At 37.7% G+C, this 144179-nt stretch overlaps 3 protein-coding genes across 6 annotated transcripts; 2 read left to right on the top strand and 1 right to left on the bottom strand.

The window, feature by feature from the left end:
- The first annotated feature begins 72772 nt into the window (after positions 1 to 72772).
- LOC107764599 (potassium channel SKOR-like) lies at positions 72773 to 89292 on the top strand. 4 transcript variants are annotated; one of them, XM_016583196.2, is made up of 13 exons: positions 72773 to 73522; positions 80846 to 81070; positions 81343 to 81406; positions 81906 to 82245; positions 83379 to 83674; positions 84832 to 84912; positions 85591 to 85689; positions 86071 to 86292; positions 86421 to 86609; positions 86983 to 87058; positions 87139 to 87433; positions 88398 to 88519; positions 88867 to 89292. In XM_016583196.2, exons 1-13 carry the CDS (start codon positions 73290 to 73292, stop codon positions 89106 to 89108), a joined length of 2484 nt encoding a protein of 827 aa, XP_016438682.2. In that variant the 5' UTR covers positions 72773 to 73289; the 3' UTR covers positions 89109 to 89292. The 4 variants fall into 4 exon arrangements, with proteins under 4 accessions (XP_016438682.2, XP_075081766.1, XP_075081767.1 ...); XM_075225665.1 differs by having other exon boundaries at positions 72774 to 73522; positions 81143 to 81406; XM_075225666.1 differs by lacking the exon at positions 72773 to 73522 and adding an exon at positions 81143 to 81300 and having other exon boundaries at positions 80932 to 81070; positions 81379 to 81406.
- Positions 89293 to 90676: 1384 nt separating this feature from the next.
- LOC107764598 (putative methyltransferase At1g29790) lies at positions 90677 to 93164 on the bottom strand. Its single transcript, XM_016583195.2, has 2 exons — positions 92474 to 93164; positions 90677 to 91962 (listed from the first exon to the last, which is right to left on the bottom strand). The coding sequence occupies exons 1-2, from the start codon at positions 92916 to 92918 to the stop codon at positions 91190 to 91192; spliced, it is 1218 nt and encodes a 405-aa protein (XP_016438681.1). The 5' UTR covers positions 92919 to 93164; the 3' UTR covers positions 90677 to 91189.
- Positions 93165 to 96262: 3098 nt separating this feature from the next.
- LOC142166112 (uncharacterized) lies at positions 96263 to 135432 on the top strand. The gene is made up of 8 exons (XM_075224530.1): positions 96263 to 96473; positions 133155 to 133396; positions 133488 to 133543; positions 133605 to 133713; positions 133785 to 133910; positions 133992 to 134130; positions 134327 to 134403; positions 134587 to 135432. Exons 1-8 carry the CDS (start codon positions 96263 to 96265, stop codon positions 135430 to 135432), a joined length of 1806 nt encoding a protein of 601 aa, XP_075080631.1.
- Positions 135433 to 144179: the final 8747 nt, after the last annotated feature.

Below are 144179 nucleotides of genomic sequence, written 5' to 3'. Positions count from 1 at the left end.
TGGCTCAATAGAGCCAGCATGCTTTAGCCTTTCAAACAGACTTGCATAAGATACTCCGATAGGGGTGAGAGCCTTTCCTCGTTTCAGCAACCTTTCGTTCCTAAATGCTTGATTGGGCCGGAAACCTGATCCAGGGGGCTTCTGGTAGGCTTGTGAGGGTGGATAGGCCTTCTGTGGAGCTGGGTATTTGGAAAGTGAAGCCCGTCTTTGGGAATCTCGTGGAGAGAAGTAGCATTGGGGAAGGGAGTAGCGTGGACGAGTGATGGAGCTACTCGGGTAGCTAGGAAAGCTGTCATAAGTGGGCTGGGATGGAGAGTATGGGGGATGGGTAATGCCAGAGTTTGAAAAGCTTGGCGGTGGTGGGGGTGGTGCTTTCCCAGTTATCCATGCCTGATACATGTCTGCCACATGTTGTCTCAGCATTTTCACTTCTTCTACCAACCCGTTGTTCTGTTCGACCAATTGTTGTCGGTCATCAGTACCGACCCACCCTGTTCTGAGGTTCTGTGTCATTTGCTTTGCAGGGAGGAGTTACCACAACCAACCACTTTTCTATATATGAACACAGCAAAGGGAAGCCATCACGTTAGTGTCAGGGCATTTGACAGATAATCATATATTAGAGATGCATTGCACCTAAGCAGTTAAACCATTCTATCAGAGATGCGATGCACTTGCGCTTTCCTTTATTTTTCTTTCTTCCCTTTTTTTTCTTTTTCAGTGGTGGTCGAATCTTATGGAGATTGCCTACGTATCATGACCCCGCATGAATCAGACCTTGCGTAGTTCGGACCAATAAAGATAAACAATACTCAACATTTTTTTTTAATTTTCATATTAAAACAAACTGGGTTTCAAAGGTTTAAAGATGACCTACAAACTTGAAAATCAAACAACCCGCATATTCTAATCAAAAGATTTACAAACTCAAAAACAAACGGCCAGCTTCCTTTCCCCGTTTATCAAATGCAACCAAATGACTATTTTTGCAAATGTGGCCCCTTCCAATTCTCACATGAATTTTGAGGCTGGGGAGGATTATTTTATGACACTTCACCAACTTGTCCATTCTTTTACGAAAATAACCTTTCGACAACTGAAAGATACTCTAAGGCTATTTCGGCAAGAACGGTTTAAGACGCGGCCGAAGCTGGCTCGGCTTATTATGACAAAATTCAAACGGTATTCACCTGACCGCCGACTCTTTGTTTTTTTTCTCTTTTAAAATTATAATAAAAACCTGGTGTTGCAAACACGGCCCTTCAGCGCCTCGGGGACGAAGATTTATAGGGCTGTGTGGGTCAACTAGACCAAAAATCCTAAACATGACCCAAAAGTGGCTGTTTATGCAAAGTCAGCCTTCCGGCGTTCCTTTCGGGAACATTCGGCTATTTATGACATAACAACATCACCTGACTTATTTATGACTCTTTTTATCGTTTTTCAAATTAGAAAACTCAATATTGCAAACACGGCCTTTCAACGTCTCGGGGACGAAGATTTTTAAGGCTGTGTGGGTCAACTGGACCAAATCTTAAATATGACCCAAAAGTGGCTGTTTATGCAAAGTTAGCCTTCCGGCGTCCCCTTCGGGAACATTCGGCTATGTCTTGATAAAACAGCGTCACCCGACTTCTTAGAAATTTGACATATATATTTTTGCTATTTTTTTTTTGTAAAAGAGGAAGTTGGACATCACCCGACTTATTTATGACAAAATTAAAAATCTTGACATGTTTTTTTTATTTGTTTTTGGCTTTTTTAGCAAAAGGGGGTTGGACCCGATGAGGGTTGCCTACGTATCTCACATCCGGTGAGAATCAAACCCGCGTAGTTCGGGCCTCGTGAATAAGTAAATGAACTAATATTTTTTTTATTGGAACTGTGAAAGAACTGCTCAAAGGAAGTATATATTTTTTTTTTGATTGATTTCTTTTTGAAAGAAAAACTTGTAAAAATTCCTTTTCTTTTGATTTGAACTTTGAGAATTTCAAAAGTAAAAGGAAGTTTTTTTTTCGAATTTCCATTTGTTTTTTTTATTCTAAAGAAAAAAAATATTTTTGGAATTTTACTTTTGATAAAAGAAATGCTTCTAAAAAATATTTTTTGAATTTTGAATTTTCTTTTCAATTTTGAAAGAAGAATCCAAAATATTTTCGGAATTTTTTTCTTAAAAGAATTTTTTTTTGTTTTTGTTTTATCAACAATGGAAAATAAAGACATTTATATTATTTTTTGCAAGACATATCTTTTGGAATTTTATTTTGAATTTTCTTGGCAAGACAAATATTCTTTGCAACAAATAAAGATATATATATATCTTTTGGAAATAAAAAAAAACTTTTCGGATTTATATATATATATATATATATATATATATATATATATATATATATATATATATATATATATATATATATATATATATATATATATATATATATATATATATATATATATATATATATATATATATATATATATATATATATATATATATTTTATTTATTTTTTTTTTTTTATTTTTTGCATTTTCATAAGCAAATAAATAATAAAAAAACCATTTTAAAAATAAGACTCTTTTTTATTTTCATTTTCATGGCAAGACAAACTATATATTTTTTCTATTTTTTATTTTTGATAAAACAAAAACAGAACAACGACCTTTTTTTTTCTTAGCTTTTAATAAAACAAACTAAAAAGACATTTTTTTTCATTTTCTTAAAATTTCGGCAGAGTTTTGACAGTATTTGGGCATTTGTTTTCTTTTCAAAAATAAACAATCAATTCCCTAACCGCTATTTCGTTTTTTTTTTCAATTTCAAAATATTATTCCTGATATTCACAAGTCAGTCAGCACACAAGTCCGAATCAAATAAATGCGCAAGTAGTAGCAAGTAAGATGCATCAGGATGGTCATTTTCATTTTTGGTACACCTGTCCTAGACAGACCCAACCCCTGTGTTGGGCCTCCAAAGTCAAATGCACGTGATGCAAACAAACGTTCCTACTAGGGATCCGGCATGTGGCTTTGTTATACTAGGTTCAGAACCTGGGTGTTTGTTCTAGACCTGGCTTACCCGAGCGGACAGCTCGAGCCGAGGAGGAGGCGGCAGTCCGGGAATACAGAAGCTTCACCGGCTTTGCGACTTATCCAAACCTCGTTCTAAATTGGGACTTGACACTATACAGAAAAGAAGTCGTACGAAGTACACCCTTCTTCATGATTCAGAAGACTCAGAGAGAAGATGGGTTTCGGCACAATTTATATACAGTTCACATAATATCAAAGCGGTAAAAGCATCATTTAGCACATTAGGCTCAAACACATGTAAAAATCAGATAAAGCCAAATATAACAATTTATCTAAGCTCGAATTTCTAACCCTGAACCAGTGGTTCTGGGTTACAAGTAATCCAGAGTCGCCAGAGCTGTCACACCTCCTTTTTCCGCCCCCGCGAGGGTACAAGGAGTTTTTTCCAATTAAAGGACAATCGAAACGGGATTTATTTATTTATTTCAGAGTCGTCACTTGGGAGATTTAGGGTGTCCCAAGTCACCAATTTAATCCCGAATCGAGGAAAAGAATGACTTCATATTACAGTCTGCGTACCAGAAATCCGGATAAGGAATTCTGTTAACCCGGGAGAAGGTGTTAGGCATTCCCGAGTTCCGTGGTTCTAGCACGGTCGCTCAACTGTTATATTCGGCTTGATTATCTGATTTTATACAAATATGAACTTATGTGCAAATTTTATCTTTTTACCACTTTCATAATTGTTATTATTATTTTTACAAGAATGTGAACATCGTTTAAAAATATGTCTTTGGATTGCGTCACATAAAATACACCCGCGATCCGGAACGTATTTTTATTCAATGTTTTAGGATTTGGATTTGGGTCGCATAAATGCGCACCCATGTTTAAGAATGTATTATTATTAAATCGTGCCTAAAGCGATTAGCATATTATTATTTATGGGTAAGACTGTGGAATTCACTGAACAGTCCATCCCGAATTCTAAATACTCAATTAAATATTTATTGAGGGCCCCGCAATTAGTGCATTTTATTGGGCGAGGCTCATCTCATTTTATTTTTAAAAGGACAGTCCTAAAATGCCTACATTTTTTATTGAAATTTGTCTCTACAAAATAAAGGAGAAATATCTTAATTTATTTACATGTTATTACCTAGTTACATTATACTAGGCATGTTCTCAGTTTGTCAAATTAAAAAAAAAACATAGCAATTCTAATTTTAATCCTAGACCATTTATATGCTGAAATTAACCAATATTATTTAACTAAATAAATTTCTACCAACTTCCTACTAGATGGCCTATTCGTTTGATTTTTTATTCAACGGAATTACTACACCATTTATTTATTTTTAGGCAATAGATGTAGATAGTTCATTTGTTAAGCTATCGTCGAATGTTCCACTATATGTATTAAATATCTACATGATTCTGATTTTTTGCAAACTACATAATTTATACATACAAATAAAATTCAGAATATAATTAAATATAATTCAAAATTTCAACTCTTCATTTTTTCGTATTCATGCTTCATATTTCGGATTACAATAACCAGCGTGTCAGTTGTGTACCTGATATTGGAAGCAAAAGAAAATGAAGATGAGAATCAGCAGCAGCAGTAAAATTAGTACAACACAGCAACAATAGCCCAACAACAGTAACAACCCAGTAACAGACCGGTGGAGTAGTAATCCAAAAAAAACAAAAGCTTCAGCTTTTATGAAACAACAATCAATTCTGATTTCAAACAACAAAAGAAAGCAGAATATTTTTTTTAGTTTTTTTTATATTTGAAAGCTTAAATATTTTTCGGAATTTTCTATCTCTTAAATGTTCAGCCCTTTTCTCTCTTATTTTCAGATTTGTTTCTCTCTCCCGTTTTTTTCTGTCTCCCCTCTATCTGATTTCAAGACTTCTCTTTTATAACCCATCCCATAAACCTTTCAATTAATTAAAATTCATACTTTTTCTCTACCCAACCCATTATCTTTCCACTCATCCCCATTACATTAAATAAACATATCACACCACCCCATTTCATTTTGTCCCCCATGCTTCATTTAAAATAATGCAAGATTCCCCTTTAAATTAAATCTTGTCCCCCCTTTATATTAAATAATCATATCACAACCCACCCCATTTCATTTTGTCCCCCATGCTTCAAATAAACAATTACAAAATGTACAATTCCTAAACTACCCCTTCCGACCTTACTGAAATTACCAAACTACCCCTGAAAGTATTACAAATTTACCAAACTACCCATCAGCTATAACACATCAATTAATCAAACTTAACCAAAATATAGACAATATGATCAATTTCTAACAATGTTCAAACAACAATATGAACACGGATGAATATCATAACAACAATATCATATGAACATGATTTTAACAACATTTCAACAACAAATCACATGAACACAAATTGAACAACCAAGAACAACTAAAATTTGATTGAACAATATTTTTAGCAACAACAAACCTATTTTTCGGATTTAAACAACAACAACAATCAAACAAGTATATTTAGATTCCTAAATTCAATAATATTGAACTTAAAATCAACTCTAACAACATTACAACAAACAATTCTTATATTAAACTTTAAACAAGATTATGAGAACAATTCAAGAAATAATCATAAATGGTAAACAAGAAATCAAACTATACAAAATTCGGATTCAAGATCATCCAAACATGAACATGAATGAATCTATTTTAACGCAACAAACATGACGGATTAAACGATTAAATCAATATATTCCTTTAACACAACTAAATTCTTTAAACAAATAACAAGATCGACGAAGAAACAATTATGAACTTAAACTTGAACTTAACAATACTAACAATTTCTAACAATACATAAACACATGAAATAAATTGAAGAAATAGTTAATTAAATTTCAATTTGAATCTAACAAACAACAAACTAACAAATATTCACTTAAACAATAATACAAACATGAAATGAATATGAAAACAACTAATTAAACTTCTATTTTGAAATTTGAAAATTAATTTAACAAAATAACATGAACACACTAGAAAATTATTTCAACGACGAACAACGAACAAAACAAGGATTAAATCATTTAACGATTTGGATCCGGAAAATATCAAACAAAATATGGACAAAAATAAAACTCAAAAACAACTAACCGGAGATGAATCAACGACGCACTTTGATTGTAAGCAAATTTGTCCGAGCCTCGACCAAAGCTCGAAAGAAGGACGACGAAGACGAAGAAGAAGTAGAAGCAGCCGCGGCTACTGCCGCGACGAGCAGCAGAACGACGTCGAGAAGCAGAAGCAGCGGAGGAGGAAGGAGTAGCAGCGGCAGCGTCACTGTTGCGACGAGGCAGCAGCAGCGACGACCCAGCAGTGGCAGAAACGCCGGCAACAGCTCGACGGAGGAAGCAAAAGCAGTAGCACGGCACAGTAGTAGCGGGCATGACGACGATGGTCGCATCAACGCAGCTGAAACAATCTCGAGCTGGACGAGGCAGTCATGACGAGGAAGCAGCTGCAATGGGCGTGTTTGGACGTAAGGTTTGAGCTGTTCGTCGAGCAAAACGCAGCAACAACGTTGCTCTTCAATGGCGGACGAGGAGGGGCGTTGTTTGTTTGACGAAGATGAAGGAGCTTTGGGCAGCATCTATGGTTGCTTGGAGACGAGACGAGGTATGTAAGTGTGTGCGGGGTGACAATGAAAAGCCATGGATGAGCTTGAGGGGGGGGAAGCCATGGGAGCTTGAGAAACCTTGGAGAAGAAGAAGCAAAAGTGGGGGGTGGCGGATGGGTTAGCATTTTAGGGTTTTTTCTTCTTTTTTTTTGTTTTGTTTTTGTTTTGTAAGATAGGGGTGTTGGGTTATGGACTGGGTCGACCCAGTTCGAAATGGACTGGGTCGTAGGGAAGATTGGGCCATTTTTTGGGCCTATGGCTTGAAGTTGAAGAAGAGGCCTAATTCCGACTTTCTTTATATTTTCGCTCTCTTTTCTTCTTTTATTTTTCTAAAACTAAATTATAAAAATACTTAAACTATTATTAAGAACTAAATTAAGTTATAAAAGCGCAAATTAACTCTCAATAACAATTAACGCACAATTAAGTATTAATTAAGCATAAAATTGTATATTTGGACATTAAATGCTAAAAATGCAAACGATGCCTATTTTTGTAATTTTTTAATTTTTGTAAAACAAATTTAATTACTAACAATTGTAGAATTAAATCCTATATGCAAAATGCGACATATTTTTGTATTTTTTTATTAATTTAGCAAATAAACACGCAAAGACAAATACAAATACTTATTCAAAATATCACAAAATTGCACACCAAAGAAAAATCATTTTATTTTTGGATTTTTTTGGAGTAATTCTCATTTGGGCAAAAATCACGTGCTTACACTATGCGACTAAAACAAAAGACGAAATGAGAAGTTTAGGCATGGCAATAATAAAAACTAAACAGACCACAAACTTTAAGATTTGAAAAAGATAACTGAAAAGCCAACGACCCAGAAACGAACACAAAATCAATTTAGAGGGAACCTAGGTTCAAAACCTTGCTCGAATTTCAATCAACGTAAAAAAAACTAACTAAAGAAAGGGAGAAGAAAAGAAGAGGAATAAAAGGTGAAACACGGACAGAAAAGGAAAAGAGAGAAAACTTACCGATTTAAACTCGAAATCACCGGATAATTCTGATTTAGTCTCGAAATGGTATAAATCATTTGTTCTTTGTCAAGAACACACGAAGAACATCATTCTGAGACAAACCAGGCTTGGAACACTCGGGGGAATTGGAGGGATGACCTTGCATGGATGACCCTGACTTTGACCTCTAGAACTCGAACCCTAGATTTAAGATTCAACGAGTTGGGCTACGATTTGAGGGAAACTAAACAGGGATTTGGAATGAGGGGGGCTTGGTGGTTATGGGGTGTTATTTTGAGGGTGATTGGAGGCGTTAGGGCTTTGGTTATTCTCTTCGATTCAAGATTCGAAGAGTTCTAGTAAGATTCGAGGGAGGAGGTTTGGAGATTTGGAATGGGGAGGTGGAGAGGAATCAGGGGTGTAAATTTGGTAGTGTTTGGACGTCGGCCGCCACAGTAGGCGATTTCCAACGGGCGACAGGCGGTGGTTTAGGGCGGGGCTAAAGGGGGAATCTCTGAGATGGTGAGGGATGGAGATAGAGGGGGTGGGTTAGCGTTTGGACAGTTATATACTAAGTATGAATTAGTTTTGGACCGTTCTATCAACTGAGATCAACAGTCCAAATCAAAAACAATCGAGACGACGTCGTTTATGGTACTGGGGGGGTTTGGACCGGGTTGGAACCATATCTGGGCCGGTGTGGGGCAATTTAACCAGGTACTAGGTGTATAATCGTTTGGGCCTGGAAAAATTCGATGGAAAAGCCCAAAATCCAATTTTTCTCTTATTTCCTTTCTTTTCTTTTCCGATTTTAAATCCTTTTCTTTTTCAAATTAAAAAATAAAACCTAAATTAAATTTTGAACTAAATTAACCTACCCAATTAGATTAATCAATCACCCTAGTATTTAAAATATTTAATTAAATCCTAAATTCAAAGAAAAATATAAAATTCAAAATTATAGAGTTAAAAATGCAAAAATGAGTTATTTTGTGATTTTTATATCTTATAAAACAAATTAATTTACCAATTAATCGAAAATGTAAAATTAAATCCTAAATGCAGTACATGCTATATTTGCTATTTTTATTAATTAAATAAAAATAAAAATGCACAGACAAATGCAAACAATTATCAGAAAATGCCACAAAATCCTCAAAAATTTCAAATAATGAAAAGAAGTTATTTTGTTTTGAATTTATGGGAGTAATTCATATAAGGCAAATATCACGTGCTCACATTTGCCCCTCTTTGCCCGAAAACACGAAGAGTTTTCGTGCAAAGATAAAGTGAGCGGATACGAGCGATTTTTGCCCGTTTGAATACTCTGTGGGAAGCATTTTTTGAAAGATTTGACCGCACCCTGCTTCCGAGGTTACCTACATATCCTTGGCTGTAAAGGAATCAAGTCAGTGTAGTTCGGGAAGTTTCGGTAGTTGGGACTACCAGGAAGCTGTGATTTCACTGTTGCTGCTGCAGCTGCTACTGCTTATTGTGTCCCCTTATTACACCATGATAAAATAAAAAGAAGCTAGACTAGACCATGATCTATGCATTACAAAATCCTATATATATCTTCAAACTTGCTCATGTGGTTCTTGTTGCCTTGTTGACTTGTATTCTCCCGGCGGGATCCCTTTGTTGCCGCCTTGAATTGTAATCTGAGATGCTTTTCCTTTTCTCCAGATGGCTGCCTGACTGCTGAACTTGAATGCATTCCCTGCTCTCCAGGCGGTCTCCTGACTGCTAGACTTGAAATGTATTCCCTGCTCTCCAGGCGAGCTCCTGACTGCTAACCTGAAATGTATTCCCTGCTCTCCAGGCGGGATCCTGACTGCTAACTTGAAATGTATTCTCTGCTCTCCAGGCGGGCTCCTGACTGTTGACTCGAAATGTATTCCCTTCTCTCCAGGCGAGCTTCTGACTTCAACAAAATAGATGAAAACAAAGGAAATTTTTCTGCCCCAGTTTGGGTATCTGGGAACATATGTAAGTGTAAAACAAATCACATTACCAAATATCAATAAGAACTTGAAAACTAAAACTTGAATTGTACTCCCTTGTTCTCCAGGCGGGCTCTTGACTGTTGAACTTGAATGTATTCCCTGCTCTCCAGGCGAGCTCCTGACTGCTGGACTTGAAATGTATTTCCTACTCTCCAGGCAGGCTCCTGACTTCTAATCTCTAAACGTATTCCCTGCTCTCCAAGCGGGCTCCTGACTGCTGACTTGAAGTATTCCCTGCTCTTCAGGCGAGCTCCTAACTTCTAACTTGAAATATATTCCCTGCTCTCCATGCGGGCTCCTGACTTCTAAATTGAAATGTATTCCCTGCTCTCCAGGCGGGCTCCTGACTTCTAACTTGAAATGTATTCCCTGCTCTCCAGGCGGGCTCCTGACTTCAACAAAATGACAAAAATAGAGGAAATTTTCTGCCCTAGTTTGGTAGTTGGGCACATATGTGAGTGTTAAACTGAATCATATTACCAAATATTAATAAGAATTTGAAAGCTAGGTCCCATTATCCAGGGGGGTCCTGACAACTCTTAACTAAACGACAATTTTAAATCTACGCTATATCTTTTAAGGACATGAATTTCGCTACATCATGTTATCTAAGAAGGTCTTAAACTACTCCCCATTATCCAGGAGGGTCCTGAAAATCAAAGGTCAAGTTTTATCTTAAGGGTGACAACTTTCATGGCTGAATTATACTACCATACAGCAGAGTCTACGCTAAATGTTGTTATCTAATCGAAATCTTAAAGCTAAGTCCCATTACTCAGGAGGGTCCTGGAAACTCCTAATTGAATCATATCTCGAACATGCAAACTTCTAAGCTAGCTTATATTCCTTTGGGATACATTTATGCTAGATTATGCTATTTCTGAACTTTAAACTATGTCCCATTTTCCAGGAGGGTCTTGAAAATTTACAGTCAAACCTGACTGGCGCTTGTTTTTCCTTACGGTGGGTTTCTTCGAAACAACCGAAATTTCCTGTCCCTGTTTTAATCAAAGAAAAATTTTGTCAGTTTAAAATGTGGTGGGTAGTTGATGGCATTCTTGTTGAAGGTCTCTCCGCTGCATTGTTTTGTTTTGACTGGCTTTCCCGAACTGGCCCTGAACCGCTTGACTTTCCGACTAACTTTCAAAACCCCATAACTTGAATGACCTGAGTGTTCTATACCCGAACCGTTATTTCACACCTCTGACCCCTTTAACTGAACCTATGCATCCCCCATGAAATTACCAAATCATTTTGTCGATGGAACTCTTGCTCGCACTTTACCCAACTTTACATCATGCTATCTTTGGTATGCTCTGGCTGCACTGTGCTTCGTAATCTTGAAGCTGGTAGTGAACTTTGAAATTCCTCCTTATTTTCTTAAATAGAACTGACATTGGGAACCTCTTAGAGAAATAAACCCAAAGGAATGAAATGCGATGACTTTTAGAGTTAAGGATAAGAAAATCCAAAACTGGAAGACTATTTGAAGAGGCAAAAGAAAAAGGACTTATATGGATGGAGCAGCGGGCACCAATGATCATGACATGCATTTTGGATTAATCGGCCCAATCTGTCTAACTAATCAACTTCTAGTTGCCACATTTGGTTGCCCCGAAATTTCCATAACCTGATTTCTTCGTCCAAATCCCGACCTTGTTCATCCTGCGGTGCCTTGAAAAGTTTTCACCAGCAGACCTCTCTCATTCGTTCATCTGTCAACTCACTTTCTCCTTAAGGTTCCCGTGAGGGTTTTCACCAATAAGACTCTCTCATTTTTTGATTTCCCTTAGCTCCCGTCGCCTTACGGTGCCCGTGAGGGTTTTCACCAATAAGACTCTCTCATTTTTAACATATTTTTCCCCTTTGGACCAGAATGTTGCCCCTTATATGAATCACCGCTACTTGCTCGCCTTGGCATTTCTTTAAGACTGATCAGAAGGTTTTTCTTTGGACCGTAATGTGGGCTTTTGGATGGGGTTAGAAATAAAGGGTATAAAAAGGCTCAAAACAACTCATCATGGGTTCAAGATTACAACTTTCGGAACCAGATTTCTTACAACAACCACAACTTCTACCCCAGTTTCTTGCTTGGGGACTTTTGGATTTTTTGTTTTGATGAGACCGAACTATGAGGCTGTCTACGTATCCTTAAAGGAAATCAGGTCGAACGTAGTTCATGTCATAGAAATTACTTTGTTGTTTTGATTTTTCTTTTCTTTCTCTTTTGCTTTCTTTTTCCCTTTTGTTGTTTTCTTCCTCTCTTTTTTCTTTTCATTCTTTTCTTTCTCTTTCATTCTCTCTTTCTCTTTTCATTCTTTCTTTCTCTTTTCATTCTTTTCTTTCTCTTTTCTTTTCTTTCTATTTTTCTCTCCTTCCTTTACTTATCTTTTACGCTTGTGTTTCTGATATTTGTTACTGATTCCGAAAGAGGGGTATGAAAGAAAATAAATAAGGCTCAAAAGGGGTGACAAGGGATAATGTGTTTAGATAGCAGAACAAAATGCCTTCGTCATTTCAATATTCGAGACATGCCAAATACAAACAAGTACAATCAAAGAAAGAAATCATACATAGTATCTCTTGACTGCATCAGAATTGATAGCCATTTCTACACATTTGCCTTCCACATCTGTCAAATACAATGCACCATTGGACAACACTCTAGTTACAACGAACGGCCCCTGCCAATTTAGGGCGAATTTTCCTTTTGCTTCAACCTGATGAGGAAGAATATGTTTCAATACTAACTACCTCACTTCAAACTTCCGTGGACGCACCTTCTTATTGTATGCTCTTGTCATTCTCTATTGATACAACTGGCCATGACATACCGCTACCAGTCTCTTCTCATTGATCAAACTTAATTGCTCCAGATGGGTTTTGACCCACTCATCATCATCAATTTCAGCCTACGCGACAATTCAAAGGGATGAAATTTCCACTTTTGCAGGTATCACTACTTCGGTGCCATACACCAACAAATAAGGAGTCGCCCCTACTAAAGTACGAACAGTAGTACGATAACCCAGCAATGCGAACAGCAGCTTTTCATGCCACTACCTAGAACCCTCCACCATTTTTCGAAGTATCTTCTTTATGTTTTTGTTGGCTGCCTTGACTGCTCCATTCACCTTGGGGAGGTATGGGGTGGAATTGCGATGTGTAATCTTAAACTGTTGACATACCTCTTTCATCATATGACTATTGAGATTAGCACTGTTATCTGTGATGATTACCTTCGGTATTCCAAACCGACAAATGATATTTGAGAGCACAAAATCAACCACCGCCTTCTTGGTTACATACTTGAAAGTCTTAGCCTCAACCCACTTGATAAAATAATCTACGGCCACCAGAATGAACTTGTGCCCGTTCGATGCTGATGGCTCAATTGGCCCAATGACATCCATGCCCCATGCAACAAAAGGCCACGGTGCAGACATCGTGTGTAATTCAGATGGTGGAGAATGAATCAAATCTCCATGCACTTGGCACTGATGACATTTACGCATGAAACTAATACAATCTCGCTCCATAGTGAGCCAATAATAACCTGCTCGTAGAATCTTCTTTGCCAGCACATACCCACTCATGTGCGGTCCGCAGATTCTAGAATGTACTTCAATCATAATAGTTGTGGCCTGCCTAGCATCTAGGCATCTCAGCAATCCAAGATCTGGAGTTCTTTTGTACAAAACCCCTCCACTGAAGAAAAATCTGCTTGCCAACCATCGAATTGTTCTCTTTTGATCACCTGTGGATTGTACGGGATACACTCTCATCCTGATGTATTCCTTGATGTCGTGAAACCAAGGCTCCCCATCGAGATCTTCTTCTACCACATTATAATAAGCATACTGATCGCGGACCTGAATATGCAACGGGTCAACATAAGCCTTATCCGGATGATGTAGCATCGATGCCAGAGTAGCCAAAGCATCAGCGACCTAATTATGAATCCTCGGAATATGCTTGAACTCTATTGCTTGAAACCGTTGGCAAAGATCATGCAAACATTGCCGGTACGGTATGCGTTTTAAATCCTGTGTTTCCCACTCTCCCTGAATCTGGTGCACCAGAAGGTCCGAGTTACCCAAGACCAAGACTTCCTGGATACCCATATCCATAGCCATCCTCAAACCCAAAATGCATGCCTCATACTCAGCCATGTTATTAGTACAGTAGAACCGAAGCTGAGCCGTACCAGGGTAATGATGCCCTGTTTCAGAAACAAGTACCGCTCTTATTCCAATGCCTTTCATGTTAGCAGCCCCATCAAAGAAAAGTTTCCATCCTGGCCTTTCAACCTGTTCTAACTCATCAATGTACATTACCTCTTCATCAGGGAAATAAGTCTTCAAAGGTTCGTATTCTTCATCTACAGTATTCTCAGCCAAATGGTCAGCCAATGCTTGTACTTTCATTGCAGTCCTAGTCACATAGATGATGTCAAATTCTGTGAGCAAGATTTGCCACTTTGCGAGCTCTCTGTGGGCATAGGCTTCTGAAAGATATACTTTAACGAATCCAAACGAGAGATGAGGTAAGTAGTGTAAGATAACAAATAATGCTTCAACTTCTGCACCACCCATGTGAGGGCGCAACACGTCCTCTCAAGATAAGTGTACTTAACCTCGTAAGTTGTGAACTTCTTTCTGAGATAATAAATGGCCTGCTCCTTCCTGCCGGTAATGTCATGCTGGCCCAACATACAACCAAATGAACTGTCTAGGACCGGCAAATACAGAATCAAAGATCTCCCTGGTTCTGGCGGGACCAACACAGGTGGGTTTGACAAGTATCCCTGTATCTTATCAAATACTTCCTGACATTCATCTATCCACTTGACTGCAGCATCTTTCTTTAACAGTTTGAAGATAGGCTTACAAGTTGTTGTGAGCTGAGCAATAAACTGGCTGATGTAATTCAATCTTCCCAATAGACTCATCACCTCAGTCTTGTTCTTTGGAGGTGGCAATTTCTGGATGGCTTTGAGTTTTGACGGGTCTAATTCAATACCTCGTCGGCTGACTATGAATCCTAACAACTTTCCAGACGGAACACCGAATGCGCATTTTGCAGGATTGAGCTTGAGATTGTACCTGCGAAGCCTTTGGAAGAACTTTCTCAGATCTCTGACATGGTCAGACTGCTTTCTAGACTTTAAAATCACATCATCCACATAAACCTCGATCTCCCTGTGTATCATGTCGTGGAATATGGTCGTCATTGCCCTCATGTAGGTTGCCCCGACATTTTTCAAACCAAATGGCATGACCCGATAGCAGTACGTTCCCCATGGCGTGATGAATGTTGTCTTTTCTGCGTCCTCCTCATCCATTAAGATCTGGTGGTAACCCGCATAACAATCCACAAAAGAACCAATTTCATGCTTGGCACAATTATCGATCAATATATGGATGTTCTGCAATGGGAAGTTATCCTTGGGACTTGCCTTATTGAGATCTCGATAATCAACATACACCCTGGTCTTACCATCCTTCTTCGGCACAGGCACAATATTTGCTAACCAGGTGGGATACCGGGTGACCCGAATGACTTTGGCATCAAACTGTTTGGTGACCTCTTCCTTAATTTTCACACTCATATCAATCTTAAATTTCCTCAGCTTCTGCTTGACCGGGGGGAATGCCGGATCAGTGGGCAATTTGTGAACCACCAAGCCAGTGCTTAGACCTGGCATGTCATCATAGGACCATGCAAAAACATCTTTATACTCGAACAGTGTTTTAATTATGTCCTCTCTGAGTTGTGGTTCAAGATAGACACTTATTTTAGTTTCCCGGACATTGTCTTGGTCCCCTAAATTGATTGCTTCTGTGTCACTCAGGTTAGGCTTGTTTTTTTCAAAATGGCTTAATTCTTTACTAATCTCTTCAAAGGCTTCATCCTCTTCATATTCCGATTCAACATCACATTCTATTTCTTGAATTAATATTTCAGAATTAGATTGGCTTTTAAGACTGGGCCGGAGATTCCGCATGCATGTCATATCATTGAAGCCGGCATAAAAAGAACTGCACAAGGAAGAAAGGAAAACAAAAATAAAACTATCAGGAAGAGAGGAAAAGAGAAATTGCATTTCATTGAAATTAAAGATAACAGGGTTTATACATCCAAATGGACGGAATATAGAATCTGAATTACAACCCTAGAATAATCCAGATAAATTGAAAGAAAATCAAAGCAAACTACCAAAACTCCCTCCTGGTGGGGAGAGGAGTAGCTTCCCTATTGTTAATCTTTGCACTAGGCCCAACAAATTGCACATCTGCCTTGCTAGAACCCTCTCCAGCTTCCAACACATTCACATCGGTGAATATCCTCTCGAACCTTTCCATCAAATCTCCATCCATATCAACCTCCGAACTGGGAACCATCGTCACTGGGCACTTTCTGGTACCAGGCCTGACAAATGATTTGGAAAGACGCGGGACTGGCTTTGGAAGGGCCCATGCTCTCTGTTTCATTTTTTGGCTCTTCTCACGTCTGCGACTGTGGGCTTGAACCCCGGACCAAATGTATCCAAGTTTTTAGGAAGAGAAACCGATTGTACGATACCTTGCAGAGATGCACCCAAACCTTTGCCCGGTACAAAACCATTTTTCAACATTTCAATGGCTACCATGACTGATGCAGCAGCTACCCTTGGAGTTGGCACGCACTTCCCTTTAGAGATTTTCTCTACCAATACCGTGTCAAAAACCTGATAAATCCATGGCCCCTTGTCGTCTTCAAACTCTATGAATGGAACAATGGCATCACTGGGAACACACAAATTTTCTTCGCCATGCACAACAATTTCTTGTCTATCCCATTCAAACTTAACCATTGATGCAGAGTGGACGGGACCGCTTTGGCCGCATGAATCCAGGGTTGACCTAACAACAGATTGTAAGAAACAGCCACATCGAGCACCTGGAATTCCATAGTAAATTCAACTGGCCCTATTGTAAGCTCGAGCACTATGTCCTCGATTCAATCTTTCCCTCCACCGTTGAATCCCCGAACGCAGATATTGTTCTTGTAAATTCTTTCATCATCCACCTTCAACTTGTTCAGAGTGGAAAGAGGGCAAATATTTGCACTGGAACCGTTATCAACCAGTACCCGAGTAACCACGGAATCTTCACATTTCACCGTCAGATAGAGGGCTCTATTGTGCTCGGTACCCTCCACGGGCAACTCATCATTAGAAAAAGTGACTCTGTTTACCTCAAATATCTTGTTAGCTATCTTTTCCAAGTAGTTTATTGAGATTTTGTCGGGAACGTGGGCTTCGTTCAAGATCTTCATCAAAGCTCGACGGTGCTCGTCTGAATGGATTAATAATGATAATAGCGAAATCTGAGCCGGTGTCTTCCTTAACTGCTCCACAATGGAATAGTCCTGCACTTTCATCTTTCTCAGAAATTACTCTGCTTCTTCCTCGGTCACAGCTTTCTTCACTAACACTGGGTTATCTTTGGAGATCTTAGCTTTTCTCAACTCTTCGGGGGCAAAGAATCTCCCCGATCGAGTCAAACCATGGTCTCACACACTTCTTCTTTAACCTCTCTCCCTTTGTAAGTCACTGTCACTCGTTCATAATTCCATGGGACTGCCTTGCTGTTGACTATCGGTAATTGGGTTACCGGTTGGATAATGACAGGATCTGTGCGGGTGCCCTTCACAATTACCATAGGCTTGTTCGTCACTCCTGGCACAAACACTTTTGCTCTTTCATGTTTTCTTGCAACGTCACTTGAGGACCCCTTCTTGACCTCCACAGATGGTTCATTATTTGCCCCATTCAACTTGATCACAGACTTCTCACTTGTTGACTTTTCAAGCGTCTTGGCTTCACTAGCCCGAATCATCATGACAGTTTGCGAAGGCTTCTTAGGCTCCCCTCCCTTATGCACAATCTCAATCATATTTGTCTCATGATGGGCCGGCAACAGGTTCTAGTTGATATTGGGTGCCTCCGGGGCTTGGACCTCAATCCGATTAGTATCAATGAGCTCTTGAATAGTTGTTTTCAATTTCCAGCATTTCTCTGTATCATGACCCGGGGTCCTTGAACAATACTCACAACTCACTGAGTGGTCAATATTTCTAGGAGGGGGATTTGGCAGTTTAGCCTCGATCGAATTCAACATACCCAACTGTCTCAATCTGTGGAATAGGCTAGTATATGATTCTCCCAAAGGAGTGAAAGTCTTCTGTTTCTGCAACCTCTTATTCTTAAAGGCTTGATTGGGATGAAAACTTGTTCCAGGGGGATTTATGTAGGCTTTTGGGGGTGGATAGGTATTTTGGGGGGCTGGGTATGGACTTTGTGGAGCCAGCGCACACCATTGTGCGTGAACGGGAGGTTGGGTATAGGTTTGTGCGTGATGGATGGAAAATGGGGATCAGGCGGTGGGTAATAATGTGTTGGTGGGCTATATGGAGCGTGGGGGTAAGTTTGGTGGTAGGGTCGAGGCGGGTTGTAGTAATGTGGAAGGTTCCTGGATCCAACCCAAGCTCCCGACTCAATTGTAGCAATATCCTTTTTCTTCTTCTTCCCGAGTACACCCCCAATATCGTTTTGAATAGACTGGGTGGTCACTTTGATTGCTGAATAACTCATGATTTTGTTGGACTTGAGTCCCTCCTTAACCATGCCTCCCATTTTTACAACTTCATTAAAGGACTTGCCAACTGCTGACACGAAGTGACCAAAATAAGTGGGCTCCAAAGCCTGCAAGAAATAACCAACCATCTCACTTTCCGTCATCGGAGGGTCAACCCTCGCTGCTTGCTCTCTCCAACGGAACCCGTATTCTATGAAACTCTCACCAGGCTTCTTCTTGATCTTCATCAATGACAGACGGCCTGGGATAATTTCAAGATTATACTGAAAATGACAGGAGAAGGCTTGGGCCAAATCGTCCCATATGTACCATCTGTTGTGATCTTGTCTGGTATACCATTTTAACGTCGATCCACTCAAACTTTGGCTGAAATATGCCATCAGCAACTCATCTCTTCTGCCTTCTCCTCTCATCTTGCTACAGAATCCTCTTAAGTGTGCTACTGGGTCACCATGCCCGTCGTACAGATCAAATTTGGGCATTTTAAACCCTGCTGGTAACTGAACATCTGGGAACAAACATAAATCCTTATAGGCCACACTTACTTGACCTCTCAACCCCCTTATATCTTTGAATTATTGTTCTAAGCTTTTGACCTTTCTGATCATCTCCTCATGTTCGGGATTCTTCGGTGGCTTCTCAGTTTCTGCTGTGAGATCAAGATAAGGGGTGTAAGAATATGGTTCTAGAACTTTGAAGGTGGGTTCAGGGGGATAATACTGGTTGTCATGAGTTTAGAACAAAGGTTCACTAGAAGATCGGTGTAATGTAGCAGGTGGAGGTTCCACAAAAACAGGTGTGATTGGTGGGGGGTGCGGGACTTGTCTGGGTGGAGGAGCTTGTGATGTATGGGAAGTGTTGCCATGGCATTGTTGGTATAGGGGAAAGGCTGGAGATGAGTTCACAGTGGGAGGTTCTTGAGGTTGAGCCAATGGTGGGATATAAGCAGGGTTGGCGGGATAAACCGGTGGTGGATGCTCCTTTGCCCAGGCTTGGTATATTTCAGCCATTTGTTGCTTTAACTTATACATCTCTTCCCTCATCGCATTAACATCCAATTCTTCCGCTTCTTTGACGGGTCGACAATACTTGTCTCCGGTTCTTGGTTGGCCATATTCTGCCTGTCTTTTGATCGGGTATTGTATGAGCGAGTTGCCAGAATGTCAATCAACTAACCACCTACCTGGATTCAATACATCAACAACAACCTTGTTAGTGGTTAGGGCTTTAACAAATTGGTAACCGCACATTTTGGGGAATGAATGCACCTAAGCAGTTAACTATTTCTATTATATATTTGATCGGCTGCTTGCGTCATTCCGGCTTTTCTTCTCTTTTTTTTTCTTTTCATGTTTTCACTCTTGCCCTTGCTTTCTCTTTGTTTTTATTTTCTCATTTCCCTCTTGTTTTTCTATTGCTTCTTTCCTTTGATTTTTTATTCTTCTTCTTTTTCCTTTCTTTTCCTCTCTTGTTTTTCTTCTCTCTTTTCGTTTTTCTTCTTTTTCTCTTTTGGTTATGGTCGAATCCTATGGAGATTGCTTACGTATCATGACCCCGCATGAATCAGACCGAGCATAGTTCTGGGAGATAAGTGTGAAAGTAAACATTTTCTGGGATTTTCAATTTTCATAAAAGCAAAGGCTTTGATTACAAAGACTCCAAACTAATGGACTCCAAGAGAAACTAACAGACGCGGATGAAGAGACGAAATACAGACTCCAAAAATAAACTATCATACTCCAACAAAAGAAAATACAGACTCGAACACAATTGACAAACTCCAGCAAAAGAAGAATACAAACTCAACACAACTGACAGACTGTAACGGAAAAGGGAATATAGACTCAAATGAAAAATCATGAATACATCAATGCTCCTGGTTCCCGCGGGACATCATTCGGCCTTGTCGCGGGCCTATATGCAAGATCCCTTTGAAGTCGGTCCAAGTCACTCATTATCTGCTTAACAAATGTCATCACTGCTGCGAAGAAGGTAGTGCGAGTCATATCTTCACAGATTTGGCACTTCATAACGATGTAATCGGCGATGTTTCTAATTCTCTCTCTTATGACACATTTTTCTTGTAACAAACACCCAATCTGCTGGGCTCTGGCCTCCAAAGTTTGCTCGGCCACTTGATTTTGCTCCTGAAGTTGTTGCAAATCTATTTCTAATTGTGCTAATGCCGTATAACAATGTTCTCTTTCAACCTTGAAGTCTTTTGCCTGTTTGGTCATTTTGTTTTTCGTGGCGATGGCCCTTTTCTTTAATCCCGAGACCTCATCATCGTACTTTTCTTTCAACTGCTTAACCAGGCGTGCTCGTTCATCTACATTTTTAGCCAACTATTTTCGAGCCTTGGCTAGTTCACTTTCTGTTTTGTTCAAATCAAAACTATAGTCACTCACTTTCTGCCTCAAGTTAGCTATGAGTTTCTTATCTTTGGCACTTTGGGTTGGGTTTTCTGCCGCTATTTTCATTTTCTGAATCTGGGTTCAAAGGACCTCATTTTCTATGGCGAGCTTTTTCTTTTATCCTTCGTCCGACGTGGCTCGCAAGCTATTTTCAAATTGAAGGTCCCTGACTTGTTTTTCCAATTTGCTTATGGTATCCCTATACTCGTTTTCTTTGGCAACCAGTCCTATTGCACTTGTGCTCCGTCAGTGAACTGTTGGACATGGGGTCTTTTTACGTGCCTTTCGGGCTCATGTTGAACCCGAGACCTTTTACCATACCAAGCAGTATAACTAGGCTCTACCTCGCCTCTGGATAGATCTCATACTTGAGTATTAGGACCTAAGAATCTGCACTGATGCCAAATCCGACGCACTCTTTCTTCTGGGAAGGCAGCTTTTGGCTCTAACTCAATGACCTGCCGACTCAAATCTTCATTGTGTGGGATGGTCTGGTATCGGCCTAACTGACGTATGACTCTGTGCGGAGCATAAGGCTGAATACGTCAAAGACCCATCAACAACAAAAACCATGCCTCAGTCGACATATAGATTACTTCACTGATCGAGAGCCACCCGATCGACCATTCGATCTTGTTTGCAGTCAGATATCTCAAATGAGCATGCCATGCTTTCGTACCATCCGGGAACTCATAACCATCTACCCGTTTTTCATGTTTTTCGATGCATTCAAGGCCAGTCATACCACAATTCAAGTATCCGGGACGGTGACAAAGGTGTTCCTCCATCCATAGTTGTAGCAACATATTGCACCCTTCAAAGAACTTCCCTCCTTCTCGACAATGGGTCAGAGCTCGGTAAATTTCCGCCAAGATCAGCGGCACTATAGTCCCATTTGCCTTTTTCATCATAAAATCGGCTATCCCTACAAGTCCCAACTCTATGTTCCCATCTTTTCTAGGGCAAACCAAAATACCCAGGAATGCTGCTATGAAAGCTAATCCTCTCCGAGCTTCCCACTTATCTTGGTTTCTTGTATGAGTAAGACCGATATCTAGCGTTTCGAAGCCACAGGGATTCCCGTAACGTCGATACAAAAAGTAGAAGGTACAGAATCCTTTGGCCAAATTTCCATCTCGGATGTCACGACTGATGCTTAACAAGTCCAAAAATTTATGAGGGGTTACTGTTCTCGGTGCCACCGGGTATTTAATTCTAAGATTTCCTTTGAAACCGGCATAGCCTGCTATCTCTTCCAGTGTAGGAGTTATCTCGAAATCAGCAAAGTGAAATACATTATGCGCTGGGTCCCAATATGGTATCAAGACCTCAATCACGTCTTTTCTTGGCTTAACTTTCAAGATCCCGATAAGACCACCCAATGCTTTTGTCACAGCCTTTCTGCTATCTTCCCCCAAATCATGCCACCACATATGTAGCTTCAAAGGGATCTCTTCACGGACTGAGAAAGGTTCATTTTGAATTGTGCTCATCCTGCACATTTATTAGGGTGATTTTAATTAAAAGGAAATTATGACTCGTTTTGACTCAAGAAAAATGACCATCTTTTTTCCGAAATTTTCACACAAATATCCGGCTTTGCCAATACGGCCTTTCAGCACTTCAAAAATGAAGATTTTAAGGTTGTGTCGGCTAACCAGCCAAAACCTTTAAAAGTGACTAAAAGTAGTTGTTCTTGCAAAAACAGCCTTCCGATGCCCTTTTAGGGACATTTGGCTATTTTTGACAAGAATGACATCACCCTAATTATTTTCAAATTAAAGTAAATTTTTTGTTCTTTTGTGTTATTCTTGCAAAAAGGAAGTTGGACCCGATGGGGGTTGCTTACGTATCTCATACCTTGTGAGAATCAAACTGGGGTAGTTCGGGAAATTTTTTTTAAGAAAATAAACCCAACTTCTTTTCCTTTTCCCAGAAACACAAAGATATTTTTTTCTATTTTTCTTTAAAATCCACAAAATTTTCCTCTTTTTTCAAAATTTCGGCAGAGTTTCAGTATACTAATGGTTTTCCTCACACTGCTATTTTCTTTTCCCAATTCTCTCCCTTTTATTCAAAAGCCGGTCAGCATGCAAATCCGAAGTAAATAAATGCACAAGTAGCAAGTAAGATGCATCAGGATGGTCTTTTTATTTCGGGCGCACCTGTCCTAGACAGACTCAACCCCTGTGTTGAGTCTCCAAAGTCAAAATGCACATGATGCAAACAAATGTTACTACTAGGGATCCAACATGAGGTATTGTTATACTAGGTTTAAAAACCTGGGTTTATTTGTTCTAGACTTGGCTTACCCGAGCGGATAGCTCGAGCCGGGGGGCAGCGTACCGGGAATACAGAAGCTTCGCCGGCTTTGCAACTTGTCTGAACCTCGTTCTAAATTTGGAATATGACTCTAACAGAAGAGAAGTCACACGAAGTGCACACTTCTTCATGATTTAGAAGACTCAGAGAGAAGAGGGATTTCGCAACAGTTTATATACAGTTCACGGAATATCAAAGCGGTAAAAGCAATTAATTAGCACATTAGGCCCAAATCATGTAACAAAATCAGATAATGGATAAAGACAACTATAACAATTATTCTAAGCTCGAATTCTTGAACCTTGAACCAGAGATTCTGGGTTCGATCCCCAGCAGAGTCGTCAGAGCTGTCACACCTCCTTTTTACCTACACCCCCGGAAGGGTGTATAAGGGAGTTTTTCCCAACTTAAAGTGACAATCGAAATGGGATCATTTTATTAAAAATTCAGAGTCACCACTTGGGATAATTTATGGTATCCCAAGTCACCAGTTCAATTCCGAATCGAGGAAAAGATTGACTCTGTATTACAGTCCGCGAACACAGAAATTCGGGTAAGGAATTCTGTTAATCCGGGAGAAGGTGTTAGGCACTCCCGGATTCCGTGGTTCTAGTACAGTCGCTCAACTATTATAATTGGCTTATTATCTGATTTTAGTACACTTTTAAACCTATGCGTGTATTTAACTTTAACCGCTTTTAATTATTTTAAAGAAGATTTCAACGTCGTCTGAAACATATTTTTGGACCGCGCCACATGAAATGCACCCGCAATCTGAAATACATTTTATTCAACGTTGTTGAGATTTAGATTTGGGTCACATGAAATGCACACCCGAGTTTAGGAAGGTAATTTTAAGATTGCGCGCCTAAAGTAACTACTCGTTTTTTAATTTTGCGAGGGCCATGGAAAATTTGCTAAATGGCACACCTCGAATTTTAAGGATTTAAAAGAAATAATTAAATGAGGGCCACACATTTTGAGATTTTATTTGGCACGGCTCTCCCCAATCCCAATTTTTAACGAGAATTCAAATTAAACCTTGGAGGTCCATAAGCTACTTGTGTTACTTAATATAGCACACCTCCAATCTACTTTTTAAAACCCAATTAATTGACTAAATAAATGCTTGATGTAATTATAATATTTCTCTTTTACTAAAGACGAACTTGCTTAGCAGCTAATGGGCCATATGTTGAATGGACAACTATTAAAGAAGGGTTGTTTCAACAACAACAATTAAACAAGGACTGGGTCCGATGAAACAGACCCAAATGGTGTAAAGTACACAGTCCCTTTGTTAGCCTCTTCAGGCTTGGGCCCAAGATGAACCCAAGATTTAGTGAACTGACAAACATCAAGTGACATAGAGATATGCATATTGAATCAAGAGGTTAAACATTTATTAGCTGGGCCGGTATAAGGTCCAACACTTAAAGCCAAATAATCTGCAGAATCAAGTAAACGCTAACCGACTAACGCTATAAGAAACATAAAATGAACTACGCTTTTTCACTTCTGAGTTTAAATTAATTTAGCACAAATCAAACTAACTGAGCTTCTAATTCTATTTTTTACACATTCTAGTCCAAGGTATATGAAAAGCCCAGCAGTAACACCTTAACTTATCGGGCTCAAAATATGAGCCCAAATTGAAAACGAACCAGCCTCAGCAAACATTGGGATCCCAGTTCGAGTCCACACAGCGTAAAACGTCGAGTATTTTGCATTCGAATTTACAGATGATGTTGCTTTAAGAAAATCAAACAATTACTGATGGGAACACACCTATCATCATTTTTATGCAGATGCTACAATCCAAACATCAATTCATTCTATCATCTAATACTATCACAATTCTTACCAATAGGTTCCATAATCTCGGAAAACAACAGACATTCACTAATTTAGTTTCCAAAGGGAAGCTATATACCATAGCCTAAAATCAAAAAGCTATTCAAAATAACACACTGATTTCAATTAAGCTATCATATGACTTGAGTTTTGCATACAAGTACCCTTTGCAAATATCCTTAAAAGTCCCTCTTATATATAACAACAAGCTCAAATTCATGAAGTCTAAATAGATAAACCATAATTTGTCCCATATTATAAACCAAGACTAAAAGACAACCAACAGGAATTGACGGATCACAGATTTCAGTTACGTCCTATTCACTGATAAATTTACATAGTCAGATTCTTTCTAAAAAAACTGAGCAGTATAAGCTATGCAGGAAATTGAAAGAGAGCTGGAACTTCAATAACAAACAACATCATGTTTAATCACATTTTTTAGATCCAAACTTCGAATTACATTCAACTGATCCCCATAGTGCTAGAAAAATACCTGGAAATGAAAGGACACAAGAGGTGAGAGATCAGCAATAGTAGTAGCAGAAGTTAGCCTCATATTCAAACAATCAAATAGTTAAATTGACTCAGAGAGACCAATGGAACAGCAAACCAAATAGCAGACTTAAACCAGCTCTTTTCAATGCCCAAGTTTAATCCATTTCCAACCTGGATAAATCAGAAATTGCTTCAGACACTCAAACCTCAAGAATTGTAGAAGAAAATTCAATGGAACAGTCTTTTTATCCAATTTTTAGCCGTTTGTGATTTTCTGAAATTTTTTTCTTCAGCTCTTGGGTCTACCTTGAAAGGCAAGAAATGATGTCTTTATAGGCAAGAAAGTAGGGCAGCTTCAGCTTGCACTTTGCCCCCTTTTGAATTTTTGTTTTTTTGCTTAAGAGTCCTTTATTTAAGTTTCAGAACTTCAAATCAGTCCCCCTTCCCAACTTCCTAGAAGCTTCCTTTTCAGCTACAAGAGATTCCTCCACCTAAATTTCCTATACTAACCCCTAGACCCTCTGTTTTTATTTTGGGAACCAAATGGGTCATATTGACCCAATATCTCAAACAGACATAGGCTCAGATAACCCAAGAACCCAAACAAACCCCTTGAGGTGAGGTCTGAACTGGCCTCAAATCCCAAGCAGCAAAGACAACCCAAACCAAATCAATATTTCATAGCAGGCAAAAAAAACACTCGAACAATTTCCAAAACCCAAAACCTAAACTAAGTGACTAACTAATTATCAAAATAGGCAGGGATTCAAAATGACCTAATTAAATTAAACTATGTGACTAAAACAAAATACGAAATGAGAAGTTTAGGCATGACACTAATAAAAACTAAACAGACCACAAACTTTAAGATTTGAAAAAGAAAACTGAATAGCCAACGGCCCAGATACAAACACAAAATCAATCTAGAGGGAACCTAGGTTCAAAACCTTGCTTGAATTTCAATCAACGTAAAAAAACTAACTAAAGAAAGGGAGAAGAAAAGAAGAGGAATAAAAGGTGAAACACGGACAGAAAATGAAAAGGGAGAAAACTTACCGATTTAAACTCGAAATCACCGGATAATTCTGATTTAGTCTCGAAATGGTATAAATCGTCTGTTCTTTGTCAAGAACACACGAAGAACATCATTCTGAGACAAACCAGGCTTGGAATACTCGGGGGAACTGGAGGGATGACCATGCATGGATGACCCTGACTTTGACCTCTAGAACTCGAACCCTAGATTTAAGATTCGACAAGTTGGGCTACGATTTGAGGGAAACTAAATAGGGATTTGGAATAAGGGGGGCTTGGTGGTCATGGGGTGTTATTTTGAGGGTGATTGGAGGCGTTAGGGTTTTGGTCGTCCTCTTCGATTCAAGATTTGAAGAGTTCTAGTAAGATTCGAGGGAGGGGGTTTGGAGATTTGGAATGGGGAGGTAGAGAGGAATCAGGGGTGTAAATTTGGTAGTGTTTGGACGCCGGCCGCCGCCATAGGCGATTTCCGGCGGGCAGCAGGCGGTGGTTTAGGGCGGGGCTAAAGGGGGTCTCTGAGATGGTGAGGGACGGATATAGAGGGGGGTGGGGTAGCGTTTGGACAGTTATATACTAAGTATGAATCAGTTATGGACCGTTCGATTAACTGAGATCAACGGTCCAGATAAAAAAAAATGAGACGACGTCATTTAGGGTACTGGGGGGTTTGGACCGGGTTGGACCCGGATCTGGGCCGGGTGTGGGGCAATTTGACCGGGTATTGGGTGTATAATCGTTTGGGCCTTGAAAATTTTGATGGAAAATCCCAAAATCCGATTTTTCTCTTATTTCCTTTCTTTTCTTTTCCGATTTCAAATCCTTTTCTTTTTCAAATTAAAAAATAAAACCTAAATTAAATTTTGAACTAAATTAACCTACCCAATTAGATTAATCAATCGCCCTAGTATTTACAATATTTAATTAAATCCAAAATTCAAAGAAAAATATAAAATTCAAAATTAAAGAGTTAAAAATGCAAAAATGAGCTATTTTTTTATTTTTATATCTTATAAAACAAATTAATTTACCAATTAATCAAAAATGTAAAATTAAATCCTAAATGCAGTGCATGCTATTTTTGCTATTTTCATTAATTAAACAAAAATAAAAATGCACAGACAAATGCAAACAATTTTCAGAAAATGCCACAAAATCCTCAAAAATTTCAAATAATGAAAAGAAGTTGTTTTATTTTGAATTTATGGGAGTAATTCATATAGGGCAAAAATCACATGCTCACAGCGTGGACCGTATTACCCTCTTGAGCAGCTAGTGCCACGTTTGAAACAAGCTTTTCACCAGGCTGATACGATATGGGGGACTGCAGAAGAAGAAGCACTCGCTGGGTTGAAGAATTTGTTCTTGGAGGATGAATACATGGACTGCAGTGCCATAATTGAGGAGGAGGAAGAAGAAGGTCTCACCATTCAGACCATAAAGAAGGGAGCTGTTCTCGGGAATTGGACCGCTACACCATCCCGAGCCCGCCGAGTCCCTGGTTAGCTTGGCAGAATTTCTTCTATAAGCCATTCTAGGCATTTAAAATTTCCCGTAATTTTGTTTTAAGATTTACTTGTTTCAAAATAAATGCTCGATTCATCGAGCCGTACTTTGTCTGGATGCTTTTTTAGTTTTAATCAAATGAATTTGCTCTTTATAATTCACTACTATCTTTACACTTTTTCTTTCTACAGTGTTATTATTACTTTTCCTGATGAACCAGTGACTATGACGTGTAATGAGGCAACGCAACATGAGAATAGTTATTCGGATGAAGAAGATGAGATACCCGAGGAAATTGTCAGGGAGGTTAAAATTTTTGAGAATAAGCCTAAGTCCAATCAGGATGAGACCGAGGCGTAAATTTGGAAGACGCCGAGACCGTCAAGGAGACTCGCATCAGCATCTACTTGTCACCGACAGAGAAGGAAGAGTACATTCGTTTCCTAAAAGAGTATGAGGATATTTTCGCATGGTCATATGATGACATGACCGGCTTGATCACATCTATAGTGGCTCACAAGTTGTCTATTAATCCCATGTGTCCGCCAGTCAAGCAGAAACTCCAAAAGTTCAAACCAGACATGAGCTTGAAAATCAAGGAGGAAGTTACCAAGCAGATCAAAGCCAAAGTTCTCAGGGTGGTTGAGTACCCAACCTGGTTAGCTGACATTGTGCCAGTTCTGAAGAAGGATGGGAAGGTCAGAGTATGTGTTGACTATCGAGATTTAAACAGAGCAAGTCCTAAGGACGAATTTCCACTACCAAATATACACATCCTGATCGATAATTGCGCCAAGCATGAACTCCAATCCTTTGTAGATTGCTTCGCAGGTTATCACCAGATTTGGATGGATGAAGAAGATGCAGAGAAGACAGCTTTCATCACCCCGTGGGGTGTATACTGTTACAAGATGATGCCATTCAGTCTCAAGAATGATGAGTCAACTTACATGAGAGCCATGACAACCATCTTCCATAATATGATACACAAAGAAATAGAGGTGTATGCGGACGATGTCATTATTAAATCGAAGAAGGCCGCAGATCATATAGTGGACCTGAGAAAGTTCTTTGACAGGCTAAGGAGGTACAATTTGAAACTGAACCCCGTAAAGTGTGCATTCGGGGTTCCCGCAGGAAAATTACTGGGATTCATCGTCAGTCGTCGAGGGATTGAGTTAGATCCGTCTAAAGTCAAGGCTATTCAGGAGTTACCACCGCCTAAGAGCAAAAAGGATGTGATGAGCTTCCTAGGATGTCTCAACTACATCAGTCGCTTTATAGCACAGTCCACAGTCATATGTGAACCCATCTTCAAGATGCTGAGGAAAGATGCTGAAACAAGCTGGACAGAGGATTGTCAAAAAGCTTTTGATAAGATCAAGGAGTACCTGTCCACACCACCAGTTCTGGTCCCGCTAGAACCAGGACTACCATTGCTACTCTATCTATCTATATTAGATGGAGCCTTCGGATGTGTTTTGGGACAACATGACAAGACAGGAAGAAAGGAGCAAGCCATATATTACTTGAGTAAGAAGTTCACACCTTATGAAGAACGGTACTCTCTACTTGAACGCACTTGTTGTGCTTTAACCTGGACGGATCAGAAATTGAGGTATTACTTTTGTGCCTACACTACATACCTCATATCCAGTATGGACCCTCTGAAGTACATATTTCAAAAACCCATGTCGACTGGAAAGTTGGCTAAATGGCTGATACTATCAAGTGAGTTCGATATCATCTATGTAACTCAAAAGGTGGTCAAGGTATAAGCATTGACAGATCATCTTGCTAAAAATCTAGTGGGAGGAGCATACGAACCTTTGAAAACATATTTTCCTGATGAAGAAGTATCATTCGTAGGAGAGGACATTACTAAAGCATATGACGGTTGGAGGATGTTCTTTGATGGAGCTTCAAATTTCAAAGGAGTAGGCATTGGAACAGTTTTGGTATCGGAAACGGGTCAGCATTATCCAGTATCTGCTAAACTCAAATTTCCCTGCACCAACAACATGGCAGAGTATGAAGCCTGCATACTAGGACTCAACATGGCAGTCAACATGAACATTTAGGAGCTGCTGGTAATCGGTGATTCAGATTTGCTCGTGCACCAGGTACAAGGAGAATAAGCTACCAAGAATTCCAAGATATTGCCATATCTGTATCATGTGTGGGAATTAAGAAAGAGGTTCACGAAGATAGAATTCCGACATGTGCTCGAATTCATAATGAGTTTTCCTATGCATTGGCCACTTTGTCATCTATGATACAACATCCAGACAAGAATTACATTGTTCCTATTCCGGTGAGGATCCATAATCAGCCGGCATATTGTGCTCATATTGAAAAAGAAGCAGATGGAAAGCCTTGGTTTCATGACATCAAAGAGTACTTATCAAAAGGAGAATACCCGGAGCATGCAAATCACACTCAAAAATGCACACTCCGGAGATTGTCAAATCACTTCTTCCACAGCAGAGGGAACTTATACAGAAGAACTCCTGATTTGGGTTTACTAAGATGTGTTGATGCAAAGGAAGCTTCTAAGCTACTTGAGGATGTGCATGTTGGGACCTGCGGCCCACACATGAATGGTTTCGTCTTGTCTAAAAAGATACTCAGGGCAGGTTATTTTTGGATGACCATGGAGACAGATTGCATTCAGTATGTCCGCAAATGCTTTCAATATCAAGTGCATGCCGATATGATAAAAGTGCCGCCAGATGAGCTCAATGCAACGAGCTCACCTTGGCCATTCGCCGCTTTGGGAATAGATGTTATTGGTCCAATTGAGCCCACAGCTTCAAACGGACACAGGTTTATTCTAGTAGCCATTGATTACTTCACAAAATGGGTAGAGGCTGCATCTTACAAAGCTGTAACCAAGAAAGTCGTCGCAGATTTTGTCAAGGATCGTATTATTTGCCGATTCGAGGTTCCCGAGTCCATTATTACTGATAACGCCGCCAATCTCAACAGTGATTTGATGAAGGCCATGTGTGAAACTTTCAAAATCAAGCACAAGAATTCCGCAGCCTATAGACCTCAGATGAATGGATCCGTAGAAGCTGCCAACAAAAACATTAAGAAGATACTAAGGAAAATGGTAGAGAACCACAAACAATGGCATGAGAAGTTACCCTTTGCTCTATTGGGGTACCGCACCATGGTTCACACATCAATCGGGGCAACTTCCTACATGTTGGTTTACGGTATCGAGGTTGTCATCCCAGCTAAGGTGGAGATTCTCTCTTTAAAAATCATACAGGAAGATGAACTCAGCGATGCAGAGTGGATTATGAGTCTCTATGAACAATTGGCCTTTATCGATGGAAAAAGGATGAACGCAGTATGTCACAGCCAAATTTACTAGAACAGAATGTCTAGAGCTTTCAACAAATAAGTCAAACCAAGATAGTTTGCACCAGGGCAGCTGGTATTGAAGAAACTTTTCCCGCATCAAGATGAAGCCAAAGGGAAATTCTCTCCCAACTGTCAAGGTCCGTACATGGTTCACAGGGTACTAACAGGAGGAGCACTCATACTTGCAGAAATGGACGGAGAAGTCTAGCCAAAACCAATCATTTCAGACGCAATCAAGAGATACTATGCCTAGATTATTTTACATTTCCCTCATTTGATGTAATTGAACTACGCTTGACCTGATTTCCGTTGAAGAGGAGATACGTAGGCAGCCTTATGGGTTCGGTCATGTCATAATAAAATTTTCATTCCCCCCCCCCAAGTTCAGAAACTGGGGCAAACTTTTGAGGAGGACCCTCAAAACTTCGGAGCAAGTCCAGGCAACGCCATCGCATGCCAGAAAGTCAGTTAAGAAACTGGGAAGAAATTTGAGAAGGATTCTCATAATTCTGAAGAAGATTCAACAAGGCTTATTATCCGCAAATGGTCAAAGATCATCTACCAAACTGGGGCAGAATTTTGAAGAGGAGCCTCAAAATTCCGATATAAGTGAGCTGCAATGCCTTTGAGATGTGTTACAATCACTAGTTCATAATAAATTATTTGATATATCAATACATTTCTAAAAACAACTCTATTTTTATCAATAATTGCATATTTTCGAAAACTCTATTTCCATAACAGACAGGTGTCACCCAGGGAAACTCGAAAGGCTTTCAGAAAGGAGCAAAGCAAGGCCAGCAACAGAAGCACGAACCAAACTCCCCCTCCCTCCCCCCCCCCCCCCCCCCACAAAACTTACAATATTTCTTTGAACACAGGTACATTTGGCGTAACGATAATGTCTACGTAGCAAGATCACTATCAATCAGGCTATCAAACACCGAATATATCTCCAGCTAATACATATACTACTCTTATTTGCTACGTGTTCTCCGTATGAGGCTAATCCTTGCCTCCATACTTGCATGAGGATAATCCCTGCCTCCCAATTTGCATGAGGCTAATCCTTGCCTCCATACTTGCATGAGACTAATCCTTGCCTCCATATCTGCATGAGGCTAATCCCTGCCTCCATATCTGTGTGAAGCTAATTCCTGCCTCCCTATTTGCATGAGGCTAATCCATGCCTCCATATCTGCATGAGGCTAATCCTTGTCTCCATACTTGCATGAGGCTAATCCTTGCCTCCCTATCTGCATGACGCTAATCCCTGCCTCTGTATTTGCATGAGGCTAATCCCTGTATCCCTATTTGCATGAGGCTAATCCTTGCCTCCATATCTGCATGAGGTTAATCCTTGCCTCCCTACTTGCATGAGGCTAATCCTTGCCTCTCTATCTGCATGAGGCTAATCCCTACCTCCTTATCTGCATAAGTCTAATCCCTGCCTCCTTATTTGCATGAGGCTAATCCTTGCCTCCATACTTGCATGAGGCTAATCCTTGCATCTACATCTGCATAGGGCTAATCCTTGCCTCCCTATTTGTATGAGGCTAATACTTGCCTCTCTACTTGCATGAGGCTAATCCTTGCCTACATACCTGCATGAGGCTAATCCTTGCCTCCATATTCACATGGGACCAAGCATTATCCCTTTTTGCACATATATTGCTTTATTTCACTATCTATCCCTTAGCCTTGTCTTGATTAGCATTATTACTGCATATTATGGGCTGAAATATCGTCAATCTATCCGAAGGCATCATAGTCTCAAGGCATCTTCATCATAGCTGGAAGACATCATGCCATGGCCTGGGGATCTCTCAAATTTGCATATCATTATTCAAAGGCGTCATGGTTCGGAGGCACCATCTTCATGGTCCGAGAACATCATTTCATGGCCTGCGAATTCCTCACTAAACAACTCAAGGCCCAGGACGTCATGATCCAAGGACATCATCTTTAATTGTCCAAAGACAACCTTCATGGTCCAAAGGGAATCTGCATCATGTTCAATTTTTTGCAAATACATGTTTGTGGCATCTTTTATCTGCAGGTAACCAGTAAGCAACTGCTATCCTAGCAGGAATGATCTTGCTCCAGTTCCTTCAAACTGTCCTGAGCCTTAACCGCTCATCATAGCCGTTTTCGCATCGCGTGTCCGTTCTTGCAATAATTTCATCGGCATATTCCGCAGATGAATCTAGAACTACACAAGGCCTGATTCTTGTAAAACTAGGGATATGTAGGCAACTCGAAGACCGGAGTCCGACCTCTGCCTTTCAAAACACTCCACTGGTCAAAATTGGCCATCATTTTTTTTACCCAAAAACTCTTTCATCCTTCCGGGTAAAGAGGGGCAGCTGTTGATACCCAATTTTTTCTTATATATTTTATAGACATACATACTTTCAAAATAGCACATATATATATATAAGCATGCACAAGGTTTTTATAATTTTTCTATAATTTTAAAATGATTTAATTCTTCCCCTTCAATAATTCTTCCCTTTTTCTATATATTAGCCTTATTAATGTACAATTACGTTTTATATGCATAAAATAATCTTCTATATTTTTAAAATGTTAAATATCTATTAAATCATTTTAGTACACGATTTGTTTTTTAAAAAAATTATCTATTATTTATTATAAATTATATAGGGTTAAATTGGCTATTTAAACTTGGCCAAATTATATTTCAATTTTAGCCTCAATTAAACCCATTACCCCAGCCTAATTTCAGATTAAAATACCCGACCCAGGCCCCAATTACCCCTATCCGACCCAAAATCCATCAGATCCTGGTTGTTGATCTAAAAGATCAACGACCCCCGTTCATTCTTCCCTTTTTTAATTCTAAACGACCCCTAACCCTAACCATTTATCTATACATTGCCACCCTAAGATCCTCTCTACTCTCAAAACACTCTCAACCTAACCCTAATCTTCAACTACCGACCTCCCATCTCCGGCCATCTCCGGTGATCTATCATCGTCTCTTAAGCCTCCAATGGTTCCTCTCATGCCATGTTTGCCTTCTCTAAGGTCTTCAAGGGCCCAGACCCATGCCGACTTGCATCTAGAGTTCGTCACCGACCTGTTCTTGGCTACTCCAGTGTGATTTCAAGCAAAATCATGTTTTATTTGCTACGATCCTTGGGTTTCTAGACAGGTTTCTTCATCTCTATACGGGTTTCTTTCGAAACCCTAATTTCTTTTATGCACCTCCTAGATCTGTACAGATCTAGGATGATTTGAGTTTGTTTCTTTAATATTTTACACTGTCCTTGAGACTCTTTACAAGTATCATTGATTTCAAGTGTTTTTTCACCTTCTTCTAAAAAACTAGGGTTTCAGAACTTCTTTTAAAACCTTGCTTAACTAATTCTTTGTGTTTAAACTTCTATTTCTTGCATATTTTGACTGATTCTATGATTTTACTACATCTTTAACTCGTCTATGTTGAAAGCCCTAATTTTCTAGGTTTCTTCATTTGGTTCTGTGTATCAGCATGACTGAGTGGTTCTCGTTTTTGAGTTTCCGTGACCATCTTGCCTTGGATATGTTTCTACTGAGTTTCTTAGCCTAACTTACATCAATTTTATGTGCTTGTGTTCATCTTGACTGTTCAAGAATTGCCTCTCTCTCATCAAATCAGTATTGTTTAACTTCTGTGCTTGCTAGAGTTATGTGTCGACCTCTGGTTATCCTTGTCTTACTTTATTTATATGCTAAACACTGATTCATGACTCTCTCTTTGATTGATTCTGAGTTCCCTGTTTCTTGGCTTGATTTGAAAACTTTCCTTTAGACCTTCGATTATTCCTGTTTAAACTTGGCTTATTTCTTATTCATGGGAACCTGTGTTATTCTCCTTAAATCATTATTATTTCGAGTCCTTGATTCAATGATTTGCTATATACTGATTCTCAATTAGTTCCATATTCTGCAACCTTATTTAGTTTTCTTACCTTATTTGGTTAACCGTGTTATTTGCTGATTCTTCACTAACTGTTTCCTTAATTGAACCCTTGTGTATTTACCCCTAATTGTCTATTTTGTACCTAATGCCTTACTTGATTTTCTTTCCTTAAACATGTCATGCTTTTTACCGTTGGTTAATTACCCCTTAATTAAGGGAGTACTTGCATTGATTTGATTCTAATTAGTACATGGTTCCATAATTATTACTGAACTTTGATTCTTGCCTTGTTTTCTACATGTTTTCAAACTATAAGTATCCTGCTTTTTATTAACACAACAGACGAACACATTGGTTCAAAACTCTCTCTCTCATACACATTCAAAGCTTTCTGCTCTTTTTTGTGTTACTTACTATTGTTCTAAGTTAGCCGGCTGCAAGCCAAGGCTAACTATTAGGTTCTCTTTCACTTTGTGTTTACCATATCTTTACTGGTATGTTCTAATTTCAATTCAAGTTCCAAAACAATATGCTTCTCCTACTACTTCAATTTGTCATATTTCTAATATGCTTCTATCTATGGTTTTGTTGTTCAACCTGTAACTAACATGTCTACTTCACTGTTTTCTTTACTACATGCTTCTGAATATACCCCCTTAGGATTGGCCTGCTCATGAATCCCTTTCTAGTATACCCCAATGTGACTATGTTTCTCTGATTTCTGGCATGCACCTTCCTGTGTAAAGTAGTTGGCTATCCTTAGTCTATTTGATTCTGTATTAACTTTGAAGTTCATATTGTACCTTAAAATCCCTTGAACCCCTTTCAAGGTTTCTCTGATTTTGTACCTATGTGCATCTATGCTTACTATGTACCCTATACTTACCTCAAATCCCCCATTACCCCTGAGTGAATGTGTGTACCTGTTTGATTCTATGTATTGGAGTGATGATGAACCTCTTCTGGTTCTATATTTGGTTTGTTGATTGTTGGTCACCTTACCCTTTTCAAAATTGTCTTATTTAATAACTCCCTATATTTTTTTACAAAACTATTCCAAGCAAATCTTTTTTAACACTATTTTCCAACTAAAACCCCTTTCAAACTATGTCAAGCACTCTCACTCTACTCCTAAGTTCCTAGGTTCTGCCCCCTCTAGTGTGTGTACTGCCTTGGGATCCTTTTGAGATCCCTCTAAACTCTGGCACACTGAGGCTGGCTCTTCCACACTGCACTTACTCAATTTGGTTACAAAGTCTAGGTGTGAGCACCCCTGGATCCTTGAGATCCTTAAGGAACTCTAACGCACCTAAACAATGATATTGTCTATGAAATTGGCATTTGTTGGAGGTTTGGAAAATTACTTGGGCCTACTTCAGGCTCCCTATAGTGTAACTGCTTCTTTTTCTTTTATCTATTTATGTAATTTATTCATCTGGTTTGTAATAATTTGTAAACGAATATTTGCGTGATTAGTGAAAAGGGGTGGGCAGTTACATATTTGTGGGGTAATATGGGTAGAAACCATGCCTATAGGATTTTATATTTGCTATGTTTGCCTTACCATGTTAGAAATCATGCCTATAGGTTTCAAGTGGTTCCGATAATAGAAATCATGTCTATAGGTTTTTAAAATCAACTTCACAAGTAGATACCATGCCGATAGAATGTGATCCAGTTCAACTTCTATTATAACAGGTAATTACATTTGTTTTCATACCTACAAGTTTCTAATATCAGCTCTTAATAACTAGACATCATGCTTATAGGGAACAACATCAGAAATTCTTCCTATAAATTTAAAATCAATTTAGTTTAAATAAATCAGTTCAATTCATGTTAGTTTACTTCGAAACTGGTCTAATCAGTGGTTTGTTTTCCTAAAATGAATTCTTTCCAGTACTGCCCTAATTTACTATTAGAAAGCATGCCTATAGGAATTCAAGAGTCCGTTTTTAAAATCTGCCCACTGTTTTACTATATCAAACGTAGTTATCATGCTCTGAGGACACCACTATTCAGCGTTTAGGCAAGCCTATCGGGTGAGTTTAAATTCTGCAACTCTGAAGCTGTATTTTTACGACTTAAAGTTGTTCAGATTTAACAAGTTTAATCAATAGGCAAGTTAAATAGGATCCTTCACATATTGGCCTAGTTCAGTACTTTATAACCTCTGCTCACTTAGATATCATGTTCTAGGATTTGTTTTCTTAAGTGTTTGAATGTTATTTGAAGACATGAACTTATGTGATATGCTTGAGGAGGTAACTGTGAGCCTCTAACTTGCTTTATATGCACTCCTAAATTGTTCTTGCATGTTGCCTAGAATTTTCTCCTTTTAAGTATCTTAGGGGTTGTCTAGAACTGTCCAGATTTAAAGGTCTTAAAATACCTCCAGGGCCACAAGGAAGGGACGGGTAGTGCACACATAGGCAGTGTCAAGGTTACTAGAATACTTTAGGCTATAACCAAGGAGAGGGACTTGGGTAGAACAGGATATGATGACTGCGTGCTAATATCACGTGTAACCCCTCATTGAGGAGTATTTACCGAACATTGTGTGGGGAGATCCTGTAGGCTAACCAACCTAGGACCCTTCCTTTCCAAAAAAAAAACTTTTGCTTTACTTTTTCATATGTACACAATTTGTTCAAAATCTTTGTCTTATTATTTGAGTTATACAACGTCCAACGTGCTTTACTTGCAATTATTTATTTCAACTACTTATTTGTTAATGGACTAATTCATAATATAAGTTCGGCCGGGTCCCACAGTTGTGGACCAAGAGGGGTGCCTAACACCTTCCCCTCAAGGTTATTTGGAGTCTTTACCCTAAATCTCTGGTAATGCAAACTAATCCAAGAGTTAATCGCTCTAGGTGCCCTAACGCACCATAATTCATTAGGTGACGACTCTTTAAATACCCAAATCCCAAAGGGAAATGAGTTATTACCCCCCATAAATGTCGAAAACCCGGACCATTTCCTCTCCGTAAAAAGGGAGGGAGAAAAAGGGGCGCGACACTGCTTGCTTTTTATGATTCTGACTGGGGGTCATTTCCGGATTCACGCCGACCAGTGAATGTCTACTTCATCAGTCTTGTGGATCGTCGATGTCTTGGAAATCATAGAAACAACCGCTAGTCTCATTATCTTTAGCGGAAGCAGAGTACCGGTCCATGCGTCGGGTTGTTGCAGAAATAATCTGGCTTGTTCGTCTTATGGAGGATCTCGGCGTTTCTATTTCTCTTCCGATTACAGTACACTCCGACAGCCACGTGGCCATTCATATCACTAAAAATCTTATATTCCACGAGAGGACAAAGCACGTGGAGCTCGATTGCCATTTTATCAGGCAGCAATTCCTTGTCGGACTTATTTTCCTCTCCTTTGTGTCATCTCTCTCTCAAATCGCCGACGTATTTACGAAGGCTCTTCCAGGATCGCTACATCACTCTTTAATTCGCAAGTTAGAAGTGGGTTCTCACCCCTCCAACTTGAGGGGGGATGTTGGAATTTAGATCGAGAATTGACACAGTCGAAAAGGAGAATCAAGAAAGATACAAAAGAAGCTTATGAACAGACCGTATGTTTAAGTACACAGATACATAACTCAAAATTGGATATATCTAGAGGAAAGGCCCAAAATAAATCAGCTAGAGAAGCCCACTAGTTAAAACAAAGTGGGCTGACTGTGTTATCACACAATGGGTTGGTCCGGTCCATTTTATGTTGCATATTGGGAAGATCTGAAAGCAATTTGAATCTTCCAGAATATTCCACCCCAAATGCAGTCTTTACCTAATTTTGGATATACTCTAGTATTTGTACATAGTACATAGACCAACATAGGAAAACAGCTGTAGCTAGTTGACAAATAGTAGCTGTAGATAGTAAACACATAACTGAATTTTGATTTTTCTTTATTTCCATTAGATACTTGTATAAATACATCTCATGTACAGATATTTATAATCAATGAAGAGAAAAATTTCCTAAATGCAAACAGTTTTAGCAAACTAAAGCTGATTTTTTTTTTTTAGTTAATGACGTTTGTCGAAGAAAAATTCGAAAAATTACTTCAATTTTCAAAAAGCTAAAATGAAGTTCGATATTCTTTTGACCTGTTTCTGAAAAAATCTAGTAGATATTTGGAAACTAATTTAAGAAACTAAAATTTAAAGTTAAAGTTGAAAAAAATTATTCGAAAGTTGAACGTCACATCTTATGTGCTGGCAGTGGTTTTTATTTTATTTTATTTATTATCTCAAAAGTCAAAACTCCCAAGTCCCAAGTCTTGTAATCCATTGTCTCAATTTATGCGATGGTGTTCAAATTCCGTGAGTTAAACAAGTTTCTTTTAATCGTAAATTTCATATGTCTTTAAATATTTTGAATTATTAATTAATGTGGCTTATATAAATTTTACGTAATTTACAAATTATGTAAATTTTATTTCAAGAGATTTAATGATTCTATATCATATTTACGATCAAATTAAAATTAAAAAGTTTAACTTCCGATATCCGAAATATAACACAAATTTGGACAGAAAGTGTATCTTTCAGGGAAATAATCCAGAGTTCTAATATGCTTTTATCAATGATTCAAATGATTACACAAGTAGGTCTGAGGAGAAACATGTTATGTACAATGTCTTATAAGATTTTGTTATAGAATAAGTCCATACGAGGAAATATAATTTCCCAATCTAACAAAACCGCTTTATATTATATAGTACTATCTGGAACGAAAAAGGGAAAAAGAGGAAGTCAATAGCTAGGTGTTAGCATATGGTTTCAGTTTTACGTGTTTTCTCTTTTGTTATATAAACCAACAATTGAATCCCTGACCAAACTTTCGTACTATTTTACTACTTTGAATTAAATACGACGAAGCTGAAATTAATGTGATGTGGGGTATTAAGAAATTAGAAAGTTAATATCGTTTTGTTATTCCCACACTAAGCTTATATAAAAAATAATGAAGACGCAAACTTCTCAACAAAATTTTTGTCTTATTTTGCTTTATGAGTCTATTATATGCGTTAGTGATGTTGTTTTTGTAGATTCATGCTCACCTTTTCTTATCCTAATTAAAATTATATAGTGGAGAGACTTTATAATTTGAAAAAATTCAAGTGATAGGTACCCCAATCAAAATAAACCCGCCTAAAATTAAAGGAAAGCAAAGAAATATACATTTCCACCTCCATGTGGCTCGAAGAGATTGATTTGAGATTCGAGTCACATTAAAGGTAAACGAAAATGTTGTTATTCCTACTTGAGTTGAGTAAAATTTTTTTGCACAAAAGGAGTTAATTGTAAGATGATTCATGTAGGAATATAAATAATCTATATATCTATATTATATATTAAAGCAAGAAAGTTTGCATTGTGGTTAAGCCAAATGACAAGCTACTATAAAGCCACTTAGCAATTTTAAATTTAAGATTGTGGGAGATTGTCAATTAAGAAAATATCACTTAAGAACTATATATGGAATTCCATTAATTGAAATTAAATTGAAATAAGAATTCTTTTTAAAAAATAAAGTTCAATCATTCTACTAATATTTTCTAACTGTAACTTTTTATTTGGAAAGTAAAGAATTTTGATATCAATAGTATTTTGATTCCTTTTCTAATATCGAGTGAGAAGAATATATCCTACCGTATAATGTATAAATTTAATTTATTGTAAAAATTCAATACATTTTAATGAGTTGAAGATAAGTATATTTTAAGCTTTTAACCTAAAGTTCAGAATGTATCTATATTTAATAATTTATTTATTTCATAATGGATAATCCAACGTGTCTGTTTTAGACTAAGTTTTCTGAATTTTAAATAAGTATACAATAAAAATAATTTTTAAAGGCTAAAATATAAAATGAAGATAATAAATAAATGATATTCAAAAATATTATTGATAAATTTAAATATTAATTTGAGCATTAGAATAAAAAATAAATGACTATAATTTTTATTACAAGAAAAAGAAAAACTAAATTCATCTATTAATGAGAGTTGTGGACTATAATATAGGGCTGCTCGGTGGGCCGGGCCTGAACCGGACCGGACCGGGCCCGCGGTCCTAACGGGCCTGGTGGGCCGGTCCTGGGTGGGCCGGTCTTGGTGGGCCTCCTAAGCCCGTCACGGGCTGGTCTTCAAGGTTGAGCCCACGAGCCCGGGACCGGCAGGTGGGCCTGGGCCGGTCCTGGCGGGCCTGGCGGGCCCAACGGCTATTTTTTTTTAAAAAAAAAAAATTAAAATTCTCCAACGGCCATATTTAAAATCTAGCCGTTTGGGCTGAAAATATGACCGTTTTTAAGTTTAAAAAATGGCCCTTTGACCCCAAACTTTATATAATTACACTTTTCCCCATTTCTCAACTATAAATACCCCCTCATTCTTTCATTTTTATTCACCAATTCATCAATATCTCTCAATATCTCTCAATATCTCTCAATCTCTCTACTACAATTACTTAATTTATTGTTGAAATTTCGTGAAAAATTGTGAAGTTGTTGAATTGAAGTTTTCAAGTGTTCAACGATTTTCAATTTTCAAGAAGTTGTTCGGCAATCCAGTAAACTCGTTTCAACTCTTACGTTTTTAGAATATATTTTTGTGTGGTTTAGTTTGCATAATTATAATTAATATGGCATTTACTTTGAAAAAAATATTTGGTAAAGGAAAAGATAAAACCGGTGAAAGTAGTGGGCAACCAACTACTCTTCCCCCGGCTCCCCGACCTAGAAAAGATAAGCAAGTTGAAAGTAGTCGCCAACCTAGACGTCATCCTCCTTCCGTAATTCTTGATAGTGATCACCCTTGTTTTCAATTTACCGATAGTGAATTTTATCATAATGTTGCACCAGGTGATAGATTAGATGATGAAATTATGAATGCTCTTTATCCTAATGAAACCATCTTAGAAAATAATGAGGAAAATGAGGATGATGATGAAACCCAAGCACCGGATTTAGATGATACACCTACTAGTCCTCTTAATAACACAAGTGATGCACCGGTCGACCCACCTGTAGAAACTCCTACTTTTAATAGAGAACCTGCTAAACGCCTAGAAACATCATTAGTTTGGAATTTTTTTACTCAAGTAAGAGAACAAAATAAGGCTAAGTGTAAAACTTGTGGGAAATTAATGTCGCATAAATATACTGGAGACCGTAGCGGCACAGGTAGTTTGACTAGGCACATAAAAACACACCCTAGAGATAAGGCTAGATTTTTTCAAATGAAAGCGCAGCTAGAGGGGACAAGTGTAGATTCTGCGGTTAACCCTAGTACAGGTTCAAATCTAGTTCAACCAGGAATTAACACTGTCGCCGGAGGTATTTTATATTACGATCCAAATAGAGATCGTGAAGAATTAGCAAAGATGATTACTGTTATGTGCTTACCTTATACTTTTGCTTCTAATCCTAATTGGGTTCATTATATTAGAAGAGTGTTTAATCCTACTTATAAAGGTTGGCCTCGCGCAACAGTTAAGAGTGATATTTATAAATTTAAACATGAATATGAACAATATTTGCGGTATTTATTTACTCATATACCTAATCGGATTTCTATTACTACTGATATTGGTAGAAGTGGTAATGATTGTGATTATCTAACTGTTACAAGTCATTGGATAGATGAGGAATGGATAATGCAAAAACGCATAATTGCATATAGAATAATTAATTCGCGTCACACAGGTAAGTTTATAGCTAACACTGTTGCAGATATTTGTAGATATTTTTGCTTTAGCGATAAAATAATGGCAATTTCAATGGATAATGCTTCTAGTAACACCAGTGTTATAGGCATGCTTACAACAACACTAAATCCTGCATTTACTAATATTTTCCATGTTAGATGTATTTGTCATATTTATCATTTAAGTGTCGGTGATGGTATGCGAATATTAAACATAGAAATTGAAAAGGTTAGAATGACTCTTAATTGGCTTTTTTATTCAAACCGTAGAAGTAGACTTAGAGAGTATTTTAAAAAATGTGATGAATATGGCCTTAGAGAAAGAAAGGTTCATAAACCTTGCCCGACTAGATGGAATTGTATGTACGAAAGTTTAGTAGTAGCATATGAATATAGAAACTCAATTAATGCAACGTTTAATTCTCGGGTAGGTGGTGAGGATGATGATGAAATGCTTACCACTCAAGATTGGACTAATGTTTAATTCTTTTAGATTTTTTAGAATATTTTCAAATTGCTACAAATGCATTTTCTGGGCAATATTATCCTACTATTTCAAACTGTTTAGTTTATATTGCAGCACTATCTGATTTGTTTGTTGAATTTAGTGAGGGTGGGGATATTTATGAACTTGCTATAAATGAAATGAAACAAAAGTTTAAAAAATATTTTTTCCTATCCCTCCTATTTATGGTCTTGCTGCAATGCTAAATCCTACAATGAAATTGGGAGGTCCTTATTTTTGGTATTCAAATATTTATAAGGCTTTAGATCTTTCAAATGAGGAAATTGCGACACTTGCAGATGCAAAAGCTTCAATTAAGATTAACGCTCAAACAGTTTATAATGCTTATCAACTTGCCTTAGAGCATGCTAGGCCAACTATTCCAACCCCTACTTCGTCTAGCTCACAATCCTCTAAAAGAGTTGCGGGCTTAAAAGCTCTTAAATCTTGGACGGAGTTCAGGGGGTCTCAAGGTGAAAATTATGATGAAACTTCACATCTAAATGAGCTTCAAGTTTATTTGTCTCAGGGACTTGAAAAGGAGAATCCAGACGGCTCTTTTGATCTTTTGGAATGGTGGAAGGCAAGGGAAAAACATTTTCCTGTTCTTGCAAGGATGGCTCGGGATATTTTATCAATTCAAGCTTCAACTGTTGCATCAGAGAGCGCTTTCAGTCAAGCAAGACTGCAAATAGGTGATCATAGAGCGTCTATGAGGGATAGCTTGGAAAAATCAGTATTGTTTAGAGATTGGATCCGCTCGGAAAGAAGAAACTTTGGAATTGCAGAAGCACAACCGGCGATAGATGAAGCTTATGAAGAAATGATAGCGGAACTTGCGGAGGATTCGGCTTCGCCCGGAAGTGGTGATGAACAAGCTTCTTTTCCACCACCACCAACGCAACCTCCTCCGAACCTTGAAGGATTTATGAGATTTGTTAGAGATAATACATAGAATAATATGTAACTTGTGTAAGCACGTGATATTTGCCTCACGGACAATCACTCCAAAAGAAAACAAAAATAGTGACTAGTGACCTCGCTGTACAAATTTTCAGTTTTTCACGCCATGTGCTGCTAGTCATCTGTGGTTCAGCCCGTGTTGCAATTAATCTTACAAAATACAAAAATAAGTACGCCGTGTGTAATCAGGCCGTAGTCCGGTTTTAAGAGAAAACTCACAAAAATACGCAGCTTTTACTCTAGGCTGTGGTTTAACCATTTTAAAATTCTATATATGTGTGTCATTTGTTGTAGGTGTTACCCAATATGTGTATAAGTTTATGTTAATTTTTTACATTGTTTTGGGAATTTTTGTTAATTTGTTGAATTAAAAGGGAAGGGAAAATCGGTTTGGGCCCAAGAAATAAAACAAAAATAGGCCCAAACCAGCACTCAAGTCCAGTTCAAATCCGTCCTGCCCAAGCACCAATTCAAACGACGCCGTTTCAGGCGTCTGATCTGAGCCGTTCAAACACACCCATCCAACGGTCCACCTCAGCACCCGTAACCCGACCTATTTAGCCGGTCCAACCCAACCCATCACTTAAACCCAAACGACCCCGTTTTAATGCCAAACGACCTCATCTCACCCCTCACCATCAGATCCCAGCCGTTGAGATCAGATGATCTAACGGCCTGGATCCAATCCTCTACGCCGTATATAAACCTTCCCTCACACCCCACGCCCCCTATCTGAACCCCCTCTTCGCTCATCTCCTTCCCCAAGCCTTGAACCCCCAAACCCTAGCAGCCGCCCTGATATCCTTTTCACCAGAACCCGGCAGCATGAACGCCGGTGACCACCCCCTTCACACCCCTGAAACATCTAACCACCCTGAGCACGAATCCACTAACCATGTACCTCAAATCACCTCCCATCGTCTCGAATCTGGATTTGAATATTCGAGACAAAACTAGATTTATACCAAACCTCACCATCTTCGTACCAGACAATCCCCTGACCTCCCTTGTGACCAAACCAAGCTTGGTTTGGTCCGAATCTACCCACAACTCCTAAAAAACCACATCTGAAGATCCAAAACCTATAACACGAGTAGCCTTGGAATCCGGCCGGTCTTGACAGGGGTTTGAGGTCTAATAGACCTTAACCAAGGTGTTCTCATGTGAGAACACCCTAGTTAAAGTTTGTTCGGCCTCAAATGGTCAAAGTTGAGTCAGATTTGGGTCAGTTTGGTTTAAACATTTTTCGGTAAGTTTTTCTTTTCCTTTTTGTTTTATTCAACTGCTAATTAAGTTGTTAGCATGCTTTGTTGTGATTGTTTGTTATTGTTTGATAGTTTTCTTAATTTCTTTCATCTCTGTCAAAGACCTTTTATTTGGTCGATTGTTTTCTGTGTATGCTCTGAATTTATTATGTGGTATACATGATCGTCAATTAAATTAGTTGTCAAATGAGTTAATTCATATAGGCTCCCAGTGATCGAACAAAGTTGTCTGAAGTCATTCGGGACTCTGTACGTGTTGTTTACATGAACGATTGATTGTTATGTGTTACGATTAATATAGTCGAGTCGATGTATGTCGTCAATTAGTTTCAGTCATTAATGGTAACAACTTGATCTGTGTTGTTTATTGCTACTGTGATCGTATTTGAATTCAATTAGGAAATGAATGTGTTGCCTGAGATTTGTTCGAATTGAATCAAAAACATTTGAGGGTGTGTTATAGTTGCAGTCTAGGCTGTGTGTTTTTTTACGGATAACATGTTCTCTTGGCTTAGACTGTGGGCAGCATGTGTATGATTAGCTTTAAGGAATTAAAATAATTGGACAGCATGTGCTGCCCATACTTTGGCTAAATAAATAAGGGATTAGGACACTTTAACAACAAAAAAGAGAGAGGGGCTGTCAGGGATTTCATGGGAGTTTTGTTATTTAAAATAAGTGAGTGGAAAAACAACAAGGAGGGGGAATTCTGAGTTGTCCAGCAGCTTGTAAAGTGCTGAGGTTAGGCTATAAGAAGGGGGATTCTTTTGGGAGCCAGAAAAAGGAGGGGGTTCTTCTGGAAAAAAAACTGAAAGAAAGAGACATAAATTCAGAGGATATTGTGACCAAACATTGTCTGTAAACTACATAAGAATTCACATTTGGTCAAGCTGTCTTGGCCAAGTTCTGTTGCTTGCCCTGATTGAGCTGCTTATGATTGTTGAACTGCTGGTGTTGCTGCATTGAATACTCTATTATTTCTGTTGGTTCGTTACTCTAGTTCTGGGATTGTTTGTTTGTTGCTCGACTGCTCTTGAGCTTCGTCATTGTTGGTTGGTTGTTGTTGATGTGTTGTTGCTGTGTGTCTGCTGTTGCTGTGTTTGTTGCAATACTACTCAGCTGATCATTCCTTTCTTCCCTTGCTTTCCTTACCAGGTACACAATTACACTACCAATGTAACTCGAAAGTTTGAGCAATGAGTATAAAAGAGAAGATCTGCAGATGTTTATATATACATAGACTATTATGTTAGGCCTCATGTAATGTATAATAGTTTACGTTCTTGTTTTGGACACTGGAGATAGTCCTCATGCCTAATAAATGTCAATATATGGTAGTCGGATGTTAGACTGTGTATATAGGTTGGTGATAAAAGTATGCCCAATGCAGTATGTTGTACCTTAGATTTAGCTTAATGGTGTAGTATAATTCTGTAATGTATGCCAAGCATGAAAATCGTACACTAACTAGTTAAGTTCTTTCCCTTCTGAAAAACTGCTTCATATAACTGGTAAACCATGTTTTAAGACAAAGAACACAGAGCTTGCAATCTCAACCTCACGAAGGTCGAGCCCAGGTCGAAACAGACCAAGCAGGCCTGCATCGAACAAACAATGGCCCAGGTCTGGTCCATCACGTATGGGCTGGATTTGGGCCCTTAAATTTGCTCCGCTGACTGTGTACGTGGCCGTGCTACTGATTTTGCGCAAGCACTCGGAATTCTGTTATAGATAACTTGCAAGCATGTAATTAACTAGGGCTATCTACTGTTTTCAATTAGTAGAGACAAACGCGACAAGAAAGGTAGTTGCTATAGGGTATCCTTTTAAAATAAGAACGAGATGAGCCTCAACAAAAGTAAAGAAAAACGCACAAATTGCGGGGCCCTCGTTAAATGTATATATATATTGAAGCATTCAGTCCCTAAGGTGGGTCGTTTAGCAAATCTCACGACCTCCCGGAATAATAACACGATAGTCTCTTTAAGCGCGTATTTAATAATTTTACCTTCTTGAATTCGGGTGCGCATTTATGTGACCCAAATCCAAATCTCGACGGATTCGAAATGTGTTTCTAATCACGGGTAAATTGATTGTGACGTGGTTCGAGATGCGTGTCCATGACGTCGCAAATTCCTTTTAAAAAACAAGAATGAGACGAGCCTCGACAAACAAAATGTACAAAAGTTGCGGGGCCCTCTAATGTATGTATATATCAAAGTATTTAGAATTCGGGATGTGCCGTTTAACGAATTTTTACGACCTTCCTCAAAATAACAAGACGCTAGTTGCTTTAGGCGTGCCTCTAATAATTTATTTTCCTTAATTCGGGTGCACATTTATGTGACCCAAATCCAAATCTCAACCGAGTCGAGATATATCGATAGCCACGGGTGCATTGATGTAACGTGGTTCGAGATATGTTTTCACGACGTTGCAATTCTCGTAAAATAATAATAACGACAAAAGCGGTTAAAAGTTAAAATTTGCACATATGTTCAATTTGTATAAAATCAGATAATCAAGCCGAATACAACAGTTGAGCGACCGTGCTAGAACCACGGAATTCGGGAATGCCTAACACCTTCTCCCGGGTTAACAGAATTCCTTATCCGGATTTCTGGTACGCAGGCTATAATATAGAGTCATTCTTTTCCTCGATTCGGGATTAAAATTGGTAACTTGGGACACCCTAAATCTCCCAAGTGGCGACTCTGAAATAATTAAACCAACCCCGTTTCGATTGTCCTTTAATTGGAAAATCCTCCCTTGCGCCCTCGCGGGTACGTAAAAAGGAGGTGTGACAGCTCTGGCGACTCTGCTGGGGATTACGAAAACCCAGAACCACTGGTTCAGGGTAGATAATTCGAGCTTAGAATAATTGTTATTATTTGGCTTTGTTTATTATATGATTTTATTACATGTTTTGAGCATAATGTGCTAAATGCTGCTTTTACCGCTTTGATATTATTTGAACTGTACATATGAACTGTGCCGAAACCCTTCTCTTCTTACCTCCGGGGAGAAGCTCGCTGGTCGAGACTCCCTATTCTGTTAGTGTCATACCCTGAAATAAGAAAGAGGTCGGATAAGTTACAAAGCTGGACGATCTCGCGGGTTCCCGGTACGTAGCCCCCTCCTCGACTCGAGTTGTCCGCTCGGGTACACAGTCTAGAACAAATACCCAGGTTGTGAACCTAGTATAACGAAACTTCATGCCGGATCCCTAGTAGGAACACTTATTTGCATCATGTTGCATTTGACTTAGGGGACTCAACACAGGGGTTGGGTCCGTCTAGGACTAGCAACCTGAAATGAAAAGACCATCCTGCTGCATCCTATTTGTTTTGCGCATCTATTTGATTCAGTTCCGCATGCTGACCGGTTTCTAAAAATAAAAGGGAAAAATAGCAGCGTAGGGAGATAATTACTTCTTTTGGAAAAACCAATGTTCGAGTAGTGTCGAAAATAATATAAAAATTACTTCTTATTGGATTTTTAAAAAAAGAAAAAAAAATAATATAAAAATTTTCTTTTTATCACTTTCAAAATCAACAAAAAAAAAAGAGAAGGTATTTATATAAAAGTTAAAAAAAACGGAAAATTCATAATTCAAAAATGTTGTTTCTTTCGTAGTACCCCTTTATAAACTCAGACTAATAGTCCAAATATTTCCTAAAAAATAAATATTTTCTTTAGTCTTTATCTCTTTTCAAAAGAAAAAAAAAATAAAAAAATAATAATAAATATATATTCTCGTTTTCTAGGTTTATTTGATTTTCTCTATTCACGATATCCCGAACTACGCCGGTTTGATTCTCACCGGATGTGAGATACGTAGGCAACCCTCGTCGGGTTAAACCCCATTTTTGCTAAAATAGCCAAAATCAATAAATAAAAAAGAAAAAAAAAAGAAAAAAAAAAAGAAAAGATGTGTCAAATTTTAAAAGAGTCATAAATAAGTCAGGTAATGCTGTTTTATCATAAATAGCCGAATGTTCCCGAAAAGGGACGCCGGAAGGCTGACTTTGCATAAACAGCCACCTTTGGGTCTTGTTTAGCATTTTTGTCCAGTTGACCCACACAGCCTTAAAATCTTCGTCCCCGAAGTGTTTAAAGGCCGTATTCAAAACTTGATCCCCTTTGTAAAATATTTTTGAGTCAAGTCATTTTGTTAAAATCACCTTAATAAATGTGCAGGATGAGCACGATGCAAAATGAATATTTTTCAATAATGACCAAAATCCCTGTCAAGTTACGGCTATGGTGGAATGATCTAGGTGTTGAAGGACAAAATGAGGTCAAGAAATATCTGAAAGGTCTCGTGGGTTTGTTGGAAATCCAGCCTCGAGGAGATATCATAAGAGCTTTGGTTACCTACTAGGACCCGGCACACAATGTTTTCCATTTCTCTGATTTTGAACTCACCCCGACTTTGGAAGAAATGGCTGGGTACATCGGGAATGCTGAACTTCCGTTGAGGCAAAAATACTTGGTCGCCCCAAGAGTTGTCACGGTACATCGGTTCCTAGATTCATTGAAGATACCCAGAACGGTCCACAACCCGGATCTGGCAGCCGGATTTTGTACTCCATGCTTCATATATGATAGGTACGGTCATGAGGGGGGATTCAATAATCCAATCAACAAACTGTGCAGCAAAGGTGTTCGTCAGAAGTGGGACAAACACAGACGGGTAGCTTTCATGATGATGTTCCTGGGCCTTCTGGTATTTCCAAGGAAAGACGGAAACATTGATTTGAAGATATCCGGGGTCGTCAACACTTTACTCACGCAAAATGACAGTACTCTCGCACCTATGGTGGTATCTGACATCTTTCGAGCTCTTACAGCTTGTAAAGCTGGGGGAAATTTCTTCGAAGGTTGTAACTTGCTCCTACAAATATGGATGACCGAGCACCTCTGCCATCATTCCGAGATTTTGAGCCATGGTTCCCCAGAAAAGACTTGCATAGAAGAATTTTACACGAGAACCAAAGAGATCAGTTTGCCCAAAGGAGTCCTGGCATGGACCTCGTTCTTTCAAGCTTTTACTGCCAGCCAAATACAATGGACGCTAGGATGGTTGCCTGTTGATGAGATCCTATATATGTCGGCAGCTAAAACTCATTTCTTACTGATGGGGCTTAAGAGCATTCAACCTTACGCACCCTGCCGAGTTTTGAGATAGTTCGGAAGATGCCAAACAGTACCTCATGAGGAGGATCTTAGCACTCAAGCAGTTGAGATAAGTCCTAACGGACAATTCCCAGAAGCGAAGATTCGCCAAATCTGGAGTGAGGGTCAATATTTGAAATCAGATACTTGCGTGCGGGATCGAGCCAAAGGAGAGACGGCGCCAGGTTACCTTGCATGGTATAGAAGGGAATTTGAGCATGAAAGGCCGGCTAAGAGACCCCACATCCGGAATTTCACCGAATCATCACAAAAGCAGTGGGATTGGTTAGCGAATGAAAGAGGCTATTGCGCCGAAATCAGCAGGTTGAAGCGACAAGTGGAAAGCTTGAAATATGAGCACAATGTGCAAGTTGCTACCAATCTGGGAGAGCAAAACATGTTAATTCAGGAAAACGAAATGCTCAGAGCCCAGATCAAACAGATAAGGGTGGATGCGGATAAACAACCAAGGCGTCGATCAGACGAGCAGCTGATAAAAAGGCTAAAAAGTGAAATCAGGGAATGGCAAGATGGTTTGGAGAAATCCGAAAACGTCATAGCAGAGCTCAGGGCACAGTGGGATACAAGAGCAGATAAGCATCGCCGATACCTGAATCAATTGGAAGGCGACCACGAGAAAACTGTTGCTAAAATGAAGAGAGAGATGGCTACACTTGAAATCAAAGCAGCTAATCAGGCCAAGGATCTCCAAATTGAGAGCAGATACTGGTACGACTTGTTGGCCCGAATGAAGTTAGAAGTACAGCAACTGAAGAATCAACATATCCAGGATGCTCAGGTATTCAAGATATGCAGCGATCAGATAAAATGCCTATTTATAGAGAAGAAGCAAACCAGAAATAGGATCAAGGCCATTGCCCATGCCATCACCCGACGATGTCTACGATGTGAGAACATGACCAGCGTTACCATCCTCTCGGCAGTGATGAGTTATGTCAAGCAGACCATGCATGAGCTGGAGCAACTTGAGAGGGATCTCGCACCTAGGACCGCGGCAAGGCCGAACGACGCCCCGCGGACACCAATTTTCAAAACCATAATGTACTCATAAGTCAAAGTCTGTATCTTAGCACTTTTTGCTTGTTTTTTTTTTATCTGGGTGATTTCTGGTCTATTTTTGAGTATAGGCTTATTTTCAAAGTTTGCTCTTTCGTTTGCAAAATGTAGTTTGTAATAGGCCATTTCAACAATAAAAGGTTGTTTGCTTTTATGCTCATTTGTGCAGAACTACGCCTGGTTTGATTCGCGCGGGGACGTGATGCGTAGGCAATCCCCATAAGATTCGACCGCTCTTAATAAAGAAAGAAGAGAAATACAAAAATAAATAAAAAGGGAACAAATGAGCAAACCGGGATGACGCATGTTGTTCGAAGCGAAGCATGTAGAAACGGTTAACTGCCTAGGAGCATTGCATCCTCTATGTGTTGTGATCAAATCTGTTAAGCTCTAACGCTAACAAAGTTTGTTGTTGTCTGATCCAGACAAGTTAGTTGTTAAAGAACTCTGGCAACACACTCCTATCAAACCAGATCCAAAGGACCGATAGCAACAAGCATGACTACTTCAGAGAATAGTAATGAGGAAGAGAGGCCTATGAGCCAGTTGTTAGAAGAAGCGATGGAAAAGATTGAAAGGATGGGACTAGAGATGAATGCAATGCAGCTAGCCATAGCCAAAACACAAAAGAGCCCGGAAACACTGGGACACATGCCAGAATACCCTCACTCCGGCCCTTCCACAAGCCGCCCAAATCCCCTTTATCATCAAGAAAGAAGCCCTCATGATTCCAAAGCTCCACCACCCCATCAACCTCTCCCAACACCCAATATTCCCATTTTTGTGGGACCAACATCAGCCCCTTTGCAAAGAACGACCAGTGAGCCATTGTTTCAGGCTCACGATACACAATACTATCCCCCCGAGCCTACGTTTCATGCTCCCGAGCCACAGGCTTGCAATCCACATTTGGAAGTGTCGGCAGAGATTGAGAAGCCGGTCAAGGCCCCTGAACAGGATGAGATATTGAGAAAGTTCAAAAGCCTGGAGCAGTCCTTCAAGAACCTGCACGGTTTGGGCAACCAGGTCAGCGTAGCATACAAAGATCTGTGCCCTTTCCCAGACGTCCAACTCCCGGCTGGGTTCAAGATGCCTAAGTTTGATTTATATGAAGGGCACGGTGATCCCATGGCACATTTGCGGGGATTCTGTAGCAAAATGAGAGGGACAGGCGGCAAAGATGAGCTGCTGATAGCTTATTTCGGCCAAAGTCTGAGCGGATCTGCTCTAGAATGGTATACCAGGCAGGATTCCAGCAGGTGGTACACGTGGGATGATCTGGCGCAGGCTTTTGCAGGTCATTTCCAGTACAATCTCGAGATAGTCCCTGACCGTCTCACATTATTGAGAACTGGGAAGAAACCCGGGGAAAGTTTTCGCGAGTTCGGATTCCGTTGGAGAGAACAAGCAGCTAGAGTCGATCCTCCCATGAGAGAGGGAGAGATGGTGGACTATTTCTTACAAACATTGGATCCAACCTACTTTGGCTTGGTGACAATAGTTGGAAAATCTTTCAACGAGGTGGTCAAGATAGGGGTCATGATAGAAGAGGGTCTGAGGTCTGACAAAATCTTGAACTATTCGGCACTCAAGGCCACAACCCAGGCTATTCAAAGCGGCACGGGAGGTGCGCTGAGAAGAAAGAAAGAAGAGGTTGCCACGATCGAGGCAGGCAGTTGGTCCAGGGCTGGCCGGCCACACTACAACCAACCCAGTCCTCACAGGTCAAACTACCCATACAACCCACCACAAAATTTCTATCCACCTCGAGAACCACATTGTTCCGTACACCAGGCCCAAGCATACACTCAGCCTCCGGTTCGCCCGCAATGGCGCGCGCCGGCTCCCCAGAACATATATGCACCACCACAAAATACCTACCATCCACTGAGGGCGTATAGAAACCCTTCAGGGGCAGGCTTTCGGGGAAATCCAGATGCTAGGAATGACAGGTTGCGGAAACAGAGAACTTTCACGGAGTTGGGAGAAACCTACACCGCTTTGTTCCACAAGCTGAGGCAATTGGGTTTGGTTAGTCCTGTCCAGACTCGAGAACCAAATCCTCTACCTCAGAATTTGGATCGATCAATAAGTTGTGAATACTGCTCAGGGATGCTCAGGCACGATACCGAGAAGTGTTGGAAATTGAGGCATGCCATACAGGATCTTATTGACACCAATAAGATCGAGGTCCAGACACCGGAGGCTCCTAACATCAACCAGAACCCACTACCAGCGCACCACAAGACTCACATGATTGAGTTGGTATATGAGGGAGGAGAGTTGAGAAAACCCTCACAAACAGTGATGATGATCCAGGCCGCCCCGAAAGAAGTCTCAACCAGTGGAGGAACGAGTGTACAGTCGCATGGAGAAGGCGTCAAGCCGGTAGTGATATTGGGAAAGAGCCCGTCCGCCATAACAAGCAAACCCGAGCCAAACAAGCTGGTAATATCAGGGATTCCGCCCACACCTGCTGTTGTGTTAAAGGGGGCACATAGAGAACTGGTCACCATAAAGCCTGTAGTCCAGCTGCCGATGATTGATAGCAAGGCTGTACCTTGGAAATATGAAAAGGCGGTGGTGATGTACAAAGGAAAACAGGTGGAAGAAGTCAGTTGTGAAGCGCAAGGGCTGACTCGATCAGGTCGTTGTTTTGCTCCGGTGGAGCTAAGAAGAACCAACCCAGTTGCAACCAAGAAACCTGTGTCCGAAGAAGAGGCTGAGGAGTTCCTGAGGAAGATGAAAGTGCAGGACTACTCCGTGGTCGAACAGCTGAGAAAAACACCGGCCCAGATCTCACTGCTGTCATTACTGATCCATTCTGAGGAGCATCGACGGGCTTTGATGAAGATATTGAACGAAGCTCATGTACCCAATGAGATTTCTGTAAACCACCTGGAAACCATTGCCAGCAAGATTTTCGAGGTGAACAGGGTAACATTCTCAGATGATGACCTGCCAATGGAAGGTACGGAGCATAATAAAGCTTTGTACCTAGCTGTCAAATGTGAAGACTCGGTGGTAACTCGAGTACTGGTGGATAACGGCTCAAGTGCCAATATTTGCCCACTATCTACCCTGAATCAACTAAAGATCGACCACGGAAGGATCCACAAGAACAGTATCTGTGTCCGAGGGTTCGACGGAAACGGAACAGCCACTGTGGGGGATGTTGTACTTGAACTGACCATCGGTCCAGTCCTGTTTACCATGGAATTCCAGGTGTTAGACGCCACAGTATCTTACAACCTGCTGTTAGGACGACCATGGATTCATGCAGCCAAGGCGGTGCCCTCCACCCTACATCAGATGGTGAAGTTCGAGTGGGAAAGACAAGAGGTCGTGTTACACGGCGAGGATACAACGTGCACCATGGGCGGAGCCATTGTACCTTTCATAGAGACCGCTGATGACAAAGGTCCTTGGGTCTACTAGATTTTCGATACAGGGTCGGCCAACAAAATTTCTGAAGGAGAAATCATCCCGCACCCTAGGGTAGCTGCCGCAACAGTCATGATGGTCTCAGAAATGCTGGGTAATGGATTTGTGCCAGGAAAAGGCCTGGGAGTCGAGCTTCAAGGGATTGTCCAACCTGTCTCCCTTCCTAAAAATCTGGAAACTTTCAGATTGGGGTTCAAACCAACCACAGCAGATAGGAAGCAAGCGCGAAAAATGAAGAAGATGGTCTGGTTTCTGCCTAAGCCGGTGCCACGTCTCTCAAGGTCTTTTGTCAAAGCAAGTGCCAGAGGGTCACCGGTCCCGAAGATTCTAGGACCAGTGATCGGTATAAATGAGGACCTAAATCAGAGTTTTGAGAGGCTATTCGCTGATGTCAGTGTGGTAGAAGCTGGAGAAGGTTCCAGCAGAACAGAGATACAGTTTGTGGGGCCTGAGGCCAAGACCAACAATTGGACAGTTACTCCTCTTCCTGTCCGAGGGGAGTCTTGGTAGTAGGTTTTGATTTATGTTTTGTGTGTTTTGTTTTGTCCGGATTATTTCAGGGTGTAATCCAAATTTTACGTTTGTCTTGTAAAAGTGTGAACCCTTTTATCCCGCAAGTTTAATAAAGTTCTCTCTTTTGTCCTATTTTAATTTTTGTTTTGTTCTTTTTTCTTTCTGAACAGTTCTCTTTTTACTGGTTCTAATGACATGCATGCACAGCGGATCTTCGACCTAGTTTAATAAATCAATCTGAATCCGACTCAATGATGCGAGAGGTCGTTTGTGACGATGAATCTGAATGTGACGAAGGTGAAGCCTTCGAAGAGATAAACCGAGAACTGTGCCAATTTGAAGAGAAACCCAAGCCTAACCTAAATGACACTGAGGTTGTGAATCTAGGAGATGCTGATAACGTCCAATAGACCAAAATTAGCATCCACATTGAGCCGAATGTCAGGGAAGAATTGATCAAAACCCTCATGGAATTCAAAGATGTTTTTGCATGGTCATATGACGATATGCCTGGATTAAGCACCAATTTAGTGGTTCACAAATTGCCCACTGACCCGGCATACTCTCCGGTCAAGCAAAAACTAAGGAAATTTAAAACAGAAATGAGTGTAAAAATCAAAGAAGAAGTGATTAAGCAGTTGCAGGCGAAGGTCATTCGGGTCACTCGATATCCCGAATGGTTGGCCAATGTGGTACCAGTCCCAAAGAAGGATGGAAAAATCAGGGTGTGCGTCGACTACCGCAACCTCAACAAAGCAAGTCCCAAGGACAATTTTCCATTGCCCAACATCCATATCTTGATCGATAATTGCGCTGGGCGCGAGATCAGATCCTTTGTAGATTGCTATGCGGGTTATCATCAGATCCTAATGGACGAGGAGGATGCGGAAAAGACAGCGTTTATTACGCCATGGGGAACTTACTGCTATCGGGTAATGCCGTTCGGATTGAAGAACGCCGGGGCAACATACATGCGAGCAATGACTGCTGTGTTTCATGACATGATACACAAAGAAATCGAGGTGTACGTCGATGATGTGATCATCAAATCTTGGCGTCAGGAGGACCATGTAACAGACCTAAGGAGATTTTTCCAAAGACTCCGAAGGTATGATATCAAGCTTAACCCGGCCAAATGCGCATTCGGGGTTCCATCAGGAAAGCTGCTAGGATTCATCGTCAGTCGACGGGGGATTGAGTTAGACCCATCCAAAATTGAATCCATCCGAGATTTGCCACCGCCAAGGAACAAAACAGAGGTAATGAGTTTGCTGGGTAGACTCAATTACATCAGCAGGTTCATCGCTCAACTCACCGCAACTTGTGAGCCCATATTTCGGCTGCTGAGAAAGGATGATGCGGTAGGTTGGACGGCAGAGTGTCAGGAGGCCTTCGACCAAATCAAAGGGTATCTGTCTAATCCACCCGTATTGGTCCCGCCTAAGCCAGGGAAGCCCTTAATTCTTTATCTGACGGTCCTGGAAAATTCATTTGGTTGTGTGCTGGGGCAACATGATGACACAGGAAGGAAGGAGCAGGCCATCTACTATCTTAGCAAGAAATTCACAGTACATGAGGTCAAGTACACTCAACTCGAGAAAACATGTTGCGCCCTAACTTGGGTAGCTCAGAAGTTGAAGCACTACCTGTCTTCATATACTACTTATCTCATATCCCGTTTGGACCCATTGAAGTATATCTTTCAGAAACCTATGCCCACGGGAAGGTTAGCAAAATGGCAAATTCTGCTCACAGAGTTTGATATCGTCTATGTAACGAGGACAGCCATGAAAGCCCAGGCGCTGGCCGATCATTTGGCAGAGAATCCCGTTGATGAAAAGTACGAGCCCTTAAGAACGTACTTTCCTGACGAAGAGGTAATGCATACAAATGAGATGGAATTAACTGAGGAACCGGGTTGGAAGCTTTTCTTCGACGGAGCTGCAAATGCAAAAGGGGTTGGAATAGGAGCAGTACTCATTTCTGAAACAGGACGCCATTATCCTGTTACGGCTCAACTACGCTTCTATTGCACCAATAATATGGCCGAGTATGAAGCTTGCATTCTGGGTCTGCGCTTGGCTGCTGACATGGATGTCCAAGACGTCTTGGTCTTGGGAGACTCGGACCTCTTGGTACATCAAATTCAGGGCGAATGGGAAACACGAGATCTAAAGCTCATACCATACCGACAATGCTTGCATGATCTGAGCAAGCGATTTCGATCGGTGAAGTTCAAACATATCCCGAGAGTTCACAATGAGGTTGTGGATGCCTTGGCCACCTTAGCATCAATGCTGCACCACCCTGACAAAATGTATGTTGATCCTCTGCACATCCAGGTCCGTGATCAGCACACTTACTGTAATGCCTTAGAAGAGGAGCCAGATGGCGAACCCTGGTTTCATGATATCAAGGAATACCTCGGAATGGAGACATATCCAGAACAGGCCTCTGGAGACCAAAAAAGAGCCATTCGGCGTTTGTCGAATGGTTTCTTCCTCAGCGGAGGAGTGTTGTACAAAAGAACCCCGGATTTAGGATTGTTGAGATGTATAGATGTCGGTCAAGCCACGACAGTTATGGCAGAGGTACATGCTGGAGTTTGTGGGCCACACATGAGCGGATATGTATTGGCAAGGAAAATCCTTCGAACAGGGTGTTATTGGCTCACCATGGAACACGACTGTATCACTTTCGTAAGGAAATGCCATCAGTGCCAGATACATGGAGATCTGATCCATTCTCCGCCAACAGAGTTACATACGATGATAGCACCCTGGCCGTTTGTAACATGGGGCATGGATGTCATTGGACCTATCGAACCAGCAGCATCCAACGACCACAGGTTCATTCTTGTGACCATTGATTACTTCACCAAATGGGTTGAGGCTAAAACCTTCAAGTCGGTAACCAAAAAGGCAGTGGTGGACTTTGTTCACTCCCATATCATCTGCAGATTTGGAATCCCAAAAGTGATCATCACGGATAACGGTGCGAATCTTAACAGCAGCCTGATAAGAGAGGTATGCCAACAATTCAAGATTACCCACCGCAATTCCACCCCATATCGTCCCAAGGCGAATGGAGCGGTCGAAGCAGCCAATAAGAATATCAAGAAGATACTGCGAAAGATGGTGGAAGGATCCAGACAATGGCACGAGAGATTACCCTTTGCTTTGTTGGGTTACCGTACTACTGTCCGGACTTCCATAGGTACAACTCCTTATTTGTTGGTGTACGGAACTGAAGCTGTAATACCGGCGGAGGTCGAAATTCCATCTCTCCGGATTGTCGCTGAAGCCAAGATTGATGATGATGAATGGGTCAAAGCTCGGTTGGAACAGTTAAGCTTGATAGACGAGAAATGATTGGAGGCAGTGTGTCATGGTCAGCTGTACTAGAAGAGAATGGCAAGAACATACAATAAGAAGGTGCGCCCTAGGAAGTTTGAAGTAGGGCAGCAGGTATTGAAGAAGATCCTCCCGTATCAGGTCGAGGCAAAAGGCAAATTCGCCCCAAATTGGCAAGGGCCTTATATCGTGACCAGAGTATTGTCCAACGGTGCTTTGTGTTTGACAGATATCGAGGGGAGATGTGTCGACATGGCTATCAATTCTGATGCAGTCAAGAGATATTATGCGTAATTTCTTTAATTATGGCAATTATTGGTTCGTTTGTTTGTATTTGGCATTTATTGGATAATGAGATGACGGAGGCAATTCTTTCTTCTATCCAAACACTTTTAACCCTTGCTTCCCCTTTTGAGCCTTAAGTTATTCTTTCATACCCCTCTTTTGGAATCACTAATGGAAAAGACATGGAAAAAAAGAAAAAAAAAGAAAAGAAAAAGAGAAAAAGAAAAGAAAAAAAATCTTTAAAGGAAAATGAAAAGAAGGAGAAAGAAAAGAAAAAAAACAACAAAGAAAAAAGAAGATAAAATCATAAGAAATACAAAACCGTGGGAACTACGTTTGACCTGATTCCTCAAAGAGGATACGTAGGCGCCTCACGGCTCGGTCATAGTGTGCATCACAGTGTATATAGGATGCATAATGTACATAGTGTGCATAATAGGCACAGTGTGCGTAACGCACGTAGCTCAACCTAAGTGTAAAAATAAGATTCCCCAAGCAAGAAAACTGGGGCAGAGGTTATGTTTTAAGTTCCAACAAAGGTTTGATTCCAAAAGTTGTAGCACATCACCCATCAAATTATTTTCATTTTGATAGCCTATCTTTAACCCCACACCAAAACCAACATCGACGTCCAAAAGACCTCCCGATCAATATCCAAGAGATGCCAAGTCAGGCAAATAAGGCCGAGAATAATGCACCGATCCCTAGCAAAGAAGAGGATCATAAGACTGGGAATGAATTGATGGTCAAAGGAATCTCCAGAAGAGAGGGTCGTATCGACAACACCCCGATTCCTCGATAAAAAATAAAATGAGAGAGTCTTATCGGTGAAAACCCTCACAGGCACCGAAAGGCGACGTAAGATGAAGAATAAAATGAGAGAGTCTTATCGTTGAAAACCTTCACAGGCACCGAAAGGCGACGTAAGATGAGAGATATGAAATGAGAGAGTCTTATTGGTGAAAACCTTCACAGGTACCATAAGGCGCCGGGAGATGAGAGAAAAGAGAGAGTCTCATTAGTGAAAACCCCTCGAAGGGCACTATGAGGCGACAAGACAGATCAACAAAAAGCGACCACATTCGCAACGAAATGGACACTCATTTATCATCCCCAGCAAGTCAGACCATCGGGCAAATCGATTGATACGAATAGACTGGGTCGGGAATCTATGGTGCATGTCATGATCACGGGGACCAGTCATGTCCTCCAGATAAGTTCTTCTGAATTTCTTCTCCCACCAAATATTGGTTCAGAAAGATTTTCTCCTTTTTCTATCTTTTATTTCTCTTCCTAAAAATTTGTCTTGAAAAGAATTTTTTTCAAAGCTTACTACCAGAGACCGAAGGGGAATTCAGTCAATGCAGGATAACACAAACAGACTTAAAGGCCGGCCCCAGGCAATGCAATGATCGCGCCTGGCAGTTTTGGAGAAAGTAAGCTCCTAAAGGGAGTGGTTTCGGGAGTAAAAACAGACTCCCACAGCATGTGCTTAAAGAGAAAAGCAGGAAAGGGGATAAATTGAAAACCAGCCCCAGCAGGCTAGAAACCCCCAGCAAGCAATTTTGTCCACCAACCAATTATGGGGACATAGAGCAAGAAAAGGGGAAGAGAGGAAAAATCATCCGCCGGAAAGGCACCTCCTACCACCACGATTAAAACTAACTAAATCCTTTTGTCTACTGCAGGAAAACAAAGGATTGATGATGGCGGCAAGACGCAACGCCAGGGAAACCACCAAAAACCGGGGCAGAAAATTTTCTGCCGATTGTCGAAAATTTTCTCGGAAGAACGGGGAAACAATTTCAAATACATTTAAGTTCTAGGTCGTCCACCAGTAAAATGCGGGAATACATTTAAGTTCTAGGTCGCCCACCAGTATAATGCGGGAATACATTTAAGTTCTAGGTCGCCCACCAGTATAATGCGGGAATACATTTAAGTGCTAGGTCGCCCACCAGTAAAATGCGGGAATACTTTTAAGTTCTAGGTCGCCCACCAGTATAATGCGGGAATACATTTAAGTTCTAGGTCGCCCACCAGTATAATGCGGGAATACATTTAAGTTCTAGGTCGCTCACCAGTATAATGCGGGAATACATTTAAGTTCTAGGTCGCCCACCAGTATAATGCGGGAATACATTTAAGTTCTAGGTCGCCCACCAGTATAATGCGGGAATACATTTAAGTTCTAGGTCGCCCACCAGTATAATGCGGGAATACATTTAAGTTCTAGGTCGCCCACTAGTATAATGCGGGAATACATTTAAGTTCTAGGTCGCCCACCAGTATAATGCGGGAATACATTTAAGTTCTAGGTCGCCCACCAGTATAATGCGGGAATACATTTAAGTTCTAGGTCGCCCACCAGTAAAATGCGGGAATACTTTTAAGTTCTAGGTCGCCCACCAGTAAAATGCGGGAATACATTTAAGTTCTAGGTCGCCCACCAGTAAAATGCGGGAATATATTTAAGTTCTAGGTCGCCCACCAGTAAAATGTGGGAATACATTTAAGTTCTAGGTCGCCCACCAGTAAAATGCGGGAATACTTTTCAGCTCTAGATTTTGGAATCAGTAACCCCACCTAAAAGCGGAAGGTCACAACAGAGACCCCCAAGCAGGAAACAATAAAATCCCCAGCACCAAGGAGCGGAAGGCTGCAAAAGCAAGCGCGCGATTCTAAAGGAAGAAGGAACGCGTCTCAGAAGAAGCAGTTGGGAACGTTATAGCATGCCCAACATAACGATTTTGATGAAGAAAGCCATACCACTGAAGAAACCATTGAAAGGCTTAAAGAAGAGGGCCATGTTCCCAGCAGATCAAGCGAAGTGATGAAAACTGGTATTCAGAAAAGGCGAAGGACCAGTATCATCCCCCCAAGTTCACAAAATAAAGGCATCAGAGGAAAGCGCTGGCCGACAAGAAAGTAGGGCAACAAGAACAAGTCGAGGATAGACGAGATCTCATGATCCATAGTCTAGCTTAGCTTATTGTTTTTCCTTTCAGACAATGTAACAAGGAGATCAGTGAGCAGTAGCATCCTACAGCAGCATGCAACAGCGCACAACAACAGCGAGCACTACAGTCACACGGTAGTCCCAGCTACCAAAATTCCCCGAACTACATTGACCTGATTCCTGTTCAGCCCAGGATATGTAGGAAACCTCTGAAGCAAAGGTTCGGTCAAATCTTTTTCAAAAATGCTTCACACGGAGTACTTGGACGAGCAAAAATCGCCCGCTTTATCTTTGCGCAAAAACCCTTCGTGTCTTCGTGCAAAGAGGGGCAGCTGTAAGTACGTGATTTTTGCCTCACGGACAATCACTCTAAAAGAAAACAAAAATAGTGACCAGTGACCTCGCTGTATAAATTTTCAGTTTTTCACGCCATGTGCTGCTAGTCATCTGTGGTTCAGCCCGTGTTGCAATTAATCTTACAAAATACAAAAATAAGTACGCCGTGTGTAATCAGGCCGTAGTCCGGTTTTAAGAGAAAACTCACAAAAATACGCAGCTTTTACTCTAGGCTGTGGTTTAACCATTTTAAAATTCTATATATGTGTGTCATTTGTTGTAGGTGTTACCCAATATGTGTATAAGTTTATGTTAATTTTTTACATTGTTTTGGGAATTTTTGTTAATTTGTTGAATTAAAAGGGAAGGGAAAATCGGTTTGGGCCCAAGAAATAAAACAAAAATAGGCCCAAACCAGCACTCAAGTCCAGTTCAAATCCGGCCTGCCCAAGCACCAATTCAAACGACGCCGTTTCAGGCAAGTCGATCTGAGCCGTCTAAACCCCTTGATCCGACAGCGTACTATCCTAGACCTCTGTCTATCCCGACATTGATAGAATGGATAAGGATAGGGGGTCTATTGGGCAGAAGTCTAAACCCTTTGATCCAACGGTCCACATCCGCACCCGTAACCCGACCTGTTTAGCCGGTCTAACCCAACCCACCACTTAAACCCAAATGACCCCGTTCTAATGCCAAACGACCTCGTCTCACCCCTCACCATCAAATCCCAGCCGTTGAGATCAGATGATCTAACGGCCTGGATCCAATCCTCTACGCCGTATATAAACCTTCCCTCACACCCCACGCCCCCTATCCGAACCCCCCTTCACTCATCTCCTTCCCCAAGCCTTGAACCCCCAAACCCTAGCAGCCGCCCTGATATCCTTTTCACCAGAACCCGGCGGCATGAACGCCGGTGACCACCCCCTTCACACCCCTGAAACATCTAACCACCCTGAGCACGAATCCACTAACCATGTACCTCGAATCACCTCCCATCGTCTCGAATATGGATTTGAAGATTCGAGACAAAACTCGATTTATACCAAACCTCACCATCTTCGTACCAGACAATCCCTTGACCTCCCTTGTGACCAAACCAAGCTTGGTTTGGTCCGAATCTACCCACAACTCCTAAAAAACCAGATCTGAAGATCCAAAACCTAGAACACGAGTAGCCTTGGAATCCGGCCGGTCTTGACAGGGGTTTGAGGTCTAATAGACCTTAACCAAGGTGTTCTCATGTGAGAACACCCTGGTTAAAGTTTGTTCGGCCTCAAATGGTCAAAGTTGAGTCAGATTTGGGTCAGTTTGGTTTAAACATTTTTCGGTAAGTTTTTCTTTTCCTTTTTGTTTTATTCAACTGCTAATTAAGTTGTTAGCATGCTTTGTTGTGATTGTTTGTTATTGTTTGATAGTTTTCTTAATTTCTTTCATCTCTGTCAAAGACCTTTTATTTGGTCGATTGTTTTCTGTGTATGCTCTGAATGTATTCTGTGGTATACATGATCGTCAATTAAATTAGTCGTCAAATGAGTTAATTCATATAGGCTCCCAGTGATTGAACAAAGTTGTCTGAAGTCATTCGGGACTCTGTACGTGTTGTTTACATGAACGATTGATTGTTATGTGTTACGATTAATATAGTCGAGTCGATGTATGTCGTCAATTAGTTTCAGTCATTAATGGTAACAACTTGATCCGTGTTGTTTATTGCTGCTGTGATCGTATTTGAATTCAATTAGGAACTGAGTGTGTTGCCTGAGATTTGTTCGAATTGAATCAAAAACATTTGAGGGTGTGTTATAGTTGCAGTCCAGGCTGTGTGTTTTTTTATGGATAACATGTTCTCTTGGCTTAGACTGTGGGCAGCATGTGTATGATTAGCTTTAAGGAATTAAAATAATTGGAAAGCATGTGCTGTCAGATTATATTCCTGCTACCCATACTTTGGCTAAATAAATAAGGGATTAGGACACTTTAACAACAAAAAGAGAGAGGGGCTGTCAGGGATTTCATGGGAGTTTTGTTATTTAAAATAAGTGAGTGGAAAAACAACAGGGAGGGGGAATTCTGAGTTGTCCAGCAGGCTGTAAAGTGCTGAGGTTAGGCTATAAGAAGGGGGATTCTTTTGGGAGCCAGAAAAAGGAGGGGGTTCTTCTGGAAAAAAAAAACTGAAAGAAAGAGACATAAATTCAGAGGATATTGTGACCAAACATTGTCTGTAAACTACATAAGAATTCACATTTGGTCAAGCTGTCTTGGCCAAGTTCTGTTGCTTGTCCTGATTGAGCTGCTTGTGATTGTTGAACTGCTGGTGTTGCTGCATTGAATACTTTGTTATTTCTGTTGGTTCGTTACTCTGGTTCTGGGATTGTTTGTTTGTTGCTCGACTGCTCTTGAGCTTCATCATTGTTGGTTGGTTGTTGTTGCTGTGTTGTTGCTGTGTGTCTGTTGTTGCTGTGTTTGTTGCAATACTACTCAGCTGATCATTCCTTTCTTCCCTTGCTTTCCTTACCAGGTACACAATTACACTACCAATGTAACTCGAAAGTTTGAGCAATGAGTATAAAAGAGAAGATCTGCAGATGTTTATATATACATAGACTATTATGTTAGGCCTCATGTAATGTATAATAGTTTACGTTCTTGTTTTGGACACTGGAGATAGTCCTCATGCCTAATAAATGTCAATATATGGTAGTCGGATGTTAGACTGTGTATATAGGTTGGTGATAAAAGTATGCCCAATGCAGTATGTTGTACCTTAGATTTAGCTTAATGGTGTAGTATAATTCTGTAATGTATGCCAAGCATGAAAATCGTACACTAACTAGTTAAGTTCTTTCCCTTCTGAAAAACTGCTTCATATAACTGGTAAACCATGTTTTAAGACAAAGAACACAGAGCTTGCAATCTCAACCTCACGAAGGTCGAGCCCAGGTCGAAACAGACCAAGCAGGCCTGCATCGAACAAACAATGGCCCAGGTCTGGTCCATCACGCATGGGCTGGATTTGGGCCCTTAAATTTGCTCGGCTGACTGTGTACGTGGCCGTGCTACTGATTTTGCGCAAGCACTCGGAATTCTGTTATAGATAACTTGCAAGCATGTAATTAACTAGGGCTATCTACTGTTTTCAATTAGTAGAGACAAACGCGACAAGAAAGGTAGTTGCTATAGGATATCCTTTTAAAATAAGAACGAGATGAGCCTCGACAAAAGTAAAGAAAAACGCACAAATTGCGGGGCCCTCGTTAAATGTATATATATATATATTGAAGCATTCAGTCCCTAAGGTGGGTCGTTTAGCAAATCTCACGACCTCCCGGAATAATAACACGATAGTCTCTTTAAGTGCGTATTTAATAATTTTACCTTCTTGAATTCGGGTGCGCATTTATGTGACCCAAATCCAAATCTCGACGGATTCGAAATGTGTTTCTAATCACGGGTACATTGATTGTGACGTGGTTCGAGATGCGTGTCCATGACGTCGCAAATTCCTTTTAAAAAACAAGAATGAGACGAGCCTCGACAAACAAAATGTACAAAGGTTGCGGGGCCCTCTAATGTATGTATATATCAAAGTATTTAGTATTCGGGATGTGTCGTTTAACGAATTTTTACGACCTTCCTCAAAATAACAAGACGCTAGTTGCTTTAGGCGTGCCTTTAATAATTTATTTTCTTTAATTCGGGTGCACATTTATGTGACCCAAATCCAAATCTCAACCGAGTCGAGATATATCGATAGCCACGGGTGCATTGATGTAACGTGGTTCGAGATATGTTTTCACGACGTTGCAATTCTCGTAAAATAATAATAACGACAAAAGCGGTTAAAAGTTAAAATTTGCACATATGTTCAATTTGTATAAAATCAGATAATCAAGCCGAATACAACAGTTGAGCGACCGTGCTAGAACCACGGAATTCGGGAATGCCTAACACCTTCTCCCGAGTTAACAGAATTCCTTATCCGGATTTCTGGTACGCAGACTATAATATAGAGTCATTCTTTTCCTCGATTCGGGATTAAAATTGGTGACTTGGGACACCCTAAATCTCCCAAGTGGCGACTCTGAAATAATTAAACCAACCTCGTTTCGATTGTCCTTTAATTGGAAAAAACTCCCTTGCGCCCTCGCGGGTACGTAAAAAGGAGGTGTGACAACTTGTATTTTGGCACATCTTCCTTAGTTTTTTTTCCTTCTAATGGTGGTATTAGTACCTTGTTGTGCTCATTCCATTGGGGGAAGGATGACTAAGAAAGATATGCCATTTTTTGGTAATAAAATTTATTGCTTCTACCCATGAGCTTCTTTTCGCAATATTTCTTTGTCTATACTTAGAATTATTTATAAGCTACAATATATACATAATATACAATATATATACTACAAGAAAATATATAAGAGAATATATATACATAAGATACAATATAATATACTACAAGAAAATATATTATGCGAAAATATATACATAATATACAATATATATACTACAAGACAATATATTATGCGAATATATATACATAATATACAATATATATACTAAAAGAAAATATATTATGCGAATATATATACATAAGATACAATATATATACTACAAGAAAATATATAAGAGAATATATATACATAAGATACAATATATATACTACAAGAAAATATATTATGCATGACAATTTAGTGTTTTACTATTGTTTTGTCATTTTCTTTTTCGTCAAGCACTTTAATAATTAGATATACATATATACTACATATATATTTTTAATATAGCCATGATACTGCAAGAAATTGTCTAAAAAAAAAAAAACCCCGCTAGGCCCGCGAAGCCCACGAGCCCGACACGTTAAGCACAAGACCATGTGGGCTTAGGCCCGTCACGGGCCGGTTCCACCCATTGAGCCCACGAAGACCGGGACCGCCAGGCCCGGGACCGCCAGAGCCCAGGACCACGAAGCCCGGGACCGCGAGGCCCGGCCCGTTAGGCCCACTAAGGCCCGGGCCCGAGACAAAATACAGCATTACTATAATATGAACAACTCTAAGTTATGGGTAATGCAATAACATGAACAAAGAAGAAAAATATCAATTAAATTATTTCAGTAGTAGATGTATACGTAATGATAAGACTTATTTGATCTTTGAGAAGAGAAAGCTTTTAAAATATTAATGATCTCAGTCATACTATATAAATAAGATACACGTATTTAAAACCGTTATAATAGATAAAACCAAAAAATATAAACAATTGACATAATTTCGAGAAACAAAATAAAAAATTAAATATAACTTAAATTATTATATAGTTAATTTAAATGAAAATTTAAAGTCAAACTTCCATATAAATGAAATAATTATATAAAATTTCATAGTAGAGGGAATAATATGGGGGAGGGGGTATAAAGATAGTGTGGGTAAATTAATACTTTTAATTAATTTAAAAATAAATCTATATCTCCCGCTCAATTAGCATTTTCAGTTTTGAGAATCAAGACGTGTGATGTATGTGGTTTGGAGTCGAATACTTTTAAAATGATTCTCAGAAAGAGAATGGTCACATAAATATAGTTCGATTCTATCAATGTTTAAAGCAACTCCAATAATGTTGGAAGGGAATTGATCAACCATAAAATTACACAAGAATAAAGAAAATGATGACATACATTTATGTGGGGATAATGTTTTAAACTATGAATCGACTTAGACATCATCTGAACAAATGTCAATTGTGTTGTCTTACAGTAAAATTAATTATCCAATTCTTTATAATTTATTTTATATCTCAACTGTTTGGAAGCAATACATACATTTTTTTTAATTTTTCTATTAGTGCTAGCAGTTGCTATGCTAAATAGATAAGGGAGGATAGATTCTTCTCTAATGGCTTAGGTATGGACAATAATTTTTTAGCCCGTTGTTGATATTTATGTTCTCTCAAATTGTATGAGCTAATTGATTGAGCAACCGATGGGGTCGATATATATATATATATATATATATATATATATATATATATATATATATATATATATATATATATATATATATATATGTGTGTGTGTGTGTGTGTGTGTGTGTGTGTGTGTGTGTGTGTGTGTGTGTGTGTGTGTGTGTGTGTGTGTATTAGAATGAAATAGATTTGGATAGGGTAAATACATAGATGAATATAATTGCACTTTTTTGAATTGCTATTTACACAAAATAAAATGAATTACAAAAATCATAAGGTAAGATTCATTTAATTAAGAATTACATGTAAGAACTCATCTTTTTTTAGTACATGTGCATCGTAGAAGAAAAATATTTTGAAGTAGGTTAATATTTACTTAATTATAATATATTAATCTTAACTATATCCCAAAGGTATAATTTAAATTGTTAAAAATAAAGTGACTTTAATTGTGTGATTAAAATTGAGTTAACTAGCAAAATTAGTGAGTAAATTGCGATCCAGCTATTTTATAAGTTGGTAACTCCCAAAAGTTAGAATATATTGGTTGTTAATAAATTATCATGCATGTATATATTAATTTGTCATTGTATAATTTTCGGTTGGTAGAAGTTGATGTTGATGCGAGAATTTATAATGTTGAGATAATAATATAATATATTTTTATAATTTAAATTAGGCAGAATGACCTAAATGACACCTATACTTGTGCCACTTTGTCATGTCGATCCTCCTACTTCATTATTTTTTTATCGAGACACTTTAACTTGTTCAAAATCAATATTTTAAACCCATCTGACCGTTGACCAAGCACATGTAGCAAAATAATGGTTGAGCTGGACAAACTGGGTGTAATTCACGCGGATAAGGAGCATGAATATGAATATTTTGAACCGAAAATAATTAAAAGAAAAAGAAAAAAATCATTAAAATAAAAAGAAAAAAGAAAAAAGAAAAAAAAAAGCAAAAGGGATATTCTGTTCCTCCCTCTTCGCCCCCTTTGCTCCCGTGCGCTTCTTCTTCTTCTTCTTCCCCACTCCCGTCTCCCCCCCCCCCACACACACACAGCACCCCCATTTTCGCCTCCCCCTGTACGCTAACAATAGGCTTGCTAATTGAATTAGCTTTCCGGGAGAGTTTCTCCACAAGTTTCTGCTGCTTTCTTGCCATATCAAGCTCCCCATTGGCTTTGAAGTCCACATCAATAGAAAACTTAAGAGAAAGGTCTTCAACATCTCTTAGTGATTCACTCATAGGTTCTTCAAGAGTTGGCTTCATGACCTCAAGACGATTAGCGGGGTGGCGATTCTGCAGTGTTGAACATGGGAGAGGTAATTCCGGTAGTGCTTTAGCCATGAGAAACGGTGGATATTTTTTGGGTCATTTTTACGGCACTCCAGCCATATGTTTTTGTCAACAACAAGCTTTAGAAAATCCCTTACTAAAAGTGGCCATTGCTGCTATCAAATACTAATTTTGTTCTATTTTCATTTAATTTTGACATTTCCTAGGAAGAAGAAATATGTGAATTTATTTTAGGGAAAGAGATGAGATGGAGGCATTGATTTTCTTTTTCTTTTTCTTTAAGAAAATAATATATAATAAATATTTTTAGTAGATAAAATATAAAAATGACGTGAAATATGATGTGTCATCCACGTCAAGCAAGTGAGATACACACACGGTCAGAGGGGTTTAAAATATTGATTTTGAACATGTTAAAGTGTCTGGATGAAAAAAAGTGAAGTAGGAGGACCGACATGACAAAGTGACACAAGTATAGGTGCCATTCTGCCTGTAAATTAAGATATTACTAAATGTATTTTTATTTGTTATTACTCTATATAATATGACTTCACCCAGTTTCAATATAGATGACATAGTTTGACTCGACATGGAATTTAAGAATGAAAACGAAAACTTTTGAAACTTATGATTCTAACAGTTTTGTGGGGCCATGATATTTGTATGAGTGTAAAAACTTCTCATAATATGTAAAATGAGTAAAATAAAAAGTTTAAAGTTAAATTATTTTCAAATACATAAATGTGTCATTCTTTTGGAACAGACTAATAAGAAAAATATTTTATGTAAATTGAAAGAGAAGAAGTATTTATTTTTGAATCATATTGTATTTTTATTTGTCTGTATCACCGACTACATATGGAGTTATAATATTTAAGTTTATGTCAATAGTTATTCATATAATTTGTTCTTTTTAATTTATAGAATTTAGGAGGATCATAATTATCCGCACATCGTGCGGGTACTAATACTAGTTGTTAATATAACCTAAGGCAATTTTTCCCTCAACTCGCTATAAAATGATGGTCATATCATTTTGCTCTTCCTCAATCTTCTTAATCTTGGTGCTATAATATATTTTTAGAAAATATAATTAGTTAGTATTTGTTTCATGACCAAGCCAACAATCAAACTGTTGCAATAAGTTTGATCTTCTTTTCCTGGATTGTTTTGTGAGCAACAATAACAATAATAGAATGCATTTAGTGTAATTTTATAAGTGGAGCCCGAGAAAAATAATGTCTACACATACCTTATCCCTATCTTGTCTGATAGAAAAGCTACGCTCAAAATCATATAATACTTTGGTGTTAAAGTTCCTGTCAATCTCATAATTAAAGTATCGGAAAATGTAATAGCCATCTTATAGTGTGGTTGATAAGTATGTGTATCAAGGTGTACACGTATCATAGTGTTTGCTGTGCATATCAAGAATGGATTTAGATATTGACTTTAGGTATAAACAATGTTTGCCGCAAATTAAGACAGGCCAAAATTTGAATAAAGGAGAAAGAAACATCTCTTGAAATTGACTTCTTGAAACCCAATTCTTGAAAAATAATCTGGAACATGGTTGTCATGACACAGCCTAGTTTTATTTATTAGGTTTTAGGTCATGGGACATTCCTACAACTAGTATAATTTAGCCATTAACCATGTTATTTGACCAATTCTTTGTTCATCACAAAATTCATCAAACGTTTGGTTTGCGATTCAGATAGCCGCAGCGCATGTGATTGTGTTTGTTGTACCCCACGAAGATAATCTATATAAAGGAATTTAAAAGGGTATAATTCCATGTGTCAAAGTTCAGCTTATAAATCATTTGCAGCCATATTTGTGACGATCATTGTGAGGTTATAGTGGTTAAGCGCAGATGGTTTTTAAGCGAAAATAAAATTAAAGTTGACTAGGAAAAGTGATAAAAATTAAAGTGATAAAGGAAAAGGGTTGAGCTAGCATATAGGATACAGGTTCGACCAAACTCAATAGCTTTGGTCTAAATTTTATATTTGTCTTAAAAATATATGTACAAATTATCAATTTAGCACCCAATAACTTAAACAAACAACAATTCCGAACCCATAAACTTCAAATCCTGATTCCACCTGTAAATGTGTAGATCATTTGAATGTAGTAGTTTTTGTATGATATTTTATGTATTCCTTTTTTTTTTTTCATGTCGTGAGAGTGAGAAGTGATGGTAGACTAATGGCAATCTTCAAGTGGTGTTTTTGAGATTAGAGAAAATCAATTGTTACGGTGATAATTGATTTAAAGAGATGAAGAATGGTAACTGAGAAACATGCTGGTCAAATCTGAATTATTTAGCAAAAGTTTACGAGCAAAAGATTGATCATTTTCACTCGTAACAAGACTCACATGTTGAAAAACTCATTACAGAGGCAAATTGGGCATGTTTTTTGGTTTTCATCCGATGTTTGATATCCGTATTGGGGTTCGATTAAATCTGGATTCGCGCTGAAAAGTCCCAAAAATGAAGGATAAAGCGCTTTCTAACAAAGACAACTTTGAAAACTCAAACTCAAACCTATGATTAAAGATAAAATAGTATTTACCACTCTATCACATACATTTTCGTGCTCAAGCAAACATGCCACATAAAATATGATGGAGAAAGTATTAATTTATTTTTCTGTGGGAACAACTGTACTCTTATTACATCACATTCAGTACAACTGTATGGTATACACGTAACGCCAACTATTTTTAATTTTACTAGTTTAGATTATTTAAAAACGTATAGATAGAGAAATTAATAACTGCGGCAGAGTTTGAGTTTCATATAAATATCTCTTCCCTCCTCCTTCCCCTTTTCTCCAAAAAGTTCACCCTCTGCTAAAATCTCTGTCTGGATCTCAGGCTCGTCTATCTATAGCCATAGATTAGGCAATTTTCAGTTCTCAGGATATTTCTCTTTACTCCAAAGAACTTTCTAGATGTTCAATACAAGGACGATGATCGACATCAGTGATCAACTCATTTGATATATTACGAGGAAAATCGATTCCACTTCCTGCATATAAACAGAGAAAAATCACTTAGGTGAGTTTAGTGTGAGAAGAGAAGTGTAACGAACAGCGTGAGATCTGTGAATTTTGTAGTGCGGTTGAAGATGTCGATGATGAGGAGAGAAGTAGAGGAAGAGAGGAATATTAGTAGAAGAGATTCAGGCGCAGAGTATAAAATGGAGGATTTGACGAAATCGTCGAGAAGTAGTAGAAGATATGCGTTAATGGAGAAGGAGCTTGGACTGGACTCCAGTACTCACTCGAGGTTTAGCAGAGAAAACGTCATCAATGGCATCAAAGGCCTCTCTCAAGGTTCCGTTATTTATCCCGATGACCGGTACGCTCTCTCTCTCTCTTTAGTTTTTGAAAGAGACTGTAAATTGGAAGGGAAACGTAAAAGTTATGTTTCAGTAGCTTTGCAGAAAAAAACAATGGCGACTTGTTATTTTTGAGTGTCAGAGAAAATCATTTTCGTGTGAGAAAAGCGTAATCCCCGCCGAGGATTTTGCGTATTAGGTGTGCGAGGGACCTATGGGCATTCGAGGAGATTCATTGGGTTTAGGGAGAACATTCACCAATAGTTTGACTCTATAAGACTACTGGTGCTACTCATATTAATTATTTCATCTTCAAAGTTCCAGTTATATAAATACTACTCCCTCCTTCAGATGTTGTATTTTTAATATGTTCCATGACATACTTTTAAATTTAAAAATAATTTAATTTTAAAATCTTAATTTTATTTATTTTATTCTTAATGATAAGTTTTTATAATTACACAAATGTCATGGTCCCACAAAGTTATTACCCATTAAGCTTTTAAGATCAGAAGTTTCAAGAGTCTTCTTTTTTCCTTAAATTTTGTGCCGAGTCAAATTACTTCGTCTAAGTTGAAACGAATTGAGTATATATTAGTAATGCTTGACATTCTTCTATAAGTAAAAACCTAATACAAGCATAGAAGACATCTTCTATATGCAACACATTTTTCTTATTAGTTTGTTCCCAAAAAAACTAAATATTTCCGGATCGAAGAAGAGGCAAATCAAAATATGGTGCGGAAAAGTCCAAATCGATATGAATGGAAGATGCCTTTGGAACTCTTTTTTTTTAAATTTGAAAATAAATTTTTTATTTACTCAATTTAACGAGAAGATTTTATAATCACACAAATTAAAGGACCCACAAAAGCTTTTAAGTATGAGTTTCAAAGTTTTTTTTTTCCTTAAATTTTGTACCGAATCAAACTACTACATATAAAATTGAATTGGAGGGAGCGCCAGGTTTTGCGTATATAATTTACTCCCCCTGTCCCCTTTGATAGTTCAGCTTTAACTTGATACTCTCTTGAAGAAATCATTTTCTCACTCTGTGGCTTGATCCAGAGTAAAGGGTCAAAGTTCTTATTTGACCAATTGGACATGGATTTTTAAAAAAAATTATGAAATAAAATTTATATATTTAGAAATTACATACAAAGTACGACAAAATCATAACAAATTATATTTTGAAATACTTATAAAACATTTAAGAAACTCATGGTCAAAGATGAACCTGGTAGACTCCCAAGTAGTAATGTAGACACATAAATTGAAATAAAGGAAGTACTCTGTGTTGCGTGTCCAATGAAATTAAAATTTCTACAAAAATATGTAATGCACTTAGACAAATTGCCAGAAAAACGTGTTTGAATAAATAAAATAACAATTCCTTATTTCATCTCATAAATTTGTTGTTGCATTACTTGTCATAATTATCAGATTATTTTTACTGCAGTAATATCATTATCAAGAAGGCTATATTAATTTAATATTGATAATTAAGGATTAGGCTAATAATGTTTTGGGAATTAAAACGTCCGTTTAGAATTTTACGATTATGCGATTTCTTTAATTTTTGTTGAAATATAAAAATATCTATATATATGACCTAACTAGAGGAAGTCCGTCAACTTGGCTAACGAAACGTGTCACAGTAAGAAATTACAAACAGAAGCCGAGTAAATCACCAATATGTATATCTTCGAGATAATTTTATCCATGGTCATTGAACTTTTGTGTTTGTTATCCAAAAATCACTTTTCTTTTTTTGGTTACGTAAAAATCATTCAATTTTGTGTTCATTACACAAAAATCACTTTTCTTTCTTTTGTTACACAAAAATCATTTTACATTACTGTAGTTATCACAAAAGTCACATTTTTACTTAAAAGTCTATTATGCCCTTAATATTATATAAACATTCATATTTATGCATTACCTTCTATATTATATACTATATAATATATTTTTTTACTATATATTTTATTTATAGATAAAATAATTTAATATTATTTTATTTATTAGTTTTATAATATATTCGTATATGTAATTTTTTCTTAACGTTAATTTTCAAGATATATTAGTAGCGTTATCAAAACAACCTTTTTTTTCCAGCAATTATTTTTTGAATTTAATTGACCGACCAAAGTTGGTCTGTAATTACCGACCAACTTTGGTCGATATTCCCTTCCGACCTTCAAAATACCAACCACACGTTAATGGACGCGTTTTGGACAGTTATTGGTCATTACCGACCAACTTTGATTATTTTTTTGGACGGATTTTCCCAAATTTCTAGTAATAAAATTTCCTAAATAACCATTGCCATGGTAAATACCCAAGAAAATATCCCCAGCTAAATTCGCATGTAGTAACTAGGGATTTTCCTTGAGAGTAACATATGATTTTTTTCTCATTTTCTTGTTTGTTTACCTGCAGATTTTCTCACAAAAATGTATTTGCCAATTTATTTCTCTACTAATATATATAAAAGTTACTGACAAATTTAATAACGCTACTAATATATTTTGAAAATTAATGTTAAGAAAAAAATTAAATATACGAATATATTTTAAAAATAATAAATAAAATAATATTAAGTTATTTTATTTATAAATAAACTACATAGTTAAAAATATATTATATAGTATATAATATAGAAGGTATCACATAAATATGAAGGTTTATATAATATCAAGGGCACAATAGACTTTTCAAGTAAAAATGTGACTTTTGTGATAACTAAAGCAAAGTAAACTGATTTTGTGTAACAAAAAAAAGAAAAGTAATTTTTATGTAGTGAACATAAAGTTGAATGATTTTTACGTAACAAAAAAATATGACTTTTGAGTAACAAACACGAAAATTCAATGACTATGGATAAAATTAACTCATATATCTTGTGGCCATGAATTTGGTTCCCCCTCTATCAAGTTTTGTCGTTTGGACCTTTGGTCCTTTAAATTCTTACTCGTATACCTTTTGTTTTGGATTGCCTAATCCATTTATCACCATCAAAATACAGACTAATCTTCGCATATCATGTGATAATACACGATGCATTTAAGGGCTTAATTGTTGTTAACACTTTTTTTTTTTTTTAAAAAAGCTAGGAGAAAAAGAAGAAGACTTTTATATAAGCTACCTGCCTGCCTCTCCTCCTATCATGTTACAACTGCACCTGAAAGCAACATTTATGAATTGTCATTTATCAGCCGTTCTTTTTTTGTTTCCTTTTTTCTTTTATATTTTCAATTGATTTTTTTTTCATTCTATTTTTTTTTTAATATTTCTATTAACGGAAATGGGTCTGATATATCCCTTTACTTTATTTTATTGTTCAATCATGTCCCCCGTTATACTTTCCGTCCAGAATTACCCCTACCGTCCGTCAAAGTTCTATATTTGCCCATACTTTAACGGTTAGGACACGTGGCACATTCTGAATGAAAGACCTAACCAACTCATAAATTAAACCAACCCGACCCTTTCCTTTGCCCCGGATTAAAAGTTTTTATTTAAGAGAAGTTTGGGAAAAAATTAAAAGAGGAAAAACGAGCATGCGGATCATGGGTTCTAGCTTGTTTTGGAGTTTTTTTGTTTTTGAGTTGGTTCTTCCATTCAGAATGTGCCACGTGTCCCAACCGTTAAAATAGTGACAAATATAGAACTTTGATGGACGGTAGGAGTAAATCTGAACGGAAAGTATAACGGGGGACATGATTGAACAATAAAACAAAGTAGAGGGATATATCAGGTCCTTTTCAGTTATATTAATTTATTTGTTAGTGTTCATATGTAATTTAACCTACCACTGATTTATGAAACAACTATTTTAAATTTAATTAAGGGTCCTACTCCAGTGTAGTCACCTTTCTTAGACTTCTCAAGTAGTAGCTTTTGTGAGTTTGGTTCGATTGGATCTAGACTTACGAAACTTGAAGACAAAAAAATAATCGTTGAGAGGCTCCACCTGCACTCTTATGTATACATTGCTACATGTGAAAATGCTGGAGTTAGGTGGGATTGTACAAGTATGATGATTATTCAACAAATTGTTAATACAGATTGATTTTCATACATAACCATGCAAAGATTTTTTGCGCTAGTCAAGTTCAAGAGGTCCATTTCATAATAACTTCTATAGTACGTCTTGATTGGTAATTTGAAGGGAAAAAATGGCAAGTTAGTTGCTAAAACCAATTATAGAATGCTAATAGAATAAATTGTCCCTTTTGGTGATATGAGCGTATTGTTGTTTGTGTTATTTCATCCATTCATATTTAACTGTTTATAGTATTTCATAAATAGTTGAAAAATATGTACGGTGATAATTTTAGGTTGTATAATTCTATAAAGAATTGCTTTTATTTCGACTAGCAGATCCGGAGTTTAAGTGGGCGTTTGGACATAAGAATTGTAAAATTCTATAAAAAAAAAGTGAATTTTTTTTCAAGTGAAATGGTATTTGAAAATTAGAGTTGTGTTTGGACATGAATATAATTTTGGGTTGTTTTTAAATTTTTGTGAGTGATCTGAGTGAAAATATTTTGAAAACAGTTTTTTGGAGTTTTTCAATTTTTCGAAAAATTTCAAAATTCATCTTCAACTGAAAATTGAAAATTTTATGGCTAAACATTAATTTCGAAAAAAGTAATTTTTTTCGAAAAAAGTAAATTTTTTTTTTTGAAAAAAGTAAAAAAATATTAATTGTGTCCAAACAGGCTCTAAGTAAGATTTGAGGGGAGGAGGGAGAAAAAAAGGAGAAAAGTAGCAACAAGATAAATAAGAGAAATCAGAAAAAAGAAGCAGAAGATCACGAGATTTATGGACTAGAAGAAAAGAAGAGCTGCTAGTGGGTTGACAGGGTGGAATATTGTGGATTGCATTGCTGCTTAGAGTTGGGACTGTAAAGTCTGACATGAAAGCATTGTGCGCAATCAATGGCGTTAAGTTTAATTATTAGTGGCGTTACAAAAATTAAATTTACAAAGAAACATCATAGTAATAAAAGCTGAATTTAACTTATTTTACACCTATCCTTAGGGTAGGGGTTTATCGGCCCGGTAATTTAAAAAAAGTATTATATGTATATATGTATATATATCTTAAATAATATGTATATATATTTTGATTCGAGACTCAAAGTTTAAACAATTGCATTGGTTGTTGGGAAGTATAACTTGACTTTAGTGCGCTTGCCGGAGTTTGGTTCTTGCTACAACATTTTATTCGATAGTGCTACCGCTGCTTTCAAATCTTAGGGCTGCCTCTGTATACACTCACACTGTAAATAAAATTTGCCTATTAGTACAGATTAACATGTTGTAGTGGACAACAAGTTTTATATTTCAGACACTAATTTTATTTTTTACGAATGATTACATATTATTATCTTTTAGATAGAAATGTATTAACTCATAAAGTGAAATGTGTTAACTGTTATTAATCTGTATTCGAAAAATATATTCAAAAACCAGTAGCAACATAAAAGCAGAAATGTAGAAGAACAGAAAATTAATCTGAGCCCACTGAATTCACAGTATTTTCTTAAGGAACTTAATCCCCTCATAGTACCCGAGATTTAGGATTATTTTCTCCCAGAATAGAATGGATTGCCCTCGCTGGTATAACGATACTTCAAACCCCAGTGAGGCAGTGACCAATGAACTCAAAGATCAATAGCAAATCACAATTACTGCTTTCTTTATGTTAAAAAAACAATGCTGAAGGAAGAAGGAGAAATCAAAATTTTCGTAAGAAAAATCAATCAATCAGGTCATTTGACCGAAGCTGAGCCAAGCGATGACGACGACTAGGGGTGTTCATGGTTCGGTTTGGATCGGTTTTTCCCTAAAAAGAATCCAAATCAAGTAAGTCGGTTTTTCAAATATTAGAACCAAACCAAACCAATTAAGTCAGTTTTTTCTCGATTCGATTTATGTCGGATTTTTGTTTTTTTCTGTTATTTTTCAATTTTTTTCTTAAATATAAGACATACACTACCAAACACATATTTCGGCGACCACATTTTTAACGTAACACTATCAAATCAATTGCCCTTTGAGAAATCTATTATTTACCAAGATATATTGATGATAATTGAATTAAATAGTGACGAATAATTTAAGGACTCAATTAAAAATATATTATTTTTAACATGAAATAGATTCTTACACTTAACAAAAGAAAACTATCAATCAAACTAGAATGTAAAGGTAAAAAACTGTACTAAAAGTGCAAACGATTAACATTTACTATAAAATTTTTGAAACTTTGTATAAAAGTATACATATATATAGGTGTAATTCTAAATTTAAAATAGCTACTCCTATATTCGGTTTGGTTCGATTTTTTTTTTATTAAAACCAAACCAAACCAAATTTGATCGGTTTTTAAATTTCAAAACCAAAACCAAACCAAACCAAAAAGTATCGATTTTTCTGGTCTGTTTGGTTCGGTTTTTCGGATTTTTATGAACACCCCTAACAACGACGACACGAGGCTTGCCTTCTTCTCAACTCTTTAAGAGTTAGAAGAAGTGCAATTGTATATATACTCATCAAAACTATTTTTCTCCTCCAATATGGGACAATGTCCCTTTTTAAAGAGGGAAATTCAAAATTTTCATTTTCTCTTTATTTTCCATTCACTCTATTTTAAGATTTCGAGTCTACCCAAGAGCAAGGTGGGAAGTTCTTGGAGGTAAGGATGCCGAGGGTCTATTTGAAAACAGTCTCTCTACCCCAGAGTAGGGGTAAGGTCTGCGTACACACTACCCTCCCCAGACCCCACTAAGTGGGATTATACTGGGTTGTTGTTGTTGTTGTTGTTGTACTCTATTTTAAGATTTCACAAGGTTAAACCCAACATTTGATAATTTTTACAAATAACTCTCATTTTACTCTTTGTAATAGTACATCATTCAATAATGGAAAGAAAATTATAAAAGTTTTTATTTTCATCAGTTGCTTTCTCTATTCTAGTACTCCTTCCATTCCAATTTATATAAATCTGTTTGATTGGATACGAAGTTTAAGAAAAAATAAAGACTTTTGAAATTTGTGATCCTAAGCAAGTCAAACAGGGGCCTACATTATTTGTGTGGTTATAAAAGTTTATCATTAAGGGTAGAATTGTAAATTTAAGCTAAATTGTTACCAAATTAAGAAACGGGTCATTCTTTTTGGAACGGACAAAAAAAAATAGTTTCGCATAAACCCAAATAGAGGGAGTATTATTTTAGCGCCAAAAGTGGTTTCATATCTCTTACCTCCTTTAAGCCTCGGGGAAAATTTCTTTGACATTTCAAACTGATAATCTAGAAAAACTTGATGCAGGTGGTACAAGATATGGGAGAAGTTTATCCTGATTTGGGCGATTTATTCATCTTTTTTTACTCCAATGGAGTTTGCATTCTTCAAGGGATTGCCCAGGAAGCTTTTTCTCTTAGACATTTGTGGCCAAATAGCTTTTCTTGTCGACATAGTCGTGCAATTCTTTGTAGCTTACAGAGATAGTCAGACATACAAGATGGTGCATAAACGAACCCCTATTGCTCTTCGGTCAGTCCCCTTTCCCCTCATGCTTTACTATTTTGCACAAAGATAGTGACGAATTCTACCATCGTTTCGCAGGTTGGACAGAACCTAGTGTTTCATGGTCGAATCTAGTATATACGTGTTAAAAACAAGTATAGATAAAGTTATATAAACATTTCAGAATCGATCCTATAGTTTCAAAACTCTCTGCGTCTAAATTCTGAATCCACCACCGAGGAGGGATGCAACAGAAGGTATGCCTTTTAAGTAGTTTAGCTGATCTTCTCTCGTTGCAGGTACTTGAAAACTCATTTTATCTTGGATTTTCTCAGTTGCATGCCGTGGGATAACATTTATAAGGTGCACTTTTTAATTCCCTAGCACCATTTAATCAGTCAATCTTTTACTTAATCTTGGACATCCACCAGATGTTCTAGAAAATGCAAAGCAAACCAGTATTTGGCAGTTATTAGAGAATATGACGATGATGAACAATAGGGAGGACTAAACTGCTGTTTGGTGACATTCATTTAAATATGCTCATCTCTCCATAGCTTGTAAATGTAAGCATCCATTCTTGAGAGGCTCAGAGGCATAACTCTACTTAAATAAATTGATAAGCTCACTTGTCTTAATATGCTCCTCTCTCCATTAACTTCCATGCAACCTAGTAAAGAGAAACTTGCTTTCTTGTCAGCAAGACAATGGAGTGGAAGCTCTTTTTTTCTACTTTATTTCCTATTAGTTATACTCTTGGCCAAGACCAAAATTTTAAATGAACTGATACCTGCATTTCATGTTAGATACTTGGTTCAAGTAGTGCTTTTTAAACTAACGCTGTTCCATTTGAAATAATCAGGCTGCTGGCAAAAAAGAGGGATTGAGATACCTTTTATGGATTAGGTTAAGCAGGGTGCGCCGAGTCAATGACTTTTTTCAGAAGATGGAGAAAGATATTCGGATCAATTATCTCTTCACTAGGATATTAAAACTTATCGTTGTTGAACTCTATTGCACGCATACAGCAGCTTGCATCTTTTACTTTTTGGCTACTACTCTGCCTGAAGAGAAAGAAGGTTACACATGGATTGGGAGTTTGACCCTGGGAGACTACAGTTATTCACACTTTAGAGAGATTGATCTCTGGAGGCGATACATCACTTCTCTGTATTTTGCCATTGTCACTATGGCAACTGTGGGTATGTCTATTGCTTCCTTTCAAGTTTCACTGTCCCAGTTCTAAAACGGAGGGTGCAGACATTTTTCATGCAAAGAAACTTCTTATTTTGTGTCATATGATATAAGTTGTCTCTAGATTTCATTTGACAATTATAAAGGTCTCAAACCCCGAAGTTGAAGTTCAACATGTGGCAGTTTCCATCCAAGACTAGAACTGAAACCTTTGCCCTCCAATTTGTGTTCATTTTATCTTCTATGGATTAGATTAAGTTTAGAATATAAGTACCTGAATCGGATGTCTGAATCATAGAAGTATCTTCAAGTGCAGGTCTAAAATAGTACAAAGTAATATGGTTTAGTTGACAGTGGTAGTGCTTGTTATGGCTTTTCAATCTATTCTAATCCCCTAAAGCGAGCTCTAACCTTTATACATTTAGATTTGCCTAAATAATCATTCTTTTCCAATTGATCCACTATTTATGCATGTTTTGAGCTTATCAACGAAACTGAAAGCGTGACACCCGGTGGATCTCAAAATATGCCTGTTTCCTTTCTGTTTCCGAGATGTCCTGTTATCTTTATTTACAAATAATCAATTTGGCAGCGTTAAGCTGAGTAGTCATAAAAATTGAATGATTTTACGTGCACATCAAGTTATCACTAATATCATGCATGACATCTTTTCCACATCCCCTCCCCAGAACCAAAGAAAAAGATAATAGAGAAAATAGGTAACAAAAAAATAGGAAGATAGAATAGATACTGTTGAAGATGGATAAATATAGATATTCATAAATTGGTATTACTTTAAAAAGTTTTGGAGTTAATACAATAGATACTGTTGAAGATGGATAAATATAGATATTCATAAATTGGTATCATTGTAAAAGGTTTTGGTATTAACATAGTGATTTATTTTGGTGTTTTGGGTAATAGGAATAATATAACCAGAAGAAATTATTTGAAGACTATATAAAAAGAAGTCGTTTGTTTTGGAAAAAAATCATACATTTTGAAGGAAGATTTCTTTTCTTTCGTAATGCTTAGTATTAATTTGAACATTCTCTTCCTAACTCATGGCACTCTTTTTATACCTTTTCTGGATATGCAATCACATCCTACTAATAGTAGAAGGTGTCTTTCGGTCCTACAGGCTACGGTGACATACATGCAGTCAATCTGAGGGAAATGATATTTGTTATGATTTATGTCTCTTTTGACATGATTCTTGGTGCTTATTTGATCGGTAATATGACAGCACTGATTGTCAAGGGATCAAAAACCGTCCGATACAGGGATAAAATGACAGATCTTATGAACTATATGAACAGAAATAGACTCGGAAGAGATATTCGTACTCAAATTAAAGATCACTTGCGATTACAATATGAAAGCGCTTACACTGATGCAGCTGTTCTTCAGGACCTTCCCATCTCAATCCGAGCTAAGGTAAATAAACAAAAGGAAAAATCTCCATGTAACTCATTGTTTGCATGGCTCTATGTTCACTAAATTTCCTGTACTCTGAAACATTAGAATCGGCTATTTGAATTCTTTGAATTGCTTGGTTTCTTTTCTGTTTTCCTCAGTTTACGGTGCTATAAAACCATACGAGTTAATTACCAGTTAGTTTTCCGTTGTTACACAGAGAATAATAGGTAGTATGTAAAAGAAAGTGACGGGTCTATAACTTAGATGTCGTGGGTTCTGAAATATAATGATTTCGTCTAATGTTGCTTTTTCTCTCCCTGACACACACAAATAAATTTATACACATGTGGTAGGGCATTTGTTACACCATTAGTGCAGGTCACTACTTATGTGAGAAGGAATTCACTACTGTAGGACGGTTTTCAGTTCCGTAATTCTTGTTGCCAGAGATCATTCATTAGTAAAACAATTATCTGGTTATGCTGTTTTGGGATTTGTTAATAGGGTTTGAGCAGAGTGAGACTAGCCAGTTAGGAGTTAGTCTTCAGGATGCTACTGGTCAGCTACTGATGCAGGGCTTTATCTGCTGGATATTATTATACCTTCCATCTTTTTCGTATTTCCTATATTTCTTATATTGCTGTTATTTTGTTATTTTATGTTATGTTATTATGAGTCTATTGATAATACTATTGATAGTACTAATATATCGTCTCTTGTTGCTTTCTTGAGCCGAGGGTCTCCTGGAAACAGCCTCTCTGCCCCTCGAGGTAGGGATAAGGTGTGCGTACATATTACCCTCCCCAGATCCCACTTGTGGGATTATACTGTGCCGTTGTTGTTGTTGTTGTTGTTGTTGTTGTTGTTGTTGTTGTTGTTGTTGTTGTTGTGGTTTGAGCAGAAAGCTTTAGTTTTTCCAAACCCACAGGGCAGAAAAAATCACTCCCTGACTTTAAAAGAAGCAAGATCAATATACACGAATTTGTTTTTGAGTGGGTGGGTGGGTTATTCACTTGGAAATTTCTTTTGTTGTCAAAAAGCACGTTAACCATCTTTGTTAGCGCTTCTAGAGTTCACATTCTTTCTTGTATTTTATTTTGACCTTTCCTTCTCATTGCTGATGCATATAACATTCCTTCAGTAATACTGTGACTAAAACTTGAACATTTTCGCAGATATCCCAGACGTTATATCAGTCTTGCATTGAAAATATTCCTCTTTTCAGGGACTGCTCCTCAGAATTCATAAGTCAAATTGTAAGTTACTTTGTCAATGATTGTTTATTTAATCTCAAAACAGTGTTTCTATCCTCTCTTTTCTGAAGAGGTCTGTTCTATTTTCACTCTAATTGAGATTCATGACTATATGAGATATTTTGCCACACCTCTAGAAAATGATGGCTTATAAAGATCCTCATCACTTGCTATGCTGATCCTAGTGAAGCAGAAAAGAATAGAAGACCCACACCATATGTTCCACAATGAGCCAGCTATTAATCTAACATCCGGTCTTTGCTCATGTTCTGAATTACATAAGCGGCTTACATAAGACATCTTTATTTCAAGTTTGCCTGCTTAATTAAATTGTATTGCAGTTCGTACTTCTTCAATGTGCTTAATGCGTTTTACCTGTTTTAAGAATCCCCTAGGGCAGCAAGGTTGGGATCCTAGGTTGATAAGACATTTGTAGAAATGGTCCTTGGTAAGTTTATGTGTGTTTTCTGCATGTAGATACGATTTTCTGCCTATTCGACCTGCATTGTAACACTCCGCTAAATTTGAAACAATTTGACATGCATGCTTCTTCTCTCTACTCTTCATGTATATCTTTGAATGCTTGCCTCATGCCTTTCTGTTTGATTATTACTGGGCCCAGTTAATTAAGATAAATCTAGAGCTGAGTGGGAATTACTGATTTTTGTGATAAATTTTCAGGTAACTAGAGTGTGTGAAGAATTTTTCCTTCCAGGAGAAGTGATCATGGAACAGGGGCATGTGGTAGACCAACTTTATTTTGTCTGTCATGGTGTTCTGGTACATTACTCTACTATTATTATTGCTGCTTATTATTTTCTATTGTGCGACATTTTACGTTATAATAATAAGCCTATATTCTTTTATCGCCTTAGAAAATATATATTCTACCATACGTTAGCTTGGGTTTCCAAACCATATTAATATCACTAGTTCTGTATCTATTATGGACTTGGTTCCAGAACTGCAGCTAGGAAATTGTTAGACTGCGATGATGTGATCAAAAACTCTAGAAAAGGAGAGAAAATAGCAAGTCACTGGTTTCTAGCTTTCCATTGCTCCAAAATTTTTGCAAATCTTACAGCTGCTGACTTATCTATTCATGTTTGGCGTCGAGTTGCAGCTAATAGTTTGAGACTTATTGTGGTTATCTTGGTCCAGGAGGAAATTGGTATAGGGAATGATGGGTCAGAAGAGAGAGTAGCACTTCTTGAGCCAAATAGCTCGTTTGGGGAAATATCCATTCTTTGCAACATTCCACAACCATATACTGTCCGTGTGTGTGAACTATGCAGACTCATACGGATTGATAAGCAATCATTTTCAAATATTTTGGAGATCTATTTTCATGACGGGAGAAGAATTTTGACTAACTTATTAGAGGTAATCTGTCTTGGGTGGCATGCCGTTCTCGACCCTTACTAATTGTATTTCTCCTTTTGGGCATTAACTGCTTTTGCATTAGAAATGCTTATGGACTCAAAAGGCCTAAAAGCAGTCTTAACTGACAGGGAAAAGATTCTGATCTTCGTGTGAAGCAAGTGGAGTCAGATATAACATTCCATATTGGGAAACAAGAGGCTGAGCTTGCTTTGAAAGTGAATAGTGCAGCTTATCATGGTGATTTGCACCAGCTGAAGGGTCTGATCCGAGCTGGAGCTGATCCCAACAAGAAAGATTATGATGGAAGATCTCCTTTGGTATGGGTCTCGCCAAAGGAAACATATATTATTTCTGTTCCATTACTTCTTCTCAATTTTCTGACGAGTTGTTTATTTTACAAAAAGTTTGTCATGAGTTGCTATTGTCAGTTCATGAGTGGGATTTTCTTTTTGTTCATAATCAGTTTTGTTTCCAAGCTCATGAATTTCTTTCTTGGGTGTGCAAATTTGTAAATCATAGAGCACGGTTTGGAAGGATTCTCCTTTAAGGAATATGGGTTATTAAGTTTCAGGTGCTTGTTATCAAAATACTGATTCTGTCTTTAAGAAAAATAAGCAAACCAAATGAGTCTAAAATAAGGCTGAAGATAGAGTGAAAAAATATTCCTAATCAAGGTTTTGTTACGAACAGCATCTTGCAGCGTCCAGAGGATATGAAGACATCTCTCTTTTCCTTATCCAAGAAGGTGTCGATCTCAATGCTTCAGGTAAGTTTTACAAACTGTATTTCACCTGTGAACTTCCTTCTTCTCAAATATAATTGTAACTCATGCTCTTCTCCAAATAGACAACTTTGATACCACACCGCTGTTTGAAGCTATCAAGAATGGACACGATCGTGTTGCTTCATTACTTGTTAAGGAAGGTGCTTTCTTGAAGATCGAAAATGCTGGTAGTTTTTTGTGTATGTTGGTTGCAAAGGGGGATTCGGATCTACTACGAAGGCTGTTGTCCAATGGTATTGATCCAAACTCCAAAGACTATGATCACCGAACACCACTCCATGTAGCGGCTTCTCAAGGATTATTCGCGATGGCGAGATTGCTTCTGGGAGCTGGTGCTTCTGTTTTCTCGAAAGACAGGTACCAGTTAAATCTTTATTGCTACATTATTGAAGTCACTTCTTAAGATCAGTATGGAATCTTTAGTTTAGAGCAAGCTACCTTTTGTCATAAACATAAGGTAGACTTACGTGCTTAACTTGTTGGGAAACATGAACGTTACTTTATATTGTTGCTATCAGTATTTGAAAATTCTTCAAGAGAGTAATTTTTTCCTGTTGATTGTTGAATCTTGCATCCGGGTCCAAATGTAGTGAAATGGATAGTGCGAATTCATATAGCCAACCCCAACTAACTTGGGAGTTGGGAGTGAGGCATAATTATGTTCTTGAATCTTGCATCCTTTAACCTATCAATTTTTCTTCTTCTTTTTTCCAAATCGCCTTTTTACATATGATGAGAAATTTTACTCTTGCTATTTTTTGATTTATAGCATAGTAATGCCAAATCAATTTGAGATTCATGCTTTTAAAATTAACTGCTTCAATTCCAGGCTTTTGAAAACTGATAGATTTTCTAATCACTAATCGGTGAATTCGTAAGTTACACTATTTGCTTTTCGTATTTTTCCTGTCATCGACATAACGAGATAGAGACGAATCAAGAATGTGAATGAATTCTCAAACATGAGGAAAGATCCCAACACAATTTTCTTGAGATTAAACCTGTTATAAAAATATCTCTTTGAGGACCTAGGAGAACTTGTTGTTAAGTCCATCATGGTTCAATCTCAAAATGCCTTGAATTGTACATGATCAGTGGAGACATGGGGTAGTTTTACTTCTGAATTGAGCTTATTAGATTCTTAGTCAATTCTTCTCCTGAGCTTGGTGTAGTTTTTTTCCGTCAAGTTTTAAGGCTAATCGAGTTATCGAGGTGAATCATCGTGGTTGCTCTTTCAGAACTTTAGTACATGGTACTAGCTGAATTGTGCATACATGTACCAGTTAGCCACTTAAAACTAAGGGAACTTGTTATGTTGCAGATGGGGAAATACTCCATTTGATGAAGCTAGACTAAGTGGAAACAATCAATTGACCAAGCTTCTGGAAGAAGCAAAATCAGCTCAGATATCGGAATTCCCTATTGCTCCACACGAGATCTCAGGTATTACAGAAGCAACACTTTCACCAAGTACAGTGGAAAATATTATATTTAGGAGTTTATAATAATACCCTTTATGTGGTACCGCTGCTTATTTGATCTGGGAGACTCCGTTGCTCCACTTGCTCCCCCTTTATTACTCACCTAAAACAAAGACCAAAAAGCATGAAAAAGTGACTTGAAGAGGAACAAGACAAGGGTTAACTGAATATTCATTGTTACCTGTGGTCATCAATTATTACTCTTCTCCCAAAAGCTGAATAACGGGGCTACAACTTCTTTTATTAGCTACATTTTTCTATTAGCTAAACTTTTTTAAGCCCGCTAACCATATAATCTGTGTATAACAGAAAAAATGCACCCACAGAAGTGTACTGTGTTTCCTTTCCACCCATGGGAGCCCAAGGATCTCAGGAAACATGGTGTTGTACTGTGGATACCTAAGAGTATGGAAGAGCTCGTTACTACAGCATCGGAACAACTCAACTTTCCATCTGGCTCTTGTATTTTATCAGAAGATGCAGGTAAAATACTTGATATAGGTTTGATTTCTGATGGTCAGAAGTTGTACTTGATCAGTGAAACAACTTGAGAATACCTCGTCTATATATAGTTACACCCTGTGTAGCTTTGGGGTTTGTATATATATTGTCAACCAAGTTGAAGATGAAACGAAAAAATCTCTTGTAGTTACTCACTGCTTTGAGTGATGATTTTGCAAATGAGATGTAAACCCACTGTATCAGTTTATGCTTCTTGTTATTTGTAGTGTTTTGGTACTTGTACCTTGCATTAGCAATTTCTGTTGTTGTAAGTTAAATCTACATTTTCGGCAGAAACCAGTCTTTGGGGCAGGATTCTGCCATTACTGCAACGTGTCGCTCTATTTGTCCAAAACATGAGCTTAATTAGACTCCATCTTCTGGCTGACATTTTTCTATTTACTCAAATTCATTTAGAATGAACCGAGTGGACAGTAAGAAAATTATCACAAATAAGCTCTCAAAGAGATCTTATATTCACTCTATTGAGATTAACATTGATTCAACATGACTGTCTTCTAAAATGATCTTATATTCACCCTGTTAACATTTATAGGTTGAATCAACATGATCTTGACTTGATCAAAACAAAAATGTTTTAAACACATGGGTTGAAATATGTGGCCACACTATGAAAGTGATGGTTAGATGATTAATAGGCAAAACCATATGCTATTGTCTTTCAGTTGTGCCCATTAAATGGCATTTTAGTCTTTCAAGACTATTCATCAACAGTCTGGGCTTATCGTTACTCTCTCTCTCTCTCTATACACACACATACACACACACACATAGGGGCAGAGTTAGAGGGTGGATCGCCTTAAAATTACACTGTGTATATAAGGTTAAATTTTTATGTATTTATATACATTAGATATTGAATCCCCTTCGCTTTTTCACGTGTACTTTTAAATTATTTTGAATCCCCTTGATGAAAATCCTGCTTCTGCCACGGGAGTTTTCTGATAATTCAGCTCTTTGTAAAGGTCAAGCGAATTCCCAGCTTTCATTTTCTAAATTCTAAGTCCTTGACGTTATCCTTCCTTTGGCAAAATACTACATAGATAAAACATAAATTTATAAGATTATTGCTATCTGAGCACCTTGTATACTTCATGCAAACCGACTCCTCCAATGTCTTCAACATCTGGAGATGTTCCAAAGGGTCATTTCACTGTCTATGCTGGGGAGAACTAGAAGAAAAGATTTTGTTATTTGATTAGCCAACCTTCATTTCAAGACTTGCTTAGTGACGCTTGATCTGAAATTTGGATGGCAGTGTCACATTTCCACCAGCAAGTTGTATAACTTGCTAATAATATGGCAAAACACAAAATAATTTTAAGCAGCTCATCTATATTCCAGATTGACTTTCACAAGTATCCACCAGCAAGATATATAACTTGCTAATAATACAAGCCAATTTGAATTTTTCCTTACATGACTTAATTAAGGCAATCTTCTACGTCAACCACCATAACTTGCAGAAAACATTAAAGGTCTACTTGTAAGCTCCAGTTCATGTGAACTTCAGAAGGCTGTCCTCTGAATTATCAGATGCTTTTCATGAAGCATATATCCATAAACTCTCATAGTTTCAGCATGGAAAATACAAAGAAAACAATAATTGATATTAAGGTGCCTTTCGGAAGAATCACAAAAGACTTAGAAATTACTATATTCAAACACATTCAAGTTATTGTAACAGAAGATCTATTAAGGATAACTTAACTCGTGCAGAACATTATTTCTCTGTTAAATGTTATTGGTGATGCTGTGCATATGGACCTTTTTTTAACTATTGCTTGGAAATGGTTTTGTCGATTGTAATGACATATTTATCTTAATTTCAAACATTTTCAATCTGGTGCTTCACAAATGGATTTCGATACTTTAACAGTAAAACCTTTTGTTCTGAATAATGGAATCTGGTTTTCAGCAAATTCAAAAGCTAAATAAGGTTTAGCCCACCAACATTACAAAATCATACTCAAGCTACCTCAAACTGCTAGTTTATGCCAGAAGATGTCATCTGAAATGAATCTATAATTTTAAAAAAAATAAACACCTCCTTCTATCTTCTCTTCTATAACTATCAAAAGTAAGAAAGTAAAAGAAACATCTAATACTATCACCAAGAGTTCTTCAGTGGCTTCTCCAACAGTGCTGAAAGATACATCTCATTCAGCTCGGGGCCTCTGTCCATCTTTCGCCCAACGACCCACTTGACCTTATTAAACCCAATGCTGTCAATAAGAGGAGCATAGACTTGCTCAAATTGCTCACCAACACAGAAAAAATGGTCAAGCCAGAACAGCCCACCAGGCCGAAGCACCCTATAGATGTCGAATAATAAGAAGTGGAGCAGAGTTGTGGGTATCCAATTACTCAGCACATGCATTGAGTGAACTATATCCAGTGTATTGTCAAAGAAAGGAAGTCGTTGCGAAATGCTTATGTACAAAGGTACGACTCCTCTTGATGCTATAAATGTATTGAAAGGACCATTGAGATTCATTGAAGTTGTTAATATTGTTATGTTCCTTTCTCTCATTCTTACAGCAAATGTAGCTACGCCTCCACCAATGTCAAGCCCTATTCTGATTGTACCCGGCTTCTTCACTGCTAGTACTTCATCAATAGAGAAGTCAAGGCCAGCTCCCTTTTTGGACAACCAACGATTTTTCTCTCTGCCATTGAGATCAAAGCAGTCTTTGCAATCATCAAATGCTTTTTGATTTTTTTTCCTGTTGATTAGACATTCATAGCTTTTGCATGTATATGCTGTCCAAACTACAGATGAATCTGATGGAGTAATCCACAAGCTCTCAGGAAGAGGATAAGGCTCAACATATTCCTGTTGAGCTGCAGGACGGCATCTACGGCGAGGGAGAGGCTCACAACCTGTAAAGAAAATAGAAAGAAGAGATTTTGAGGAATGAATTGAGTAACTCCTGTTCTTAAAATTGCAGCCCGGTGCATTAAGCTCCCGCTATGCGTGGGGTCCAGGAAAGGACTGGACCACAAGGGTCTATTGTACGCAACCTTACCCTGCATGTTTGCGAAAGGCTGTTTCCACAGCTCGAACCCATGACCTCCTGGTCACATGGCAGCAACTTTACCAGTTACGCCAAGGTTCCCCTTTTGAGTAACTTCTGTTCTTATTTACAGAATTATAGTGATTCTAAACCTTTACTATATTTGCAGGTAAGCGTTCAGCCAATATTTGGTTGACGTTGAAAAAAGAAAAGTAATTGAAGTTGAAGTTGAAAAAGAGAACTTGGAAAGTTATGTTGTGTCTGGATATGAATTTCAAATGGAAATAAAAGTTGAAGATTTGTGAGTTAAAACCGTTATTTCACCGAAATAGTCCTTTAACAAGTTTTTCTAATTATTTCCTAATTTCTAACACTACCTTTGAGAAGCAGCTTCTGTGCCAGGAGCTCATCATCAGGACAAGATCCATTGATTTTGTATGACATGTAACGCCGAAGTAAATCTGGAAACATAGTACATGGACGGCCAACGGGAGGGATGAGTTTGTCAGAATTAAAGCTCGGGTTGACTCCAAATGGCAGTTGATGTGGAGATGTGAAAGCAAGGAACTCAGATGGTAAGTCTAAATCAGCTGCTGGTTTATCAGATACATGAACAACATCTCTAGTTTCTGACTTAACAACAAAAGGGATAGCATTGTTTAATGAAGCAGTGGCAATGGCTTTATATGTTTGCTGGTATAGAGAACAAGAAGAGTTCTTAAATATGTTAGAAATGAAAAAAGTCAGGAGATTTGAGGATACAAGAAGGAAGAAAAAGAATAGGTTAGGTGAAAAAGACCTTGGCTTATGAGGGGAGTCCATAAGTTTTTTCTTTGGACAATAAAGCTTTGATCCCTTAGAGTTGAAGATGATGCAAAATTATGGTACTGGTATCTATATGGTTATAGATACTCAGCAGGGCAAGTGTTCTTTTCTTAAGCTTTAGCTAGTATTTTTCATCCTTAGATATACCTCTACTGCCCTTATTAGGTGATGAAGTTTAATTATTTGCATGCAGCGGCGAATCTAAGATCTAGAGTCCGTGGATTCAAATCAATGTGATGTTATTTATGTATATGTGTCTTACTTGAGATGTATACATAAATATATTGTTTTACCCACTTTTATTTTTTGCGTATGTATATATAGTTCTAGTACTGCTGTGTTTTTGCTTTATTGAGCCGAGGGTCTTCCAAAAACAGCCTCTGTACCTTCACAAGGTAGGGGTAAGGTATGCGTACATACTAGCCTCCCCAGACCCCACTTGTGAGAATACATTGTGTATGTTGTTGTATATATAGTTCGAACCAAGAGCAATGAGTTTCATTGAATCGATAGAACCTACCTTAGATCAACCTCTTACTGCATGCATGGATATTTTGGTCCTTTTGCATCAGATATGTTCACCTAAGAACTTAAAATTAGGTCTTTATGATACTGTCAATGATAAATTAGTGTAGCAGGGTGTAGGAGACCAACAAAATGTGAAGCTGAATGAAGTCCTTTTTCATAAAATATATACTTATTTCATCACCAAATTCCAAGAATTGTTGTTTATAGTTTCTTATATGAGAAGTTAGAGGGAAAAAAGGGCAACTGGCTCATTTCCATGTTGAAAATACAGATCCGAGTTTGACTAGTGCATTTTCTGTGTTTTATAATCCAGTTGTCTCGATGCACTTAATTATTTAATCCTTATTTGGTAATGTGACTATGAGTGTCTTTGAAGCATTTTGAGCTGCATATTTTGCGGAAGTAGCCACATGATAGTCTAGAACTGAACTGGAGTAGTAAGTTCTTGGAAGTGGCATTAAGTGGTTATTTTTTTCAACAAATTTGTTGAAGTTCAAGAAATGTGTACAACTTTCAGAGCTTTGTGCATTCAATTCCCACAAATTTTGGATCATGAATATACACACACAAACACACACTTATTGTGACAACCCAAAGGGTCATCACCGTAATTCTTCCTTGTTCCGTGCTTCCGAGGCCTTGAAAATCTCGCTTTTAGTTGCCTCGATTTGCGTGCACAGTTCGGGCGCGTAGCCGGAAAGTTTTTATGTTAGAATATGTGAATTTTGTGAAAATTTTGATGAATTTTGATATTAATATGCATAATATTGACTTCGATCAACATTTTGGGGAAACGGACCCGAACCTGTGATTCGACGATCCCGGAGGGTCTGTAGAAAAATATGGGACTTGGGTGTGTGCCCGGAAGTAAAGTCCGAGGTCCCAAGCCCGAGAAATGAATTTTTGTGTGAAATTGTTTTCTGAAATTAATTAAGGAAAATGAAGAAAAAAATTGATCGGAAAACTGTGGTATCGGGCTCGTATTTTGGTTCTGATGCCCGGTACGAGTCTTAAATATGTTTTAAGCACTATCTGTAAAGTTTGGCTAAAAACGGACGTCAAATGACATGTTTCGGACTTAAAATGGGGAATTTGAGTTTTATGAAAGTTGAGAGAAAATCATGTGTTTTGAGGCTTGATTCTATGTATATGATGTTATCTTGGCGATTTGATCGCATGGGTAAGTCCGTAAGATGTTTTAAGGTTGTGTGCATGTTTGGTTTGGAGCCCCGAGGGCTCGGGTGAGTTTCGAGTGGGGCCCGGGAGGTCTTAACTTAAAAAAAAATGCAGGTTCAGGTGTTGCAGGTCCGGCGCGGCCGCGGCCATTTCCACGCGGTCTGCGCTGGCAGCCACGCGGCCGCGACACTTTTCTGTGCGGTCCGCGTGGTGGGGTTCAGAAGGGGGGGTGGCCAGGCCGACCAGCGCGGCCGTGCACCAAATCAGTGCGGTCCGCGCTGAGTGGGTTCAGAGAGAGCCCACTTCTTCCCTCCCTCGGCGCGGCCGCGGTACATTTCCGCGCGGTCCGCGCTGGCAGCCATGCGGCCGCGGTGCATTTCTGCACGGTCCGCGCCAGCCCCCAGCATATATATAAATTCGGGATTTTCAGTCATTTTTTCCACTTTTCAAAAACCCAAAACCTAAGAGGTGATTTTCCAAACAACTTTTCTTCTTCAAAACGATTGGTAAGTGATTTCTAACTCATTTTCTCCACTTCTTAACATCTTTTAACATGATTTCAACTTCAAAACAAAGATTTTCATGGTGGAAATTGAGTGTTTTGGGTAGAACTTAGGTGTAAGCACGTGATTTTTGCCCTATATGAGAATTACTCCCAAAAAATTCAAAATAAAATGATTTTCCTTGGTGTGAAATTTTGTGAGATTTTGTGATATTTTGGATAATTATTTGTATTTGTCTGTGTTTGTTTATTTGTTAAATTAATAAAAAAATACAAAAATATGTCGCATTTGCATGTAGGATTTAATTCTATAATTGTTAGTAATTAAAATTGTTTTACAAAAATTAAAAATTACAAAAATATGCATCGTTTGCATTTTTAGCATTTAATGTCCAAATATACAATTTTATGCTTAATTAATACTTAATTGTGCGTTAATTGTTATTGGGAGTTAATTTGCGCCTTTATAACTTAATTTAGTTCTTAATAATAGTTTAAGTATTTTTATAATTTAGTTTTAGAAAAATAAAAGAAGAAAAGAGAGCGAAAATATAAAGAAAGTCGGAATTGGGCCTCTTCTTCAATTTCAAGCTATAGGCCCAAAAAATGGCCCAATCTTCCCTACGACCCAGTCCATTTCGAACTGGGTCGACCCAGTCCATTTCGAACTATGTCGACCCAGTCCATAACCCAAAAGACCCAAACCCCTTTGTCTTGCATTTTACAAAACAAAACAAAAAAAAGAAGAAGACAAAAACCCTAAAAAAATTTCATCCGCCACCCCCTCCCTATCTTCTTCTTCTTCCTCAAGTTCCAAGTTGCCCTCCCATGTCTGCCCGTCGACCACCCTTCGTCCAACAGTTGACGCAGCAACAAAGCTGCTCTCCGACCACCCATGGCTACATCGTCTTCATCTCCTTCTTCTTCGTCCGAAATTCCTAGCCATATCCGCCATTGACGAAGCTCGTCGAGCTCAAGCTTGAGCTCGACGTCCATGGCTGACCATGCTGCTTCTTTTCCTCCTTCCGAGCACGTCGAGCTGCTGCTGTGGTTGCTTAGATTTTTTTTCCGTCCAAACACCACCTCCGAACGACCCCCAGCCACGCCGGAACAACACAAAACGAACCAAGATGCCATGGCTGTCCGCTCACGCATCTGCTACTGCTGCTCCATCGACGCTGCTGCTGCTCCTCCTTCCTCCGCCGCTGCTTCTGCTTCTCGATGTCGTGCTGCTGCTCGCCGCTTCGTACTGTTGTTGACGACGCAAGGCAGTCCGGTTAAAGTCCGGCAAAGGTCGAGGGTTTTTCGTCAAGTGAAGATCCTGTACGTCGTGAGTTCATCGTCAAGTTCGTTGTTTGTTTGGTCGTTGTTCGTCTTTCGATCCGGTTAGTAGTTTTTGAGTTTTATTTTGTCCGTATTTTGTTTTGATATTTTCGAATCTAAAATCAACAAATGTTTGTTTTGTTTATCGTTTGAATTAATTTTTAGTTCATGTTCATGCGTTATTTGTTAAATTAATTTTCAGATTTTAAAATGGAAGTTTAATTAGTTGTTTTCATATTCATGTCATATTTGTATTATTGTTTAAGTGAATATTTGTTAGTTTGATGTTTGTTAGATACAAATTGAAATTTAATTAAATATTTCTTCAATTTGTTTCATGTGTTTATGTATTGCTAGAAATTGTTAATATTGTTAAGTTCAAGTTTAAGTTCATAATTGTTTCTTCATCGATTTGTTATTTATTTAAAGAATTTAGTTGTGTTAAAGGAATATATTGATTTAATCGTTTAATCCGTCATGTTTGTTGTGTTAAAATAGATTCATTCATGTTCATACTTTGTTTGGATGATCTTGAATCCGAATTTTGTATAGTTTGATTTCTTGTTTACCATTTATGATTATTGCTTGAATTGTTCTCATAATCTTGTTTAAAGTTTAATATAAGAATTGTTTGTTGTAATGTTGTTAGAGTTGATTTTAAGTTCAATATTATTGAATTTAATCTAAATGTACTTGTTTGATTGTTGTTGTTGTTTAAATCCGAAAATAGGTTTTGTTGCTAAAATATTGTTCAATCAAATTTTAGTTGTTCTTTGTTGTTCAATTTGTATTCATGTGATTTGTTGTTGAAATATTGTTAAAATCATGTTCATGTGATATTGTTGTTATGATGTTCATCCGTGTTCATATTGTTGTTTGAACATTGTTAGAAATTGATCATATTGTCTATATTTTGGTTAAGTTTGATTAATTGATGTGTTATAGCTGATGGGTAGTTTGGTAATTTATAGTACTTTCGGGGGTAAAATAGTAATTTGTAATAGGGTCAGAGGGGTAGTTTAGGAATTGTACATTTTGTAATTGTTTACATGAAGCATGGGGGACAAAATAAAATAGGGTGGGTTGTGATATGGTTATTTAATATAAAGGGGGGACAAGATTTAATTTAAAGGGGGAATCTTGTATTATTTTAAGTGAAGCATGGGGGACAAAATATAATGGGGTGGTGTGATATGTTTATTTAATGTAATGGGGATGAGTGGGAAGATAATGGGTTGGGTAGAGAAAAAGTATTGATTTTAATTAATGAAAAGATTTATGGGATGGGATTATATATATGAAGTCTTGAACACAAGACATACATACACAGAGACAGAAAAGATACGAGAAAAAATACACACACAGATAGAGAGAAAAAACGGACAGAGAATAGAAGAGAGAAAAATTCCGAAAAATATTTAAGCTTTCAAAATAAAAATAAAAGCTAAAAAATCTACTGCTTTCTTTCTTTGTTTGAAATTAGTATTAATGGTTGTTGTTTCATTTAAAGCTTAAAGCTTTTGTTTTGGGGATTACTGTTCTACTGGTTTGCAAACTCTGTTCCTGGGTTGTTACTGCTGCTGGACTGTTGTTGCTGTATTGTTATTACTGTCGCTGATTCTTATCATCATTTTCTTTTGCTTCCAATATCAGGTACATATCTGTAAACTCATATTGCGAAAGGCTTCAACGTTGCCAAATAAATGAAGTTTGGAGTTATATTCACTTAAGTCTATTAGTTTAAATTTCAGTTTGTTTCAGTTGGTTAACAAAGTAGTATGCTTGACATGAAGACTATTATCTAATCGTTTTTTTATTTTTTTTTAAAGTTTGCATAAGTTTTGTAATAATATTGTCCATTTCGAAATCTCATTAGTATAGTTATATTTGAATTGTCAAAATAGGGAATATGACATAAAAATGGGCCATTGATTACATTCCGTAACATTGTTAGCTAAATGTAAAGTAGAATAGAAATATCAAGAAAACTACATTCTAACCTCTGTTATTGAATAAGGTTAAAATGATGTTGATTGTATTTTTTCATATATGGTAAGATAACGGGTATATGTATAACCATAAGAAAGGTGAATTGACTAGCTTGTTACGACGTTAAAATATTATGAATGGTTCCGACGAATTGATTAGCTTGTTACGACGTTAAAATATTATGAATGGTTCCGACGAACAACTACGTTGTATATAAAGCAATTTTATTGAATCAGTTTGTAATATTTCTTTTTTCTTATCAACTTGACTCTTATCTTCCATTGCAAACATTAACCAAACCATTATAACTTTGGACTAAAAACAAGTAGATGAGAAGGAGATATAATTTCTTCGAAAACTATTAGTTTGTTTATCAAATTAATTCTTTTTCCTAGTTTTATATGCAATTCATTTTTTGGGTATGCATATATTGTATTTACGGAAAAATGGTATTATTAATCCCACGTTTATATTTACCCTTTTAAATTTGAATGACTTGGAGAAATATAATTCTTACGAAAAAATATAATTTGCGGTTAACATTCAACAATTTATGGAAAATCTATACTACTATTAAGAACATTTTGCGTGATTAGGGATGCGTTCGCGTAACCTGATTATATTTCTAAAAGCAATTCGGATTATGCGTTTGCGCAACTTCGAACGAACATTTAATAAAAAGGGGGCTCTTCGGAGAATATCAATATTAATTTCATATAACTCGAGATGTGCGGTTCAATATTTAATTATACAAGAGCGACGAACGTTCTTAATTTTATTTTTAGCACAATTTCGAACTTAAGTCTTTTTTTTATATAATAAAAAATTTCGAAAAAAAAATAATAATTACTATATTATCAATATCATTGTGTATACGTACGCGTGACACGATTTTTCACGTTAAAAATATATAATATATAAAACGAATACACGTACGCGTGATTCGACTCGAAGAAGGGTCTTTAATTATAAACAATCTAAATAGAAGCGGTAACAATAAAATCATGCAATAAAAATGTATTTAACAAACCAAAATAATCAAGCCGAATATAACAGTTGAGCGACCGTGCTAGAACCACGGAACTCGGGAATGCCTAGCACCTTCTCCCGGGTTAACAGAATTCCTTATCCGGATTTCTGGTTCGCAGAATAATAAACAGAGTCATATTCTCCTCGATTCAGGGATTAAAATTGGTGACTTGGGACGCCTTAAAATTCCCAGGTGGCGACTCTGAAACAAACAAACAAATCCCGTTTCGACTGTCCTTTAATTGGAGAAAACTCCCTTGTACCCTCTCGGGTACGTAAAAAGGAGGTGCGACATTAGGTTTTCTACAAATTGAGGAGTTGGACCTCAATTTGGGGTCCGATTTCAAAACAAAGCATATATTTGGATTCGTGGGAGAATGGGTAACCAGGTTTTGGTCCGAACATCGAGTTTCGACCACGTGGGTCCGGGGGTATTTTTGACCTTTGTGGGAAAAACCTTGTAAAAAATTATTTTCATGCATTGGGATTGATCCATTTAGTAATTATTAATGTGATTGAGTAACTTATGACTAGATTCGAGCGGATTGGTGGTGGAATCAAGAGGTAAAGCTATACTAGAAGCGTGAGTTGAGTTTGGAGTATTCGAGGTAAGTGTTTGTTCTAACTTTGGCTCGAGGGAATAGGATTAGGATGATATTTGCTACTTGCTAATGTGGAGTACGGTGTATATGCATGGTGACGGTTATCTATGCACCGGAGTCTAGCATGACCGTGAGTCTTGATTGCTTTTAATTCGAATAATGTGACACAAGCTCCTTGTTTATTTGATGAGTTTCATATGATGTGAATGGTTGAGGTAGAATTGTGATTGGTGTACTCTTGGAGCGTTAGCTCGAACATGAATGTGTTAGTTGAGGAAGAAGTGATTTAAAAAGAGAATGTGTTGTGATTACTCCCTTGCCGGGATGTGTAAACTGATATATACTCTCCCTTGTCGGGATATTTTGGGCTGTTAGATGTACCCTTGCCGGGTTAAAGGTATTGAGATGTTATTCTCCCCTGAAGGGGTCTACTATATGAAGTCACACTTATATATGATATTATGGGATCGTGTGGCACGCCGTCCACTTATATATGATATTATGGGATCGTGTGGCACGCCGTCCACTTATATATGATATTATGGGATCGTGTGGCACGCCGTCCACTTATATATGATATTATGGGATCGTGTGGCACGCCGTCCACTTATATATGATATTATGGGATCGTGTGGCACGCCGTCCACTTATATATGATATTATGGGATCGTGTGGCACGCCGTCCACTTATATATGATATTATGGGATCGTGTGGCACGCCGTCCACTTATATATGATATTATGGGATCGTGTGGCACGCCGTCCACTTATATATGATATTATGGGATCGTGTGGCACGCCGTCCACTTATATATGATATTATGGGATCGTGTGGCACGCACTTGTTATATATATCTGTACAGGTTAATTGTGGTAGGTCCTGTCTAGCCTCATCATTACTTCGCCGGGGTTAGGCCAGACACTTACCAGCATATGGGGTCGGTTGTGCTGATGTTGCACTCTGTGTATTTTTGTGCACAGATCAGGGAGCAGCTTTTGGACCGCAGCAGTAGGACTTTTGGGAGCTATCTTCAGTCCAAGGACTCTCGAGGTAGCCTAGCTGGCGTTCGCAAGCCGAAGTCCCTTTCCATGTTTTTCGTTGTTTATCTTGTATCAGACAAATATGATGTATTTTCCTTTCAGACATTGTTTGTAGCATTCTGTAATAGTCCGTGAGCTAGTGACACCAAACTCTGGGTAGCATTTTGGTTCAAACTTCCGCACTTATGATTTTCAGTTGTTTTAAAATTAAAGTCTTCCGCTTAGATTTTGTCTTGCTTATTATATTGTTGAAAGAAAGTAGGAAAGGTGTTTTAAACATTTGGCTTGCCTAGCTCCGATAGTAGGCGCCATCACAACACCCGATGATGGAAAATCCGGGTCGTGACACTTATTCTGTTCTAACTTATGTCACTCTTTCAATTTTGATATATATCCTAAAAATAGTTGATAACATTACATTTTTTTACAACTTCCATAACTTTTAATACCTCAAATTCATTAAACTATTCTAGAAAATAAAAAATTATTGCAATGCTTTATCTGTCAAATTTATGTTTCCCAATTACTAATATAACACCATATTGTTAGGGTTTGTCTTGATTTTTTAATTTTTTTTTTTCATATTTGAATTTTCTGTTACTTGAAGAAAGCATAAAATATATACTCCCTCCGTTCCAATTTAAGTGAACCTGTTTGTCTGGGCACAGAGTTTAAGAAAAAATGAAGACTTTTGGAATTTGTGGTCCTAAACAAGTCAAAAAAGGGCACATAGTATTTGTGTGGTTATAAAAGCTTCTCATGAAGGGTAGAATTGTAAGTTTAAGCTAAATTATTTTCAAATTTAGAAATGAATCATTCTTTTTGGAACTGACCAAAAAGAAAATAGGTTAACATAAACTGGAAGAGAGGGAGTACCATAATTGATTTTGCTTTTCCTAAAAGAAAAATATAGATGTCTTCCATAAGTGACATATTTCTTTCGGGGAGAAAAAAATTTGTGAGACCTCTACAAATTGAGGATTCCTCCTTCATACTACATCAATTCTAGGGGTGTACAAAGAAAATCGATAAATCGTACCAACCCAATAATCCGAGTCAAATCGAGAAAAAAACCCGATTGTGGTTTGGTTTGATTTGGTTTGGTGTTGGAAAAAAATCCGACCATAATTGATTTGGTTTGGTTTTAAATAAAAAAGTCAAACCGAAACCAAACCAACCCGATATTATATTTATACAATTTTAAAAATATTTTATGCATATAAATATTTATTGTAATATAAGTTATAAATATTTCTTAGACTTGTTCACAATTTTGTCTTTAAAAGTATTATTTAAAGTCTGGACTTAACATTCTTGAATAGTCCAATAAATTTTATAGCTTATAAAGGTAGTAAGTCAAATAAAGTTCAAATCAATACTGTCATACCTCCTTTTTCCGCACCCGCGAGGGTGCAAGGGAGTTTTTCCAATTAAAGGACAATCGAGACGGGATTGGTTTATTTATTTCAGAGTCGCCACTTGGGAGATTTAGGGTGTCCTAAGTCACCAATTTTAATCCCGAATCGAGGAAAAGAATGACTCCATATTACAGTCTGCGTACTAGAAATCCGGATAAGGAATTCTGTTAACCCGGGAGAAGGTGTTAGGCATTCCCGAGTTCCGTGGTTCTAGCACGGTCGCTCAACTGTTATATTCGGCTTGATTATCTGATTTTATACAAATATGAACTTATGTGCAAATTTTATCTTTTAACCGCTTTATTATTATTGTTTTTAAAAGAAATATGAACATCGCTTAAAACACGTCTTTGGACTGCGTCACATAAAATGCACCCACAATCCGGAACACGTTTTATTTGATGTTTTGGGATTTGGATTCGGGTCGCATGAAATGCACACCCAGGCTTAAGAAAGTAAAATATTAAACACGCGCCTAAAGAGACTATCGCGTTATTATTTTGGGGAAGACCGTGAAATTCGCTAAACGGTCCTTCCGAATTCTAATTAAACCATACATTTTGTGAGGGCCCCGCAATCTATACGTTTTATTTGGCGAGACTCGTCTCATTTTTATTTTTAAAGGATAAACCTACAATGACTATATTTTCTATTAAGTTCGTCTCTAAAATAAAAGAAAATCTCTTAATTATTTACATGCTGAAAAACGTAACTTATTAGTTATTAGTTTACGGCTAATGCGAATGGAAAATTGCGATCGAGTTTGTACAAAGAAAAACTGCTTTCATTTTATATTCTGTTATTCAATAATACTAGAACATGAGATTGACCATAATATCAAAACAGATTAATTATTCTCCGTAATTTAAACTAACATTATTAAATGAAGAAAGTATACATATGCAACCTCATTATTCATTAATCATTCAACTACATCTTTATACGAAGAAAGAAAAATTATATTCAACCACAAATCTAAACAGGAGGAATTCAACAGGAACAAAGCCTGATTAATATTTTTTTTTTGCTTCAAGCCGAGATTGTACAAATGTGTACCTGGAAACAGCAGTACAAGAACAAAAGAAGGAGAAGTCAGCAGCAGTAATAACACAGCAACAGCAGATTCAGCAACATCGCAAACCAGTACAGTAGGAATAGCAGAAAACCCAGGAGACTATAAACGACTCCAAGTATAGTGAAGAAGTAAAAGGCAGGAAGGTTCTGACTATTTCAGATCTTAAGCGAGGCAACGAAGCAGTAACTATTCTTTTTCAACTTCAAAACTCTCCAAAATGAATTCTGCCCCTGTATATTCAGTGTATCCAGAATGTATATCGGGTGTATACTTCTCACTCCGCCCCCTCTTTTTTTCTTCTCTCTATCTAGTTTTTCCTCTCTTTTTTTTCCACCCTTCTTCCTAAATTTTCTCTTCTATTTATAGCAAAATTTTCGAAATTTTTAGATTTGTTTTTTATTATTTTATTATTTTTTTAATTAAAAGAAATCCCACTTACAAATTGCTTTTATTTTTTTAGAAAAAGAAATCCCACCTTTATTTACTTTTATTTTTAAAATTCCAACTTTAATTACTTTATCTTATTTAAAATCCCACTTTTTATTTTTTTAAAAGAGAATCTCACTTTATTTAACTTTTCTTTAAAAAATAAACCACTATCTTTTCTTTTTCTTTTAAAAATGCTACTTTCAATTACTTTAAATTTTTTAAATTTTCAGATATCTTTATATTTATTTTTTAATTCCAACCTTCTTTTACTTTTAAATTTTTTAAAACTTTTTACTTTTTTTTTAAATTTTCTACATTCTTTTACATTTTTTTATTTTTTTATTTTTTATTTTTTTAAAATCATTTCCGAAATTACTATATATATATATATATATATATATATTTAAAATAAAAATAATAAATAAAATAAAATATTTTCGGATTTTTTTTATATATATAAAAAAACAAAAAATAAAACTATTAATAGTGATAATTCACTTTTTATTTTATTTTTTATTTTTTTTTGGTTTTGTTTTGTGTTGGACAAAAATGAAGAAGGGGTGTTGGGTTAATGGACTGGGTCGACCCAGTTCGAAATGGACTGGGTCGTAGGGAAGATTGAGCCATTTTTTGGGCCTATAGCTTGAAATTGAAGAAGAGGCCCAATTCCGACTTTCTTTATATTTTCGCTCTCTTTTCTTCTTTTATTTTTCTAAAACTAAATTATAAAAATACTTAAACTATTATTAAGAACTAAATTAAGTTATAAAGGCGCAAATTAACTCCCAATAACAATTAACGCACAATTAAGTATTAATTAAGCATAAAATTGTATATTTGGACATTAAATGCTAAAAATGCAAACGATGCCTATTTTGTAATTTTTAATTTTTGTAAAACAATTTTAATTACTAACAATTGTAGAATTAAATCCTACATGCAAAATGCGACATATTTTTGTATTTTTTATTAATTTAGCGAATAAACACGCACAGACAAATACAAATAATTCTTCAAAATATCACAAAATTGTACACCAAAGAAAAATCATTTTATTTTTGAATTTTTTGGGAGTAATTCTCATATAGGGCAAAAATCACGTGCTTACAGCTGCCCCTCTTTGCCCGGAGACACGAAGGGTTTTCGTGCAAAGATAAAGCGAGCGATTTTTGCCCATCCGAGTACTCCGTTGAAGCATTTTTTTGAAAAAGATTTGACCGAACCTTTGCTTCAAAGGTTTCCTACATATCCTGGGCTAAACAGGAATCAGATCAATGTAGTTCGAGAAATTTTGGTAGCTGGGACTACCGTTGGACTGCAATGTTACTGTTGTTGCATGTTATTACTACTGCTTACCGATCTCCTTGTTACACCGTGCTTAAAAAAACAAGAAGCTAGGCTAGAGTACAATTTATTTTTGTTGCCTTGCTTCCTTGTCTGCTTGCATTTCTTTCGGTGCTTTACTTCTTTTGACACATGTACTTGAGTTTGTACTGTGACCTCTTGTTGCAACCTTCTGTTTCCCGGTGCCGGGGAATTTTATTGTTTCCTGATGGGGATTCCTATTGTAACCCTCTGTTTTATTGTCCTTTGACTTGATTTTGAAATGTATGCCTCTGTTATCTAGGCGGGCTCCCAATTTTAATACTTGAAAATTAAAGACTTGAAATGTATGCCTCTGTTATCTGGGCGGGCTCCCAAGTTCAATGCTTGAAAATTAAAGACTGAAATGTATGCCTCTGTTCTATGGGCGGGCTCCCAACTTCAACAACAACTTTAAAAATGAATGTCATTCCTCTCTTCAACCAATACATCGCCATTCTGTTCTTCAGAGGGGGCTCCTGATTTCAACAACTTTAAAAAATAAAATCCTATTCGAGGGCGGATGAACCCGAAATATCCTATTCGAGGGCGGATGAACCCAAAATATCCTATTCGAGGGCAGATGAACCCAAATATCCTATTCGAGGGCGGATGAACCCAAAATATCCTATTCGAGGGCGGATGAACCCAAAATATCCTATTCGAGGGCGGATGAACCCAAAATATCCTATTCGAGGGCGGATGAACCCAAAATATCCTATTCGAGGGCGGATGAACCCAAAATATCCTATTCGAGGGCGGATGAACCCAAATATCCTATTCGAGGGCGGATGAACCCAAATATCCTATTCGAGGGCGGATGAACCCAAATATCCTATTCGAGGGCGGATGAACCCAAATATCCTATTCGAGGGCGGATGAACCCAAAATATCCTATTCGAGGGCGGATGAACCCAAAATATCCTATTCGAGGGCGGATGAACCCAAAATATCCTATTCGAGGGCGGATGAACCCAAATATCCTATTCGAGGGCGGATGAACCCAAATATCCTATTCGAGGGCGGATGAACCCAAATATCCTATTCGATGGCGGATGAACCCAAAATATCCTATTCGAGGGCGGATGAACCCAAAATATCCTATTCGAGGGCGGATGAACCCAAAATATCCTATTCGAGGGCGGATGAACCCAAATATCCTATTCGAGGGCGGATGAACCCAAAATATCCTATTCGAAGGCGGATGAACCCAAAATATCCTATTCGAGGGCGGATGAACCCAGAATATCCTATTCGAGGGTGGATGAACCCAGAATATCCTATTCGAGGGAGGATGAACCCAAAATATCCTATTCGAGGGCGGATGAACCCAAAATATCCTATTCGAGGGCGGATGAACCCAATATATCCTATTCGAGGGCGGATGAACCCAAAATATCCTATTCGAGGGCGGATGAACCCAGAATATCCTATTCGAGGGCGGATGAACCCAGAATATCCTATTCGAGGGCGGATGAACCCAGAATATCCTATTCGAGGGCGGATGATCCCAAAATATCCTATTCGAGGGTGGATGAACCCAAATATCCTATTCGAGGGCGGATGATCCCATTTTCAACATCTTGGAATTGTCTTACCTCCGACTGTTTTTCTCCAAATCTTGTTGTCTTGCTATCTCTTAAATTTTGAATTGATTTCCTTGTTCTTCTGAGAAAATTTTCGACCATGGCAGAAAATCTTCTGCCCCAGTTTTGATGCTTTTCCTTGTTCTCCAGGTGGACGCCTGACTTCTGATATTTCAACTGTTCTTCCTTGTTCTCCACGTGGACGCCTGACTGTTAATTCAATTCTTCATCCTTGTTCTCCAGATGATTGCTATTTCTTTTCTTCATCCTTGTTCTCCAGGTGGACGCCTGATTGTTGTTTCTTTCATTGCTCTTCCTTGTTCTCCAGGTGGACGCCCGATTTCTGATATTTCATTGCTCTTCCTTGTTCTCCAGGTGGATGCCTGATTACTAATACTTCAACTACTCATCCTTGTTCTCCAGGTGGATGCCTGATTGCTGTTTCTTTCATTGTTCTTCCTTGTTCTCCAGGTGGACGCCTGATTTCTGATATTTCATTGCTCTTCCTTGTTCTCCAGGTGGATGCCTGATTACTAATACTTCAACTACTCATCCTTGTTCTCCAGGTGGATGCCTGATTGCTGGGGATAATACCACTGGGGGAGTCTCCTTTCTTTCCTTCCTTCAAATTCAATTTTTTTTTTCTTATTTTTTTTTTTCTTTCTTAACACTGCTGGGGATAAAAGTGTTATCTTCTTGGGATAACGTTGTTGAGGATAACGCTGCTGGGGAATTTTATCCCTTCAAATCGATGCTTCATTCTTCTGGAAGCTGCTGGGGAGGATAATGGCTCTTTGCTTTTCTGAGCACAAATGTCATCTTTTTGTTTTGTCTGCTGGGGAACAACTTCTTTTATTAAAACTTGTTATGCTGGGGGTAAAACTGGTTCAAAGACCACTTCCCTTGAGACTGGTGCTATATTCATTTTACCCTGAATGGGTATCTGACTTCCAGAAAAATTTCCAAATGAAAGGAAAATTTTCTGCCCCATTTTGACAGTCTCCCTTATGGCCTGTATTTCTGTCATCAATGCCACTTCCTTTACCTGTTTCAATTTAAACAAAATTTGTTAGTTTAAAACGCGGTGGTTGGTTGTGATACTCCCACTGGGATGGTTTTCCCTTTTCCCTTCCTTGCTCTGCATTCCACAACTTGTTGGGAATGATATTATTTGCTGGGGATAATCCTTTTCTGCTGGGGATATCCCTCTTCTTTCGTGGCATGGCTTGGAAACTTGCATTTTCCCGACCTTTTAGTCTCGCATGAATTTCCCAAATCATGCTTATTGTTTTTCTTGTTTTGTCCATGGGCTCTGGTCTTGAGGTTTAATAACCTTTGATTTCGGCAAGGATATCCCTCTTGACACTCGTCAATCCTTTTGCTGGGGATATCTTTCTTGACACTGGCCTCGCGCTTGTTCCTTCCTGACTATATCACTTGGATGTATTAGTCAGATCTTATCTTGGAAAGCTGATGGCCTATTTTGAAATCATTTCCCACTGGTTCTGACCAAACAGACTCTATTGGGGAATTTTTCTATGAAAGGAAAAGATAAAAGGGAACAGAATAAAAGACAACGGAAAAAAGATGACTCTTTAACAAAAGAAACTATAAATAAAACCCTATCAAACGCAGACACCGACTCTAATGGTCATGACATGCCTATGTGGCCTATCCTTCGTCAATCATCTTTCAAGATCTTCAATTGGCAATTCCCCATCTGATTCTTAATCTTATTCGACTTGTAGTGCCCGAAGGGTTTTCACTATCAAGCCTCTCTCATTTTGGGTTTTTCTCTCAACTTTCATCACCTTATGGTGCATGTGAAGGTTTTCACCGATAAGACTCTCTCATTTGTATCACTTTTCAGCTGGGGTTTTGGAGTGTTGCCGGTATGACTCTTTCTGTTGGAGATTAGAGTCCTTTTTGCTGTGGAACAAAATGTTATGCTCACCGGTGAGACTCTCATTTGTCTGACTTGAAATCTTTTGAAGACTGATCAGAAGGTCTTTCTTTGGACCGTAATGTGGGTTTTGGATAGGGCTAGAAAAAAAAGGGTATTAAAGGCTCAAAAATGCATTAATTTTTGGGTTATTAGTTACAACCTTCGGAATTAGATTTATTTACAACAAATGCAACATTTGCCCCAGTTTCTTGCTTGGGGATATTTTAATTGATTGGTTTTTTTTTTCAAAACTATGACCGAGCCGTGAAGCGCCTACGTATCCTCTTTGAGGAATCAGGTCAAACGTAGTTCCCAATTCTTCTGTTTTCTTCTGACTTTCTTTTGTTTTTGTGTTTTTTTTTTTTGATTTTTGATTTTTTCTTTACCTTCCAGGCTCGTATTTCCTAGTCGTTGCTATTGATTCCAAACGAGGGGTATGAAAGAAAATATATAAGGCTCAAAAGGGGTAACAAAGGATAAAGTGTTTAGGTAGCAGAATAAAATGCCTTCGTCATTCCAGTCTTCAAAACATGCCAAGTGCAAACAACACAATTGAACATAGATTTATAGTCTCTTCCGATGGTGCTGGACTTGACAATTATGTTAAACACTTGCTTTTTCATTTGTCATTTCTAAAGCACTGTTGGGCGACACTCTCACTCTCATGCACGACCCTCATGCCAATTTGGCGAATCTTGCATTTAACGATTTTCTTTATGTTTTACTTGCCCCAGTTCCACATGACTCGGGCTTCAAATAATCTCAAACCGTTCTTATTTCCTTTAAATGCTTTGATCACCTCCCCAGGGTTTTATGATTAACTTTATAGACCAGGCCCAAACTGTATGCGCATGTCATGTCCCTAGAATCGGCATTGAACGAAAATGACAAAAGGACTAAATAAAAAGATGACTGGAAATAATAAAAGACCGGCTTTTGTATTAGACTTCCGGCGAAATGGTTAGAAAAACAAACAAAACAACCAGAATAAAATCTTAACACAACATCAACGAGACTTAAACAAACTGATACGACAAAAATGGAAAGATAAGAAGGTTTGACACAAGATAATATTCGGATTACAACCCTAAGAATAATCCGGACAACAGAAATGACAACAAAATAAGACACCACCAGCTTCTCTCTTGCTAACCAAGGAACGGAGCGTCCTCCCATTTTATCAAAATTGGCATCTTTAGCCACTGAGCTTTGCATCAGTATTGTCCAGACCATTTCCAACTTCGATATCATCAACCTTAGTCAACAAGTCCCAATAGGATTCGAGTGCTTCTGCTATCAGGCCTGATCCCCGCAAAGTGTGCTTCTGGGTCTTGTATTTCCGGCTTACCACAAACCAACCACCTTCTTTCTTTGCGATTCAAAACAGGTTAGAATGGACTCCGTCGGTCCCCATTATTAATAACATCTGTTTTTTTTTCCTTTTCTTTCTTTCTTTTTTTTTCGATTTTTATTTTTTCATTTCTTTTTTTCTTTTTTTTTTGATTTTTTTTTTGATTTTTTCTTTTCTTTTCCTTTTTTTTTTCATTTTTTTGTTGTGGTCGAATCTTATGGAGATTGCCTACGTATCATGACCCCGCATGAATCAGACCTTGCGTAGTTCGGACCAATAAAATATAAACAATACTAATCATTTTTTTCAATTTTCATATTGGGTTTCAAAGGTTTAAAAAAAATGACCTACAAACTTGAAAATCAAACAACCCACATATTCTAATCAAAAGATTTACAAACTCCAAAAATAAATGGCCAACTTCCTTTCTCAGTTTGACAAATGCAACCGAGCGGTTATCTTTTGCAAATGTGGCCCCTTCCAAATTTTGAGGCCGGAGAGGATTATTTTACGACACTTTACAAACTTGTTCATTCTTTTACAAAAATAGCCTTTCAATCAATTGAAAGATACTCTAGGGCTATTTCGGCAAGAACGGTTTAAGACGTGGTCAAAGCTGGCTCGGCTTATTTTGACCAAAAATCCAAATGGTATTCACCTAACCGTTGACTCTTTTTTTTTCAAATTACAATAAAACCGGGTGTTGCAAACACGGCCCTTCAGCGCCTCGGGGACGAAGATTTTTTTTTTAAGGCTGTGTAGGTCAACTGGACCAAAAATCCTAAACATGACCCAAAAGGTGGCTGTTTATGCAAAGTCAGCCTTCCGGCGTCCCTTTCGGGAACATTCGGCTATGTCTTGATAAATCAGCGTCACCCGACTTCTTTCAAAATTAAAATTTGACATATTTTTTTTTTGGCTATTTTTTTTAGCAAAAGGGGAGGCTAGACACCGCCCGACTTATTTATGACAAAACTAAAATTTTGACACGTTTTTTATTTATTCATTTATTGATTTTTGGCTTATTTTAGCAAAAAAAAAGGGGAGGTTGGACACCGCCCGACGTATTTATGACAAAAATTAAAATTTTGACACGTTTTTTATTTTTTATTTTTGGTTTTTGGCTATTTTAGCAAAAAGGGGGTTGGACCCGATGAGGGTTGCCTACGTATCTCACATCTGGTGAGAATCAAACCCGCGTAGTTCGCGCCTCGTGAATAAGTAAACGAACTAATATTTTTTTTTATTGAAACTGTGAAAGAACTGCTCAAAGGAAGTATATATATTTTTTTTGATTGATTTCTTTTTGAAAGAAAAACTCGTAAAAATTCCTTTTCTTTTGATTTGAACTTTGAGAATTTCAAAAGTAAAAGGAAGTTTTTTTTTCGAATTTCCATTTGTCTTTTTTTTATTCTAAAGAAAAAAAATATTTTTGGAATTTTACTTTTGATAAAAGAAATGCTTCTAAAAAATATTTTTTGAATTTTGAATTTTCTTTTCAATTTTGAAAGAGGAATCAAAATATTTTCGGATTTTTTTTTCTTAAAAGAAAACATTTTTATTATTTTTGTTTTATCAACAATGGAAAATAAAGATATTTATATTATTTTTTGCAAGACATATTTTTTGGAATTTTATTTTGAATTTTCTTGGCAAGACAAATACTCTTTGCAACAAATAAAGATATATATATCTTTTGGAAATAAAAAAAACTTTTCGGATTTATATATATATATATATATATATATTTGCGACAAATAATGAAAGACTTTTTTTTTTTTTTGCATTTTCATAAGCAAATAAAATAAAACAAAACCATTTTAAAAATAAGACTCTTTTTTTATTTTCATTTTCTATTTTTCCTTTGCTTTTAATAAAACAAACTAATAAAACATTTTTTTTTCATTTTCTCAAAATTTCGGCAGAGTTTTGACAGTTATTTGGGCATTGGTTTTTTTCAAAAATAAATAGTCAATTCCCTAACCGCTATTTTTTTTTCAATTTTAAAATATTATTCATGATATTCAAAAGTCAGTCAACACACAAATCCGGATCAAATAAATGCGCAAGTAGCAGCAAGTAAGATGCATCAGGATGGTCATTTTTTTGGTACACCTGTCCTAGACAGACCCAACCCCTGTGTTGAGTCTCCAAAGTCAAATGCACGTGATGCAAACAATCGCTCCTACTAGGGATCCGGCATGAAGCTGAGTTATTCTAAGTGAAAAAACCTGAGGCATATTGATCTAGCCCTGGCTTACCCAAACGGACAGTTTGAGCCGAAGCGGGGGCAACGTACCGGGAGCACGAAAGTCTACCCGACCTAGTTACTTGTCCCAACTTCGTCTTATTTGGTATGACTTTAACAGAAAGGTGGGCCACGCGCACGTGTGCACCATAAATTTAGAAGACTCAGAAAGAAGGGGGTTTCGTAGCAGTTGTATATATTCATAATTCAAATAATATTAAAGCGGTAAAAGTGTCATTTAGCACATTGGGAATATATCATGTAAAAAAAATCAGATAATAAATAAAGCCAACTATAACAATTATTTTAAGCTCGAATTCTTGAACCCTGAACCAGTGGTTCTGGGTTTTTCCCCAGCAGAGTCGCCAGAGCTGTCATACCTCCTTTTTCCGCACCCGCGAGGGTGCAAGGGAGTTTTTCCAATTAAAGGACAATCGAGACGAGATTGGTTTATTTATTTCAGAGTCGCCACTTGGGAGATTTAGGGTGTCCCAAGTCACCAATTTTAATCCCGAATCGAGGAAAAGAATGACTCCATATTACAGTCTGCGTACCAGAAATCCGGATAAGGAATTCTGTTAACCCGGGAGAAGGTGTTAGGCATTCCCGAGTTCCGTGGTTCTAGCACGGTCGCTCAACTGTTATATTCGGCTTGATTATCTGATTTTATACAAATATGAACTTATGTGCAAATTTTATCTTTTAACCGCTTTATTATTATTGTTTTTAAAAGAAATATGAACATCGCTTAAAACACGTCTTTGGACTGCGTCACATAAAATGCACCCACAATCCGGAACACGTTTTATTTGATGTTTTGGGATTTGGATTCGGGTCGCATGAAATGCACACCCAGGCTTAAGAAAGTAAAATATTAAACACGCGCCTAAAGAGACTATCGCGTTATTATTTTGGGGAAGACCGTGAAATTCGCTAAACGGTCCTTCCGAATTCTAATTAAACCATACATTTTGTGAGGGCCCCGTAATCTATACGTTTTATTTGGCGAGGCTCGTCTCATTTTTATTTTTAAAGGATAAACCTACAATGACTATATTTTCTATTAAGTTCGTCTCTAAAATAAAAGAAAATCTCTTAATTATTTACATGCTGAAAAACGTAACTTATTAGTTATTAGTTTACGGCTAATGCGAATGGAAAATTGCGATCGAGTTTGTACAAAGAAAAACTGCTTTCATTTTATATTCTGTTATTCAATAATACTAGAACATGAGATTGACCATAATATCAAAACAGATTAATTATTCTCCGTAATTTAAACTAACATTATTAAATGAAGAAAGTATACATATGCAACCTCATTATTCATTAATCATTCAACTACATCTTTATACGAAGAAAGAAAAATTATATTCAACCACAAATCTAAACAGGAGGAATTCAACAGGAACAAAGCCTGATTAATATTTCATTTTTTTTGCTTCAAGCCGAGATTGTACAAATGTGTACCTGGAAACAGCAGTACAAGAACAAAAGAAGGAGAAGTCAGCAGCAGTAATAACACAGCAACAGCAGATTCAGCAACATCGCAAACCAGTACAGTAGGAATAGCAGAAAACCCAGGAGACTATAAACGACTCCAAGTATAGTGAAGAAGTAAAAGGCAGGAAGGTTCTGACTATTTCAGATCTTAAGCGAGGCAATGAAGCAGTAACTATTCTTTTTCAACTTCAAAACTCTCCAAAATGAATTCTGCCCCTGTATATTCAGTGTATCCAGAATGTATATCGGGTGTATACTTCTCACTCCGCCCCCTCTTTTTTTTTTCTTCTCTCTATCTAGTTTTTCCTCTCTTTTTTTTCCACCCTTCTTCCTAAATTTTCTCTTCTATTTGTAGCAAAATTTTCGAAATTTTTAGATTTGTTTTTTATTATTTTATTATTTTTTTAATTAAAAGAAATCCCACTTACAAATTGCTTTTATTTTTTAGAAAAAGAAATCCCACCTTTATTTACTTTTATTTTTAAAATTCCAACTTTAATTACTTTATCTTATTTAAAATCCCACTTTTTATTTTTTTAAAAGAGAATCTCACTTTATTTAACTTTTCTTTAAAAAATAAACCACTATCTTTTCTTTTTCTTTTAAAAATGCTACTTTCAATTACTTTAAATTTTTTAAATTTTCAGATATCTTTATATTTATTTTTTAATTCCAAACTTCTTTTACTTTTAAATTTTTTAAAACTTTTTACTTTTTTTTTAAATTTTCTACATTCTTTTACATTTTTTTATTTTTTTATTTTTTATTTTTTTAAAATCATTTCCGAAATTACTATATATATATATATTTAAAATAAAAATAATAAATAAAATGAAATATTTTCGGATTTTTTTTATATATATAAAAAAACAAAAAATAAAACTATTAATAGTGATAATTCACTTTTTATTTTTTTATTTTTTTTGGTTTTGTTTTGTGTTGGACAAAAATGAAGAAGGGGTGTTGGGTTAATGGACTAGGTCGACCCAGTTCGAAATGGACTGGGTCGTAGGGAAGATTGGGCCATTTTTTGGGCCTATAGCTTGAAATTGAAGAAGAGGCCCAATTCCGACTTTCTTTATATTTTCGCTCTCTTTTCTTCTTTTATTTTTCTAAAACTAAATTATAAAAATACTTAAACTATTATTAAGAACTAAATTAAGTTATAAAGGCGCAAATTAACTCCCAATAACAATTAACGCACAATTAAGTATTAATTAAGCATAAAATTGTATATTTGGACATTAAATGCTAAAAATGCAAACGATGCCTATTTTTGTAATTTTTAATTTTTGTAAAACAATTTTAATTACTAACAATTGTAAAATTAAATCCTACATGCAAAATGCGACATATTTTTGTATTTTTTATTAATTTAGCGAATAAACACGCACAGACAAATACAAATAATTCTTCAAAATATCACAAAATTGTACACCAAAGAAAAATCATTTTATTTTTGAATTTTTTGGGAGTAATTCTCATATAGGGCAAAAATCACGTGCTTACAAATACTAATGCTAATAAAGGAAATTCAATTCAACACTAGAAATGACAATAGTGTTCGATATCTATTTTTTTTAGTTTTGCATTGATATATAACTCTATTTTCATTTCTTTTACCTTAATCGTTTTGTTTTCATTAATTGTTTATTATTATAATTGTGAACACCTAATTTTTGACAATATTTAATTTTTTATCACTTCTTTTATGTAAATATTTTAGGGGGTTTTAACCTACTATTATTTTAGCTTTATTTCACTTTTTATTATAGTATAAAAATACCAAAAAAAAAATTAAAAGATGAATTATCACTATTAATATTTTTGTTATCATTTTTTGTTTTTTTTATATAAAAAAAATCCGATTTTTTTTTATTTTAAAAAAATACTAATAATAATTTCGGGAATGATTTAAAAAATAATAAAAAGGGAAGTATTAAATAAATAAAAATATAAAAGTAAAAATAGGTGGAATTCTCTTTTAAAAAAAGTAAAAGAATGTAGAAAATTTTAAAAAATAAAAAGTTTTGTGGAAATTTTTAAAAAATTAAAAAGTAAAAGAAGGTTGGAATTAAAAAATAAATATAAAGGTATCTGAAAATTTAAAAAATTTAAAGTAATTGAAAGTAGCATTTTTAAAAGAAAAAGAAAAGATAGTGGTTTATTTTTTTAAAGAAAAGTTAAATAAAGTGAGATTCTCTTTTAAAAAAATAAAAAGTGGGATTTTAAATAAGATAAAGTAATTAAAGTTGGAATTTTAAAAATAAAATTAAATAAAGGTGGGATTTCTTTTCTAAAAAAATAAAAGCAATTTGTAAGTGGGATTTATTTTTTAATTAAAAATAAAAAAAAACAAATCTGAAAATTTAGAAAATTTTGCTATAAATAGAAGAGAAAATTTAGGAAGAATGGGGTTCAAAAAAGAGGAAAAACTAGATAGAGAGAAGAAAAAAAGAGGGGGCGGAGAGAGCGGTATACACTCGATATACACTCTGGATACACTGGATATATAGGGACAGAATTCATTTTGGAGAGAGTAAAAAAGATAGAACCAAATTTTCTGAAATATTGAGAGCGAAAGAATACCATAGAGAGTTCAAAGCTAGAAAGAAAAAACAAAGAGAGATCCGGACTATTTTTCTTCTCCATTTTTACTAGTTTTCTCCGTGTTGCTGGGATTTCTGGATTGAGGTGTTGAAGCTACTGTGTTGGGCTTTCTGCTGCTGTATGTTGCTATGTTACATACTACTTTGCTGACCTTCTTCTTCTTGTATTGACAATACCAGGTACACAACTGTAACTTTGGCATATTGTAAGCTGAAATGTGAAACCATGAATACATATGAAGAATGGAACTTTGAAGTTTTAATTTAGTTTTTTCTTTGTTTCTTTTACTAATTGTATTTAGGCTATTTCATGTATTATTATTCTGTAAATTTCTGTCGCTTTGCATAACTAGGCATCTTGTAGTGATGTATTAAATAATACTTTGCTTTAGCTTGATTATTAGGTAGTATATATTTAAGCATGCTCATTACTGTCAAACTGTTTAATAATTGGAATAAGAGGAAAATAACATAAGTTGGTGTCTTTAGTGAATCGGCTTGGCAAAACTGATTAGTTCACTAGCTATGAAGGTTTTAATATTGTCAACATTAGGTTAATCGTGAACATGTAGCTAAATTTAGTTAAAACATGTAATTAATTAGGATTTTTTCTCTTTTATTTTAAAGACGAATTTAATAGAAATATAGTCACTTTAGGATATCCTTAAAACAAATGAGGCGTGCTTCGCCAAAATAAATACAAAATCGCGGGACCCTCACTAATTATTTGTTTTAAAATACTTAGACTTAGGGACGAGCCGTTTAGTCAATTTCACGGCCCTACCCAAAATAATGATACGCTAGTCGCTTTAGGCGCGTCTTTAATAATGTTATACTCTTAAATTCGGGTGCACATTTATGTGACCCAAATCCAAATCTCAACGGAGTTGAAATATGTCAATAACCACGGGTACATTGATGTGACGTAATTCGAGATACGTTCACACTGTTGTAATTCTCTGTTAAAATAATAATAATAATAAAAGCGGTAAAGAGTTTAAAGTTTGTACATAAGTTCATAATTGTATAAAATCAGATAATCAAGCCGAATATGACAGTTGAGCGACTGTGCTAGAACCACGGAACTCGGGAATGCCTAACACCTTCTCCCGGGTTAACAGAATTCCTTATCCGTATTTCTGGTGCGCAGACTATTAAACAGAGTCATTCTTTTCCTCGATTCGGGATTCAACCGGTGACTTGGGACACCATAAATCTCCCAAGTGGCGACTCTGAAATAAATAAATAAATCCCATTTCGATTGTCCTTTAATTGGAAAAAAACTCCCTTCCTCGCCCCTTTGAGGCGGCGCGGGCGAAAAAGGAGGTGTGACACTTATTAGTTGTACTTATTTTAGCACGACCTATATAGTATTTTAGATTATGTTAATTTTTATTATGGTGTATTAATTTTTTTCTTTGTGTGATTTTATTATCTATGTTATTGAATATTTTAGTAAAATGTTATGACTCATCTCAAATTATTATTTTATTTTCTTGGAAAATACATTATATTGTTGTATCCTACTAGGACTAAAATAAATATTTGGAGCACAAGTTACATATTTTGTGCTATTAAGACTTTACCGAGAAAAAATCCGAAAACCCGAAAAAATCGAAAAATTCGAAAAAAATTGAGATTGAAAAACCTGACTTTATTGGTTTGGTTTGGTTTATAAATTTAAAAATCAGACACTATTGGTTTGGTTTGGTAATTGAATAATCCGAACCAACCCGACCTATGTACATTCCTAATCAATACAATAACATCCACAATATAGTTCTTAAAGAGTCTTGTTTAAGATGAGAATTTATTATAAGCTTTTTCTTATATATTAGTAGATCAATGTAAGTCAATTGATCAAATTATATTAAAATTAATTATGTCTCTTTTAGTGCAATTTTGTTTGTCGCCTAATTTATTGTCACCAAAATTTTATTTGTTAGCATTCGTATGACGCTTTATTATTTTGATCCGCACACATATACAAATCAAATTAACATACAATATATAAGCTTTTCTCGTTAAACGCCTTCATATAAAATAGTGCAAAAGGAGTAGCATTTGTCAAATGGTTAACTAGTAAGTGCTTGGAAGGGGAGCATATATTGTATATGCTGCTTTTTTAGTGAAAAAGAAAAATTATTAATCAACAATATGGTGTTTTTTTTTAAAAAAAGATCCCAATATGGTAAGTCAGTACTCAGTACTATCAGCTTAAAAGGGGGAGAAGGAGAGGCTTAGGTTACACTTACGTTTTTGTTTAGGCTCTCGAGATATTTGATCACTTTATTTAATTAGGGAGAAAGTATGTAATTGACATGACAGTTCTCATACGAGGGAATCATTCCTCTACAAATAATAATAAAAAATAAAGCTAGAATATCATCAATAGAAGGAGAATAAATAATAAATAAAACATAGTTTATGCTAACTAAATTGTGAAAATGCAGCCGCACTTCAGGTTAATCAAGCTAATGAATACAAGATAATTTATTTTTTTATATAGACATTTGTCACTTAACTTACTCTCCTTTTAATTTATAACAGTTAAGATTAAATTGTTCGATTTGGTGCAAACACTTGATGTACTCAGTTACAGCACACGGACAGCCAGATTTCTGGATTCCAGTTAAGGAAACAACGAAACAGGTTCTATTACTTGTCATAATTCGTATGTGGAAAATCAATTTAACTAATCTTTGAAGTTAAATCGGATTAGATTAGCTTAATATTTTAAAATTAAAATTTTGATATTCGAAAACTATGCAGAATGTACTATAATTTGCAATTCTTCTCATATCAATATGTGAAAAAATACATGCTAAAATATTGATCAAAGTTCATGTAGTTTGACTCTCGAGAAGTGAAACGTGACAACTAAATGGGAAGCGAAGGAGTATTAAAAAGCGCTAACAGATTAATTTAAAATGTTAAATTTTGTAATAGGAACGAACGAAATGAATGTGCTTGGTTTTTTTTTGAATATTTAAAATCACATGTTGAACCAGAAAAGAAAAAAGACAACCACCTTTGTTTCGCGTATATGTGTAGCAAAATCTTGAGTTTTGGGAATTAATATAGAATTTTTTACACTGTTGTAATATAGAATTTTTTACACTGTTGTATAAAAACTAGTATCTATATACGTGCATTACACGTTAATAATGACACTTGGTGGTTTAAATATTTATTTATATGAACGGAGAAAAAAATTATTTAATGAGAAATATATTATTACATTAACATAATACATGAATTCAAAATGAAAAGATGTCATCAAAACTTATACAAATGATCAATTTAACTATGTTGATTAGATAATAATTTTAGTTTAAAGGCATCTAATTTGGTGGTATTTTACCGAACACTTCTTTGTTGGCGATATTCTTTTGTGTATGTTTCCTCCTAATACTTTGGTTATTCTGCCATAACCAGAACCTTGTTGTCGATATTGATATCCCTCTTGAAAGTGCAACATATAGTTATTCGTGCAAGAAAATATATTATTGTAAATATAGTCCAATATTTAGAATGTTTGTCCTTGTATTTTATTTATTATAATTATAAAACGTAAACATACTGAATTTTTTTTTTTACACAAATTTAAAAGCATATTCTTTAGTTTCGGAAGACGAAAGTTGATTTCAGGGATAAACATATACTTATAAGTACATTGATCAGTATCATAATTTTTACATGTATATGACGTTATTGTCAAAATTTCTATATACTATATGTGTACTATTACATATGCTATTCAACGGATTTATGTTTTTCAGTAGCATGATAGGCATATTTTTCTTCAAAATTAACCTATATACAATGGAAGATCAATTTTACCCTAGTCTATTATATATATGGTGACACTAACAAACGTAAGAAATGATGAACTTGACAACAAACCTGGATGGTAGAAGGCAATGTGATATTAATGTATTTGAATATTCTTTTTGGTAGTAATTGTTGGTATCATCTTCTGCTGAATTAAAACTGAAAAATATTTTGTTTTTACCACAAAACTTAGCAATCAACCTTTTATTTAGTTGATCTTTTTTTTTTGCTAGCTAAGATAGCTCTTTAATGTTTATCATGTAATTTGCACAAATGATATTTAATCTAACGATGATAATATTTTTTCTTATTAAATGCACTACTATTACCATTGGGGTTGATAACCAAGTGTTCTAAAAGAACCAAATTATCTTTTTTGTTTTCGAACCGGAAGCAAGAAGTCACTGAATGTTAGATCTATTCTTACTTTTATATTTCTTGTCATTTGATTTTTTTTCATTTGAGGCTATAAAAATAAGTTTGGCAAGCTAGCTTTTATGGTCTTTGCTTTTGTCGATTTTGGAACTACTAATAGTACTTGACATAAACCACCTCAGAAACTATTACTTTTCTATCAAATGGTTCATTGATATCCAATATATCTTTAAAACTCTAGGCAACTGTTTCGATTCTTTGACGCTTAGCCAAGTGCTTTATCCCATATTATTAATTTGGCTTTTCTTATAAATTTAGCATTATTGCTCTCCTTTGATATATTTGTGATGGTTATTTTAAGTTTTTGAAGAGATATATCAAATCTAAAGTGAGTTGTACGACCTCATAATAAAATCGTTGTCGGTATACCCCTTGTTATTATTACTAACAGTATTGTGCCTCTTAATATGATATTTACAAGTAACGACATAGGAATTTTATTTCAATTTAGCCAGAGACATTTACAAAGGATAATTCCACTATACCATAGCCGACTCTTTATAATATAGTCTTAAAGGTTTGTTCTTGTTTAGAATTTAACTTTGATTGTGCTTCCTCAGATACTCGTATGGCCTTCTTAATACTATATTAATCTTTTTTACTTTATGATCTAATTTCTTTTAATCTCTACCGCTCTTTTTATAGAATAAATTTATGTACCTTAAGATTTTTTAACTTGACAAATAATTTTACTCATGATGAATTTAAAAAAAATAATTGAATTGGATTCTCTTGCTAATAATTAATTAAAAGATTTAATTATTTGGTCTTAATATAAAAAAATAATTTATTTTCTGTTCATTCAGATTCTTAAGATTAGTCCACCTCTTGTTTTGAATATTTAATTGTAATTATAATTTTATCCACCATAAATTTTTTATTTTCAAAGAGTAAAAGATTGATTTGATATTCCACTTTTAGATCTTTATATTTGCTAAATCATCAACGGTATTGACTCTTACCAACCTTTTTATTTTTCTTTTTCACACATTTATATTCTTTAAAAAATACTTAGTTGTTCTTTAATAATTGGGAAATAATAATTACTTTATAAATTTTCTTATTAAATTTGTTATCTTGTATCACAAAAAGAATTCTTTTGCATCTTGTTCGTGAAACTAATATTTCGGAGGAAACTACAAAAAAATACGATCAAGACAAAACTAATGTTTATCTAGCACATTAAAATTTTGAAGGATAAACTTAATTCGCATAGGATTATACAGTGATATCTTATTACTTTACTTTTTATAAGTGGCTTACTTTGAAAAACGGAATGAATTCTTATAAATTTGTGATCTTTGGTTCTAGAGTTGTGTAACGACTCGGTCGGTCGTTTTGAGCTCTAGCGCGTCGTTCAACAGTTGGAAGTCATGAATAGCTTCATTTCAGGTATATTGACTTGTACGTATGGTCAGAGTTGAATTTCGGGAAATTCGGAGTCAAATTGGAATGAAACTTTTCATTGCGGCAACCTTAAGTTGAAAAAAATGGCTAAGATTGGAATTTTGAGTAAACGACCTCGGAATTGGGATCTGAAAGTTCCAGCATGTTCGTATGATGATTTCGGACTTGGGCGTATGTCCGGATTTGGTTTTGGATAACCCGTGAGCATTTCGGCGTATATTGTGAAAGTTAGTATTTTAGAAGAATTGCATAAATTTGGGTTGGAAGGCATTTCAGTGTTATAGATGTCCGTTTGGGATTCCGAGTCTGGGAATAGCTCTGTATGGTGATTCTGGAGTTAAGAGCGCGATCGTAAGTGAATTCGGATGTCCGGAGGTCATTTTGAAGTCATTTGGCTAAATATAGAAATTTGAAGGCTTTTGAGAAAATTCGACCGGAAGTGGAAATTTTGATATCGGAGTCAGAATGCGGTTCCGAAAGATGGGGCAAGTCCGTAATGTCGAATGTGACTTGTGTGCAAAATTTGAAGTCATTCCGGAATGATTTTGGTAAGGTTTGAGACACTTAGTCTCTTTTAAGGAAGCTTAAGTTGGAAAAGTCAATCGGTTATTGACTTATGTGTTAGAGCACTAGAAATGCGAATTGTATGATTCAGATAGCTTCGTTAGGTGATTTGGGACTTAGGAGTGTGTCCGGAATATTTTTGTGATGACCGGTGTAGAATTAAGCTTGAATTGGCGAAGTTAGTATTTTGGCGATTTCCGGTTGATAGGTGAGATTTTGATCCGAGGGTCGGAATGGAATTCCGAGAGTTGCTGTAGCTTCGTTATGTCATTTTGGACTTGTCTGCAAAATTTGAGGTCATTCGGACTAGTTTTGACGTGTTTCGACATCGGATGTGAAAGTTAGAAGTTTCAAAGTTCATAAGCTTGAATCCGAGGTGAATTTAGTATTTTTGCGTTGTTTTTGGTGATTCGAAGGAACAACTAAATTTGTGTCATATTATGGGACTTGTTAGTATACTTTGTTGGGATCCCATGAGGCTCGGATAAGTTTTGGAAGTATTTTTGGAAGATTTTTACCGTTTTGAGCATAAGCATGTAATGATCTAAAGGTTCATTTTTAGTTCTAGATATCCAAATTTAATTTCGAGACTTCCAGAATTTAAATCATGAATTATAGGACTGATCTGAAAATTTTGGTTTAATTTCATCAAGTCACGATTGGGTTTTTGACGTGTAATGTGAGTTAATTGTTTAACGAGCGAAATGGGTATTGAACTAGGCAAACGAGCTCTGAATTGAGTTTAGATTGAAGGGTTGTGTTCGTATTATTATTTGTGACTCATAGGAACAAGAATCGTCTAATTCCGAGTTCGTATGATGGAGTTAGAGCCATTTTAGTAAAAAATGGCTGTGCTGCAAATTTCTTAAAAGCTGCTGTATTTTCTGCAGCAGTGAACAGTACCCCGCGCGTGAACAGTAACCGCGCGGGTGAACAGTGACCTCACGCGCATGAACAGTGCCCCCTGCGTGAACAGTACCGAAAATTTCTGGACAGATTTAATGTCCGACAGTCCGAGTTTGGTCATTTTTTTTGACTTCCAAGCTCGGATTTTGGGCGATTTTTAGCAAGAAATCTTGGGAAATCTTGAGGTAAGTCACTTGTGATTATTTCTACTCCATAATATTTAATTATCATCGAATAATCCGACTAGATTACATGTTTTTGAGGAGTAAATTGAAGATTTAGGCCTATGGATTTGAAAATAAGATTTGAAGATTTGAGGGGTCATTTGAACTTCGATTTTGGTAAATTTTATATGTACGGACTCGTGGTGAAACGAGGAATCCGGTGATGTGAATTTCGTAATTTTTCGAGAATTAGGCCCGGGGCTCGGGTTTTGCGAATTTCGTGAATTTCGATATTTTTCGAGTCTTTTCGATTGGGTTATATTCCCTTAGCCTATTGTAATGTATTCGTTGTGGTTTTGACCAGATTCGACGCGCGAAGAGGTAAGTTCGATAGGCAAGGGCATGGCGGAGTAGACATTGGACCGTCTTGAAGTGAGTAATGATTTTAAATGATGCATTGAGGGTTTGAAACCCCGGATTGCACAACATACTGCTATGTTGAGATGAGACACGCATTGTATGATGAGCGCGGGGTCATTTACTATTGGAGATTGTGACTTGGTCCATTCCAGTTGATATTTTTACCGCGTAATTGATAAAGATTTATTGTTTTTCACTATGATTGGGCTTATTGCCATATTTGGGCTTCGTGCCAATTATCTGAAATCTTTTGTGAATTTACATCACTATTTTCCTCACGAATTGAAATATTATTTGAACTCAGTCCAATTGAATTATATTATTTTGTGAACTCAGCTACATTTATACTCAACTCGAGATTTAATGATATTTATAATGCTGTTGAGCTGAGCACTATTGTTTTACTGATGCCCAAGAGGCTTATGATTATTATCTGGACTGATTGAGGTCGAGAGCCATACGTGAGGATATGTTGAGTGATGTGAGGAGCCTCGAGTGTTATATGAGGAGGCTTTCAGGCCTCGTGTGCGATGTGTGAAGGCTTTCAGGCCTATTGATATTGCACTTGGGCTGTAGGAGCCCCTCCGGAGTCTGTACACACCCCAGTGAGCGCAGGGCACCCAGGTGAGTTGGGAGTGGGCCCGAGAGGCCGTTGCTTGTGTGTGGTGAGTTGGGAGTGAGCCCGAGGGGCTGATGTTGTGTGCTGGTGAGTTGGAAGTGAGCCCGAGGAGCTGATACTATACTGAGATTTACATATTGAGCCCGAGGGGCAGGCTTTTGATTTATCCTTACTGTGGAAATTATTTGTCTTTACTGTTTTAAAAGAAGAATTATTTGATACTCACTATTTTACTGTATAACTGATTTTACTGCTTGGGATAGCGCTATATTGTGCCGTTATGAGATTTCATGTTTTCAGTCGTTATTTATTTTTATTACTCACTGGGTCGGAGTACTCACATTACTCCCTGCACCATGTGTGCAGATACAGGCAGAGCTGAGTTCGCTCCTGAGCGCTGATTCTTTCCAGACCAGGCGGTGACTAGGAGTAACGAGGTAGCTGTTGACGTCCGCAGCCCCGTTTTCTCCCTTATCTTTGTTATTTATGATAATTCAAGACTTTGTAAAATATTAGTAAACTCTGTAGTAGCTCATGACTTGTGACACCCCGATTTCGGGCTGAGTTGGGAGAGTTTTCCTTGTTGTATCACATTTATTTCGCATTTAAGATTATATTGCCTATGATTTAGACTTATTCCTGCTAAGTAATTATAAAGAGATGTACTGTTTTGTTGATTGACTGGCCTTGTCCTCATGAGAGGCGCCATCACGACCAGTTTGGGATTTTGGGTCATGACAAGTTGGTATTAGAGCCTAGGTTACTAGGTCTTGCGAGTCATGAGATGGTTTAGTAAAGTCTCGCGGATCGGTACGGAGACGTCTGTATTTATCCTCGAGAGGCTGCAGAACCTTTAGGAAAACTTCACATTCTTGAATTCTTATCGTGCGTCCTTGATTCATCTTGAAAGGAAACTTTTGAAATTCCTTCCACGCATTCGTACGCGCGCATGAGCGCTCAGTATCAGATGTACCTTGATGGCTTGTGATTCCCTGATTGAGGGGCGAGACGTGATCTCTATGAGTTGATGTTGGGCCAGTCTGAAGGACTTGAGGCCAGATCTTTTCCTACGGCTTGAGCACCGAGGTGCTGATTGTGTGAGCAAGTATTTTGAACTTATATGTCCGGTATTGCCCCTATTAGTGGGAATGACGGCTGGGTAGCAATGTGATGGGTATGTTAGTACTGCGAGATGTTTCTATATGACTTGGAAGTGTCGAGGAACATCTACTGGATGATAAGTGAACTATTAAGTGTATGATTTCCATTGTGATTAGAGGTGTAGCTCCGAGTTATGGGCGTGAAGAATCTTTTCAAGTCTCCTGTTTAGAGTGAAGTAAATTTCATGTTACAATATGAGTTTAGACCCAGGAAGACTAAGTGATTGTGTAATGTGTATGACAGTGGAAGGTATACAAAAATGTTAATTGGAAGCAAAGTAGGTGTGTTCCTTATACTGTTGAGTAGAGAGTTTCTTTTCTACTAACAGGGTGTATGTGTTGAGATTTAAATTTGACTCTAATTAAGAAATTTGAGTTGATTGTCACGAGAATGAAGGTGATCTTAGTAGTGGAATTGAGGTATTTTACGGTCTGTGTTACCTAAGCTTGTGAAGAATTTTTGTTGAACTAGCTGTAGTAATATGGCAATATTTTTGAGTTTGATGACCTGTGTGGCCTGGTTGAATTAGAGGAATTTAGTTCTGATAGCTTGATTAGGAGAAAATGGATTTCCAAGTGTTCTTGATGGTTTCTACCATGGTTTAAAATAGATACTTTCTACAGGTACGGGGAACGTGTTGTATATTGTGAGTTCCTGTATATTTCTTCATTATTGATGGGGTACTAAGGTTTTGGAGCGAGGTTCTGTTTAATGTGGGGTTTCCTACTGGTACTTGGTTGGTTTAAGTGGTTATGGTGATCGAGAATGGTGTTGCGAGTATACGCGTTGTGTAGTATGTTATGCGATTATATCTAGGGTTATTGTTATGGCTTGACACAGTTTGTTCGGACTTATACAGTGTGTGTATGTGAGATTCGGGTCTTGAAAAGAATTCTGGATGTTAGAAATTGGGCTCCAAGGATTTGGGGTAAGGTTAAAGTAATGTTTATTATTCACTACAATGGGTTTAATGTATTTCAGAATAATTGGTTCCAACTTTTTTATGAATTATATGCCCTATCGGTATGAGGGTTCGTTATGTGCTATGAAAAAAAAATGTTTACGAAATTTATTGAGAAGAAGAAAGAAAGGAAATTGAAAACTGCAGTTGGCACAATGTGAAATATTTAAACCGGGCTGCAAGCCGCGGTAGAGGTTATGTAAGGACGAGGTCCTTGTGGTAAATAATTATGAGTTTAAAGTTTTCCTTTGTAAAGTTTAATTCGTACGATAATATTAAAAGGGAGTCATGCCAGTTAGGTTGAATTGATAATTCTTGTATATTTTATGTTCATATTCAGCCATTTTCGTACTGTAAACTTTGAGTTTTAGCTTATGAGATGAGTTCCCAGGTGGCGTTAAATGTGACTCATTAATCCGAGTAAGTAATAATGAGGTCTTCATGCCTCACATTCTGTTGTCAGTATTGTGAAAATTTGAAATGAGGTGGTGGTTAATATGAGATTTATTGATAATGATGGAATTATTTATGAACAACTATTAAGACCAGAAATGTGGTTATGATCATACAAATGATGCGTTTCATGTCAAAATATCATTGTGATAATGTCGGGCTTGTAATGCAGAGATTAGTATTATTGATATACTTGTGGTACTTGTTGGGTTGTGGACATGCTGTTAGGAGTTGTTTTGGTGTTACTTTGACAGGTGGATAGGCCCAATTACAAGGGAGACTCTGCCGAAATATTTGAAAAATCTGGGAGTTAGTCAAATTTTGGGGACTTAATAAAGTTGAAATGTTGGAAGAATATCTAAGATCTATATGAAGTCGTTCGGTTCATTTGGTTTTGGATTGTGGGGTGTTGCCCCGGCTATGGTGGTAGTTCTTTCATGTTATGAGAAGAAATGACTTATTACGGGTCTAGGAAAGGCTATCAGCCTAGTTCAGTGCGAGCAGAATCGACCTGAAGTGGGTGAATGGATTTAAATAGGATTATGGGCTTCATGTGAGTCAGATGTGTTCATTTTAGTATAGCGCTCCTCAAGGAGGGGTGTTGGAATATCATATGTTGTTCCGTGTTTGTCAACTCATGTAATATTGTGATTGTGCCATGTGTGCTGTAAAATGGCTTGATAAATTCCTATTATTTGGGGAAAAGTCCATATTAGTTGTGTGAGTTGAGCAGTCCATTCCTGAATCATTTCCTTATGTATCTTGTTCGCATTATGGCCTATTGGCGCATTTTTGGATCATGTGAGACCGTTGGTCATTGTCTGTGGTGATTGGTTGTCTGAGCAGCTCGTACTAGGTGAGGCGAGACTATTGGTATCGGGGACCATTGCAGTGGGATTATGTGAGGTATATTACAAGGCAGTTACCAGTATTTGGGTAGTAAGGTGATGATTTTAGTCAAAAATGAGAGAATTAATATTTGGTTAACTCTGCAATTGGTTAGAAATTTCTGCACATCTCCTCCGTTGTGGTTGTATCGTCAGCATTATAACAGAATGTATAGGTATATCATCATCTGCATTGGGAGCATCAGTGTCGTGGAATTTTGGCTATTAAGGTTCATGAAGTGTCATTGTGGTTAGATGGTGAATTATGCAATGCATGGTGCTAATTCAACAAAGGTACGCAGTCGTGTTCTGGTATCTCGTGTGGTAGTTGATACAGTGTTTATATACAGGGAATAGGTCTGGCAGAGAATTTCAGGTGTTGGAATTGGGTTCTGAGCTTATTGTATGGATAAAAGAGGATATCTGCAGATTTGATCAAACTAATGTGTTTATATGAGTTGTGGTAGCACGGGAAGGTGCACGAGGTGTTAAATAGTGATTTCAGATAACTTAAGAGCAGTTCTTGGAACGTTCGAGGACGAACGTCTATTTAAGTGGGGGAGAATGTAACGACCCGGCCGGTCGTTTTGAGCTCTAGCGCGTCGTTCAGCAGTTGGAAGTCATGAATAGCTTCATTTCAGGTATATTGACTTGTACGTACGGTCAGAGTTGAATTTCAGGAAATTCGGAGTCAAATTGGAAAGAAACTTTTCATTGCGACAATCTTAAGTTGAAGAAAATGGCTAAGATTGGAATTTTGAGTAAACAACCTCGGAATTGGGATCTGAAAGTTCCAGCATGTTCGTATGATGATTTCGGACTTGGGCGTATGTCCGGATTTGGTTTTGGATAACCCGTGAGCATTTCGGCGTATATTGTGAAAGTTAGTATTTTAGAAGAATTGCATAAATTTGGGTTGGAAGGCATTTCAGTGTTATAGATGTCCGTTTGGGATTCCGAGTCTGGGAATAGCTCTGTATGGTGATTCTGGAGTTAAGAGCGCGATCGTAAGTGAATTCGGATGTCCGGAGGTCATTTTGAAGTCATTTGGCTAAATATAGAAATTTGAAGGCTTTTGAGAAAATTCGACCGGAAGTGGAAATTTTGATATCGGAGTTAGAATGCGGTTCCGAAAGATGGGTCAAGTCCGTAATGTCGAATGTGACTTGTGTGCAAAATTTGAAGTCATTCCGGAATGATTTTGGTAAGGTTTGAGACACTTAGTCTCTTTTAAGGAAGCTTAAGTTGGAAAAGTCAATCGGTTATTGACTTATGTGTTAGAGCACTAGAAATGCGAATTGTATGATTCAGATAGCTTCGTTAGGTGATTTGGGACTTAGGAGTGTGTCCGGAATATTTTTGTGATGACCGGTGTAGAATTAAGCTTGAATTGGCGAAGTTAGTATTTTGGCGATTTCCAGTTGATAGGTGAGATTTTGATCCGACGGTCGGAATGGAATTCCGAGAGTTGCTGTAGATTTATTATGTCATTTTGGACTTGTCTGCAAAATTTGAGGTCATTCGGACTAGTTTTGACGTGTTTCGGCATCGTATGTGAAAGTTAGAAGTTTCAAAGTTCATAGGCTTGAATCCGAGGTGAATTTAGTATTTTTGCGTTGTTTTTGGTGATTCGAAGGAACAACTAAATTTGTGTCATATTATGGGACTTGTTAGTATACTTTGTTGGGATCCCATGAGGCTCGGATAAGTTTTGGAAGATTTTTACCGTTTTGAGCATAAGCATGTAATGATCTAAAGGTTCATTTTTAGTTCTAGAGATCTAAATTTAATTTCGAGACTTCCAGAATTTAAATCATGAATTATATGACTGATCTGGAAATTTTGGTTTAATTTCATCAAGTCGCGATTGGGTTTTTGACGTGAAATGTGAGTTAATTGTTTAACGAGCGAAATAAGTATTGAACTAGGCAAACGAGCTTTGAATTGAGTTTCGATTGAAGGTTTGTGTTCGTATTATTATTTGTGACTCATAGGAATAAGAATCGTCTAATTCCGAGTTCGTATGATGGAGTTAGAGCCATTTTAGTGAAAAATGGCTGTGCTGCAAATTTCTTAAAAGCTGCTGTATTTTCTGCAGCAGTGAACAGTACCCCGCGCGTGAACAGTAACCGCGCGGGTGAACAGTGACCTCACGCGCATGAACAGTGCCCCCGCGTGAACAGTACCGAAAATTTCTGGACAGATTTAATGTCCGGCAGTCCGAGTTTGGTCATTTTTTTTGACTTCCAAGCTCGGATTTTGGGCGATTTTTAGCAAGAAATCTTGGGAAATCTTGAGGTAAGTCACTTTTGATTATTTCTACTCCATAATATTGAATTATCATCGAATAATCCGACTATATTACATGTTTTTGAGGAGTAAATTGAAGATTTAGGCCTATGGATTTGAAAATAAGATTTGAAGATTTGAGGGGTCATTTGAACTTTGATTTTGGTAAATTTTATATGTACGGACTCATGGTGAGACGAGAAATTCGATGATGTGAATTTAGTAATTTTTTGAGAAATGGGCCCGGGGCTCGGGTTTTGCGAATTTCGTGAATTTCGATATTTTTCGAGTCTTTTCGATTGGGTTATATTCCCTTAGCCTATTGTAATGTATTCGTTGTGGTTTTGACCAGATTCGACGTGCGAAGAGGTAAATTCGATAGGCAAGGGCATGGCGGAGTAGACATTGGACCGTCTTGAATTGAGTAATGATTTTAAATGATGCATTGAGGGTTTGAAACCCCGGATTGCACAACATACTGCTATGTTGAGATGAGACACGCGTTGTATGACGAGCGCGGAGTCATTCACTATTGGGGATTGTGACTTGGTCCATTCCAGTTGATATTTTTACCGCGTAATTGATAAAGATTTATTGTTTTTCACTATGATTGGGCTTATTGCCATATTTGGGCTTCGTGCCAATTATCTGAAATCTTTTGTGAATTTACATCACTATTTTCCTCACGAATTGAAATATTATTTGAACTCAGTCCAATTGAATTATATTATTTTGTGAACTCAGCTACATTTATACTCAACTCGAGATTTAATGATATTTATAATGCTGTTGAGCTGAGCACTATTGTTTTACTGATGCCCAAGAGGCTTATGATTATTATCTGGACTGATTGAGGCCGAGGGCCATACGTGAGGATATGTTGAGTGATGTGAGGAGGCTTTCAGGCCTCGAGTGTTATATGAGGAGGCTTTCAGGCCTCGTGTGTGATGTGTGAAGGCTTTCAGGTCTATTGATATTGCGCTTGGGCTGTAGGAGCCCCTCCGGAGTCTGTACACACCCCAGTGAGCGCAGGGTACCCAGGTGAGTTGGGAGTGGGCCCGAGAGGCCGTTGCTTGTGTGTGGTGAGTTGGGAGTGAGCCCGAGGGGCTGATGTTGTGTGCTGGTGAGTTGGGAGTGAGCCCGAGGGGCTGATACTATACTGAGATTTACATATTGAGCCCGAGGGGCAAGCTTTTGATTTATCCTTACTGTGGAAATTATTTGTCTTTACTGTTTTAAAAGAAGAATTATCTGATACTCACTATTTTACTGTATAACTGATTTTACTGCTTGGGATAGCGCTATATTGTGCCGTTATGAGATTTCATGTTTTCAGCCATTATTTACTTTTATTACTCACTAGGTCGGAGTACTCACATTACTCCCTGCACCATGTGTGCAGATACAGGCAGAGCTGAGTTCGCTCCTGAGCGCTGATTCTTTCCAGACCAGGCGGTGACTAGGAGTAACGAGGTAGCTGTTGACGTCCGCAGCCCCGTTTTCTCCCTTATCTTTGTTATTTATGATAATTCCAGACTTTGTAAAATATTAGTAAACTCTGTAGTAGCTCATGACTTATGACACCCCGATTTCGGGCTGAGTTGTTTCCTTGTTCTATCACGTTTATTTCGCATTTAAGATTATATTGCCCATGATTTAGACTTATTCCTGCTAAGTAATTATAAAGAGATGTACTGTTTTGCTGATTGGCTGGCCTTGTCCTCACGAGAGGCGCCATCACGACCGGGTTGGGATTTTGGGTCGTGACAAGTTGCCGTATAAATACACATGTAGTCTCCTACTCTCATACACAACAACAAAGAAGGGTTTTGGCGTTAAATTAGTAAAGTATTCCCTTTTTCCTCGCAATTTTATTGACTTCATAGTTAATTACAATTTTATCCTAAATAAAGTTATTAAATTGCTCAGTATTTTAAGGTTATTTTGGTAAAGTGACATTGTAATTATGCTTTTATAATAATATAAATATAGATTAAACCAAGGCTGTATATGTATATTTCGGAACTCGGAAGTGTGGTGGTAAAAATGCAAATGACAGACTAAAACTATTGTGATATGCCCATGTGTCAGGCTGTGTACAGCTGGCTGCCAGCTAGATGGCAACTAAGGTGTCTTAAGTTAGTTGTAATTAGTTGTTATTAGGCGGTTAGGACATTTTGTATATAAATGTCTATTAGTGGCAATGAAACAGTAGACCTCCGCTTTCTTCTTCTTCCTCTACAGTTCATTTCCTTTCTCTTCTCCTTAGAACATTCTAGATCATTGATGCTCAAAATTCATGAAGTAATTGCAGTATTTTGGCACGATAGAGCATTGATCCACAAGTAGATGTTCGAGGTTCACGATTGAAGATTAGCAGTGAAGGAATTGAATCAAAATCTGTTCATATTGCTCAGCTATGGCGGAAAAACTTTCTGTTGATAAACTCACCTACACTCATCCTATGTTCATGAATCCAGGAGATACACCTGGTATGATATTGATTCCTGTGAAGCTCACTGGATCGCAGAATTATGGAATGTGGATCAGATCGATGCGGATTGCTCTCATGGCGAAGAGGAAATTAGGGTTAGCAACTGGTACCTGTAAGCGAGAATCCTTTGAGGCAGAGTTGCATGAGCATTGGGACACTTGCAACGTGATCATCCTCTCATGGATCATGAACACGATATCAGTTGTCCTCCTCAGTGGAATTGTGTTATGTTTCTGACTCACACGCTGTTTGGCAGGATTTACAAGAGCGATTTGACAAAGTAAATCGCATGAGGATTTTTCAAGTTCATCGGTAAATTGCGATACTATCACAAGGTACTAATTCAGTTTTTGTGTATTTTTCAAAATTGAAGGTTGTGGGATGAATATGATGTAATGGTACCTCCACCTGGTTGTGATTGTGCTAAGTCTAAGGATTATATTGAACACTTCTATCAACAGAGGTTATTGCAATTTTTAGTGGTCTAAATGACTCGTATGACCAAGCTAGAAGGCAAATCCTGTTAAAAACAAATAAACCCACACTTAATTAGGCTTATGCTATGATAGTTGAAGATGAAAATCAACACTCTGTTGGTTTGAGTGTATCTGCTGAGAAAGGAGATCCAATGGCTATGCAGATGAATCGTGGACAGACTTATAAAGGGAAGAAGCCTTTTGTAGTGTGTGACTATTGCAATATGAAGGGGCATTCAAAGGAGAATTGCTATAAGCTAGTTTGATACCCTACTGATTTCAAGCAAAGGAATAAAGGATCCTATGAGAGTGGAAGTGTTGCACGTCCAGCTGGTTATAGAGGTCCAACTGGTTTTGGAGGACAACCTGGGAATGGTAGACAACCATTTACTGCTGTGAACAACACCTCCAACAATATGGAAGGTAAGACACAAACACAATACATCCTTGAAAGAATATTAGAAGGGAAAATTCCTCACTTTACTAAGGAGCAGTACAACCAGATTCTCGACTTGTTGAACAAGAACACAGGGTACAACACTCAGTTTAACATGATAGGTAATGGTATATATTGTTTTTTTATCGAAATTGACAAATGATGAATTGATTGTTGATTCAGGAGCATCACATCATGTAGTATCAAACAAAGACCTATTAGAACCAGATCATTTTTCAAGGTCACACACATGTGACAAGGTACATTTACCTACAGGAGCTAAGGCAAACATAACACATACTGGTGAAGCCTCTCTATTTGATAACAAGAGAATTACAAATGTGTTTGTGCTGGATTTTAAGTACAATTTACTATCTGTGTCAAAATTGACAAAGGAATTTATGTGTTCAGTAGCCTTTTCCCCTCACTTCTGCATCTTTTAGGAGTTTTATAGTGGCAGGGTGAAGGGTATTGGCAGAGAAAGAGGTGGTCTTTGCATCTTCAAGAGGGGACATGGTAGTGATGAATACACAGGACACAGAATAATGGCAATAGCTTGTAAAGAGGACTGCATCTTATGGCACAAGAGGCTGGGTCACCCTTCCTTGTCAACAATGAAATATATGAAAATTATACATAGTAATGTGGATAGTACTTATATAAATAAGTGTCCAGTTTGTCCTTTAGCAAAACAGACTAGATTGGTATTTCCTACTAGCAGCTCAAGAGCAGATTCTATATTTTGTCTTGTACATATGGACCTTTGGGGACCTTATAAAACACCAAAATTTGACAAAAAGTACTATTTCTTGATTGTAGTTGATGACTATAGTAGATATACATGGATTTACTTACTGCAACTTAAGACAGAAGTTATAATTAGTATCAAGTCATTCCTTGCTATGGTTAAGACTCGGTTTGGAGTCATAGTAAAGGTGATTAAGACTGATAATGGAACAGAGTTCTTCAACTCACAATGCAGCTCATTGTTTCAAGATCTGGGGATAGTTCATCAGAGTAGCCGTGTGCATACACCCCAACAGAATGGAGTTGTAGAAAGGAAGCACAGACACATCCTAAACATAGCCAGAACATTGGAATTTCAATCTAGAATGCCAATCAGATACCAGGGTATTTGTATTCAGTCTGCAGTATATTTAATGAACAGACTGAATTTTGTTGTGATCCAAGGAAGAAGTCCCTATGAACTTCTGTACAAGAAAAAGCCTTCCTTAACACATCTGAGAGTCATTGGGTGTTTGTGCTATGCAACCAATGTACTCAAATGAGACAAGTTTGGAGAAAGAGCTAGAGCTGCAATGTTAATGGGATATTCAGAGACTCAGAAGGGTTATATACTTCTGAACCTCCACACACATCAATTCTTTGTGAATAGAGATGTCATATTCAAGGAAAATGAATTTCCTTTTGCTAATGCATCCATCACAGTTCAGGCTAAAGTCCATGACACTCCTGCTCCTATGGAACATCACAACTTGTTTGATGATTGTTTTGCAGGTGAGGAACATTCAAATAGCAATGTTGATCAAGGATATGATGTTGTGGCACATGATTATGCCATTGAAGATGATATTGATGGGTAGAGTGGTTCTAGTGCAGAATAGGTACCCTTACCTACTGATGAAGAGCAATTGCTGACAGATACATCTGCAGCCTCATCTCTTGAGGAGTTGCTGGTTGAGGAGGGTGTAATGACACATGATTAACCTACAACTCTCAAGAGGTCTGCCAAAACAAGTAAACAACCCATCTGGATGAAGGATTATGCGATTCAAGGTGACAAGACTAGGACCAAACATCCCAACTCCAATCATCTGTCTTATGACAAGGTTACACCAACTTATCAAAGCTATCTTGCCAAATTCTCCACCTTAATTGAACCTCAGACCTTTACGGAAGTAGTTAAGGATGAAAGATGGGTAGAAGCTATGAAGCAGGAGATTAAAGCCTTGGAAGAAAACAAGATCTGGGAGGTAGTGACACTTCCTAAGGGCAAAAATACAGTTGGTTCAAAGTGGGTATATAAAAAGAAATACCAGGCCAATGGTGAGGTTAAAAGATTTAAGGCAAGGATAGTTGCAAAGGGCTATAGCCAAATAGAGGGATTGGATTATCATGACACCTTCTCTCCTGTGGTCAAGATGGTCACAGTAAGGACAATGATTGCATTAGCTGTCTCCAAGGGCTGGAATATGCATCAAATGGATGTGTATAATACATTTTTACAAGGTGATCTATATGAAAAGATTTACATGGAGATGCCAGAAGGATTCAAGAGACAGGGGGAGCAGAAAGTTTGTAGGTTGCTTAAGTCCTTATATGAACTAAAACAAGCATCCAGGTAGTGGAACATCAAACTAAGGGTAGCAAACGGATCGAGCCCGATAATCGTGGGATGGTCCTATGTGGGCTCGGGCTTCGTGGGCCGGGCTTAAATGGTTCCGGGCTTCGTGGGCTTTTGGAGGTAATCGGATCAGGACCGGGATCACGAACTAATGGTCCCGGGCTAAGCGGGCCGATCTATGATGACCCAAAAGGTCATCACTTGTGTTGCAAGTGCATTCAGTGTTCCGAGGCCTAAAAACCTCCCTTTTTACCCCCACCTTGAATTACGTGCATGGTCCGAACCTATATTCGGAAAGCCTTCTATGTGAAAATATGAGAAATAGAAATTTTAGAGTTAAAACTTTGATTATGGTTGACCTTGGTCAAAATTTTTTAGCAAACGAACCTGTATCCATGTTCCGACAATCCCGTATGTCTACAGTAAAATATGGGACTTGGGGGTATACCCGGAAATAAATTCTGAGGTCCCAAGCCTTAGAAATCAATTTTTAAAAGAAATTATTTTACTGAATTATCTAAGGAATAAAGAAAAGAATTAATGTTTGAAACCATTGTTATCGGGCCCGAATTTTGGTTCCGGAGCCCGGTACAAACTATTTATAGTATTCGAAAGATAACTGTGAAATTTGGTGAAAAACGGAGTTTATTTGACGTGAGTTGGACTTCCGGTTGAAGAGTTATGAACTTTGAGAGTTCTTGAGGAAAATGTTGAGTTTTGAAGTTTAATTCATGATTTTACATGTTATTTTGATGATGTGATCACATGAGTAGGTGCATATAATGTTTTTGAGTTAGTATGCACACTTGGTTTGGAGTTCCAAGGGCTCAGGTGAGTTTCAGGTAGGTTCCGAGATGTCTTAGGCTTAAAAACATAGGTGTTGCAGGTTCAGAGAGGTGGAAGGCCTCTGAACCGACCAGTGCGGTCCGCACAAAAAGGAATGCTGCTGTGGAGGGGCTTGTGCGGCCGTACTAGATTTTGTGTGGACCGTGGTGAGGGCTTGTACGATCGCACTAGATTCTGTGCGGTCCGCAGTGAAGAACAAACTAGTGGTTGGTTAATGAGACTCCTAGCTTAATTTAGATTGAAAACAAAACGGATTTCTATATTATAGTTATAATAATAGTAATGGTTTCAAAGTAGATAAATGATATCCAAAATCGATAGGTTTAAACTACTCGTTCGACGAATAAAGAATTGATAGTGGTCCAATAAAATAAAAGCATCTACGTCAATTCATACCCATTACAATTTCATTCAATTAACAATTAAGAAGTATCATAAAAAATTGAAAAACTTCTTTTTTCCTGGTCAGGTCAATAAAGTCATGAAATTCTTCGTTTTTGATTTTTGATAAAAAATGGATTTATCTGAACCAATACATGATTTTCTTTTAGAGTTGTATCCCTTCGTGTCTAGTTTTCAGAAAGGTAACGATATTGCAATTTGGACATCTGTAGAGAAAGTTATGGCCAAAATACTAGAACATGTCCCTGCAGTCAACCTGGTGAGCTGTGCGACCGCACTCCATTTTGTGCGGTCTGCACAGAGGGTCTGAGAGGGGTATATTTAAATGGTATTTTCAGTTATTTTTTATTTTTCAAAACCCCAAAAACATAAGAGGCGATTTTTCAAACAACCTTTCTTCTCCAAAATGTTGGTAAGTGATTTCTAACTCATTTTCTTCACTCCTTAACATCTTTTAACATGATTTCAACTCAAAATCAATGATTTTTATGGGGGAAATTGGGTGTTTTGGGTAGAACCTACATTTTTTAAAAATTGGGGATTTGGACCTCGATTTGAAGTCCGATTTCAAAATAAATTATATATTTGAGTTCATGGGGGAATGGGTAATAGGGTTTTTTTCGAACCTTGGGTTTTGACCATGTAGGCCCGGGGGCGATTTTTGACTTTTTGGGTAAAACTTTAGAAAACTCATTTTCATGCATTCAAATTGATTTATTTAGCGTTTATTGATGTAATTAAGTAACTTGTGACTAGGTATGAGCGAATTAGTGGTGGAATCAAGGGGAAAAGCTATAATTGAATCGTGAATTGTGTTCGTGGTATCGAGGTAAGTGTTTGGTCTAACCTTAGCTTGAGGGATTAGGAGTCGAGTCCTATTTGCTATGTGGTAATTATTGAGTACGACATATAGGCATGGTGACGAGTATCTATACGTTGGTGTCTAACATGTCCGTGAGTCTTATACTGTGATTATCATGACTTCGTTGTATCTATCATGACTTGGTAATGGTTTCTACTTGTTGTGTAAAGTTTGTGGAAGGAATTATGACCTATGAACATTGAGGAGCATTGGCTCAAGTTGCATAACGAATTGTGAAAGTATAAGTGATAATTGAACCTCTAGAGCTATGGCTCGAGTCGTGAAGTGAATTGTAAAGTAAAAGTGAGAAAGAGAATAGATCATTATGTTGTTGCCCTTGCCGGGCTATTGTTGATTTATTCATTATCTCCCTTGCCGGGATGTTGAGGTTATTGATGATGTTCCCTTGTCGGGATTTATTTATTAAATTGTTGTTCCCTTACAACGATCTTTATTGCAATTTCATTTATTCCCTTGCCCCATTGTTGTGATTGTTGTTTGGGTGAGGAAGAGTGTTAAAACACGAAGGGTGATGTCGTGCATTATTTGTTATTGTGAGGAAAGAGTGTAAAACACGAAGGGTGATGTCGTGCCGCATGATGTACCATTCTGTGCCGATTTTATTGACTATATGGTAAGGAAAGAGAATAAAAGCATGAAGGGTGATGCCGTGCACATTTTTATTATATAACTGCTTTGGTGAGGATGAGAGTAAAAGCACGAAGGGTGATGCCGTGCACACTTTTATTATATAACTGCTTTGGTGAGGACGAGAGTAAAAACACGAAGGGTGATGCCGTGCATTTGTTTATTTCTGATTCTTTGTTGATATCCGAGTTATGTTGATTCTTTCCTTACTTGATGCCTTTCTATTCAGAATTGTTATGTCCCCCACAGCATGCTCCCCCTCCCATATTGACTGGTTATTTCTGCATTTCTTTTCCGCTGTATATATATTTGAACTGCATAGGTTTGTTTGGTAGTCTGGTCCTAGCCTCGTCACTACTTCGCCGAGGTTAGGCTAGACACTTACCTAGCCTCATCACTACTTCGCTGAGGTTAGGCTAGACACTTACCAGCACATGAGGTCGGATGTGCTGATACTACACTCTGTACTGTGTGCAGATCCTAGAGCAGCTTTCAGACCGTAGTGTGAAGGCTACTTTGAGTTCACATGGAGATCCAAGGTAGACCTATAGGCATCCGCAGGCCTTGGCATCTCCCTCTATCCCTATTTCTTGTTTCATTTTCCTTCTATTCAGAAATAGTATATTATTATTTCATCAGACTTTGTATGTAGTAAATCTTAGACCGTCTGTGAAACTGTGACACCAAATTTTGGGTGGTTGAGACTTAAGTAATCATAATAGACGTATATTTCAGATATTTAATTATTATCTTCCACTTAATTATTTAAAGTTCCGCTGTTTTCCTGTTATCGCCTTACATTTGTTAAAAATGAGTAGTTGATTAATGAAGTAAGTAGTTAAGGGTTTGGCTTGCCTAGCTCACACTAGTAGGCGCCATCACGATTCCCGTGGGTGGGAAATCCGGGTCGTGACAAGTTGGTATCAGAGCTTTAGGTTACATGGGTCTCACAGTTCACAGACAAGCTTAGTAGAGTATGAGGGATCGGTACAGAGACGTCTGTATTTATCCCCCAGAGGCTATAGAGTTAGGAAAACTTCACATTTATTCTTTCCTATCGTGTGGTTTGGTTTCTCAATGCTAATTGAATTTCTACTCTGATCTTTCGTAGATGCGAGAACACGCACTTTCTCATTCACTGACCAGCAGTCCGAGCCCCCAGCAGCAATTCCCATGAGGGGCAGAGGGGGAGGCCGAGGCCGTGCTAGAGGCCGAGGTAGGGGCAGAGCTCATCCTCGAGCAGCAACACCAGTGACGGAGCCTCAAGTTGACTTTGATGACGAGGTTCCAGCCCCAGCAGTTCCGGTGGGCCCAGCTCAGGTCCCAAAGGGGTTTATTGCTACCCCAGTTCTTCAGGATGCTCTGGTCTGTCTAGTGGGCCTCATGGAGAGTGTCACCCGAGCAGGCTTGCTTCCTGTAGCACCATCCGTCTCTCAGGCTGGAGAGAGAGACCAGACTCCTGCTACTCGCACTCCGGAGCAGGTAGCTCCCTAGATTCAGACTCCAGCGGTTCAGCCAGCCGGAGCAATTCAGCCGGGTGTGGTAGCTCAGACCAGTGATGGAGCAACTATGTCTGCCGATGCTTTGTGGAGGTTGGATAGGTTCACCAAGCTCTTCATTACTACTTTCAGCGGTGCATCTACTGAGGATCCCCAGGATTATATAGACAGCTGCCACGAGGTTCTCAGGAACATGGGGATAGTTGATACCAATGGGGTCGATTTTGCTACTTTTCGCTTATCTGGATCCACCAAGACTTGGTGGAGAGATTATTGCTTAGTTAAACCAGCCGGATCGCCAGCCTTGATTTGGGAGCAGTTTACACAGCTCTTTCTGGAGAAGTTTCTCCCCATCACTTAGAAAGAGGCCTATTGGAGGCAGTTTGAGCGCCTCCAACAGGGTTCTATGTCTGTTACCCAGTATAAGACCAGATTTATCGACTTTGCTCGTCATGCTCTTATCATACTTGCCACCGAGAGAGAGAGGGTGAGGAGGTTCATTGATGGACTTTTTCAGCCGATTTGTCTTCAGATGGCTAGGGAGTCTGGGAGTGAGATATCTTTCCAAGAGGCGGCCAATATGGCCCATAGAGTTGAGATGGTTCTGTCACAGGGAGGTGGTCATGGGTTGGACATGAGGCCCCGTCATTCAGGTAGATTCAGTGGTACCTCATCTGAAAGTAGGGATCATATGGTAGAGGACATCCTTCTAGGCCTTTTGAGTTAGCATTTCAGGTTTTTTACGGTGCTTTAGGTAGTCGTGTCCCTCAGATGCAGTATTTTGATTAGCAGTCCTATAGTGCACCACCAGCTCCTATCAGTGCACCGCCACTCCAGAGTTTTTGGGGTGGTCATTCAGGTCATCAGGGCCAGCAGTCCCAGCAACCGAGGGCTTGCTACACTTGTGGTGATATGGGTCACATTGCTAGATTTTGCCCTCGAGCACCGAGTAGCTCTCAGCATCAGGGTTCTCGTGCCATGGTAAAGGTACCAAGTGTTCCACAGCCCGCCCAGCTAGCTAGAGGTGGAGTAGAGGTTCTAGAGGTGGAGGTAGAGACACTAGAGGTGGAGCTCAGGCTACTAGAGGTGGAGGCCAGCCAGCAGCAGGCCATCCTAAAGATGCAGTTCAGGGTGGTGGGGCCCAGCCCTGATGTTATGTCCTTCCAGCCAGGCCCGAGGCTGAGGCTTTAGATGCAGTTATTATAGGTACGGTTCTGGTTTATGATAGAGATGCTTCAGTGTTATTTGATCCAGGGTCTACATACTCGTATGTGTCATCTTATTTTGCATCGTATCTGGTCATGCCTAATAATTCTTTGAGTGCTCCTGTCTATGTGTCTACACCGGTGGGTGATTCCATTATGGTATATCGAGTCCATCGTGCATGTATAGTTGTGATTGGGGGTCTTAAGACTCGTGTAGATTTGCTTCTTCTAGACATGGTTGATTTCGATGTCATATTGGGGATGGACTGGTTATCACCTTACCACGCTATCTTGGACTGTCATGCCAAGACTGTGACCTTAGCCTTGCCAGGTTTACCTCGTTTAGAGTGGAGAGGGATTCCTGATCATTCCACCCGCAGTGTTATCTCGTATGTGAAGGCTAAACATATGGTCGAGAAGGGGTGTTTGGCCTATTTGGCATATGTTCGTGATTCTACTGCTGAGGTTCCTTCTATTGATTCTGTGCCCGTTGTTTGTAAGTTTCCTGAGGTTTTCCCTTCAGACCTGCCGGGTATGCCACTCGACAGGGATATTGACTTCTGCATTGATTTGGCTCCGGGCACTCAGCCCATTTCTATTCTGTCGTATCGTATGGCCCCGCCTGAGTTGAAAGAGTTGAAGGAGCAGTTGCAAGAATTGCTTGAAAAAGGTTTCATTAGACCAATGTTTCGCCTTGGGGTGCGTCGGTGTTGTTTGTTAAGAAGAAGGATGGGTTGATGAGAGTGTGTATTGATTACCAGCAGTTGAACAAGGTTACAATCAAGAATAAGTATCCATTGCCGATGATTGATGATTTGTTTGATCAGCTTCAAGGTGCCAAGGTATTTTCGAAGATTGACTTGAGATCTAGCTATCATCAGTTGAGGATTAGGGCATTCGATGTCCCTAAGATGGCTTTCCGCACTCGGTATGGGCATTATGAGTTCTTGGTGATGTTATTCAGGTTGACAAACGCCCCGACAGCTTTTATGGATTTGATGAACAGAGTGTTCAGGCCTTACTTGGACTCGTTCATGATAGTCATCATTGATGATATTTTAATATATTCCCGTAGCCGGGAGGAGCACGAGCATCATCTTAGAGTGGTTCTTTAAACCTTGAGGGATAGTCAGTTATATGCTAAGTTCTCGAAGTGTGAGTTCTGGTTGAGTTTAGTTGCATTCCTGAGTCATGTTGTATCAGCGGAGGGTATTCAGGTTGACCCGAAGAAGATTGAGGCAGTCAAGAACTGGCCTAGACCAGCATCAACTACAAAGATTTGGAGTTTCTTGGGATTGGCAGGCAACTATCGTCGGTTCATGGAGGGGTTCTCATCTATCGCAGCCCCGATGACCAGGTTGACCTAGAAGAGTGCCCAATTTAGATGGTCGGACGAATGTGAGGCGAGCTTTCAGAAGCTCAAGATAGCTCTGACTACGACACCGGTGTTAGTTTTGCCCACAGGTTCAGGGCCTTATACAGTCTATTGTGATGCATCTCGTATTGGACTCGGTGCAGTGTTGATGCAGGATGGCAATGTCATTGCCTATGCTTCGCGGCAGTTAAAGATTCATGAGAAGAACTATCCGGTTCATGATTTGGAGTTGGCACCCATTGTTCACAAATTGAAGATTTGAAGGCATTATCTGTATGGCATGGCATGTGAGGTGTTCACGAATCACAAGAGTCTTCAGTATTTGTTCAAGCAAAAGGAGTTGAATTTAAGGCAGAGGAGGTGGTTAGAGTTGTTGAAAGATTATGATATCACTATCTTATATCATCCGGGGAAGGCCAATGTAGTGGCCGATGCTTTGAGTAGGAAATCAGCCAGCATGGGCAGTCTCGCTTATATTCCGGTCGGTGAGAGACCGTTCGCATTGGATGTTTAGGCTTTGGCCACTCAGTTCGTGAGTTTGGATGTTTCTGAACCCAATCGGGTGTTAGCTTGCACGGTTGCTCGTTCTTCTTTATTGGAGCATATCCGTGATCGACAGTATGATGATCCCTATTTGTGTGTCCTTAGAGACACGGTGCAACACGAAGGTGCCAAGTAGGTTACCTTAGGTGATGATGGAGTTTTGAGATTGCAGGGTCGAGTTTGTGTACCTAATGTGGATGGGCTCCAAGAGTTGATTTTAGAGGAGGCCCATAGTTCCAGGTACTCTATTCATCCGGGCGCCGCGAAGATGTATCAGGATTTGCGGCAGCA

This window comes from Nicotiana tabacum, chromosome 11 (assembly GCF_000715075.1).
Source record: "Nicotiana tabacum cultivar K326 chromosome 11, ASM71507v2, whole genome shotgun sequence".
NCBI classification, from domain to species: Eukaryota; Viridiplantae; Streptophyta; class Magnoliopsida; order Solanales; family Solanaceae; genus Nicotiana; species Nicotiana tabacum.
This window is presented reverse-complemented; position numbering and strand designations above follow the sequence as displayed.

What these genes read in the sequence shown, in the direction of transcription:
- LOC142166112 (XM_075224530.1), top strand. Translation starts at nt 96,263, where the DNA reads ATGGCTGTCCGCTCACGCATCTGCTACTGCTGCTCCATCGACGCTGCT. An exon ending in GGTTATTGCAATTTTTAGTG is followed by an intron (nt 133,714 to 133,784) that starts GTCTAAATGACT and finishes ACACTTAATTAG; the next exon opens with GCTTATGCTATGATAGTTGA. An exon ending in GGTCACACACATGTGACAAG is followed by an intron (nt 134,404 to 134,586) that starts GTACATTTACCT and finishes TGCATCTTTTAG; the next exon opens with GAGTTTTATAGTGGCAGGGT.
- LOC107764599 (XM_016583196.2), top strand. Translation starts at nt 73,290, where the DNA reads ATGTCGATGATGAGGAGAGAAGTAGAGGAAGAGAGGAATATTAGTAGA. An exon ending in CAGAATTCATAAGTCAAATT is followed by an intron (nt 84,913 to 85,590) that starts GTAAGTTACTTT and finishes ATAAATTTTCAG; the next exon opens with GTAACTAGAGTGTGTGAAGA. An exon ending in ATGATGGAAGATCTCCTTTG is followed by an intron (nt 86,610 to 86,982) that starts GTATGGGTCTCG and finishes TGTTACGAACAG; the next exon opens with CATCTTGCAGCGTCCAGAGG.
- LOC107764598 (XM_016583195.2), bottom strand. Translation starts at nt 92,918, where the DNA reads ATGGACTCCCCTCATAAGCCAAGGTCTTTTTCACCTAACCTATTCTTT. An exon ending in ACAGAAGCTGCTTCTCAAAG is followed by an intron (nt 91,963 to 92,473) that starts GTAGTGTTAGAA and finishes TTTTCTTTACAG; the next exon opens with GTTGTGAGCCTCTCCCTCGC.